Genomic DNA, 144,179 nt, shown 5'->3' with positions numbered 1-144,179 from the left:
CTGCAATCATCCTGTCTCAGGCTCCCAAGTACTGGGATTATAAGCGTGTACCACTGTACCTAGCCGGTAACTAACTCTTCTGATAAAGTTACTACTACCTTTCCATAAGTGCTATTTCTTTAGATGATTCTTCCTTTTGTATTTAAAGTTTTTCTTGTCAAATGTCATATTGTGATAAAAAAAAAAAAACATGGGATCAATCAATGGACTTTTCTATAAATGAAATTCTCAAGGTTTTTTTTTTTTTTTTTTTTCTTATCACAGAAGTGGTTGAGCAGACTGGCTTGTCCCAGGGTCTAGCTCCTAATGACCCTCATGGGCAGGCCGTACCACAGAACACACTTCAGATGCACCTGCAGGGGGCCTCCCACAGAACTGGGTCAAGACCAAAGGGATTCATTGGCATACACGGCCAGCTAGTTATCTCCAAGTATCTACCAGGCTGTGCCCTAAATACTAAATTCCAATTTCTTGCCCCCATTGGTACTCAGTCTTTAAGTAAATACTAATTTCTATGTAGGTAATACTATAAAAACCAAGCCTTTAATTTGATAAAACCATTTCAATAGTGATGACAGTATAATGTTCAAAACCTATAGTAAACATTTAAACTCATATGATTTATTTATTTATTTATGATAATGGAGATTAAACTGAGGGGCTCTGAACTGTATCCCCAGCCTGTTTTATTTTCTACTTTGAAACAGGGTCAAAGCCGGGCGTGGTGGCGCACGCTTGTAATCCCAGCGCTTGGGAGGCTGAGACAGGAGGATCACACAGGTTCAAGGCCAGCCTTAGCTACTGAGTGAGGCTCTCAGCAACTTAGACCCTGTTTCCAAATAAAGTATAAAATAGGTCTGGGAGTATAGCCCGGAGGTAGAAAAGCCCCTGGGTTCCACCCCCAGTACCACAGAAGAAAGGACGGAAGGAAGGAAAAGAGAAAGAAGAAACAGTGTCTTGTTAAGTTGCTGAGGACCTCACCAAGTTGTTGAGGCTGGCCTTGAACCTGCCATCCTCCTATCTTAGCCTCCATAGAACTAGGATTACATGCACCACCATGCCCAACCCAATTTTCAAAAACTTGGATTAGATCCCTTTTTTAAGGTACTGTATAGAATCATAACTCATTTGATTAGGAAAAATTTCACATGTTTAAAAATCTGGCTCAATGGGCGTGGTAGCGCGCGCTTATAATCCCTGCGCTTGGGAGGCTGAGACAGGAGGATCGCACAGGTTCAAAGCCAGCCTCAGCTACTTAGCGAGACTTTCAGCAACTTAGTGAGACCCTGTTTCCAAATAAAATATATATTTTAAAAAAAGGTCTGCGAGTATAGCCCGGAGGTAGAAAGCCTCTGGGTTCCACCCCCAGTACCACAAAAAAAAAAAAATCTGGCTCAAGCCAGGCATGGTGGTGCACACTTGTAATCCCAGCATTTTGGGAGGCTGAGACCAGAGGATCGCGGTTCGCAGACAGCCTCAGCTACTTAGTGAGGCCCTCCGCAACTCAGTGAGACCCTGTTTCAAAATAAAGAATTAAAAAAAAAAATGGACAGGGGGTGTAGCTCAGAGATCAGATGCCTCTGGGTTCCATCCCCAGACCTGAAAAAAAAAAAAAAAATTCTGGCTCAAACACATAACCAGGGCCATGAAAGAAATGCAGCCCCAAGGGAGATGAAGTCATCTATGCAGGTAGGTTTTTTTTTTTTTGTCTTGTTTTTTAATTAATTTTGGTTCTGGGGGCTGAATCAATAGGTGCTTTACCACTGAGCTACATCCCTAACCCTTTTTATTTTTATTTTTGAGACAGAGTCTAGTTAAGTTGCCCGGGCTGGCCGTGGCCCTGCAATCCTCCTGCCTCGGCCTCCCAGGTACTTGGATTACAGGCATCCGCCACTGTGCCCTGCGTCCCAGCTTTCATTTCTTATACTTCTCCTTGCTTGTCATGATGTGATCGGGACTTCTAGGCCAAAGGAAATGCCAGAAATTCAGCAAACTTATTGGGAAGAGATGTTATTAGAATTGGTTTTAATTATTAAATGGCTAGCTGAGCGCTTTATCATTACAAATATTCCACTCTCCACCACTCCTCCGTCTGCTGAAGAGCACCAGATCTTACGGTCGGTGAGGAGATGCCATCATTGTGGCTACCTGGAACTGGCTGCAGACACCAGGCTGCGGCCACGGTTTTGGTATTGGGATCTGCCTTCCACAGGTATTGTTCTCCTCTTCCTAGGCCACGGCTTGTGGAAGCTCCCCAGTGTAGCAGCAGGAGGATAATTAAGAATATAGAATTTCAGCCAGGTGTGGTGGCACACGCTTATAATCCAAGCATTTAGGAGGCTGAGACCGGAGGATCAAGGTTTGCGGACAGCCTCAGCTACTTAGTGAGGCCCTTTGCAACTCAGTGAGACCCTGTTTCAAAATAAAGAATAAAAAATAGGGCTGGAGGTGTAGCTCAGAGGTAGAGGTAGAATGTCCTGAGTTCAATCCCAAGTACCGCAAAAAAATATATAGAGAGAGAGAGAGAATTTTACATTCTTCATCAGTCTTAAGTATTCTGACCAAATGACCTAAAGATAAGGATGAGTCTATCCATGTTTGTAAAATAAAATACTACTGGGACTCACTATTTTTTATTGAGGTTTAATAAAAATTACTTCCAAAAAACAGGGATTCTGAAGTAGTGAGGTGATAAACCAGCTCTTCAATTATGGAATACTTTCAGTATGTTAGCCCTCCAACACCAAAATGATTTATCTTCCACCCCCCACACACATGACATTTGTTCTGCTATCTTCTTCCTTTAATGGATCATTTCTCAAGTTTTTTTTTTTTTTTTTTTTTTTGGTGGTACTGGGGTTCCTGGAAGCCCTTCTACCTCCGGGCTACACTCCCAGACCTATTTTATATTTTTATTTGGAAACAGGGTCTCTTACACCAGCGCGGCTGACTTCGAACCTGCGCGATCCTCCTGTCTCTGCCTCCCAAGCACGGGGATTACAAGCGTGCGCCACCACGCCCGGCTCATTTCTCAAGTTTATAATTAAAGCCATATTTGCCATCATAATCTACAATCACCCAAGATCCTTTTCCTCTGAAACCAGTGACACAAAACTTTATTTCTGAGCTGGGCGTGGTGGCGCAGGCTTGTAATCCCAGCGCTTGGGAGGCTGAGACAGGAGGATCAGCTGGCACAGGTTCAAAGCCAGCCTCAGCTCCTAAGTGAGGCTCTCAGCAACTTAGAACCTGTTTCCAAATAAAGTATAAAAATAGGTCTGGGAGTATAGCCTGGAGGTAGAAAGCCCCTGGGTTCTACCCTCAGTACCACAAAAAATAAAATAAACTTTATTTCTTGTGTGTGTGCCTGTGGTGCTGGGGATTGAACCCAAGGGTATGATTCTACCTCTGAGGTACACCCCAGCCCAATGTTTTATTCTTTATTCTTTATTTTGAAACAGGGTCTCATTAAGTTGCAGAAGGCCTCACTAAGTAGCTGAGACTGTCTGCGAACCTGTGATCCTCCTATCTCAGCCTCCCAAGTACTGGGATTACAAGCATGTACCACCATGCTCAGCTATAAAACTTTTTTTCTTTCTCGGTACTGGGGATGGAAACCAGGGGCATTCTATTATGAACTCCACCCCCAGCTCCTAATTGTTATTCTCTATTTTGAAGCAGGGTCTCAGCGAGTTGCAAAGGGCGTAAGTAGCTGAGGCTGTCTGTGAACCACAGTCCTCCTGTCTCAGCCTCCCAAATGCTGGGATTACAAGTGTGCACCAACATGCCTGGCTATAAAACTTTATTTCTAATGTGATCTCTAACTTAGTAAAAGCAGAAGCCAATGTGTTTAATATACAAGCATATCAAATCCCACATAAAACATTGAGTCCCAAACTTTTTAAAATACAAGTGTCAAGCCATGCAAGGTGGTGCACATTTGTAATCCCAGCATTTGGGAGGCTGAGACAGGAGGATCTTGGTTCGCAGACAGCCTCAGCTACTTAGGCCCTTTGCAACTCAGACTCTATTTCAAAGTAAATAAAAAGTAGGGCTGGAGGTGTAGCTCAGAGGTAGAATGCCTCTGGGTTCCATCCCCAGTACAGGAAAAAAAAAAAAAAAATACACGTGTCCTTTATACTAGCTACCCTAGAAGTAGCGATACTTTTTTTCTTATAATATTGTCATTGTGTTAAGCACTTTTTAATGGAATTTTCCCTTTGTAAACTGATTTAAGATGTACTTATGAACCACGCAAGAAATCAGACTTCTCGCCCTATAATCCTACCTAGGCTAGACATATAAAAACCGCATCGTCCACTGGACCTCTGTAAGCCAGGGTTGTCCCTGCTGGCTTTGGGCTCTTTAACATTACATCCCTTTTTAGTCAGTAGTGGCAGTTTTCACTGCTAGGTGAGAACATCGCTGGAAGGGCAGAGGCAGGGCAACTTTGTTAGGATGTCTAATCCCTCAAGATGACCACTGATAGGGACAATGCAAACACAGATTTTCTAGTAACCGCAGATTTTTAAATAGCCCTTAGAGTAGTTTGCCTTCTCTGATTTCCACTCCTTCTAATTCAAGTGCAAATTATAAATTTCCATTCTCAGGCTCCTTCCTGTTTTCCCTTTCCAGAAATGCAAGAGTAAAATCTAATGTCTTCCCTTTAAACTAGAAATACTGGTATACATTTTACTGGACCCTGATGTACAATAATTGATTCCTATTATAATTTTTCCCCTGTAGCTTTAGCTCCTTAAACTCAGTAGTAACTCCACATATCATTGGAAGCCTGATAGAACTTCACATTGGAACAGAAAACGCCGGCATAGAAAACCATGTGGGCCTGGGCAAGGCGGGGGAGTGAGATGCAGACCCCATCTGCATCTTTGGACCAGTGGCTCTTGAGAATGAACAGGGGACTGTGAGCGAGGGAGCTTGTCTTGTTTCCGCTGTGCCTGTCCCAACCCTCACCCTCAGTTTAGAAAAACGCTCTTGTTAAGGGTCCCTCTGCTGCCTCCATGTGAGACGTCTGCCTGAGTCGGGAGTGGGAACTCCTCCCCTCCAGAATGAGGTTCTTGATCCACAGTGAGCCGTTACCAAGGACAAGGCATAGACCCAGACCGTACTCACGGCACGGTTCTGGGCTGTTCTGCTCACTCCTGGATCGTGTTCATTTTTTCATCAATGTGAAGGAGGTAAGCGGCTCCTGGCATGGTCTTCTGGCCTCTGTCTGTTGTGAACTCGACAGACTCAGACAGATACAGGACAGGATATGACCCGATCTTCTAGCATCACACTGATGATCAGGAAGACAAAGTAAAGGAGAAACATCGTGAAGCCCAGGATCTTGTTCATTCTCCATTTGCACGATGCAATTGAAGAGATCACAAACAGGAGCATGAGGAAAAGCAAGACAATGGCGCAGAACAAGCCATTGCTGCTCACCGGCACGGGCTGCAGTCCATTGATGAGCGAGAAGAGCAGCCAGGGGACGGGCAGGCTGCAAGGTACAGAAGCCGTGTGAGTACGTTAATGTTCATCATCTCATACTTAGCATTTTGCACATCCACAAAAACAAAGCTACAAAGTAGAGCAGAAATTATTGGCCCCATTTCGCAGTGAGGAAAGTAAGGTTTGGGGAAATCAGATTACTTGCTCAAGCATTCACAGCTAATAATTGGGAATGCTCTGGGTCAGAACTTTTTTTTTTCTTTCCTGCTTTTGTTATGACTTCTGCGTGACTAACCAGATCAGTTAATGAGACTCTAATTTCATGTGACTACAGCCTACCTCAGGATAGAAACTCTTTGAATTCTTTAGTGGTCAGGGCTCTCCAGGGCCTTTTTACCACCCCCTACCTCCCCCCCAATATGCGCATGCACATTCTCTCTCCCTGCCCCACTGCCCAGGGCCTCGTGCATGCCAGGCAAGTGCTCCACAAATTCAGCCTAAAGACCAAATCCTGGACATAATTGGAGAAATGAAAATAATCAGTGCCTGCTCTGACCAGGAGGCAGCAGTTGCTTGTTGCTGTTAGAGCGTCTTAGCTGGCAGGAGCCCAAATGCAAAGGAGCCGGAGCATCAAGAAGTGCAGTGGCTGCCGAACTTGGTGGCGCACGCTTGTTATCCCCGCGCTTGGGAGGCTGAGACAGGAGGATCACACAGGCTCGAAGCCAGCCTCAGCTACTTAGGCTCTCGGCAACTTAGTGAGACCCTGTTTCCAAATAAAGTATAAAATAGGTCTGGGAGTGTAGCCGGAAGGTAGAAAGCCCTGGGTTCCACTTCCAGTACCACACACACACATAAAAGTGCATGGCTCCTTCAGCCCCTCCTCCACCTTGAATGGTTGTATTTGTAAACAGAACAGAAGGGACTTCACTTTTCAGTTAATCTGTAAAATAGTTACAGTTCAGATTTTAGTTTGTGTTCATCCATCTGGCTGTGACAAAGGGAGAATACTTAGTTGTCTTGTAGAAACTAATACATGTTTTTGTTTGTTTGTTTGCTTGTTTGTTTTTGCAGCACTAGCGGTTGAGCCCAGGGGCATTTTGCCACTGAGCTACACTCTGAGCCCAATTTTTTATTCTTTATTTTGAAACTGGGTCTCACTAAGTAGTTGAGGCTGGCTGCGAACCTTCCATCCTCCTGTCTCAGCCTCCCAAGTACTGGGATTATAAACATGTGCCACCACACTTGCTCACTTTTTTTTTTCGGGTCTGGGGATGGAACCCAGGGGCATTCGACCTCTGAGCTACACTCCCTGCCCTATTTATTATTCTTTATTTTGAAACCGGGTCTCACTGAGTTGCAGTCAGCCTCACTAAGTAGCTGAGGCTGTCCGCAAACCGTGATCCTCTGGTCTCAGCCTCCCAAATGCTGGGATTAAAAGCGTGCACCACCATGCCCGGCTCACTTGCTCACTTTTGTTTTTTACTGTTTTGCTTTTTGTTTTTAGTACAGAGGTATTCTACCTCTGAGCTACAGCTCTAGCACTATTTTATTTTTTATTTTGACACAGGGTATTACTAGGTTGCTGAGGGCCTCATTAAGTTGCTAAGGCTGGCCTTTAACTTGCAATCCTCCTGTCTCAGCCTCTCAAAGTACTGGGATTACAGGTGTGCGCTACCACACCTGGAATAAATGCACTTTTATTCTATGCAGAATGAACAAAGCAGAAAACCAGCAAACAGGGCCAGTGTGGTGTTTTCATCACACTTAATATGCCCTGGAAGATAACACTGCCACTCACCCGACAGTGATATCAAATATGTTGCTGCCCACTGAGCTTGATACAGCCATGTCTCCCAGGCCTTTCCGAGCAACGATCACACTGGTGATGAGGTCGGGAATTGATGTCCCTGCTGCCAGGATCGTCAACCCCATAATCTCTTCAGAAATCCCTATTGTCTCGCCAACCTGGTAAACACAATGGCAATGAGAAACCATAGCAACAGCAGATGAACAACCTGAGACCCTGCAGCACCAACACATGCTCCTCTGAGCCAGCAGGGCATCTTCAAGGAGCTCAGCACTTGCCCTCCACCTGGCGGAGGGACAGGGTGGCCAAGGGAAAGCTCAGCCCCTGCTCCCGGCTTCAGGGAATGCCTGATCCTCTGTCCTTCCAACACCTCTACTTTCCCCTAAGGACTCCTCTCCAAAGGATCTATGGGAGAAATGTGGCCCCTGCAGTGTGCCAACAGCCAAGTTAAAGGCTCCAGAAACAAGGATGAGCAATGCCACACAGCTCTACTCAGCCTACTGGGGGAGAGAAGCTTGCCAAAAAAAAAAAAAATTATAGCTCTATACTAAGTTCTATGCCAGGCAGAACAGAAAAGCCATGGATGTGCAGGTGCAGACTGGTGAAATGCCACGGAGAGCAGATGAAACAGCCGCTGTGCGTGTGGGCAGGCAGGGTGGGCACATGGCAGAGGGCAGGAAGTAACCCTGTGCCAGGAGCCTTCTGTGTCGGATGAATACACGTGAGGCAGAAAAGCCACCCTTGACAAGCACTGTGCTCGCCATAATAAAAAAATCTACTTTTATGCCTTTTTGAACAACATGGATACCGCACACATTTGCTGAACCTATGACATTCCTCGGGTACTAGGAAGTCATCTTGAAGGGGAAAGGTGTCCTCAGGATCTGCCGGCTCAGGAGGGTCCTGCTGTTCACTCACCTGGTGAGCCCACCACACCATGAGGTATGAGAACATGGCTATCCAAAGGATGGATCCCAGGAAGGTGATAACAAAAAACTTTCTAGACTCCTGTTTGAAAGTTTGAGAAGGAAGAGAAATAAGTTGAAGAGGCTAAAGGTTTTGACACTCCTGAGAGAGCCCCAGAATTGGTGTTGGGAGGGAGGATCAGAGATCGTGAACTGAGCTGTGGTCTCTCTCCAGATGGGTACGGATGGGGCGTGAGTCCCGCCGGGAGGGCAACCGCCGCCACTCAAGAGTGCTCCCTGCTTGCCAGAGCAGTGGGTGCGCACTTGGTTTGGCTTTTGCAGTCTCACTGCCCCACTCCTCTCTGGACCCAGAGACAGAATATGAACTCCCTTTGGGTAAAGAGTGGAAGACATTTCCCTTTGCACAGTACTGGTCCCACCCTGAGTTTTCAGAATATCCCTCATGAAACATAGAGGGTGTATAGTGGCGTCATTCCCAAGTTACATCAAGAAACTGCATTAGGAGCTGGGACTACTCAACACTGCTCCTAGGGACAGCCATCAGGCACACGTGGGGTCTCGGGCTTCCCGACCCAGGTGTGCCCATCAGCTCGCGGTCCCCTCCAGGTCGCGGCCCACCCCCTCCCTGCAGTCGCAGCCCTCCCAGTGCTTTCCCTGGCCTCTCCCTCCTCTTAAGCAGGAGCCTGGTGCCAGCCCCGCCTGGGGCAGGCGGCCTGAGCCACGGCTGGGCACTCACCTGCCTGCGGACGTCGGGCACCGTCAGCCACAGCGGGAACACGATGGGCAGGAGGAGGAGGTAGATGGCCTGCTTCTGCCTGGTCTCAGGCCAGTCCAGGGACAGAGGCTCCTCGCCTCCCTCCTCCTCGTCCTCGTCCTCGTCCTCATCCTCATCCTCCTCGTCCTCGTCATCCTCCTCTTCACTGTCATCTCCATCACTCCCCCCTTCACCAGCTGCGCCCTCCTCGTTTTCGGCTTCACCTTGATCTGCACTGGCTTCCGGGGCTTCAGCTCCACCCTCGTCGCCTTCCATTGCGCCTTCTGCTTGGATTTCGCCTTCACAGCCATCATCTTCTCCTCCTGCCTCAGGCCCGCCCTCCTGCTCCTCTCCTCCTGCCCCAAGTTCTTCCTCCTGCTCCTCCTCCTCCCCTTCTGCCTCAGCTGCATCTTTCTCTTCTGCTTTGCCTTCTGCACAAGGTTCTTCTTCCCGCTCTTCCTCCTCCTCTCCGGCCTCAGGCCCGCCCTTCTGTTCCTCTCCCCCTTCCACCTCAAGCTCCTCGTCCTGCTCATCTCCTCCTCCTCCTGCCTCAGGTCCACCTTCCTGTTCCACTTTTCCTTCTGTCTCAGGCTCGCGCTCCTGCTCATCTTCCTTTCCTTCTGTCTCAGGTTCCTCCTCCTGCTCATCTTCCTTTCCTTCTGTCTCAGGCTCGCTCTCCTGTTCATCTTCCTTTCCTTCTGTCTCAGGTTCCTCCTCCTGCTCATCATCTCCTCCTTCTGCCTCAGGTCCACCTTCCTGCTCTGCTTTTCCTTCTACACAAGGTTCTTCTTCCTGCTCATCTTCTCCTCCTTCGGCCTCAGGTTCGCCTTCCGCTTCGGGCTGGGTTTTGCACCCACTTTTCTCTTCAGTGTCACCGTCACCACGAGTTCCACCCTCTTCGCCTGCGCCCTCAGCTCCAGCCACGCCTTCCTGCAATCCAGAGCCAACAGTTTAATGGGTGGTAACTGCTCTGCACGGTTTCCTTCCCAGTGTCTCCCTATATTTTGTGATGGTCCTTCTCAGACTGTATCTGAATACTTAAGTGGGAGAGAACTAGTGTAGTTACTGAGCAAAATTCCCATCACAACATTCCTACCCAGAAGTTGTCCAGCTTTTGTTTGGTCACTGTCTAGTTTTTATTTGGTCATTTCCAGGGAGGGAGAACTCGCCACCTAATGTGGCTTCTGCCATGTCTGATGGTTCTCATTGGTTTGAAGTTCATATTTATATCCAACTTCTACACCACCCCCACCTCCACCACTTGTGTGTAGGTTCACTCTCCAGAGTCATACAGCTCAAGCCTGATTACCCTTCCACGGGGCGGCTTTCTTCTGTGGGGCAAAGATCCCAGGTACATCCCATCCTTCCCTGTGCTAGGACATCCACATCTCTTTTTTTTTTTTTTTTTTTTGTGGTACTGGGGTTCCTGGAAGATCTTCTACCTCCGGACTACACTCCCAGACAGACCTATTTTTATATTTTTATTTGGAAACAGGGTCTCCTAAGCCAGCGCGCACAGCTGGCTTCAAACCTGCGCGATCCTCCTGTCTCTGCCTCCCAAGCGTGGGGATTACAAGTGTGCGCCACCACGCCCGGCTAGGACATCTACATCTTGATGGACTCATTCTAATTAGCTATACCCATGAAGGGGGGCGTCCAAAACCGAACACACAGCAAACACTATGCGGAGCTCTTACCTCCCTCGTCTTAGGTACTAGGCTTCCACTAATGCTGCCTAGGATGTGGCATGATATCCTTTGGTGGTCACGACACAGTGCTGAGCCTACTAAAACTCCTAAATTATTATGTTACCTCTTCTATTCCACATTTTATGTGCCAGGCACTATAATAAATGATTATATAATAATAGCTAGCATTTACTGTTTCATGAGCAATTTATAACAGAATTATACCTATCTTACAGAAGGAGAAACTAGGGTGAAGAGAAACGAAATAACCTGCCCATGATCCACACAGTTTGTAAGTGGTAAAGATGGGAACTGAATATGTTTAGTCCAAGTCTCGACCTTGTAACCACCAAGCTACCCTACTTTACAAATGCCAGGGCTGAATGACACCACAGGCTCTCAGACCCGGTAGTCTGGGAGCTTATTAGAAATACAGACTACGTGAAGCCAGGCGTGGTGGTGCACGCTTGTAATCCCAGCATTCGGGAGGCTGAGACTGGAGGATCATGGTTCGCAGACAGCCTCAGCTACTTAGTGAGGCTCTCTGCAACTTAGTGAGACCCTGTTTCAAATAAAGAATTAAAAAAAAAAAAACAGGGCAGGGGGTGTAGCTCAGAGGTCAAATGCCTCTGGGTTCCATCCCCAGCCCTGAAAAAAAAAAAAAGAAAAAGAAAAAGAAAAAGAAATACAGACTACGTGGCTCTACATGTACCCACGCTTAGAATCTCTAAGATTGGACGCCAGTAATTTGTATTTAACATGCTCACAAATGCTCATAATACATTTATCTGAAGACCAGTGTTTGGGAATCAGTGACTGTCACTATATTAAAAGCTATCGATTCTGAGAGTCTGTAGATTAGGTTCCCAACTAACCCATCATATAGTCCAGTCCTTTGAGCAATGCCCTGGGCTGTGTGCTTATGGAGTAAAATGCCCTAGCAAATGTCATAATCCTGGCAACCCCCAAAGGATGTTCAATGATTCTCAACTGTGTCGTATATTAAAGTCAGCAGGAGGCTTTTATTTATTTTATTTTATTATTTATTTATTGGGGTGGTACTGGGGTTCCTGGAAGCCCTTCTACATCCGGGCTACACTCCCAGACCTATTTTATATTTTTATTTGGAAACAGGGTCTCTTGAGCCAGCAAGGCTGGCTCCGAACCAGTGCAATCCTCCTGCCTCCACCTCCCAAGCGCAGGGATTACAAGCGTGCGCCACTACACCCAGCCAGCAGAAGGCTTTTAAAATCACTAATGCCACTCCATATATTCTGACTTAATTAGTTGGGGTGGGGCCTGGGCAATTTTTTTAAGCTTCCCCAAATGAATATACAACCAATGTTGAGAACCTCTGATGAAGTCCAGGCTTGGAAATGAAGAGTGAGATTTTAGTCTGATATGATTTCTGTCCTTTCACCCAACCTCATCAGAGGGAGAAGGCTTTGTGAAGGAGAGAAGTCATTGAAATCACGAGGTATGGGGCTGTCGGAGCAGCGCGCACCCTATTCTCTGAGCACTAACGGCCCCAGATGAACAGGTAGCTCCCTTCCACAATGGAGCCAGGGCATCCCACCTCTCCCCGGCCATGGCTGATTGGATACAAGCTGCATCCCCAGCCTGTGACCTGGGTTGAACAGATTCTCTTATTAAGATTGGACCCCCGGGGCAGGGGATGTAGCTCAGCGGTAGAGTGCTTGCCTAGCATGTCCAAGTCCTGGGTTCATTATCAGCACCAAAAAAAAAGACAGAACCTGTCACTGCTTGGTCCTCCAGTGGTGGAGGACAGGGGTAGTGGTTAGGGTTGTGCTCATAAGGAAAACAAGGAAAGCTGGGCTGCCACGAGAGACCAGTGGTAGAGCCTGTGCACAGAGACGGACGTGAGGGAGGGCAGCCGCTGGGCGAGAAGCACTGGGGTGACAGGCGGCTTTTTTTTTTTTTTTTTTTTGGTGGTACTGGTGTTCCTGGAAGCCCTTCTACCTCTGGGCTACACTCCCAGACCTATTTTTATACTATTTTTATTTGGAAACAGAGTCTCTTAAGCCAGCTGAGGCTGGCTTCGAACCTGCACGATCCTCCAGTCTCCGCCTCCCAAGTGCGGGGATTACAAGCGTGCGCCACCACGCCTGACAGACAGGCGCCTTCTTGAGCCCAGCTCCTGCTCCTCGTGGGACCAGGCTTCTCCTCCTGCACCACGGCTCCAGAGGCGCTTCTGTGTCCTCTTAATCCTTTTCCTTGAGTTGGTCTACCCAGGACACTCATAATACTATGAAGATGCCATGGACACTGAGCCCTGACTCTCGGGGTCACAATTGAGTGCTGGGTGCCGAATAGGAAAGACAAACAGATGGAACTTGCACACTGCGTGTGGATTCACTGTCACACAACCTATCCCACGCACACCGTGGGCCAGGCATCGTCTCCCTCGGTGGTGGCGACTTGGATCCTGCCTTCAGGAGCCTCACACCTAGCAGGAGCTGAGAGGCTCAGAGCACAGGGAGCCGTGATCAGAACCCAAGGCAGGCAAAGCGCCAAGCGCATTCAGACTGGGGCCCCGGGAAGCTGCATGCGGAGGCAGCACTCACGCTGGGCCTGGAAGGGTAGGCAGGATGCAGCTGTCTAAAGATGGGGGGTAAAGATGCCACGTGAGCCTGGAGGGAAATAAGCTGGGAGACAAGAAACCCAGTTTGACCAGAGCGTGGTGGAGGAGAGGCTGTGGAGACAGCGCAGCGTGAAGACTCAACGCCCTGCAGCTGAGGCGGCTACCCTGGGGGTTCAGCTCAGGAGGCACCGAGGCCTGTACCCAGCAAGCTCCGGCCCGGCCGCCTGGTCTCGCTGCCCCTGTTGCCAACACACTCGCCAACAGATCTTTACGTTCTCAACAGTGTGGCACTTCACAGCACATTGTCCTATATCTTCTCTCACAGACATGTTAACAGTGAATTTACTGATTCCATCAGGTGTTTGTGGTTTTCAAGTGATTTCACAGAAAGGGGAATGTTTACCCCAGAGGAATGAAACCCAAATAGGATTCCACACCTTTGGGGAGGGAGTAATTGTGACCCGAAAGTCCTTCCTTGGGCCTCCGAGGTCCCTCCACCTGTGCAGAGGCTGGGGGCCTACCTGACCGCCAGGATCCTCCTCCTGATCTCCATTGGCGTCTGGAGCAGGGGCTGGTGTGACCGTGAGCGCAGGGAGCTCGGCTGGCTCCGCCTCTTTAAAGGATAAACAGGGGTTAGGTCAGGAGAGCGTTGGCTCTGGGGCGGCCCTGGGGGCATGAGACTACAGACCTCTGAACAGCAGGGTCTCAAAAAGTTTGGGAAGTTTCTTGTTGATAGGAAAAGTGAAATGACATGAATTGTTCTCACCCTGGGAATCCGGGAAGTAGCTATCCTTGTTCCACTATATTCGTAGAATTTTCCTGGCAACTATGGCCAAGGAGACTTGGGCAACCTGAGCAGAGAAAGGGCCAAGCCTCCCACACGCAGGCTCTGGCCCCTGGGAAAGAGGCTGCTGATCTCAAGGCAGCCGCTATGGAGCCATGGAACAGGGGAAGGGGGAGACCTGCAAAGGCCGGGGCTAAGTTCAGGGCCAGACGCTTTCCCTTCCTGGCTGTGTGCTTTAGGCAAGTCACTTGTGGTCTCTGAGCCTTTATATCCTTAGCCATGAAGGGGAACCATGCTGCTCTACCCGCCCCCCACCCGGGGTTGCCTAGCACACCAGGCAGGTCTGCTGCCAGAGCTTACTTGGCAGTTGCTATCCTACACCCCAGCCCTAGCTGCACACAAGTGCTGGACTTCGGGCTCCAGACCCCTGCCAGCCTTCCCTGGAGCAGAGCCTTCCCTCACTGGGGTTGCTGATTTCATACCAAGCACTAGCAACACTGTCCTTGTATAGAAGTGACAGGAAGAAGAAATAGATGAGATTTAGCCAAAAAGAAGTGGGGGTCCAGCTGCCTCTGGGCCTCCCTTGCCCACCCATCTACAGAGGATGGGGGACGCGTCCCAGGCAGCAGCCAGATCAGAAAGGGCATTTGGAAGGAGGAGGCTGGGCACTTCCGCCAGCACCCTGAGAGGCCCCCAGCGGCGCCTGGCCTCGCTGGCCTGCCTGGCTGCGCACAGGGAGTGGGGTGGGGGCAGGAGACCGCCAGGCTGCCACCCTCTCACCTTCGGGTTTGCTTTCTGCTTTGGCCTGGGGTTGGGCTCTGGCCTCCTGATTCAAGCTCTCCTCCTTGTCCTTATAGGGGCGGGCTGCAAATGAGAAAGGAGACACATCTCACCTGGACCACCGTGCCAGCCTGCCGGCCCTTCCAGTTAGGACGCCAGGGCGGCAGGCGACTGGGCGGGCGGGGCTGGCAGCCCCCACATCTGCATTCTGATCCTACGGGGCCTAGTCACATGACACCCAATCTGTGAACTTTTGTCTTAACTCCTGGCACTCTCACCCTGCCGTGACCCTGGGCAAGCTGCCCTCTCAAGGCCTGGGTCCTCTCTGCCCTTGACACAGTGGGCTCAGGGACACAATAAGATTGCCTTCCTTTATGGGCTCCATCTATGGGCTGCCTGAGTTGCTGAGTTGAGAAGGGTTCTGGTTCTGATCCAAAGTTGGGAAGAAAATGTCATGATAGGCAGGGAGAGGAGAAATACGGCAGGGCGATGTGCTGTTACCACCCCGCAAGGCCCTTCGCAACGTACTCTCCAAAAACCTACTGGACTCGGGCAGCTGATTCCATGTGTGCCCGCTGCTCCAGGGGCTGCCAGTGGTCATGGTCACGAGCCTCCCTGTCCAGCCAACCAGCAAGCTCGTGGTCATACCCTTTTTGACCCCAGGCACCTGGAGCCCCAGAAAGGCCTCCTTCCAAGTCCCCAGGCACATGCTTTGCTGGAAGCCACAGAGCGGCGTGCACAGAGCACCGTGGCCCTGATTTCAAGGCAAGGACAGTGGAGAGAGCAGCTCCCTTCTCATGTGACCTGCCGGGCAAGGTGAGAAGTGCTCCGTGCGTGTAAGCGCAAGGTGGCAGAGGAAGGAGGGACAGAGACTGCAGAGCAGGAGCTGGAGAGGGTCCTCCTCCCGGTGTAGCCTGGGGGCGGCATGGCAGGGTGGGCAAGGGCACAGATGGGAGATGAGAGGGGCCCTGGGATCTATCCTGGGCTCCACATTGGCTTTCCCCACAAGCACTGGGTGAGCTGGGAAACCTGTGCGTCTTCTCTAAGCCTCAGTATCCTCCCTCTAAAGAGACGACGCTGTAATACACTCAGAACACTGACGTGAAAGTCCCTGAGACAAAGTGTGAAGCTTTAATGGCCTCCGAGGGCTAGCTTCACCCTCGGATTCTGGGTCCTGAGAGCCTGGGTGTGAATCTAGTCCTGCCACCAGCACTCGGGCTGCGGACCTAGCCAGGCGATTTCTTAGCATCTCTGTACCTCTCTTCATCTGTAAGAAGTCTTCCAGAGTTGTCAATAGAGTAAATTAGATTATACGTGAATGCATTTAAAACAGTGCCTGGCACCTAAAAAATTTACTGTAAGTTCTGGCTATCACCACAATGGCAATAATGATGAGTGGGCGCCAGTAGGGAGCCGCCGTCCTACCCAGGAAACGACTCCGCGGTGACAAGCCAGCACTGCAGCGGGTTTGAGTTAGAGGGACCCTGGAGACCCCCAGCCCACAACGCAGACACAGTGCGGAAACTGGAGAGGTGTGTTCTGGGAAGCCGGGTGGATCAAAGCCTCGGCCAGTCCAGGATAAGCAAGGAAATGGAAAAATGAGTCAAATTTCCTCTCCTCCACCTGTCTCCTAAATTCGCAGAGGTGGTTCAGCTGCAGCTGCTTCTAGCAATAAGCTCCATCTGCAGAGATCCCACGATGGCACCTGTGGTTCTTCGAAGTGTCCTGGTGCCCAGCGGGCCCTCCTGGGAACTGGGATGTCCAGAGGCTGGCACGCTACCGCCTCCATCGTCCAGAAAACTCCAGAGCCCCCTCGCTATTAATCACACACTGCTGTCTTCTGTGAGCAGAGTGTAGCTGTTATCAAAAGAATCCCTCCCTGGGCTTCAGTCCAGGCACCAAGAACATTTGCTCACTGTTGGCGTTAAGGGCTGATGAAAAAAAAACACGCTTCCCTGCCTTGCGTCCCTCATCCCACGACCTCGCCTGGCATTTCCCACACCACTGAGGAAGGCAGGTCAGCTGCAGGGGCCGCGCGGCTCTCACACATTCCAATGAAAGTGCCCCGAGAGGCACGGACCCCCGAGAGGAAAAGCCCCTTCACAGGGCAGTGAGGGCTCAGACCACAGGAAACGCCTCTTCCGCTGATTGCTCTGTGGAGAGTTGGAACACCTGGAGAGGATGGAAACACCTGGCCGGCCTTTATCACAGCTGCACCCAGAGAGTCCTGGGAGCAAGGCCCTGGGGCATGGGTGGAATCCCGGTGGAGAGCCAGGCACTTGCGCAGCCAGCCACCTCAGGGCAAGGACCCCTCCCCTGCCCACCACACCCATCGATGCTGCGCCTGCGCCTGGTCCTCCTGGCGGGAGCCTGTCTGTGGGCCCCTAGCGCAGTCTCCTCACATGCCCTCCTCCCTTCACCGGACGGATCATCGCCTTAGCACCAATCTGCTCTGACCTCGGCCTGGCCTGAACACTGCGTAATCCCATTAGGACAAGCAGGCCAGCTGTCGGCCCAGGCGGGCCCTGCAGTCCCTTTAGGAGACCTTCAGGATGTGGCTGGAGCCGGTGCTTCCTCTGGAAGTGGCTGCGCACAACCCAGAGATGTGGCTTCCTTCGGTAGGCCAGCGGGTGACCCCCAGCTCGTCCCCCGGAGTCTCTGGTGCTGTGTGGCCGCCCCGAGGTGCTGTTTTCCTGGCACTGACACCGAGGTGGTGGCTCTCACGCTGTCAGCCGAGGCTCACTGCCGAGAATTTCTAAGGAAGGCTTCATCCATTTGTCTTTGATGCTGCTGTTCGCTGTACAATTTGCTGGTTTTAAACACTTACCACCCAGTATTGTGTTTGAAGGGGATACTTCGGGGCCTGATGAAAATTCTGAGACCCCAAAATATGTTCCTGAATCAGGTCATCCAGGGAGTTCCCTGCGGCTCAGCGGGTCATTCTTGCAGGTCCTCAGTCCTCCTGCCCAGCTGTTCTCGGAGACTCTGGCATTGCCCAGAGATCAGCCTTCCTCTGACAGCCTCCTGCTGGGCTGATCAGCTCCGCATCAGAACCCCAGAGCAGGAGACTTCCCAGGGTGCCCACTGGGCCTGAAGGCATGTGAAGGCATGTGGGGGCATGCTGGGAGTGTTACCTGCTGCCATCGTTTGCCAAATCAACATCAACCCACAGCTCCCTAGACCTGGTCTCCCGGGGCCACCTCAGCTGGGAGGTGGTGCTGGCACCTCAGGGGGTCGTCTGAGATTCCTAGCTGGCAGTGTGACTAGCAAGCTTCCCAGGACTCCAGAGCCAAATACAGAGTGCAGGAAAGAGCCGCTCACAGCTTCTGGTGTGGGGCCCTCCAGGAGGTGCCCCAGAAGCCTCTCTACCAGACATCCTGGCCAAGCAGCCTGGCTGGAGACCCTCTGCGGGACCCTGGGACTAGCCCCAGCACAGACTTAGGGCCTAACTGCAGGTGAACCCTTCATTTTACAGGAAGAGACACAGAGGCGGGAAACTTGTGGGATGTGGCTACCCTAGGACACGTTCCACATGGCCCTCTCTCGGTGAGTCCCCTGTCTTGTCTCTTCCCTGTCTGACTTTACCACCCACTCTGTGCTCTGCCAACTCCCCCCCCCCGCCAGCCCACTGCCTCTGAGGTTTATAGGTCCCAGTTTCTCTCTGCTGTGGGGCAGGGGGCAAGCGGGTAGGGCAGACAGGCAGGCCTGGGGGCCTTGCTTACCTTCCCCCAGGGGGTCCAGGCTGTGGAGCATGAGCTGGTAGATGGTGGTGCGGATGGTGCTGTTGTGCAGAGAGGCTGAGCTGCTCCCTCGGGTCAGCACGGACGGGAGCTGGGCAAGGGGAGAGCCGCACAGGCCTCAGTGGGCCCCTGCCCAGGCCAGGAAGGAGCCACGCGAGGTGTCGCTCCCCTGCCTCCTCCCCATGGAGACCAGGGAGAGGTCTCTCAGCCTATTCTAGTCCTGCGTGACTCCCCAAGGCCTGGACAAGGAGCCGACCACGCATATTCCAGATACCACCTTACCACGGGCCTGTGCCTCCCTGCAAGTATTCCCTCCTAGCAACACAGCCTAGCCCGCACAGCACAGAGGGAGCCACCACATGGGCATAGTCCTACAGTCCACAGCACGACTGTGTTCCGTTGTTGTCCCAACCCGGGATAAACAAGGCTACGCCCCATTCTACAGAGGAGGACTGAACACTGAAAGAAGCTAGGGGTGTATCCAAGGACCTGCAGGGAGTATGGGTCAGGCTCGCACCCGTCTTCAAGAGTCCCTGTCCAGTTTCATATTCTACCTGGCACACGCGCGTGCACACACACACACACACACATTGGTACTGTGTACAGAAGTGACATACACTCAAAGCAACACACATAGAAATATCTGATTTACGATATATCCAAAGACAACACAGCACTGGGTCTCAGGCCTCCTTCCTCTCCACCTGAGCTCTTCCGCCATCTAGTGGCTGTGATGCTCAGTGCTGCACAGCCGCCTGGAGGCTTTGGCCCGACCTCCCCTTTCCAAGTTCCCCGTAATTCTTTCCACATACCCACAGGCCAAAGACAGACAGTAAGACCTAACTTTTCAGAAACCTCAGGACACGCACACCACCAGTGTTCCTATTTTCTCTTAATTCTTGGGCATTCTAAAGTCACCAGTAATTCATCTTTTATATCAAACAATACAATGTTGGGGCTAGAAATTAGGACTTGGGTTTATCTAGCAATAAACCCGTGTGTGTGTGTGTGTGTGTGTGTGTGTGTGTGTGTGTGTGTGTGTGACTGAGGATTGAACCCAGGAACATTCCACTCCAAACTACGCCCCCAGCCATTTTTACTTTTTACTTTGAAACAAGATCTCACCAGGTTGCTGAGAGTTCTCTCTACATTGCTGAGGCTGGCCTTGAACCTGCCACCTCCTGCCTCAGCCTCCCAAGTACTGGGATTACAGCTATGCAACACCACACCTGGCCCAAACAGATGTAGAACCTGAGGCCCTAGCGCACATAGCAGGCCCGTGACAGAGCCAGCTGCCACATACAGGGCTTAGCTCCCAAATTAGCAGCTCTCAGAAGGCCACTAGGAGGCCCGAGGCCTGGCTCTCCCCCGGGGACTTCCAGGGCTTCCCAGGCCAGAGCTCATCCACAGTGCCCTGGCTCTGCGGCCTTCCACTGAGGCCCGCAACGTCCCCACAGGGCAGACCCCGCATGGCACTCACCTTCAGCCTCTTGTCGTCCTCTTGCTGGTCCACCACAGGGGTCCCATCGCCCGGCTGCAAGCAGAGACAGAAACCACAGAACACAGGAGTCAGGAGACGTCACAGACTCTCACCCCTCCTCCCTACTTCCCCCTCTCTCCAGAGGATTCTCAGATTGGAACACAGGAACCCCCGATCACCCAGCCTCAAGAAAAGCATTCTGACACAGCCACCGCCTCTCAGCCAGGGCGCCCTTTGGATTGTTTGCTCTGGTCCCTGCGACCTGGGAAGCACACGCTCCCACCCCTCACGCCTCAGATCTCCTTACATGTCGCCTTCCTCTGCAAAGCTACCCATGATGCTCTTGCATAAACACCTAATTTTTTTCCTCCACGGAACTCTCCAAAATATTTGTAATATAAAAACATAGCAACCGGGCGTGGTGGCGCACACTTGTAATCCCCGCGCTTGGGAGGCAGAGACAGGAGGATCGCACAGGTTCGAAGCCAGTCACGCTGGCTTAAGAGACCCTGTTTCCAAATAAAATATAAAATAGGTCTGGGAGCGTAGCCTGGAGGTAGAAGGGTTTCGTCCCCAGTACCACCAAAAAAAAAAAAAAAAAAAAAAAAAAAAAAAACCATAGCAGAGGTTCGAGAAACATTTATTTAATGAGCGAAGAAATGACCTGTCCTTGGAATATACTTCATCTATTCCAACTCCTCTGCACTCTCTCATGCCCTTTTTCTTGCCTAAAATGGCCTTCTTCATTGTTCTTGGCTTCCCAAACCCTATCAATTTTTCAGAAGTCTTTATAAAGACTTCCCAAATGGCTCCTTCACCCCACCCACCCTCTCTGCTGCTCATTAGAACACCTTTCTCCCCGGAAGCTATCCAGCAACAGCGCTCTGTGGTATTAAAATCTGACTGTGGGGTAAGAGTTAGCCTCCGGCGGAAGCTGAGAAGCAGCCCGCGAGGAAGTGCACAGCTCTCGACATCCAAGATGAAGAAGCACTGAGCCCACAGTATGGCTGTCGGTGCCGCTAGCCTGCCCCTCTGCATTCACAGCCTTGTAATACTATTTGAACCGTCACAAACCATTCGCTTAGCCAGGCGTGGTGGCACACGCCTGTGCTCCCAGCGCTTGGGAGACTGAGCTGGGAGGATCGCAGGTCAGCGCCAGCCTCAGCAAGTGTGAGACTCGTCAACTCAGCGAGACCGTTTCCAAACAAAACATAAAACAGGGCTGGGATGTAGCTGGGAGGTAGAAAGTCTCTGGGTTCTATCCCCAGTACCACACACACAAAAACAACAACAACAACAACAAAATCCCATTAACTTTCCACATACCTGGATTGTCTACCCAGATAGGCCCTGCCTTTTCTTTGCCATGCAAAGTTCTTAGGACTAGTTATCTCTGTTCACTGTGGCGTGGCAGCCTGCACACAAAGGGAGCCAAGTGTGCAGACAGGCCGGCCTCTGGTGCTGTCCTCAGGCAGTAGGAAACTGATGGCTACCTTCCCAGGGCTCCCCTCACCTCTCCAACCGCGGGCGCTGAGCCACAGGGGACCTGCTAGCCTCTCTTCAGCTCAGAAAACATGGGCCACCCCCATCCAATTCATCCATTTAGTTGTTTTTTTTATATAAACTCTGCTATTTATATAGTGCCATGTGGGTGGCTTTAGGGACAAAACATGTTTAGGCCATGGATCTACGTCCAGACAAATGTAACGCAGACGCCAGGCAAAGCCGACCGCGGCTGTGCGCGACCAAGGCGCTGCGCTGGGGCTGGGAAGGCTTCCTGCAGAGGGTAGAGCTGAGCAAGAGTTAGAGGACGGAACGGTCCAAAGGCTTGGAGACACTTGGGGACTGAATGAACGGGCATAGAAATGAAGACACAGAGCAGAAATAGCCAGTCCAAGTATGAAGGGGACACTGTGCATTTTAACAAATGCCCCTAACTCTTTGGTGACAGGCCTGTAAATTCACTGGGTACAGGAGGGGTCCAGAGCAGCCGGCCCGCTGTCCCAGCCACCTCACTGCCCTGTCCAGTGAGTTCTTTTCAGAGACAGAGAGATGTGAGGCCCAGGCTCTCCTCTGGGAGGGTTCTCTGTCCACAGAGGGGCCGGAGACTGATCTGGGCCCCATGGTGCACACCCCTATTATTTGAGCCAAAATACTTCTCAATGGGTACACTGTTCATGGCTAACTTCATTTCTTTCCTCCTCCTTCTCCTTCTCCTCCTTCTCCTCCCCCTTCCTTCCTTCCTTCCTTCCTTTTCTTCTTCTTCTTTTTCTTTTCTTTTCTTGCAGTACTGGGGATTAAACCCAGGGGCTTTCTACCTGTGAGCTACACCTCCAGCCCCATTTTACTTTTTATTTTGAAACAGGGTCTCACTAAGTTGCTGAGGGCCTCACTATCTTCCTGAGGCTGGTCTCCAATCTGTGATCTACCTGCCTCGGCCTCCCAAGTACTGAGATTATCGGTGTATGTGGGGAGCCATTAAGGCTTTCCCCTTTAAGAATACTTCTGACTGTCCTTTGCCCAGAGCCAATAAGGTTTGGGGTCATGGAAAGTTCAACGTCTGAGAGAAGCTCAGGTGGAATTGATTGGTTTGACCGTTATGCGCATAGGTGGTGACGTCATGAGGGTTGGCTGACCAGGAGTGGTATAAATAGGAGGAGAGCGATAAAACCAGGATTGGTCAGTAGAGATATAGACCCGGGAGTGTACTGCCGATCCTTCCATGAGAGAATGAAGTATTCTATGAATAAAATTCATTGAATAAAATTCTTTTCATCCTCACTCCTCTCTTCAGAACCCGTACTTTTGCCGGCTGGCTCCGGCAGGTGTACACCACCATGCCTGGCTCACATCCATTTTCTTATTCAGTAATACTCTGTGGAATAGACATTGCTAATAATAATATTATTATACTATTATTTTGATAGATAAGAAAACTGAGATGCAGAAAAAGTCTGGGACTCACAAAGATATCCACACAGATAGCAATAGAACCCTCCTATCTCCTAATCTCCATCTATGGAGGTCTTTCGAGTATGGCTTTTTTTTAACCCCATTTCTTTTTCCACATATAAACAGGAAAAGGAGGCAAAATCTATATTCCCTAGTGGCTCTGTTTCAAAGTGTTGACATTTAGTTGGGCGTGGTGGCGCATGCTTATAATCCCAGCATTCGGGAGGCTGAGATAGGAGGAACCTGGTTCGCAGACAACCTCAGCTACTTAGTGAGGCCCTCTGCAACTCAGTGAGACCCTGTTTCAAAATAAAGAATAAAAAAATAGGGCTAGGGGGTGTAGCTAGGAGGTAGAATGCCCTGGGTTCCATCCCCAGACCCGCAAAAAAAAAAAAAAAAGTGTTGACATTTCAGGTGAGCAGAGGGGAGTGACAGAGGGTCCCTTTGGCAGTTCAGGCAAATGGGTACTTTCTTTTTTTTTTTTTTTGTGGTACTGGGGTTCCTGGAAAGCCCTTCTACCTCGGGGCTACACTCCCAGACCTATTTTTACATTTTCATTTTGGAAACAGGGTCTCCTAAGCCAGCGCGCGCGGCTGGCTTCGAACCTGCGCGATCCTCCTGTCTCCGCCTCCCAAGCGCGGGGATTACAAGCGTGCGCCACCACGCCCGGCCAAATGGGTACTTTCTGAAGGTCCCTAATCATGGAGACATTCCCACTTTACCACAAACATCACACCATCCTCTTTCTTCTTTCTTCAGCCAAATCACCCTCGCCTTTTTTCTCACAGAAATTAGCAAAAGGGCTGAGGAAACCTAAGAGGCTGTCACATCAGCCAGACATCCCAGCACCCACGATGCCTCCTGCTGAGGATGAGCAACGGGCCCCCTGCAGCTGTTTCAGGAACCTGGGGTGGCAAACTGGGGCTCGTCCACTGACATCGTAATTCCTCTCCTAGAACATCCATAACATACTGCCTGGACCACACAGTCTGCGGCGTTTTCTTAAACATTCATTCAACAAAGATTTACTGAATCCCCAGGCTGGCCTGCCTTCACCCGGTCACATTCAGGACAAGCACTGTTCACTGTGGCCTTCACACAACAGTCTGTGCCCTCACCCACTTATTTTTCCTTTTCTTTTTCTTTCTTTCTTTCATTTATTTATTTACTTATGTACTTATTTATTTATTTTTGGTGGTACTGGGGATTGAACCCAGGGACATTCTACCTCCGAGCTACACCCCCAGCCCTATTTTTTAGTCTTTATTTTGAAACAGAGTCTCACTGAGTTGCAAAGGGCCTCACTAAGTAGCTGAGGTTGGCTGCAAACCCAGATCCTCCCGTCTCTGCTGGGATTACAAGCATGCATCATCACGCCCAGCTTTGATCCTTTATTTTGAAACAAGATCTCACTAAATTGTGGAGGGCCTCACTAAGTAGCTGAGGCTGGCTGAGAACCTGCGATCCTCCTGTCTCAGCCTCCCAAGTACTAGGATTACAAGCGTGTGCCACCATGCCCCACTCACCCACTCATTTTTCTGTGCTGGAGATACAAGAACTTCCCACTCCTGCCTACACACCTGCAGCAGCCGCCTGCCTCCTGGTCTGCTCCTCTTCCAGTTCATTCTCCACCCCAGGCCACTCCCCTGCCCTGTATTCTGGAAGCCTGCTGTGCTCAAGAAGGGGCCACACAGCCAGCTGGTGGCGCGTGCTTATAATCTTCACGCTTGGGAGGCGGAGACAGGAGGATGCGCAGGTTCGAAGCCAGCCTCTCTGGTTTAAGAGACCCTGTTTCCAAATAAAAATATAAAATAGGTCTGGGAGTGTAGCCCAGAGGTAGAAGGGTTTAAAGAAACCCCAGTACCACCAAAAAAAGAAGGGGCCACACTGCTGAACCCCACTCACCCCAGCCTCCTGCCCCACACTACACAACAGAAATACAGCATGAGACATATACACTTTTAATATTTTAGTGGCCACATTCTTTTGTGGTGCTGGGGTTTGAACCCAGGGGTGTTCTACTTCTTAACTATATCCTCAGCCCCCTTTTTAATTTTGAAACTGGGTCTCTCTAGGTTGCTAAGGCTGTTCTTGAACCTGCAATCCTTCTGTCTCAGCCTCCAAAGTACTGGGATTACAGGCATGTGCCACTGCACTTGGCTTTAGTAGCCACATTTTTTTTTTAAGTAAAGGGAACAGGCGAGCTAGGCACAATGGCACATACCTGTAAGTCTAGTACTTTGGAGGCTGAGACAGGAAGGTTTCAGGTTCATGGCCAGCCTCAGCAACTTAGCAAGGCTCACAGAAACTTTGGGGGACCCTATTTCAAAATTAAAAATAAAATAGGGCTAGGGGTGTATCTTAGAGGTAGAATGCTCCTGGGTTCAATCCCTAGTACCACAACAAAATAAAATAAAATAAAAAGGGCTGAAGGTGTAGATAAGAGGTAGAATGCCCTGGATTCAATTTCCAGTGTGCACACGCACATGCATAAACACACACACACACACACACACACACACACACACACACACGAAAGAAAGAAAGAAAGAAAGAAAGAAAGAAAGAAAGAAAGAAAGAAAGAAGCAGGCGAGATTTGTTTGACCAGCACGGTGCTGGGAATTGAACCCAGGGTCTTATGCATGCACTGAGCTACATCTCTACATCCCTAGACCTCCAAAAATATGATTTCAACATGCAATAAATATAAGAATTGAGGTATTTTACATCATTTCTTCCTCCACAATAAGCCTTTGAAACCTAGCATATATGGTATACTTATAGCAGATCTCAAATGGAACTAGCCACATTTCAAGTGCACGAGCTACATGCAGCCATCTGGCCAGCGCAGCGAGTCTCTCCCCGCTCCCTCAGTCCTCTGGCCTTTGCGCATGCCTACAACACCCCTACCCTTCTTCAGCCAGTGGACTCCCGCTTGCCCCTCCACACTCAGCTGGGCGCCGCCTCCTCTAGGAAGTCTTCGCTGACTGGTCTGTGGAAACGCCCACTCTGGGCAGCGCCGGATCCTACGACATTACACAGTGGCTGTAACTGTCGGATTTACTTCTTGTCCTCCCCACCGAGGAGGACTGACTGTGGGCTGGCGCAGCTTAAGCTTCAGGGCCTCTCTCCCTACACACGTCCCTTCCAAGTCTTGCCTGATTTTCTGGCAGCGGTTTTGTATTCTTTCTCTTAGCAGGCATCAGGTACCACAAGCCTGGATCAACACCAGCGTCTCCGTTGGGCTGAGCTCCTTGACAGCTGGGCTGTGCCTCATTTGTCACTGTCCCAGACTGACACAAGGGACTCAAAATGCATGGATATTGGGGTGTTCTTTAGGGCTTAGTTCCACACTATCTCTTTTTCTTTTTCAGAGAGGCATTATCAGGCTTGACGTCAGTTACCATACCTTTATTGGTGATTTCTTTAAGGTACTAGGGATTGAACTCAGGGGCCTTCTGCCTCCAAGCTACACTCCCAGCCCTTTTTAGTTTTATTTTGAAACAGTCTCACTCAGTGGCTAAGATTCTTGCTAAGTTGCTGGGGCTAGCCTCAAACCTGACATCCTCCTATCTCAGCCTCTAAAGTACTGGGATCATAGGTGTGTACCCCATGCCTGATTGATTCATGGATTTCCACTTCTGGTCCAGACCTTGCTCCCGAGCTTCAGGCAGTTGTGTATAACTGTCTCTTGGACATACCCACGTGCAGGTGAGCTCCAGGGGGGCTCTGTGTCTTCCTAACCCTGGTTTCCCTCAGTCTTCTGTTTCTCAACGGATGCCAACACCATCCACAGCTGCTCAAGCTGAGAAGCTCAGCATCGTTCCTGACTTCTCCCACTCCCTCAGATTCCTCGCTCACTTCCTCACCAAGTCCAGATGATTCTGTTTTCAAAACACCTCTCAAAGATCTGTGTGTGCCAGTGTTTGGGAGGCTCAGATAGGAGGATCGCAGGTTCGTGGCCAGCCTCTGCAATTTAGTGAGACCCTGTTTCAAAATAAGAAATAAGCTCAAAGGTTGAATGCCTCAGGGTTCAATCACCAGTACCACAATAGATAAATAAGTAAATAAATAGCAAATAAAACAGGGCTGGGCTGTAACTCAGATGTAGAACTCCCTGGCTTCAATCCGCAGTAGCGCCCCCTAAGGAGACATGCACGTGCATGTGTGTGCACACGAGCACAGCGGCCCTCTGTTAGGCAGTTTCACTTTGCTCAGTCTTAGTTATTGTATTCAACCGTGGTTTAAAGATGTTAAATGGAAATTTTCAGAAACAAACAATACTTAAGTTTTCAACTGCACGCTGTTCTGAAGAGTGCGATGAAATCTCATGCCAATCGTCTCCATCCTGCCTGGGACGCGAATCATCTTTGCCAGCGTATCCGTGCTGTATATGCTGCCTGCCCCTTAGTCACCTAGTAGGCCTGTTGCTTGCCAGATTGCTGTCTTGACATCAGTGCTTGTGTTCAGGTAACCCTCGTTTAATAATGAACCCAAAGTACAAGTGTATTCAAGCTGGAAATTTGCCAAAGAGAAGCTATAAAGTAAATGCTATACATATAATGTGGTATTATACAGTCTCAGGTATCTACTAGGAATCCTGGAATGTATTCCTTGAAAATAAGCAAGGACTACTCTATGTGTATGCATATAGATGTACATATTCAGTGTGTGTGTGTGTGTGTAATATGCAGGGGTGTATTATGTATGTATGTATTCAGTGTGTGTATATGTGTGTATACGTATTATGTGTGGCATATGTATGTATGTATATAGTATGTGTGTATTATGTGGATGTATGTATATATGTATATATTCAGTGTATGCGTGCATGTGTGTATTATGTGGGGGTATATGTATGTATATATTCAGTGTATGTATTATGCAGAGGGTATATTATATATGTATATGTTCAGTGTGTGTGTGTTATGTGGGGTGTATGTACATACGTATATATTTAGTTGGGGTGTGTGTGTGTGTGTGTGTGTGTGTAAATTCCTAACAGGCTTCTAACTGGACTCTTTGCTTCTACTCTTGCATACCTACAGTTCATTTTCTACCCAGTAATTAGGGAGTGACGTGTGTGTGTGTGTGTGTGTGTGTGTGTGTGTGTGATACCAGGGAGAACATGCTACCTCTGAGCTACACCTCCAGCCCTTTTTGTTTATTTTCTTGAAATGAGGTCTCACTGGGTTGTTGAGAGTCTCACTACATTTCTGAGGCTGTCCTTGAGCCTGAAATTCTCCTATCTCAGCCTCTCAAATATGGGATTACTCCTTTGTTGCACTTCAAATAAAATCCAAACTCTGTAGCCGGGCGTGGTGGCGCACACTTGTAATCCCTGCGCTTGGGAGGCTGAGACAGGAGGATCGCACAGGTTCGAAGCCAGCCTCAAATACTGAGTGAGGCTCTCAGCAACTTAGTGAGACCCTGTTTCCAAGTAAAATATAAAATAGGTCTGGGAATATAGCTCGGAGGTAGAAAGCCTCTGGGTTCCACCCCCAGTACCACCAAAAAAATAAAATAAAATAAAATCCAAACTCTGTATCTGATCCCTACTTCCCACCCTCCTCCCAAGCACTAATGTGTGCCTCTCTCCCCTACTCGATAACTGCATTTGGCTCCATTCTTACTAATAATGTACCAAGCTCCTTCCAGCTCTGAGCCTTTGGGAATGCTATTCCTTCTTCCAGGAATCGTGCCCAATTTTCTCCTCAGTGCAGATCTCTACATAGACCCCCCACCCCCAGCGGGTGGTGTGTGTGTGTGTGTTATGTGTGTGCCCGCTCCCTTGCTCGCTCTATCGGGCCACTGGCTGCCTCCTCCTGACCTCCCTGACTCTCTGGCAGGAGTGAGCTGTCCAGGCCGCTGGTAGGAGTCCTTGGGATAAATGTCAACCCTGACAAGAAACAGCCATGTTTCATCACATATACTGTTTCTCTCCCAGAACTTGCCACACTCTGAAATGATCTTCATTTTTTTTTTTTTTTTTTTTTTTTTTGGTGGTACTGGGGTTCCTGGAAGCCTTCTGCCTCCGGGCTACGCTCCCAGACCTATTTTATACTTTTTTTTATTTGGAAACAGGGTCTCTTAAGCTAACATGGCTGGCTTCAAACCTGCGCGATCCTCCTGTCTCCGCCTCCCAAACGCAGGGATTACAAGCGTGCGCCACCACGCTCGGTGACCTTCTTCATTTATTTTACTCATTTATCATCCATATGCCCACTCCCCGCACTAAGAAAAAGATGTTGGTTTTATGTGTTCAATTAATTCCGGTGGCAGAGCATCTAGAAATCATTCTGTTCTTTGTAGAACATCATGAATGTCTACTGTTAGAGTTGATCCCATCATATGCACCAGGAGGAAATGTGGCTGTGTTGTATGAATGCATATAACATCTCAAAGGAAGGGAAGAAAGACAAGAATTCCCCCTGCTGTTTCACTTTCTGAGGTATTCTTGGGGGAAGAATATAGATGTGGGATTCCAAAAGGGCCCAGACAAGGCCCCTTCCCCAGCTTGTATCCCTCTTTGCCACAGGCCTGCTCCCTGCAGACGGCTGGTCCTCTTTGGCTCATCTCCTGATTCCATATATAAAGAAGCGCCTGTCATCCTTCCTGAGGCCAGTCTAGAGCCTCACTTGGCCTTGCTGTGATGACTGTGTACACACATGGTCAAGGCAGGTCAGAGCTTTGTCATCTGGGGCCAGAATAAAAGCTTCATAACCAGTTATAAAGTTTCAAAGAGATAACTGTATGAACATTTATTATTTCCTCATCAGAGATATAAAAGTCAGCCTCAAGCCAATATCTGTCAGTTTGGCAATGTGGTCTGAAATATTTTTAGCTTTGAATTTTTTCCCACCAGTATCCAAAGAAAGACTCTAAGATACTATATATCTATGATCAATATTAAATCACTTTTTCTGGCAAGTCATTTCTGATTAGAATTCTTAAAAAAAAAAACAGCCTTCATTCTGATTCTAGATACTTAGGGTAGAATAAAAAATAAGGTGAAAAGTCCTCTAGCTCAGAAACTCGACAGATAACAACTGGGTAAAATTTCAGTAAGAAAACAAATCATTCTCTGTCGATTGTTCCCAGGTTATCCCAAGTGGGAGAATGCTGTGAGCATGTTACTCTTAGGAAAATACCCTGTGGCCATTCCCACTTGTTTATTTATGCATATTATGATAAAGACGGCATGGCCTGCAAAGCCTAAAATATTTACCGTCTGGCCCTTCACAGGAAAAGTCTGCCAGCTCCTGCACCACTTTGTAAGGCCTGTCTAGAAAGCAAAGCGACGTGTGGCTCTTTGCACGGGGGCCCCCTTCATCTCACTTACTTTCCTCTCTGCTTGTCCCTTCTATTCAGACAGACAATCTTATTTCTCACGCTGCTGTAGGCACTTTCATCTAGGTCCCTAACTACTCATGGTTTGTTGAGCTGCGCTGACTTGTCCAGGGTCTCAGGGATAGTTAGCAGTGGTGCCTAAAATCCACAATAATTCGTGATCAGTGACAACACCAACCAGCTGTGTAACTCTGGCTGAGTTAATTATACTCTCTGAGCCTCTGTTTGCTCATCTGCAAACGAGGGCTAACAATCTAATCTTGGAGAGTTGGAAGAGAAATGACTGAGACACTGAGTATAAGAAGTAGGTTCCCCATAAGCATGGATTCCCTTCCCAACTCCTCTCTCTCACTAAAGTGCATTCTCTGACCTGTTCGAGTTCCCGAGGAAATGAATCCAAATACGTCTGGAGTTTCAGTAGGAACAAGGTGCTAAGCTTCCCTTTGGAAGAGAGAAGACTGTCTCCCCATTTAGAAGCAATGATAAGCCTGGTGTGGTCAACCGGCTGGCAGCAGGGCCAGGGGGCTCAAGTATCTTTTCTTTCTTTTTTTCTTTTTCTTTTTTTTTTTTTTTTTTTTGCGGGTCTGGGGATGGAACCCAGGGGCGTTTAACCTCCGAGCTACACCCCCTGCCCTATTTTTTATTCTTTATTTTGAAACAGGGTCTCACTGAGTTGCAGAGGGCCTCACTAAGTAGCTGAGGCTGTCCGCGAACCGCGATCCTCTGGTCTCAGCCTCCTGAATGTTGGGATTACAAGCATGCGCCGTCACGCCTGGCTTCTTTATTATTATTTTTTTTAATTGAAGATTGAACCCAGGGACATTCTACCTCGAGCTACACTACCAGCCCTGTTTTATTTTTATTTATATTTTTTATTTTTTGTGGTACTGGGGGTGGAACCCAGGGGCTTTTTACCTCCAGGCTATACTCTCAGACCTATTTTTTTTAATATATATTTTATTTGGAAACAGGGTCTCACTAAGTTGCTGAGCCTCACTAAGTAGCTGAAGCTGTCTTCAAACCTGTGCGATCCTCCTGTCTCAGCCTCCCAAGCGCAGGGATTACAAGCCTGCGCCACCACTCCTGGCTTATTTTTATTTTTGAAACAGGGTCTTGCTAGATTGATGAGAGTCTCATTACTTGCTGAGGCTATCCTCACACCTGCGATCCTCCTGCCTTGGCCTCCCAAATTCTAGGATTACAGATGTGTGCTACCACGCCTGGTTCAGGTGTCTTCTATCTCTGTTTCTCTCCAGAAAGAGCTGGTCGTGTTTCCCTCCTCCCTTGTATCCCCTGCTTGGGCTTCCCAAGGACCTGGGGCTATGGCTTTGTCTCCCAGCTTTGCTCCTTGCCTCCCATCAGGCTCGCCTTGCCCACTTCTCTCTGACTTCCTCAACTTTGGAGCCCTGGCTGAATGAAGAGCCCAGCTGCCCTGGCCTCTGGCCTTCTCAGGTGATGCTTAAAGAAGGAACCCATTCATCAGGGAGAGATGTCAACCAATAAGCAAGTGTGTTTGAGTAAGGTGTGCTCATTTTCATAAGGTTTCATTTTTGAGTTACACCCCTATACCCCCATCCCTTTTTATTTTATTTATTTATTTTTTGTGGTACTAAGAATAAAACTCAGGGGCAGTCTACCTCTGAGCTATAACCCTAGCCCTATTTTAGTTTTATTTTTGAAACAAGGCCTTGCTAAGTTGCTGAGAGGTTTACTAAATTGCTGAAGCTATCCTCGAAACTGCAATTCTACTGTCTCAACTTCCTGAGTCCTGGGATTACAAGCATGCATCACCATGTCCCGCTAAATTTTAAATTTTAAATATACATGGATTTTCTTTCAAGCACAGCCAGTAATTCAACTGGCTTTTTAAAAAGTAATGCTGTCAGCGGGGCGTGGTAGTGCACATCTGTAATCCTAGTATTTGGGAAGCTGAGACAGGAGGATCGCAGGTTCAAGGCTAACCTCAATAATTTAGCGAGACTCGCTGGGCGCGGTGGCACACGCTTGTAATCCCCGCACTTGGGAGGCAGAGACAGGAGGATCACACAGGTTCAAAGCCAGCCGCGCGCTGGCTTAGGAGACCTTGTTTCCAAATAAAAATGTAAAAATAGGTCAGGGAGTGTAGCCCGGAGGTAGAAGGGCTTCCAGGAACCCCAGTACCACCCAAATAATAATAATAATAATAATAATAATAATAATAATAATAATAATAATAATGCCAATTAAAAATCATATTAAATCTGGTTCAACAAATCATGAACAGAATCAGACCCTGCTTACTGACTGGAAAAGAGCTGCAAGTAAAGCTCTCCAAGAGTCTCTTACGTATGTTACAAATTCTCTTTTGAAATCACAATCAGGCTTCATTTGCTGGGCAAGCTTTGCTTTGATAGTCTAGCTCTAGTGAAAGAGAAAATTCAGAATTTGTAGAGTTTAAATAAAAGCAGAACTACAAAGGCCCAGGAGGCAAATGAGAGGCATTTTAACCACTGCTGGCTTGATATACACAAAGGCTTTTCTGAGAGATGAAGGCTTTCCAGCCGGCCCTCAGCAAAACCTGCATGAGGAGGGAGGCTGCTGTTTCCTCATCTTACATTATGTAACACTCTGACACTCCCTTTTTTTTTTTTTTTTTTTTTTTTTTTTGGTGGTACTGGGGGTGGAACCCAGAGGCTTTCTACCTCTTGGCTATATTCCCAGACCTTTTTTATATTTTATTTGGAAATAAGGTCTCACTAAGTTACTGAGAGCCTCACTAAGTAGCTGAGGCTGGCTTCGAACCTGTGCGATCCTCCTGTCTCAGCCTCCCAAGCACGGGGATTACAAGCGTGTGCCACCATGCCCAGCTCCCTTTCTTTTTTTAAGCTGTAGCTTTCTATAGTATTAATCTGGTGGGAAATCATGCTGAATGGGGCGTTAGGAGGCTGGGTTCTGACTCAGTGCAGACACCAGCCGACTGTATGACCCTGGAAAGATTATTTCTCCTTTCTGGGCCTGCAAACAAGGCAAAAGGACCTTGGTTGATCCGATCAGACAACCATTGTTAATAGGAGGCAGGATCAGATTAAAACCCAGGTGTTCTGGCTGCCTGGACTGTTCTATCACCAGAAGCAGCCAGAACACGTTATTTAAAAAAAAAAATTCTAAACTGGGCAGGAGGATCACAAGTTCAAGGCCAACCTCAGCTACTTAGTGAGGCCCTCCACAATTTAGTGAGACTATGTTTCAAAGTAAGGAATAAAATAGGCTGGAGATGTACAGTGCCCCTGGGTTCCAACCCCAGTACCACAAAAATAAAATAATTCTAAAGGAAGCACGCTTAATCTCTCTTGCCTCATGTCTCTCCCAGACTTGCTGCTGAGTTCGGTCGCCATCCTGCCCACTCATCAAAACTCCTCTGGATTAAGTAGCTAAATCCATGCATTCTTTGCACGCAAGGAGTAGGACAGAAATGGGGTCTCTGTTCCCAAGGGTACCCTTGCTTTAGAATCCCAAAGAAGGAAATCATTCAGATAAACCTTCAGAGAGTACTTCCTCAATTTAATCTCATCTTCCAGGTTATTGAATCATCCAGTGAATTGAGCCGGAAAGCTCCTTGAGGGGGAAGAAAAATTCTTGGAAAGGAACTTCTGGGCCAGGAAGACCCAGGATTCATGTGCCTGGTGTCCAGTCTCCAATAGACAGGGAGAGGGCACTGCCCCCGGGCTGTGTTGTCAGCAGTTGAGTGGAGCTGCCATCTTCCCTGACATTGGAAAAGCCAAAACCAAAAAGCAAAAAATTCCTCCCTTTTCCTGGACCCCATTCAAGCCAAGTGGCACAAATCTGGAATGTTACTAATGGGGTTAAATAAAAGTGAGGATGCTGCACACACCCAAAGCACCAAGCACCTGGAAGATCATTCCTCCCTGCCTGTACCTCCCTGGACATTCTTCAAAGCCCAACTCAAATGTTATTTCCAAAGACCCAGTCAGATAGACGTGGGTTCAAATCCTAGTTCCACTGCCTACTTGCTGTGTGACCTTGAACAAATAACTTATTTAGGCCTCAGTTTCCCCTCCTGCAAGTGAGGACTGTCTTAACAACCATTTTATAAAAGGGTTAGGGACTGAGCTATGGTCACATTGGCAAAGGCCTCAGCATAGGCACTGTGTACACACCTGCATAAACAGCAAGGGAACCAAAGCCCCCTGTGGTGAGGTCTGACCCAGCTCCTTCCACTGTCCAGCCCGGCCTCCTCCTACCCTTTCACTCCAAAGTGGCTGGAGAAGCCAGAGCCAGCCCGCCCTTACCTTGCTGAGGTCCCCCAGGGCCATGATCTTGGCCACTGGCCTCCTGCTGAGCTGCTCTTTCACCCACACCTCAATCTGCTTGTTCCACTTCATGGTGAACACGTAGAGGGCGTAGGCTAGCAGTAGCAGCAGGCTCTCCCACCAGGTGATGAGGCTGTCCAGGAAGAAGAAGATGAGCATCGATAGGTCCAGGATGTAGAAGGATACATCACGGAACAGTGGCCACCAGGTGAGGTTGAGGATCTCCCGGGAGAAGAGGGCACAGGTGCCAATGACAAAGAGGATGTTGAACACAGCTGAGCCCACGATGGTACCAATGCCCACGTTGCTGTGGGAAATGAAGACGCCAATGAGGGAGGTGAAGAGCTCGGGGGCGGAGCCTCCGGCAGCCATGAATGTGGCACCTGCCACATCCTCCGAGATCTGCAGCTTGTCTGTGATGACACCCAGGGCTGGGACAAAGTACTCGTCACACACAATGGCCAAGGCCACAAACACGTACATCATGCCGAAGATATGCAGGACCACCCAGCCCTGCCGCCGCTCCTCCACACTGAACAGGTCGGGGGGGTACTCTGCCTTGGGGTGGAGGTCTGGCCAGCTGGGCAGGGGTGATGAGGGGCTGAGACTGGGCGCCCCAGGGAGCAGGGCCCTTGTTGGGCCCAGGGACGGGCTGGCGGGGACAGCTGGGGCTGGCTTCACAGCCACACAGCCATGGCCCTGGGTGGTCGGGTCAGCCCTGACTCTGGGGGTCACCGTTGTGCTGGGCGCTGTGGAAGGCCTCCTGGGGGGCTCCCAGATGGTGGGGGTGGCCGTTCTGAGGGCAGATGTGTGAGTTCTGGTAGAAGGATCCCTCACACTCCAGGTGGCAGTGGAGGCTTGGGGTCTTGCCGGGCTGCTGCTGCTCCCCACGGTACTTGCTGTCCCCTGCCCCTCGGCTTTGGCTGAGGGGTGCTCCAGGACAGCCCCCTGAGTGCTCAGCGGGCTGCCCCTCTCCACTGACCCCCGGAGATCAGATGGGCTGTTGTTTTCCGCCATCCTGGGGCTTGGCAGGGTCTTCTTTTCTCCCGTAGTCCTGGGAGAAGTCAAAATGCTTGCTCCTACCTCAGGCGTCAGGAGAGCTGGGGTGCTTGTGACTCTTCTCAGAGTAGCTGAGGTGGTTTCTTCCACTATCCTCTTGGGAGAGTTGGTCTTCAGTATTTTATAGGTTGCCACAGCTTCCCTGTCTTTCAGTGTTGTCCTCGGGGTGGTGGGCCGGCTTATTTCCATTGTCAGGAGTGGAGATGGCGCAGAAGTGTCGACTGCCCCGCCAGGCGGGGATGGGGTGTACTTCTTCACCTTTCTCCTGGCTCGGGTTTGGGTTTGGGTTTGGCTGTAGCTCGCCATCTCTGCCCCGAGGGTTGGGCTGTGGCTTTGAACTGTTTGCCTGCTTGGAGCTGGGGTGTGGCGACTACCTGGTGTGGCGGGGGTGTCTTCCTCCACTCTTTTTGTACCTGCTGCCGTCGGGCTGTAACTACTCTTTGGTGTTGGTGGAGTGGTCTCGGCTGTTCTCCCAGGCGTGTTGGGAGTATTCTCCAGCGTTGTGCGAGGGACTGTGACTTGGGCTGCCGGCGGCTCAGCCTCCCTTTCAGAGCTAGCTTTTGAAGGGTCACTGCTCACCGTCATCATCTCATCGTTGGCGAGGTCCCGGATAGCCAGTTTTATGGCCCGTTGGGAAGAGACTTCTTCCCACAAAGAGGTGAGGCCCCGAGGTCTCCTCAGGTGCTGATAGGTGGAACAGATGATCAACATCCCCAACAGGAAGAGGAACCGGCTCCACTGAAGCCGCTTTGGCCGGAGCAGCCGCCTCTCCTGCACCCCCATCCTGATCAACTTCCCCATGATGTCCAGCTATGTCTGGTCACTGGAGGCCTCTTGTTCTGTCCATGGAGAGACGGCGGCTGCTCTGGGATTCGGGCTGGTGATCAGGGAAGATTTCTCCATGAAGGCCAGCCAGGGGGTATCCACAAACCTGGGGTTGGGGAGAAAGAAGTTATTTGTTCCTAAGAGGGGATCCGGGATCCACGCTGCTCTCATCTGAGAAAGAGTGATGATGTAGTCCCCGACACAAAAGCATCATGCAGGGGGCTTTATATTTGCTGGAGCAAACTATGCCTGCCCCTCGCTCCAGGGAGCAGTGTCTGATCTTAGGGGAAAGAGCACTGGGAGCCTGTGGAGGCCTGCCAACTGCTGCGGTTCCCGGGCTGGGTCCCGCATGCTCTATGGATTCCCCCCAGGCCTCCTGGGATCCCTGCAAAGGCTCTGCAGCACTCCTCAGGTCTTCCACAGTAGGTCCTCAGGCCACAGATCACCTTACCAATGGGAAGACTTGGTTTAAAACTGTACACAGAAACAGGCAGCTCTGGAAGAAACTGCCAGGGATATTGAGGCACCATGTGTTTTGATTGGATTTGGGCTTTTTGACCCTCTTTTAGTGATTCCACTGTATCATCCAGAGTAGTGGACAAAGCTGATGTCGTGGAGTTCCCCAAGCAGCATGGTGTGGTGGGAGGATCATGGGACATGGAGCCAACCAGCTATGTATTCCTCAACAGTTGTAAGCTCAGCACCTCATCTGTGAAATGGGTATCGTAACATATATATTGGCTATGCAGAGATCCTCTCTGGAGGGACATCTAGGGAAGGGAAACTGAGGACCAGAGGTCAGTGGGATACTGACTTTCCACTGTACATCCTACTAGCTTGACTGTTTTATCAAGTACATGTTATCATATTTGACATTTAAATTTAATTTAATTGCAGTAAAAATGCCTAAATAAACAGGCATAATACTTATGTTGTAGGAATTCTGAAAGACTACGTGCATAAAAGTTCTGTGAAAAGCACTGGACATAAGCCAAGCATGGGAGGGAGGGATGGAGAGAGAATGGGGTGGGGATCGGGTGGGGGCTGACTGGGCGATGTGTGCATGTATGTCTACAAAAGTTTGTATCCCACTATGATGTATGAATACAGTGCACCAATAAAAAAAAAGAAAAGAAAAGAAAAGCACTGGACGGAATCAAGTGCTACATAGGGTTAGTTTTACACAAGTTTGCAGGAGGGAAGAATATGAAAGGCCCTCGAAGAAGCCTCATTTCAGAAAGGGCACTGAGGCCCAGCCCAAGGAAATACTTATGAAAGCTCTAGTTAATTTCTACAGATATTACAAAATAATAACTAGAGATGATTGGGTTTGCATATGATAATAATATATTAAAAATGAGCTGAGTCGCTCACAGGGTATGTTTTTTGCAACTCCCCACGTGGGGCGTGAAGACGCCGCAGTCCATAGAGGAGCTGTGACCTATTTAACGTCACACAGCTGTATGGTATGGGGTCCCATACACACACACTAACTAGAGATACAAATGCAATTTCTTTAAAAAAAAAATAGAGGGAAAAACAAAGAGAAGTAGGAACACATGAACGTTCTCCTTTGCCCTTGACTGCTATCATTTTGTTTCCTCTCGCTCCTGCCACCCTGCCCCTTGCCTTGAACTCAGCCCTTTGTAGCAACCCCTCTCCGGCCTCGTGCGACGCTGGAGGTTCTCCTTCCTTCCAGTGCGCCTGCGGAGGAGGCGAGCTGGTACCCCAGCTGATCCCTCCTACCTCAGCACAGCATTTACCTTCAAACCTCGACATCTGGGTGTCTTCTCGGTTCTGGAAATTTGTCAGGATCCAGGGCCTCAAAGAGGGGGTCTGAAGCTGGAAATCAGGGAACACCCCATTTTCCTGCCCCCAGCTCCCCTATGGAATCCTAATACAAGGCAGGGTCGAGTGTGAAGGGCATGTTGGGGGAGGAAGAGCCAATCCTGGCTAATACCGGCCTCCTCTAAGAGGCTTATCAGGGCATTTTACAAGTTCTGGGTCCCAGTGCCTCTGACCAAGCCTGAGGGGGTGCCCCTGCTGCAGGGACACAGTTGGGCTCTCTGTGGGATCCTGGAGTCAAAGGGGAACCTCTCGAACTTGTTCCTGAGCTCTGGGGATGAGAGGTCATCCAGGGTTTCCCTGCTTAGGCAGAGGAAAGGTCGGAAAGATTCCAAGGAGGCGCTCTGAGGAAACCCGGAGCAAGTGCACGAGGCTTAAGAGATCAGAAGGCCTGCCTTCTAAATGGAATCTAAATGTAAATGTGGGGATAGTAATACCTGTCCTGCCAATCTGCAGGGTGGATATGAGAATCGATTTAAATTGTGGGATTGTGAGGAAAAAACTTCGCAAACTTTAAAGCATTTCACACCTGAAATATTGTCTTTGGCCTGAAAGAAATCTTGGGAGAAGCAGGTTAGGTAGGACAGCCCAAGGTACCCAAGGAGGTGGCTCCCTGAGCCTCCTGCACCTCCAGCCCTTGACCTGGAGCTGCCTGAAGTGGGGGTGGGGTGAGGCAGAGGGGTCTCATGACCCTACAGCAAAGGTCAACTCTGCCAGACACCTACTGGAGGCTTCTTCATGCTGCTGTGGGTTACTTTGCCTCTCCACAGGTCAGTCACCTGGCGTGGACCCAGGCCCTCTGCTGAAGCCCACAGTGGGGCCACCTCTGGTGGAGGAGCTAGCGTCATCTGTGTGGTTGCTGAAGGCCGGGGAGGGAGGGATCTGAGCTCCACATCTGTGCCATTTGCCTTCCTGCTGCTGGGGGTAGGCCCAGATCCAGCTCTGGAACAGTCTCCATCTGCCCAGGAAGTTGGAGAAAGGAACATAATTCTTTTTTTGCAGTACTAGAGATGGAACCCAGAGGCATTCTACCTCCAAGCTACACTTCCAGCCCTATTTTCTTTCTTTCTTTTTTTCCTCTTTCTTTCCTTCTTTTTTGGTGGTACTGGGGTTCCTGGAAACCCTTCTACCTCCGGGCTACATTCCCAGACCTATTTTATACTTTTTTTTTTAATTTGGAAACAGGGTCTCTTAAGCCAGCATGGCTGGTTTCGAACCTGCACGATCCTCCTGTCTCCGCCTCCCAAGCGCGGGGATTACAAGCGTGCGCCACCACATCCAGCTGGAACATAATTCTTGAAGTAGAATTAAGAATTATTCTTTCTGGAAAAATTCCACTATTTGTACATAGAAATTTTAAGCCGGATTTGGTGGTTTGCACTTGTAATCCCAGTACTTGGAAAACTGAAACAGGTGGATTGCAGGTTCAAAGCCAGCCTTGGCAATTAGCGAGGCTGTCAACAACTTTGTGAGACCCTATTTCCAAATAAAAATAAAATAGGGTTAGGGGTTGTAGCCTAAAGGTAGGCCCTTCGGTTTTGTCTCCAGCACCACACACACACACACACACACACACACACGCGCACGCACACACACGCACACACGCACACACACACGCACACACGCCAAAGATTCAGAGGGGAAGAGTCTTTTCTTATGGTCATAAATGTTGCCAATAACTTCTTCCTGATTTCTTTTCTTTTTTCCTTTTTTTTTTTTTTGTGGGTCTGGGGATGGAACCCAGAGGTATTCGACCTCCAAGCTACACCCCCTGCCCTATTTCTTATTCTTTATTTTGAAACAGGGTCTCACTGAGTTGCGAAGGGCCTAAGTAGCTGAGGCTGTCCACGAACCGCGATCCTCCGGTCTCAGCCTCCCAAATGCTGGGATTACAAGCGTGCGCCACCACGCCCGGCTTTCTTCCTGATTTACCTTGCTGGAGGTAAACACAGTTCCACCTGTCTTATTCTCAAGGGATTGTCACATATTTTGAAATTCAACAGGTCACAGAAAAATTTGCTGCTCAAGCAAAAGTGAAGCACCATGAACCCGGCGTGGTGGCGCACGCTTGTCATCCCAGCATTCGGGAGGCTGAGACAGGAGGATCACGATTCAAGGACAGCCTCAACTACTACTTAGTGAGGCCCTTTGCAACTCAGTGAGACCCTATTTCAAAATAAAGAATAAAAAATAGGGCTGGGGGTGTAGCTTGGAGGTAGAATGCCCCTGGGTTCCATCCCCAGTACCAAAAAAAAAAAAAAAAAAAGAGTGAAGCGCCATCCACACCAAGTGTGGGAGTCTGGGCAAGTTTCTTAACTTCTCAGGGTTGTCAGTGGACCACTCAGGTTGCCTGATAGGGTTCTTGTGAGGATTAAGTAAATTGGTATGTAAAACATTAACCAGCCCAGAGGTGGTGCATGCCTATAATCTATAATCCCTGTGCTTGGGAAGCTGAGATGGGAGGATCACAGGTTCAAGGATAGCCTCAGCAATTTTAGGAGGCCCTTACCAACTTTGTAAGACCCTGTTTCTAAATAAAAGATAAAAAGGGATGGGGGTGTAGCTTGGGAGGTAAAGTATCCCTGGTTTAATCTCCAGCACCACATACATAAAATAAAAATAAAACATATTCACTATGCCTGGCGCTGTTGTTGTTATTCTACTTTTGGAGGCCACAGACTCCATGTGTTCCTAAGGACTGCAGAGGGGTGTAGGGACAGCAGTTCCCCATGCATTCCATTGTTAGAACACTCTACCATGTATTTATTAGCATGATGGCCTGATTAATGTGTGCATTCTTCGAGCAGGTAAGCTCCAAGAAGACAGAACCTTGCCTGTCTTATTTACTGCTGAATCCCCAGAGCCCAGAACAATACCTAAGACTTCATAAATAAATTCAATAAATAAATGAGTATATTTGTTGCCAGGCTAAAAAAGCATATTGTAGTAAAGCAAATGCTGAGATGGGGCAGCTGGACTATACACAAGTGGAATGGGGAATGCTTATGCAGAAGGCTCATGGCCTCCCAGAGCAAATAGCTGGGGAAAGGCCTGCTTTGGGGAAGCTGATCTGCTTGTTCTAACAAGTAGCCTCCTTTAAAACTCTCCCCTGGAACAAGGTAGGTAGGGCAGACCAGCTCTGACCCTCACAACAGTGTCAGGGGCTGAGAAAGGCAGGGCTTCAAAAGGCTGGGCAGGACAGCAAGGAGGCTTCCCTTGAAATCAAAAGCTGAAGACCTTTCTCCCAGTTATTAGGAAAGAGGAAGAGGAAATGAGACTTTTCTTTTGATGTGGACTTTTGATGTGGAGACTTTTCTTTTGTTTGTGGGCCAGGCTGGCTTATTTCTAGGCCTACATCAGGAGTTGATACCAATGCTACAGCTGCACAGTGGAAAGTGGACGAGATTCAGCTGGGGATGCAAATGAAAATGCCTTCAGTGTATGGTGGATAAAAACCAGCTCTGTTCAGAGCTGGTGAGAAGCACTAGTTGTGCCTTCATATGAAATGAATGACCCATCAATAAGCATTCCAATATTAACACACTTAAAAAATACTAAGGAGCAGCTGGCAAGACGGCGTGCACCTATCATCCCAGCCTCCGCTACTTAGTGAGACCTTTGCAACTTAGTGAGACCCTGTTTCAAAATAAAGAATAAAAAATAGGGCTGGAGGTATGTGTAGCTTGGAGGTAGAATACCCCTGGGTTCCATCCCCAGTATTGCTAAATAAATAAATAAATAAATAGGGCTGGGGGTGCTAGCATGGTGGTACAAACCTGTAATCTAGTACTTGAGAGGCTGAGACAGGTTGATCACTGGTTCAAAGCCAACCTCAGCAATTTAGCAAGACCCTCAGCAATTTTCAAAATAAAAAAAACAAAGCCAGAAAAAAAAAAGCCAGGCCAACATAGTGACATATGCCTATAATCCTAGTTACTTGGAAAGTTAAAACAGGAGTATCACAGGTTCAAGACCAATCTCAGAAATTTAGCGGGACTCTCAGCAACCTAAAATGATCCTGTTTCAAAATAAAAAACAAGCCAGGTGTAGTGGCTTAAGTAAATTAATATGTAAAACATTAACAAGCTGGGTATGGTGGTATACACCTGTAATCCCAGTACTTGGGAGGCTGAGACAAGAGGATCGCAGGTTTGTAGTCAGCCTCAGCAATTTAGGCCCTCTACAATTTAGTGAGACCGTTTTAAAATAAAAAATAAAATAGGACTGGGAGTGTAGCTCAGTAGTAGAATGCCCTTGAGTTCAATCCTTGGTAAAATAAATAAATAAATAAATAAATAAATAAATGGCCTGGGGGTATAATTCTGAGGTACAATATCTCTGGGCTCAATCGAGAAATACCAAACCAAAAATAATAAAATAACACAGTCAGGCATGGTGGTGCATGCTTGTAATCCCAGTACTTGGGAGGCTGATACAGAAGGATCACAGATTAGAGGATAGCCTCAGAAAGTAATGAGACTGTCATCAACCTAGAGAGACCCTGTTTCTTCAAAAATAAAAACTAAAATAGACCCTGTTTCAAAATAAAAAATAAAATAGGGTTGGGGTTGTAGCTTGGAGGTAGAATGCCCTTGGGTTCAATCCCAATACCACAAAAATACATACATACATACATACATACCTGGCTGTGGTGGTGTACACTTGTAATCCCAGTACCTGGGAGGCTGAGACAGGAGGATCGCAGGTTCATGAGCAGCCTCAGCTACTTTGTGAGGCCCTTCCCAACTTAGTGAGACCCTGTTTCAAAATAAAGAATAAAAAGTAGGGCTGGAGATGCAGCTTGGATATAGAATGTCCCTGGGTTCAATTCTTGATACCATAAAAATAAGTAAATAAATAAATAAATAAAATAAAAATAGGGCTGGGGGTATAGGTTATAGGTAGAATGCCCCTGGGTTCAATTCCCAGTACCACAAAAAATAAAATAAATAAATAAAAAGGGCTAGGTAGACCAGAGGCATTCAGAATGCCCCTGGTTTCAATTCCTGGTACCAAAAATAAATTAAAAATTAAAATTAAAGCCGGGCGTGGTGGCGCACGCTTGTAATTCCAGCGCTTGGGAGGCTGAGACAGGAGGATCGCGCAGGTTCGAAGCCAGCCGCGCGCGCTGGCTTAGGAGACCCTGTTTCCAAATAAAAATGTAAAAATAGGTCTGGGAGTGGGCTTTTCTACCTCCGGGCTATACTCCCAGACCTATTTTATATTTTATTTGGAAACAGGGTCTCACTAAGTTGCTGAGAGCCTCACTAAGTAGCTGAGGCTGGCTTCGAACCTGCGCCATCCTCCTGTCTCAGCTTCCCAACCACGCCCGGCCTGTCTACCTTCTTTCTACAAAAACACACCCAGCATCACATGCTAGACCCTGGAACCACTAGTGGATACAGCTTACTGGTGTTTACAGTGCAGAGGGGAAGTTAATTGCGATTGGAAATGTATAAAAGCTTTTCCTTGTTCAGTACAACTTTCCATTATTTCAGAATAGAGAGAAGCTTTGTTGATCTCTCAAATTCTCTGGGAAAGACTGAAGGAGGAGTGAGAGAAACCGAAAGAAAGGGACCACAGTGTCTTCAGTGAATGCACTGCAAAGGAAGGAGGCATGAGGGAGAAACCTAGAGAATCAAAGAGACTTTGGGAGCGTGGGCATGGTGGCACGTGTCTGCAATCCCAGTACTGGGGAGGCTGAGCCTGCAATTTAGTGAGACCCCATTTCAAAGTAAAAAAATAAATACATAAAAATAGAGCTGAGGTATGGCTCAGAGGTAGAATGTCTCTAGGTTCCATTACCAGTACCATAAACAAGCAAACAAACAAATAAGAAACTGGAGATACGGCAACAGATTTCAATGCATGGGTCCTGATTCAAATAACCAAAGTGTAAAATAGTAAAAATAATGTTTATGAGACAACTAGATATTTGAAAGCTGACTAGATACTTGATAGTAGGGATTTATTATTAATAATTTTAAATTTTATAATGGTGTTATAATTATGCTGAAGCTATCCTTGAACCTGCAATCCTCCTGTCTCAGCTTCCCAACTCCTGGAATTACAGGCATGTGCCACCATGCGCACCTAATTTTCTTTTTCTTTCTTTCTTTCTTTCTTTCCTTCTTTCTTTCTATTTTCCTTTCTTCCTTTTTTTTTTTTTTTTTTGGTACTGGGGTACTGGGGATATGGAACCCAGAGGCATTCTACTTCTGAGTTACACTCTCGGCCCTATTTAATTTTTATTTTCAAACAGGGTCTTACTATTTTACGGAGGGCCTCACTAAGTTGCTTTCTTAGTGACTTGCTCACTAATTTCAAACCTGCAATCAATCTTCCTGTCTCCATTTCCCAAGTCTTGGCATTACAAGTGTGCACCACCACTCCAGTTCATAATTATGCTTTTTGAACGTTCTTTTTAGAGATACATACTGAAATATTTATGGACATGATGTTATGATATTTGGAATTTGCATCAAAATAATAATGTTGGGGAGAAGTGTCTACTAGAAGCAAAATTGAAGACTGAGTGGACAGTAGGGGCTGGATCACGAAGGGTCATGTGGATGTATTATGCTTTTCCCCATCTTTGTATATATTTGAAAGAATGGTCATATTTATGATTCCTTCAGACTTCTACTTTAGTGAAAATAGTGAAAAGGAAAGGAGGGAATAGTATGGGAAAGGGGCTATTAGCCTGGAGCCTGGACATTTGATCTGGGAGTGGGACAGGGTCCAGGCTACAGGGGGCAGGAGGGCAGATGCTGGGCGAAAGACAGCACGGGAGTGTGAGAGGGGAGAGGAGACCGAAGAGGGAAGTAGGCCCACTGTGCTTCCTCTTCTTCCATCTTTTTTTTTTTCCCTCCTACTTACTACTTACTCAACATCTCTGTAGATGAAAAATCATCTTGGGAAATTAGCAGCAAAGATTCTCAGGCGCGAAGCCGTGGTGTTCTAATTCAGGCGGCAGGGCCTTGGGATCAGCCTTCTCAGCACCCCCTGTGCTTGGAGAACTGGCTCCTTGTGAGCCCCAGAACCTGGCCCCTGCAAGTGGCTTGGCATTTATGTCACTAACCTTTACTTTGCCAGACTATGACCAAACCACCTGCCTTCCAAAACCTCTGTGACAGCGGTCGACTGCTTCAAGACTGGAAAAGAAATCAAAGAGATGAAAGATTATGCGAAGGAACTATTTATTGATTTCCTTTAATGTGTCTATGGAAAATATGCAAATGCTGAGGGTCTCTTGAGTAGGGAAAAGAAATTCATTAGCCAGCTACGGCTTGAAAGGCGTATCCTTTAAGACCTTCTAACCCTCTGTGCCGATGTTCTCTGATTTTATATTCACTGAACAACCTTCTGATTTTTAATGGAGCTCCACTACAGAGGGGAAAAATCAAAACACTTAATGGTTGCTATGAGTAACACGGTTCTCTTGATAGTTCTAGCTTTTATCGTCAATTTTAGTAAATTGATCTTTTGCCTTCCAAGTTTCCAGAAAGCCTCTTGTTCAAAAGAACTAGGCCACCAAGATCTTAACGCACATCAGCAAACTAACACACTTAGGCTTTAGAACTGGATAAGGTAGCCAGGTGTGGCACATGCTTGGAATCCCAGTCCTTGGGAGGCTGAGACAGGAGAATCGTAGGTCAGAGGACAGCCTCAGCAGACTCTTATCGATGTAGTGAGACTCTGTTTCAAAATAAAAATAAGACAGGTGTGGTGGCGCACGCTTGTAATCCCAGCATTTGGGAGGCTGAGACAGGAGAATTTCGGTTCGCGGCCAGCCTCAGTTACTTAGTGAGGCCCTCCACAACTCAGTGAGACCCTGTTTCAAAATAAAATATAAAAAATAGGGCTGGGTTTGTAGCTCAGAGGCAGAATGCTTCTGGGTTCCATCCCCAGAACTGCAATAATAATAATAATAATAATAATAATAATAATAATAATAATAATATAGGGCTGGGGGGTGTAGCTTAGAGGTAGAATGCCCCTGGGCTCAATCCCCAGTATCAAAAAAATTTTTAAATAAAAAATAGAACTGGATAAGGTAATAAATCAGACCCTGGATATGAGCTGGAACTACCAGAGCAGTAATCCCATGGCTGAGCCATCAGTGCATTAAGGGGAACAAGCTACTCCTTTGCCTACACATTCTTGACTGCATCCTTCCCCATATGGGGCAATCAGAAGTTATGACTACTAAGCAGGCTGCAGCCTTATTTAACTAGAACCCAGTTCTGCTCAAGCATAAAAAAGTCTCCAGAGTCTGAGATCAGCCAGGTTGAGGAAAGAATTGTTGTTTTTGTTTGTTTGTTTGTTTTGTTTTGTTGCAGGTCTGGGGATGTAACCCAGGGGCATTCTACCTCTGAGCTAATCCCCAGCCCTATTTTTTATTCTTTATTTTGAGACAGGGTCTCACTAAGTTGGGAGGGCCTCACTAAGTAGCTGAGGCTGCTCATAAACCGTGATCCTCCAGTCTCAGCCTCCCGAATGCTGGGATTACAAGTGTGTGTCACAACGTCTGGCTGAAGAAAGAGGTTTTGAAGCAAATAGGGCAATGGGAAGGTGCCAGAGCTTTGATGCTGGTCAAGATATTCTCAGAGACTGATGTGTCTTTCTCTGCTACCTCTGATATAAAGACTCTCCCACAGAACAAGCTGCAGTCAGCTAGACTCAGTTCAGTTCAAAGGATTTTTCTTCCTTGTGCCACCCCCTATTTCACCCACTCCAAGCTAAAAGAAAAGGAGGCAAATGCCTAAGGCCTTCCAGGGGGCTTTCTGTTCTCTCTTGTAACCTGTGGGATATAATATTGTGCTTGAATCACACCAACCCCGAGGGACCTGCTGGCATCCCTTCAAGCCTGCCTCTAGCTGGCGCCTCCTGGCTCTCTACTGGCTAGGGTTAGAGTTATGAAGTCACCTCTTGCCCCTCAAGGACTCCATGAGGCACAGGTTACAGGGGCAGCAAGTGGTCAGGAGGCAGGCAGGGCCAGAGCTACTTTACAGGAAAGCCTGAGTGCAAACCCCTCAACACTGAACCTTGGCCAGGTAGGGGGAACTGACCAAACCTTTGCTCTGATTGGGACAGGAGACAGTGTGAGTGTTGAAGTTAGCCTGGTTTGTGTGTGTGTGTTGGGGAGGGGCGCACGTCTGTAATCCCAGTACTTGAGAGACTGAGACAGCCTCCGCAAGTAGTGAGACTCTCATCAACCTAATGAGACCCTGTTTCAAAATAAAAATAAGGGCCGGGCGTGGTGGCGCGCGCTTGTAATCCCAGCATTTGAGAGGCTGAGACAGGAGGATGGCACTGGTTCGGAGCCAGCCGCGCTGGCTGACCCTGTTTCCACATAAAAAGGTTAAAAAATAGGTTTGGGAGTGTAGCCCGTGGGAGTGTATCCCGGAGGTAGAAGGGCTTCCAGGGACCCCAGTACCACCACACACACAAAAAAAAAGAATAAAAAAAATAGGGCTAGGAGGTAAAATGCCCTTGGGTTCCATTCCGAGTACCGCAATAAAAACAAAATAGGGCTGGGGGGTGTAGATTGGAGATAGAACCCCCCTGGGTTCAATCTCCAGTATCAGGGGAAAAGGGAGCGTCTGGTCAGCTAAACACACACACACTACCAAGAAGTAATGCTCCTCAGTCACAATTTCTAGTTTAAAAAGCGGGAAGAGGATTCTGTCAAGTGTTTCAGAGGATTTGCTGGAGCAGTCTAGCTGGGCAGAAGTGTCAGGTGAGCGAGGCCCAGGGGTCAGGGCCAGGCGGGAGGTGAGCGGTGAGGACCCGGCGCGGAGGGGCGGGGCGGGAAGGGCCGACCCGGCGGCGGCCAGGGCCGGAAGCGCGCCCCCTGGCGTCGGGCCGGCCGCAGCGCCGCGCGCAGCTCCCCGAGGCCCCGCCCAGCGCGCGTGCGCGGCGCGGCTCCGGGCGCTCTTCAGAAGCGCGGCTCTAGAGTTCCGGCCGGAAAGCTTAAGCGGAAGGACGGCGGCCGGCGATGGCTGGGGCTGAGCCGGGCGGCCGGGGCTCGCGCTGCCTTCCGGTGCTGCGGGGCCTGCGGTGCAGCGGTTGAGGGGACGAGCCCGCAGGGCCGCCCGGGGGTTCGGGCCCGCTCCCGGCCTCCTTCCTCGGCGGCCCGGCGCCTCGGCCCGCGCCCCGCGAGGGACTCCAGCTCAGGCGAGTTTGACTCGTTTGAAGGTAAAAGTCCACCCTCCAGTTGAGGTCCAGTGGAGGCCTTCTGTGGTGTGTCCAGCACGGTTAGGGGGGAGCTGTACCAGACCCCGAGGACTCCAGGGCAGTGGGCGCGTGGAACCGCGCGGAGAGCCAGACTCCTGACCATCAGAGACTCCTGGGAATCAGGGTTTGGGGTTTGTTTGTTTCTTTGGGGGTACTGGGGATGGAGCCCAGGGGCATTCTACCTCCGAGCCACACCCCTAGCCCTACTTTTTATTCTTTATATTGAAAAAAACAGGGTCTCGCTAAGTAGCTGAGGCTGCCCGCGAACCGCGATCCTCCTTTCTCAGCCTCCCAAATGCTGGGATTACAAGCGTGCAGCGCCACGCCTGGCTTTATTTATTTTGAAACTGGATTTCACTAAAACTTTAGAGGGCCTTACTAAATTGCTGCGGCTGATGTAATTTTTTCTATCAAAATGTTAAACATATGCTTGGCTCGGTAATACATGCCTGTAATCCCAGTACTTTGGAGGCAGAGACAGGAGGATCGCAGGTTCAAAGTCAGCCTCAGCAACTTAGCAAGGTTCTCAACAACTTAGTGAGACCCTGATTCCAGAGTTTTTAAAAAGCTAAAACATTAGGCTTCTAAGGACTCTGAAAAAGTAATTCTTATCTCTGGTTTCACTTTATCAGTGTTGGGTACATGAGACATTACTGTATTTGAAATGTATCTATGGCCATAATATGGTAAAAAGGCTTTCTTTATTTGACTTCAGTCCCTAATCCCTATTTATAACATTTTTTATAAGAATCAGTAGTCTCTGAGTTCTCAGCAGCCCAATTACAAAAGGAATTTTAGAATATCACACACTTTATTAGTACAGTGTACTAATAAACAGCCTGGCTGTTGTTAAATGTTTTGAAGTGAATTCCAAAAGATAAATTAGTGAATATTAAATATCTAACCTGCTTATATCTTGAATCTTTCTTTTTTTTTTTGCGGTACTGAGGATGGAACTCAGGGGCATTTTACCTCCAAGCTACACCCCCAGTCCTTTTTTTTTTTTTTTAATTCCTTATTTGGAAACGGTCTCACTGAGTTGCAAAGGGCCTAAGTAGTAGCTGAGGCAGTCATCGAACTGCAATCTTTCTGTCTCAGCCTCCCAGATGCTGGTATTAGAAGCACCCACCACCACACCCAGCTTGCATCTTTCCTAATTATGTACAGTATGTGTAATGTGATTTTTTGGGGGGGAGGCTACCAGAAATTGAACCCAGGGGCATTCTACTCCCCAACCTATTTATTTTTAATTTTTAACAGGGTCTCAATAAGCTGCTGAGGATGGTGTCAAACCTGTGATCTTCCTGCTTCAGCCTCCCACGCAATGAGATTACAAGTGTGTACCACCTCGCCCAGCTTGCAATGTGATTTTTATGAAGCTATAAGCAGTGTATACATATAATCCTGTGACATGGTTTTCTTAGTTATTAATACTTTATATAAACATTTCTTATATCTCTGACACTTATTTATAGCTATATGATATTTAATTGTGTCAATAGACCATAGTTGGTTTAGTGCTTAAAGTAGCAGCCTAAGAACAAGTCTATGTAGCTGTGCCTTTTTTTTTCCAGCACAGAAATGTTTTATTCATGCTGATTTTTGCCAATAAATTTTTTGGGGTGTGATATTAGGGATTGAACCCAGGGGTGTTCTATCTCTGAGCTACACCCTCAGCCCTTTTTATTTTTTATCTTAATTAATTTATTCATTTTTATTTATTTATTTTTTAACTTTTTGTGTGTGTGCATGTGTGCTCCTGGGCATGGAACCCAGGGGCTTTTCCACCTCCGGGCTATACTCCCAGACCTGTTTTCTATTTTATTTGGAAACAGGGTCTCACTAAGTTGCTGAGAGCCCCACTAAGTAGCTGAGGCTGGCTTCGAACCTGTGCGATCCTCTTGTCTCAGCCTCCCAAGTGCTGGGATTACAAGCATGCACCACCATGCCTGGCATTATTTTTTGTTTTGAAACAGGGTCTTGCTAGGTTGTTGACAGTCTCTTTAAATTGCTGAGGCTGGCCATGAATCTGTGGTCCTCCTGTCTCACCCTCCCAAGTACTGGGATTACAGCATTTCTCACCACACCCAGGTAGTCCACAATTTAAAAGAACTCATTAATTTGGGAGGCTGAGACTGGATGATCACAGTTCGGTTCGGTTCACAGACAGCCTCAGATACTTAGTGAGGCCCTGTTTCAAAACAAAGAATAAAAAATAGGGCAGGGGATGTATTTTGGGGGACGAATACCCCTGGGTTTCATCTCCAGACCTGAAAAAAAAACTCATTCCTAGCCAGGTGGGAGTGGTGGCACATGCTTGTATCACAGTATTTGATAAGCTGAGACAGAAGGATTGTAGGTTTGCAGCCAGCCACAGTAGCATCCAATTTAGTGAGACTGTTTCAAAATAAACAATAAAATAGGACCACGGCTGTAGCTCAACAACAACAACAAAAAAGGCCTGGCGTGGTAGTGCACACTTGTAAGTAACCCCTAAAAAAATAAGTTAAATAAATAAATTAAAAATTTCAAAAACTAAAAATAGGACTTGGGGTTAGCTCGGAGGTGCAGTGCCCCTGGGTTCCATCCCCAGTATAGCAAAAAAAAAAAAAAAGAAAGGAAGGAAGGAAGGAAGAACTCTTTCCACATGTCTACATTTCTTTTTTCTTTCATTTTCTTTTTTTTCTTTCTTTTTTTTTTTTTTTTTTTTTTGTGTGTGTGGTACTGGGGGTGGAATTCAGGGGCATTCTACCTCTGGGTGATATCTTCAGCCCTGTATTTTATTCTTTATTTGGAAATAGTCTCACTGAGTTGCAAAGGGCCTCACTAAGTAGCTGAGGCTGGCTTCGAACCTGTGTGATCCTCCTGTCTCAGCTTCCCAAATGCTGGGATTGTAAGTGTGCGCCACCACGCCTGGCTTTTTTTCTTTATTTTGAAAAAGGTCTCACTGAGTTGCAAAGGACCTCACTCACTAAGTACTTGAAGCTGTCTGAAAATCTGTCTCAGCCTCCAGAATACTGGGATTACTAGCATGCGCCACCACGCCCAGCTTTCATTCTTCCACTTCTCCATTTTGACTTTTCTACGTAATTGTATGAGATCATTCAAATTTTCGTACATTTTTTTCCCCCAGGTCTGGGGTTTGAACCCAGGGGCATTCTACTTCCGAGCTACACCCCCTGCCCTTTTTTGTATTCTTTATTTTGAAACCAAGTCTTACTGAGTTTCAGAGGGCCTCACTAAGTAGCTGAGGCTGTCTGCAAACTGTGATCCTCCACCGCAATCCTCCGGTCTCAGCCTCCCGAAGGCTGGGATTACAAGCGTGCACCACCACGCCCGGCTGTACATATTCTTTAATTTTCTTTTCCTTCGCAGTCAAAGCACCACTGATACTGAGACTGTTGATTTGTTGTTTTTACCATGCTTAATAGTTTCTAGCATTGTCTGTTGAGATTATGACTTCACCAGCCCTTCCAGTTTTATATTTTGCATACATTTTAATAAAACAAGGGCTAGGCCACACAGTACTTAAACATTTGTGCAAGTACTGATGTATTGATTAAGATACTGATAATGGCAAAAAAAATAGGTCAAGCTGGGTGTGGTGGTACATGCTATAATCACAGTACTGGGGAGGTGGAGACAGGATCTCAGGTTCAGGGTGAGGCTCTGTTTATATACATATATATAAATTTTTATTTTTTTTATTTTTGCAGTACTGGGGGTGGAACCCAGGGGCATTTTACCTTTGAGCTACACCCCCCCAGCACTATTTTTTATTCTTTATTTTGAAACAGGGTCTCACTGGGTTTCAAAGGGCCTCACTAAGTAGCTGAGGCTGTCCATGAACCAGGATCCTCCTGTCTCAGCCCCCTGAATGCTGGGATTACAACTGTGTGCCACCATGCCCAGCTCAATATTGTGTGTGTGTGTGTGGGGGGTACTGGGGATAGAGGTACACCCTCAGCCATATTTTGTTATTTTATTTTGAAACAAAAGTCTCACTAAGTTGCAAAGGACCTCACTAATTTTAGGGGGCTGGCCATTCTCAGCCTCCCAAGAATCACAAGTGTGTATCACCATGCCTGGCTAAAATAAATTTTTAAAAAGGGTTGGGGTGTAGCTTGGAGGTAAAATGCTCCTGGGTTCAATCCTTAATACCAAAAAAGAATGGTAAGTTCCCAAATAGTACTACCATAAGACAAATAGAAATGTTCTTCCATAAGTTGTTACCAGGTGATATACAAAGTGTTTATTGTATGAAGTTGTATAAAAATTGAAAGTATGGAAGTCAAGGGCTACCTGAACTTACTGCTTTTTATTATGCATTGGAAATACAGAAAGTGGGCCTTGATTTATGACCATTTAGGAGTGGTCCACATAGTGAATTAAGCTGCTTCCTTCTTCCCAAATTCTGTTTATTGCCCTCACCTCTCTTTCCATAGGCTTACCTCCACTTATTTCTGATAAGTTATGGTGATTTTTTTTATCTTTTTATGACATGTAAACCCTTTTTATTTTCCGCAGCGTTTTTCTATTTGTAGCCGTCTGTTTGCATTCTGGCTGGGAACACTGGGATCATTTTCATCATGCCTACAGTAGTGGTAATGGACGTATCCCTTTCCATGACCCGACCTGTGTCTGTTGAAGGGTCTGAGGAATATCAACGTAAGCACCTAGCAGCCCACGGTTTGACGATGCTATTTGAACACATGGCCACAAATTACAAGCTTGAATTTACAGCCTTGGTGGTTTTTTCATCACTTTGGGAACTGATGGTCCCCTTCACAAGAGATTATAACACCCTACAGGTATTGAAAAGAAATAAGTTATTAAGATAATTTTAATAATTTTAATTATTATTAGAATATGGACAAAGCCTAAAATTATTGGGAGGAAAACGGTATTGTAATATTTCACTATATTTTTAGAATTTGAAATTATTTAATATTAAGAGTATGGGTACATAATTTGTGTAGCTATAAAACAGGATTCACGACCAGTAGATCTTATACCTTTCTTTGGTGGCGCTATGAGAGGGGGGTGAGAGTTGTTTCTTCTCTTGGAGTCTAGAATTCTCTGAAAGGTGAGCATCTTAGGATACGATGCTCTGTTCCCTAAAATTCAGCTTCAGTAGTGTTCATCCCTTTGTCCCTCCATCCTCTCTCCTTCCCTTCCTTCATGTGTGATACTCAGGATTGAACACATGGGCATTCTACCTGTGAGTTATAGCCCCAACCCCCCACACACACTTTGTGGTACTGGGGATGGAACCCAGGGGCATTCTACCTCCAAGCTACACTCCCAGCTCCATTTTGTATTTTTACTTTGAAACAGGGTCTCACTGAGTTGCAAAGGGTCTCACAAGTAGCTAAAGCTGTCCTCGAACCGCGATCCTCCTGTCTCAGTCTACCAAATGCTGGGATTGCAAGCGTGCCCCACCACACCCGGCTTATTCTTTATTTTGAAACAGGGTCTCACTGAGTTGCAAAGGGCCTCACTAAGTGTCTGAGGCTGGTCACGAACCTGGATCCTCCTGTCTCAGCCTCCCAAATGCTGGGATTAGAAGCCTGTGCTACCACACCTGTCGCTCAAGCCCTTTTTACTTATTTTGAAACAAGATTTCACAAAGTTGCCAAGGCTTGGACTTGTGATCTTCCTGTGTCAATCTCCCAAGTTCTAGGATCATAGGTGTGCACCACTCAGCTAATGCTACTTTTTTTTCTAACTTCCTACAGAATTTGAAATGAAAAATTAATCCGTATAAGAACAGCCCTTATTATAGAGTAATTTCAAATGATATTTACTCTCCACAAACTATCTTTGGTTTTGGTTTTTCTTGTTGTTGGTAGTGGTGTGGTGGTGGTATTGGGGATTGAACCTAGAGACATTCTATCTCCAAGCTCTACCTTCAATCCTTACTATTTTTTATTTTTGAAACAGGGTCTCACTAAATTGCTGAGGCTGGTCTCAAACTTGGAATCCTCCTGTCTTAGTCTCCCAAGTTCTTGGATTACAGGAGCATGCCACTGTACCCATTCTAACTTTCATTTATAGATTCAAGAAATTAGAATTTTTAAACCTTGAACAATAGATACTGTCTTCCAAATGTGTTTTCTGAAGTATGCCAGAGAATTTACTTTCTGACATGTCTCAGTCATTAATATTTCCAACAGTGCTCAGCATAGTGCCTTCCCCAGAGTGAACAGTCAATGCTTGTGGAATTAAACTGAACAGTTTAACAATTGTTAGACAATATAGAAATCCAGGATCAACATAGTTTGGATATTTAAATTATTTATTTATTTTTTGTGGTACTGGGGGTGGAAACCCAGGGCTTTTCTACCTCCGGGCTATACTCCAGATCTTTTTTTTTTTTTTTTTTTTTTTTTTTTTTTGTAATACTGGGGTTTCTGGAAACCCTTCTGCCTCCGGGCTAGACTTCCAGACCTATTTTATACTTTTTTTTATTTGGAAACAGGGTCTCCTAAGCCAGCATGGCTGGCTTCGAACCTGTGCTATCCTCCTGTCTCCACCTCCCAGCTCAGGGATTACAAGCGTGCGCCACCACATCCAGCCATCCCAGATCTATTTTATACCTTATTTGGAAAGAGGGTCTCACCCAGTTGCTGAGAGCCTCACTAAGTAGCTGAGGCTGGCTTCGAACCTGTGTGATCCTCCTGTCTCAGCCTCCCAAGTGCTGGGATTAGAAGAGTGCGCCACCACGCCAGGCTCCATAGTTTGGATTTTTTTTAATATAAATAATAAATTTTCATTAAGGCATTTATTATTTCACTTTTTTGTGTGTGTGTATGTGGTACGGGAAATTGAATATAGGGGCATTTGTACAACTTCGAGCTACGCCCCCATTCCTATTTTATTTTTATTTTGAAACAAGATCTCACTAGGTTAATTAGAGTTTCACTACTTGCTGAGGCTGTTCTTGACCATGCAGTCCTCCTTTTTCAGCTGGTGGTAGTGGGGATTAAAGCCACAGGCATTCTACCTCTGAGCTACACCCCTAGCCCTATTTTATTTTTTATTCTGAAACAGGGTCTTACTAAGTTGCAGGCCTTACTTAGTTGAGGGCCTCCCTAAGTTATTGAGGCTGGCTCAAACTTATCCTTCAGTCTCTAAGGTACTAGGACTACCTACTACTACTACTACTGTGCCTGGCTTATCACACTTTTTTTTTTTCTGATATAACCAAAACTTTATTTTTTTATTTTTATTGGTGCATTATACTCTCACATCATTCGCACTTTTGTTTAATGTGTGTGCCACTGGGAATTGAACTCGGGCATTTAACCTCCAAGCTACATCTCCAGCTCTATTTTATTTTTATTGTGAAACAGGGTCTTGCTAGGTTTATGAAAGTCTATTTACTGAGGCTGTCCTCAAACCTGCAATTCTCCTGTTTCAGCCTCCCAAGTACTAGAATTACAAGCATACACCACCATGCCCATGCCCAACTCACACATATTTATTTATTTATTTATTTATTTATTTATTTATTTATTTATTGCGGTACTAGAACCCAGGAGCATTGTACCTCCAAGCTACACCCCCAGCCCTATTTTTCAGTTTTTTTTTTTTTTTTTTGAAACAGTCTCACTGAGTTGCGAAAGGGCCTCGCTGAGTAGCTGAGGCCATCTGTGAACAGTGATCCTCTGCTCTCCACCCCCCTAATCCTAGTATTACAAGCATACACCACCACACCCGGCTTCCAACTCACACATTTTGTAAGAGATTCAAAAAAACCTTTTTTTAAAAAATAACTGCACTGCTTTCTTTTCTCCCTTTGTCCCTCCCTCCCTCTCTTTCTTTCATCAGACTATGTTGTGCAGCCTGGTATTGAACTCATGATTTTCCTGCCTCAGTATCCTGAGTAGCTGGGATTTCAGGTGTGTGCCATGGCATCCCGCATGTACTGGCTTTCTTATAAAGGAGTAAGTTAAGGATTTCCAATATTCAGCAGTTAGGAAATTTCGAGACTTGCTATATAAGGAATGTGGAGTAATGGCTAAGCAGAACCCTGCAGTGAGATGCTTGAGTTCACATCTAGGTTCTTTCACCTCTAGTCAAGAAACCTGGCAATGCTACTTAATCTTTCCATGCCCTAGATTACTCCTTTAAAAGTCACATTAAGCTGGATGTGGTAGTACATGCCTGTAATTCCAGGTACTCAGGAGGCTGAGGCAGGAGGACTGAAAGTTTGAGGCTAGCCTGGGCAACTTAGTGAGCTCCTATCTCAAAAAAAAGGATGGGGATATAACTCGGTGGTAGAGCATTTGCCTAGCATGTGTGAGACCTTGCGTTCAATTCCCAATAGCACACAAATACACTCACAAAAAAAATATAGGATTAATAATGTTGTGATAATTAAGTACCTGTAAAATGCCTAGAATGGTGTTTAGGATGTAGTTTATATTCGGTCAGTTTTATTCTTTCCGTGATGTGTTTGTCATTTCTTTATTTTTGTGGAGTTGGGGATTGAACTTGGGGCTTTCCACCTCCAAGCTGTACCTCCAGACCTTTTTATTTCTTGTTTTGAAACAGTCTGTATATAGGTTGCTGAGACTCACTAAATTACTGAGACTGTCCTCGAACCTGCAGTCCTTCGGTCTCAGCCTCTCAAGTACTGGAATTACAGGCATGGGCTACCATGTCTTTCTCATTTTAATATATTTCTTCAAGGTCCACTTATAAAAGTCTAAACTTGGGGGACTGTCTACTGTCAGCTATAACAAGAGGATGGAATAAAAGCTTATTATTTATTTTTGCGGTACTGGGGATGGAATCCAGGAGCATTCTACCTCTGAGCTATACATCCAGCCTTACTTTTTATTCTTTATTTTGAAACAGGGTCTCACTGAGTTGCAAAGGGCCTCACTAAGTATCTGAGGCTGGCCATGAACCGGGATCCTCCTGTCTAAGCCTCCCAAATGCTGAGATTACAAGTGTGTGCCACCATGCCGAGCAATTATCTGCCGCAGACTGCTCAATCGAAATTGCCGTGAGTCCACTCACGATCAAATAATCTCAGAAAAGATGGGCGAAGGATTAGGGTGCCGTTCTGCAGCCGCTTGTCTGCAGCAATTCTTTCCCCTCTAGGAAATAAATTTCTTTAAGTTCCTATTTATGGCGCTTCTGGAAAGAATCTGACATGGACAAAAGCTTCTTGAGCTATTGACATTTTATTACAAGAACCCAGAAAATTTATATCCTTCAGTGGGATTAATAGTAAAAAAAAGAAAGGAGAGTAATCACCATAAATCAATAATCAAGGTAAAAAAAAGTTAGTCCGGCATTCAAGAGATTAGTTCAGAATCTTCTTCGGATCCCGCAGCAGATCCAGCTGCCCTTGCGAAGGGCAAATTCCAGAAGAAACGGCACGCCCAGGGTTTGGAGGCCTCTCATGGAATCTTCTTTAACTTTTTTGGAACTTTCCATCTTTAGGGCTTAGTCCATATGGCAGGCATGGGGAGATGTGGCGATCCAGGTGGATGTGATAGAATTCTCCCAGGTGTCATCCTGCCTTGTCTTCTAAATTCTGAAAGCTTAAGCAAACTCACAACACAGTTTGGCTGATAAACACCAAAAAAATACCATGAAGTTTTTAGATTTAGTTGTCAGATGTATTTCCTTAGCTGCTGAACACTTTTCCTCAAACGATAGGCTTATTAGGAACCTATTCCTCTTTTAACAATCCATTTCCACACCACAATCCTTCTGCAACCTGCTTTTAATCTTTCTAATTCCTTTCTTTCCCATTTGGGACAATCTTATAAGCTCTTCTTCATACAAGAATCCTTTCTTATTCTCGCCATATTTCCTTTCTTTTACACATACACATTTATTATATCTGTCCTTTGTTCTGACATATTCATTTCTTGGCCACGTGGTGCCTCCCTGTCTCGGGCAGCGCTCATACTGGGTGTAAAGGTTAAGAATCTTCCTAGCCTTCAGCTCTATTGTATTGGGCAGTATTAGCTGCTCATAAAGTTTATCTTCTCTGTATCTAGGCAGGATCGCAAGGATAAACAGTTATTGGTTGCCTCTCCTTTAGGGCTAATGGTTTCAGTTAACTTAATGCTTTTACTGTGTGTTAATGAAAGTCAGAGATAGAGGGGAAATCCGCGTTTTGTAATTGCTGTAACGGGAATGCTGCCACTGCATCTGAATTCTAACTAGATTTTATTACTATATGAACAAAGCCGAGGACGTTTAGAGGCTTAGACAAATTACCAGAAAGTTTATTTTCCACTGACTCAGTTTCTCTCACAGTCCTGATCTTACACCACCGGAGCAATTCGTGTGGAGAGTTAAAATGAATCATTACCAAAAGAATAATAGTTATGAAAGAATATCTAAAAGTGGGGGGAGTACTTTGGCCAGAGACGACACCCTCTCTTGGGGCTTTTTTTTTTTGCCAATTAGCTACGTGGGAGGTCATCGCTCAATGCAGATGCCGAGAGGAAGCAGGTGGTCTCGGCAATTATCCTTTATTTAAATTGAGAAATTTATTTAAGTTGAGAAAGTCTGTTTTTCTTTAAGAGCCTCATTGCCAGGTGCACATGGTTGTAATCCCAGCATTTGGAAGGCTGAGACAGGAGGGTGGCGGTTTAAGGACATCCTCAGCTACTTAGTGAGGCCCTTTGTTCTCAGTGAGACCCTGTTTCAAAATAAAGAATAAAAAATAGGGCTGGGGATATAGCTCACTGGTAGAATGCCCCTGGGTTCCATCCTCAGTACCGCAAAACAAAACAACCTTGAAACTCAAAAGTCCCCCACATAACATTCACACATTAAATGGTTTATTAAAAATTAACAACAAATTAGCTGGGCATGGTGGTGCAAGCTTGTAATCCCAGCATTCGGAAGGCTGAGACTGGAGGATCGCAGTTTGCAGATAGACTCAGCTACTTGGTGAGGCCCTGTTTCAAAAAAATAAAGAACAGACCGGTGTGGTGGTGCACTCTTGTAATCCCAGCACTGGGAGGCTGAGACAGGAGGATCACACAGGTTCGAAGCCAGCCTCAGCTACTTAGTGAGGCTCTCAGCAACTTAGACTCTGTTTCCAAATAAAGTATAAAATAGGTCTGGGAGTATAGCCTAGAGGAAGGAAAGCCCCTGGCTTTCACCCCCAATACCACACATACACACACACACACACACACACACACACACACACACAAAACTGAAGAATAATGACCAATTTTGTTTTTTATTCAATAAGGAAGCGTTAAGTAATATGGACGACTATGACAAAACCTGCTTGGAGTCTGCATTAGTTGGTGTTTGCAATATCGTTCAGCAAGAGTGGGGTGGTGCAATTCCTTGCCAGGTAATGATCAATTTTTCTCATATTCCTACTAAGTTCAAAGCTTTAACCACCTTGGTACTTTAATCTTTGGGCTGTAACGCAGCATGCATTGTGATTTGTACACACTACATTTTATACTGTTGATGTCTTTCTTAAGGAAGGTATTAAATCACTCTAATCACATCACACTAATCTAAATCACAGCTGTGCTCAAAAAACAGCAAAACTTTGCCTTAAGGAAAGCATCCTCCTAGTAAATTGACTTACTGCAAACTAATACTGTTTGTATAAAAGACAAAGAGCTCCCAGTGGAATTTTAGAACTACGCTCCCTGGAAGGGGTGATTATAATTTTGAGTGATAGGATTATAAACATTAGTACAGTATAGTCTATCTTCATTATCTCATGTAGCATTTATTTTAGCAAACATTTAACCATCTCAATTCTCTGAGTTATCCAGAAAGTTAGGAATATAAATGTCATCGAATCTGTTGCTCTTTACATAGAGTCCACAATAGGTCCCTTCAATTAGAGCAGAATAGCAGCAGGAAAAGAGAATTGGAAGTTTGCTACAAGCAGGTATTTTGAGAAGTAGTAGCATAGTTAGAAGGAGAAAGCAAATACTACTAAAAGGAAAATTGTAACAGTCTGCAACAGGAATGGACAAACTTCTTTTTTATGCTGTTAAAATTATTCAACTGTGCTGTTATGGCATGAAAGTCAGAGATAACCGGTGTTTTGCTGTGTTCAAATAAAACTTGCCTCAGTGCCAGCCAGTGGACTAGACTTCATTTATGGGGCATAGTTTGCTGGTCTCTGGTATACGACTGTTTATTATAGGCTCAAAAACAGGATTCCTCAGTATCAGTGGTGCCACTGATGTTTATTTTTTAATTAAAAATAAGATTGTGATTACTTGGGAGAGATAAAAAGGATTGTTTCAAAGAAATAGGAGAGAAAGCCAGATATGGTGTGGCACACCTATAGTTCCAGTACTTGAGAGGCTGACAGGACAATTGCAGGTTCAAGGCCAGCCTCAGCAACTTAGGCCCTCCGTAACTTAGTGTGACCCTGTTTCAAAATAAAAATAAAATAGAGTTGGGGATGTGGCCCTGGTAGAATGCCCCTGGGTTCAATCCCCTGTAACACACACACACACACACACACACACACACACACACACACACACAGTAGGAGGGACTATAGGAAGTCTTGGAGCTACTCTTTATGTAGATTGTGGAGATGGTTGCATAACAATGCAGTTGTTGAAACTGTATTCTAAAAAGGATCAGTTTTACTACATGTAATTTTAAAAATTTTTCTTTTTTTGTGCTGGGTGTTGAACCCAATGGCATTCTACCTCTGAGCTACACCCCATACATCCCCAGCCTTATTTTATTATTATTATTTTATTTTATTATTTGTGATACTAGGGATGGAACACAGGGGCATTCTAACTCCAAGCAACGCCCCCAGCCCTATTGTATATTCTTTATTTTGAAACAGGATATCACTGAGTTGCAAAGGGCCTCACTAAATAGCTGAGGCTGTCCTTGAACCATGGTCCTCCTGTCTCAGCCTCCCAAATGCTGGGATTGCAAGTATGTGCCACTCCAGCTTGACCCTGAGCTATTACTAAAAGGTTAAATTGAATCACTTTAGTGGATACTTGATAAAGAAGCCAGTAAATACTTTTTTCTTTCTTTTCTTTTCCCTTCCTCCCTCCCTCTCTCATTTCCCTTCCCCTTTCCTTTACCCCTCCTTCCCTCCCTTGCTTCTTTCTTTTTTTTCTTTTTTTTCTTGTCCTGAGAATTGAACCAAGGGGTATTCTACTTCTAAGCTACACTCCCAGCCCTATTTTTTATTTATTTTGAAACAAGGTCTCACTGAGTTGCAAAGGGCCTCACTAAATAGCGGAGGCTGTCTGTGAACCTATGATCCTCCTTGTCTCAGCCTCCCAAATACTGGGATTACAAGTAAACACCACTGTACCCACCTCAACAAATGCCTTTTGATCAGTTCCTTTCAGAATTAGTTTTAAAAGCTTGGCACTATACTTTATAGGCATTATTTATTTTGGTAAATCCATACAAGTGTAATATCTAATTTCTAACAGTATACCGAATAAATGAAATCTTGTCATTATCTTCTGAATTGGTAGCCAGCAGGTAGCTCACTTTCATTTGTTAGGTGGTCTTAGAAAAAAAATTTAAAAATCAGACCTTGTGCACCATCCAGACTTCTGCCTTTTGATGTCTTTATTTGAAAGAAAAAAAATCTCTAAAGCCAAACATGCTAGTGCACGCTTGTGATAGTGCAGTGCCTGGGAGGCTGAGACAGGTGGATCTCAGGTTCACAGCCAGCCTTAGCAACTTAGGCCCTCTGCAACTTAGTGAGACCCTATTTCAAAATAAAGAATCAAATAGGGCTGGAGGTGTAGCTCAGGGGTAAAATATCCCTGGGTTCGATCTACAGTACTACTAAAAGAAAAGAAGAACAAAAGAAAGAATGAAAGAATCTGACTTTGAGAGTCACCTTACCCCAAAGGCAAGGGACTGGACCTAAATCTACTAAGACTTGCTAAATGATCAGATCTAAAACACTGTACTAGAGGTGGTGGTCAATAACCATATATTAGCAAGTTTGTTTATATGTAGAATTTTTCAAGATTTTAGACAACTGGACTGTATCTTCATTAGCTGAGTAAATCACAGCACATGACATATTGAAATATTTCATTGTCATACAGTATCAGAAAAAGCAAGTGACAGAAGTAAATCTTTGTAGCGATTTTGGGTACCTAGAAAAAGAATTGCCTTGTAGTCTATTGATGCCTTCCCCAAAGATGAGATCCCTCCAGGGGACCTCCATTAAGCATTCTCGGGCTCTAGAAGGAAAGGCCAATCTTGTTATTTCACGTGATACCAGCTACACTGCCTTAATGGCTTATTATTACCAAGTTACTAGACTGGGCTAAGGAGGACAAAAGTGATCCCCATTGGGATGCCTGAGAAGTCCACCCTGCTCACAGGGTTGCCCTGAAGCACTAGGAAAATGAAAATGGTTTGGGCAGCTACCATCTATGGTTGGTATACTTTATTTGGTTTTTCAAATTACAGGTTCATTAAGTATATATTATTAATGGTCTTATACCCTTCTGGTTAAATATCCTGTATAATGTCACGGACTAAGCTCAGTCGGGTCGTTACTGTCCGCTCCCGGTCAAATCCTCAGAAAGATGGGGCAAAAGGCAGGTGAGGTTCTGCAGAATCTTATATGCAGCGGTTCTTTCCCCTCTATGAATTCCTTAAGTTTTTAGGTACGACGCTTTAGAAAGAACCTGAGATGGACAAAGGCTTCTTGAGCCAATGACACTTTATTACAAAAACCCCAAGAAATTTATACCCTTTACCAGTAAAGTTAAGAAAAAGGGGGGGTGGGTGTCTTTCAGCTGGCTGTTGGCCCTCGAAGAATTAACTCCTGTTCCTCTCCAAGGTCTTGCAGATAAGCAGTTCCAGGTGGCAGCCTCCCAGAATAGTCAAGGCTTGGGAGCTTCTCGGGGAATCTTCTTTAACTTTTCCTGGAACTTTTTCATCTTTTTGGGCTCAGTTCATATAGCAAGTGTGGGGAAATGTGGTGATTCAGGTGGATGTGATGGAGTTTCTTCAGGTGTTGGTACCTTATCTTCTAAGTCTGAAAGCTTAAGCATACTCACAACACAGTTTGGCAGACAAAATACCACAAACAACACCACAAGGTTCTTAGTTCTAATTGTCAGATGTATTTCCTTAACTGCTGAGCACTCTTCTTTAGACAACAAGCCTATTAAAAGCCTACTCATCTTTAATAATCCACTTCCCTGTCACAAACTCTCTGCAGCCTGCTTCTAACTTTCTAATTCCTTCCTTTCCCAGTTGGGACTTTCTTATGATAAGCTCTTCTTCATGCAAAAATGCTTTTCTTACTCTTACGGTATTTCCTTTCCTTCATACATATATATTTAGAACGTCTGTCCTTTATTTTGTCATATTCATTTCTAACTATGCGGTCAGTCAACAGTCTTTTTCTTTGGGTCTATTGTATTTGGGCAGCTAAGTTGTTTATCAACTAAATTGCTTTAAGGTCACACACAAGGTTTTTCTCTGTCTCTAGGCAGGATTTCAAGGGTAAACAGTTACTTTGAACTGAGCTACTTTGTCGGAGTTAATGGATAGGGATGAGGGTCGGAGGCCATTTGTGATTGCTGCAGCTGGGGTGCTTATCACAGTACCTGAATTCTGGCCAGTTTCTCATTATTATTGAGCAGAGCCAAGGACGTTTAGACAAATTATTAGAGAGTTTATTTTCACGGACTCAATTTCATAGTCCTGATCTCACATCACTGGAGCAATTCGTGTAGAAAGTTAAAAGGAATAAAAGTCATGAAGGGTATCTAAAAGTGGGGGGTACTTTGGCCAGAGACGACACCTCCTTCTCGGGGCTTGTTGCCGATTAACTATGTGGAGTGGGGTCTCAACACATAGATGCCGAGGCAGCAGGATATCTTGGCAGTATAAATATGTTATTTATGTATTTTAACTGTCCAGAGATAGAATTGTCATCTTTAAAAATAAAGTGGCAGCCGGGTGTGGGGGCACACGCTTGTAATCCCCGCACTTGGGAAGCTGAGACAGGGTGATTACGCAGGTTCGAAGCCAGCCTCAGCTGGCTTAAGAGACCCTGTTTCCAAATAAAATATAAAATAGGTCTGGGAGTGTAGCCCAGAGGTAGAAGGCCCCTGGTCCCATCCCCAGTGCCACCAAAAAATAAATAAATAAAAATAAAGTGGCAGCTGGGCATGGTGGCACATGCTTGTAATCCCCGCACTCGGGAGGCTGAGACAGGAGGATCACACAGGTTCGGAGCCAGCCTCAGCTACTTAGTGAGGCTCTCAGCAACCTAGTGAAACCCTGTTTCCAAATAAAATATAAAAAATAGATCTGGGAGTATAGCCCAGAAGTAGAAAGTCCCTGGGTTCCACCCCCAGTACCACTAAATAAATAAATAAATAATAAAGTGGCAGCTGGGCATGGTGGCGCACACTTGTAATCCCAGCATTTGGGAGGCTGAGATGGGAGGGTCACAGTTTACGGATAGCCTCAGCTACTTAGTGAGGCCCTTTGCAACTAAATGAGACCTAAGAGTTGGAGTTCTGGTTTTGATACAATTAAATGAAGTTGAGCATTTTTTCTTTAAGTTTTCAGAGTTAAGCTTTTAAAAAAATTAATCAAGGCTGGGCGTGGTGGTGTACACTTGTAATCCCCATGCTTGGGAGGCGGAGACAGGAGGATCGCGCAGGTTCAAAGCCAGCCTCACTGGCTTAAGAGACCCTGTTTCCAAATAAAAATAATATAAAAAATAGGTCTCGAAGTGTAGCCCAGAGGTAGAATGGTTTCCAGGAACCCCAGTACCACCAAATAAATAAATAAATAATTGAATAATTGAATAAAATGGAGTAAAATGCATACATTTTAAATACAGTTTACTGAATTTTATCAGATGTGTATGCCTATGTGACCACTACTATATTTAATACATAGAACATTTCTATCACCCCACAAACTTTCTCCGTGTCCCTTTTGAGAAATGAAAAAGTTGCTAAATGAAATTACTTTTGTTGTTTTGTTTGTTTTAATGGAATTACTACTTAAATATGCAATTTAATGTACAAACTCTGTCTCTATTTGCACCCAGGTTGTTCTGGTGACTGATGGCTGTCTTGGCATTGGTAGAGGGTCGCTGCGACATTCCTTAGCTACTCACAACCAGAGAAGTGAGAGCAACAGGTTCCCACTACCTTTTCCTTTCCCATCGAAGTTATATATCATGTGCATGGCAAATTTGGAGGAGGTAATACCTTTTATTAAGTTCTTTTCAGCTTGATTAGGTAAATTTTAGGGCTCTTAATATTTTAATACATTACTTATTCTTTATATTAGTATATTTAATATATTCTTTATTGTATATGCTCTAACTTTGTACTGCAAGAATCTTGCCCTTAAGCTGGGCGTGGTGGTGCACGCTTGTAATCCCAGCATTTGGGAGGCTGAGACCGGAGGATCGCAATTCATGGACAGCCTCAGCTACTTAGTGAGGCCCTCTGCAACTCAGTGAGACCCGGTTTCAAAATAAAGAATAAAATATAGGGCTGGGGGTGTAGCTCGGAGGTAGAATGCCCCTGGGTTCCATCCCTAGTACCAAAACAAAAAAAACCTTGCCCTTAACTTGCTTGTCTACAACAACGCCAGCAGCATGCTGGGAACACGGTAGATCCCTCTGTGGTACCGTTTGGGAAGCATTCCTTTTTGAGCAGCACCATTTCCCACCCTTCTTGTAGATGTGCATATACATGGCCAAAGGAACAACCCCATGTTTCTAAGAGGAAATGTGTATCAGTGCCTCCCTCTCCTCTCTCCCCTTTGTGTTTGTCATTTTGGTCTATTACTAGAAGCTGGTCAAAAGGGAGATTATTTTATTTTATTTTATTTTATTTTATTTTATTTATTTTTTTTTTTTAGGTACTGGGAATTGAACTCTTTTACCCCGGCTCTAAGATTTTTTTTTTTTATGTTAGTTATTTCCCCTACTAAGGAATTCTTATATTTATCCTACCAAAAATGCTGACAGAGATGTAATTTTGATTTTTTGGTAAGGTAACATTACTGTGATGGTATGTTTTATTAAACATTACTTCTTGGATTTCCCATTTATATGAGGAAGTTACCTCTTTTTATTCTCTCTGTAAAATATAAATGATTGCTCTTGCCAAAAGACGTTAGAAATATTTTGGAGGAAAGATGCAGTATAAATGCTAACTGTGGCCCGGCATGGTGGCACATGCCTGTAATCTTAGTACTTGGGAAGCGGAGAAAGAAGGATCACAGGCTCAAAGCCAGCCGTAGCAACTTAGCAAGGCTCTGTCTCAAAATAAAGAATAAAATAGGAGTAGGGGTGTAGATCAGAGGCAGAATGCCCCGGGTTCAATGTCTAGTCACACACACACCTCACACTCTCCAAGTTACTACTTCAGCCCTATTTGGTGTTTGGTTTTTGGGTTTTTTTTGGGGGGGGCGGACAGGGTCTTGCTAGGTTGATGACAGTCTCACTACTTGCTGAGGCTGTCCTCGAACCTATGATCCTCCTGTCTCAGCCTCCCAAATACTGAGATTACAGGCTTGCACCACCGTGCCCAGCTTCCTCTGAGAATCTTGCAAAATTAGTTATGAGTGAAATAGCTCTATTGGTGTCAGTTTATATAGCATTTCTCTTAGATGACCTGAATCAAATTGTCATCATTATTTTCTCAGATAGGCTGTTAAAATCATTTCATTTACTTAATGCCATGTTATAATAATGGCTGTGACCTTAGTGTGCTAAGAGTAATCTGGTGATACATGCCACTTTAACGGGGGTTGTCTCTTCTGCTGTGTAGCTTCAGAGCACCGATTCTTTGGAATGCCTTGAACGTCTCATAGACTTAAACAACGGCGAAGGGCAAATTTTTACTATTGATGGACCCCTGTGTTTGAAAAATGTACAGTCTATGTTTGGGTGAGTATATGCTTAAAGTTGTTTTTAAAAATACCTTTTTTGCCGGGTGTGGTGGCGCACACTTGTAATCCCTGTGCTTGGGAGGCAGAGGCAGGAGGATCGAGGCCAGCCGCGCTGGCTTAAGAGACCCTGTTTCAAAAATACAGAAAATAGGTCTGGGAGTGTAGCCCAGAGGTAGAAGGGCTTCCAGGAACCCCAGTACGACAAAAAAAAAAAAAAAAAAAAAAACCTTTTTTGCATTCCATATCCAGGAAGAACATCCCTTTTACTATTTTTAATTGTATGATTTTATTTTCTCCATTTCTCAGATAAAATGATTTTAAGTAGTAATTTTTTTAAAGTTTACTCCCTTTTCTTCTTTTAGTCCTAGGAATTGAACCCAGGAGCATTCTTCCTCTGAGCTATACCCCCCAGTTAATTTTATCTTTTTTTTAATTTTGAGACAGAATCTCACTAGGTTTATGAGAGTCTCACTACTTGCTGAGGCTGTTCTCAAACCTGCAATTTTCCTGTCTCATCCTCCCAAGTACTGGGATTACAGGTATGCGCCCCAAGCCTGTCTAAATTTACTTCCTTTTAACTTAACATAATGAAGCTGGGCATGGTAATAACTCCTGTAATTCCAGTACTTGAGAGGCTGATACAGGAGGATTGCAGGTTTAAGGCCAGCCTCTGTAGTTTAGCTAGACCTTTAGCAACTTAGGAGATCCTGTTTCAAAATGAAAATGCAAATGGCTGATATTGTAGTTCAGAGGTACGATGCCACTGGACTTAATCTCTAGTACAAAAAATAAAAAATAAGATTTATTAAGCATGATAAAATCTGTAATGGCTATAGGTATTGACTTTCTTACAATGATTCAGCAATTCCAAATGCCAGATTCCAAAGATTAATTTGCCTTTTGAGCTTTTTAAAAATATTAGCTCATGAGCCAGGCATGGTAGTGCACACCTGTAATCCTAGTACGTGGAAGGCTGAGACAGGAGGATCGCAGGTTTGAGGACAGCCTCAGCAAGTAGTGAGACTCTCATCAACCTAGTGAGACCGTGTTTCAAAATTAAAAAATAAAATAGGAGCCGGATGTGGTGGTGCACGCTTGTAATCCCCGCACTTGGGAAGCTGAGACAGGAGGATCGCACAGGTTCGAAGCCAACCTCTTGGCTTAAGAGACCCTGTTTGCAAATAAAAAATATAAAATAAGTCTGGGAGTGTAGCCCGGAGGTAAAAGGCCCCTGGGTTTCATCCCTAGTATCAGACCACACACTAAAAATCAGCTCATCAGAAATATCAGTTTGATGCTGGGCATGGTGGTGCACATTTGTAATCCTAGTACTTGGGAGGATGAGACAGGAGGATCATGATTTGCAGCAGCCCCAGCTACTTAGCGAGGCCCTCCACAATTTAGTGAACCCTGTTTCAAAATAAACATTAAGCTGAGCGTGGTGGCGCACACTTGTAATCCCCGCGCTTAGGAGACAGACAGGAGGATCGCACAGGTTCGAAGCCAGCCTCAGCTACTTAGGGAGGCTCTCAACAACTTGGTGAGACTTTGTTTCTAAATAAAGTATAAAATAGGTCTGGGCGTATAGCCTGGAGGTAGAAAGCCCCTGGGTTCCACCCCCAGTACCACAAAAAAAAAAAAGATTAAAAAATAGGGCTAAGGGTATAACTCAGAGGTAAAATGCCTCTGGGTTCCATCCCCAGTGACACACACACACACACACACACACACACACACACACACACACACACACACACACAAAAAACAAAACCAGTTTGAAATCTGTGTATAATGTTGCATGTTTGTAATTCTAGTACTTAGAAGGCTAAGATAGGAGGATCAAAGGTTTTAGGTCAGCCTCAGCAATTTAGTGAGACTCTGTTAAAAATAAAAAGCCAGGCATGGTGGCACACATATGCATGCTTGTAATCCCAGTACTTGGGAAACTGAGACCAGAGGATCGCAGGTTCGTGGCCAGCCTCAGCTACTTAGTGAGGCCCTCCAGAACTTAGTGAGACCCTGTTTCAAAATAAAAGAAAAATGATGTGAGACTGTAATGCACCAATAAAAAGCATATAAAAAATAATAAGCTGGGTGTGGTGGCATGCTGTAATCCCAGCATTTGGGAGGCTGAGACAAGAGGGTCACGTTTCATGGACAGCCTCAGCGACTTAGTGAGGCAGGCCCTCTGCAACTCAGTGAGACCCTGTTTCAAAATAAAGAATAGAAAATAGGGCTGGGGATTCAGCTCAGAGGTAGAATGCCCCTGGGTTCCATCCCCAGTACCACACACACACACACACACACAGAGAAAGAATAAAATAGGGGTGGGGGTATACCTCAGAGGTAGAATGCTCCAGGATTAAATCCCCACTACCCTCACACACACTATGTAGATTTAGATAGATATGTAGGGCTGGAGAGTAGTGCAGGGGCGCGCTTCTATAATCCCAGTTCTTGAAAGGCTGAGATAGGAGAATTACATGTTCAAAGCAAGCCTTAGCAACTTAGCAAGACCCTGTTTCAAAAATAAAAAGGTTTGAGGGGGGATATAGCTTGGAGGTGGAATGCCCCTGGCTTCAATCCCCAGTACTACACATATAGAAAATCCAGTTTGTAGCTGGGCATGGTGGCACACACCTACAATCAGGAGGCTGAGATAGAAGGATCTTAAGATCAAGGCCAGCCTCAAAAACTAAGCAAGACCTTGTCTCAAAAAATTAAGCCGGGCATGGTGGTACACGCTTGTAATCCCAGCAGCATTTGGGAGGCTGAGACAGGAGGATAGTGATTCACAGATAGCCTCAGGTGCTTAGTTAGTGAGGCCCTTTGCAACCCAGTGAGATCCTATTTCAAAATAAAGAATTAAAAAGTAGGGCTCAGAAGTAAAATTCCCTCAGCCGGGCGTGGTGGTGCATGCTTGTAATCCTAGCATTTGGGAGGCTGAGACGGGAGGATTGTGGTTCACAGACAGCCTCAGCTACTTAGTGAGGGAGGCCCTTTGTAACTCAGTGAGACCTTGTTTCCAAATAAAGAATAAAAAGTAGGGCTGGGGGTATAGCTCAAAGGTAGAATGCCCCTGGGTTCCATCCCCAGTACCACAAAAATATTAAATAAAGAGAGAGGGAGGGAAGGGGGGAGAAAGAGAAAGAAGAAGAATGCCCTGGGTTCCATCCCAAGTACCGCAATAAAAATAAAACAGGCCTGGAGGTGTACATCAAAGAGTTCAGTCGCCAGTGTTAGAGAAAAAGGGGTGAAGGGCTCTGGTCAGCTAAACATGTGCGTGCGCACACACACACGCCTCTCCACCCAACCCCCTGGTTTTATTCCCAGTACCACAAAAAAAAAAAAAAAAGGTCTGGGAATGCAGCTCAGTGGTACAGTGCTCCTGTATTCAACCCCCAGCACCCCTCACACAACATAATATTTACATAAATACATATGTACCTATGTATTTATGTAGCTGTAGATGGATCACTATCAGATCGTATTGTTTCTCAGATGGTAGATTTAATTTTAATTTGGAGTGCATGCAAAGAGAAAACAAACTTTCAATCTTGAAAAATCACTTTTTGTGTATTGTATTACTCTTCCTAAAATAATTACTCATCATATTCTAGAAAACTGATAGATGTGGCATATACGCCTTTCCATGCCATGCTCAAGTGCGGCCACCTCGCTGCTGACGTGCAAGTCTTCCCCAGGCCAGAACCTTTTGTTGTAGATGAAGAACTTGATCCTCTCCCTAAAGTCATTAACACAGGTAACCTTTTTATAAAACTTTCTTCTTACTTTTCCTCTTATCCTTACTTTCTTCTAATTTGTGACTTTTACTTTCTTCTCCGTCTAGGAGGGTTGAAAAGAATTGTTATTCTGATTCTACAATTCCTTTGTCATCAGCACTTTGGATTGGAGAATGTGTGGTAGATCATTGGTCTTCTATGGTGAAGTCATGAGTTATCTCCTACTCTGTATCATTGCAACCACAAATTACTGGAGTTGGAAATCATGGCCAGATTCACCATTAAAATCCTTAAGATGGCTGGGCGTGGTGACACATGCCTGTAATCTTAGCATTTGGGAGGCTGAGACAGGAGGATCACGGTTTGCAGACAGCCTCAGCTACTTAGTGAGCAGACAGCCTCAGCTACTTAGTGAGGCCCTTTGCAACTCAGTGAGACCCTGTTTCCAAATAACAAATAAAAAATAGGCCTGGGGGTGTAACTCGGAGGTAGGATGCCCCTGGGGGTTCCATCCCCAGTAACACACACAAAAATAATCCTTAAGATAGCCCGGTATGGTGGCTCGTGCCTATAATCCCAGTACTTGGGAGGCTTAGACAGGAGAATCACAGGTTCAAGGCCATCCTCAGCAAATTAGCGAGGCTCACAGCAACCTAGTGAGACCCTGTTTCAAAACCAAAAATAAAAAAAAAGGTTGGGGGTATAACTCAGAGGTAGAATACCCATGGGTGCAATTACCAGTACCTCCACAAAAAATCCTGAGGTACTTCCTAATAGTGATACCAAGATTGATTAGCATCATTACTAAGATCATATGAAGGACTGTCTCTAGACTTAGCTTGATGCCTCTTACTCTGTGACTCTGGAGTTGTATTGATGGAGACAACTTGAGTAGTGAGTTAATCCTCTTAGGAATGGCTGTCGTCACTTTTAGTCACTGTTGCAGACTCAATGCCTAGTATAATGTCTGACAGTAAATTCTTGGTAGGTAATTGTCTAGTCAAGAAATGATTAAACTTAAATATGCAGTACTTACTCATCTTAGGGGGTATAGAAATTTTAGAATGAAGGGCTGTGAGCAGCCTTTTTGCTTTTTTTTTTTTTGGCGGGGGGTACTGGGGGTTAAACCCAAGGGCATTCTACCACTGAGCTATACCTCTAGACCTCTTTATTAATTGTGGTACTGGGGATGGAACTCAGGGGCATTCTGCCTCCAAATTATACCCCCATCCCTATTTTATTACTTTTTTTTTTTCTTTTTTTTTTTTTTTTTGGTGGTACTGGGGGTAGAACCCAGAGGCTTTCTACCTCCGGGCTATACTCTCAGACCTATTTTATATTTTATTTGGAAACAGGGCCTCACTAAGTTGCTGAGAGCCTCACTAAGCAGCTGAGGTTGGCTTCGAACTTGCACAATCCTCCTGTCTAGCCTCCCAAGTGCCGGGATTACAAGAGTGCACCACCATACCTGGCCCTATTTTATTACTTTATTTGGAAACAAGGTCTTATAAGTTGTAGGGGGACTCATTTATTTGCTGAGGCTGGTCACGAATCTGTAGTCCCTCTGTCCCAGCCTCCCAAGTACTGGGATTATATGTGTGTGCCACCATGCCTGACTATTTTTAAATTTTGAAACAGGGCCTCACTAAGATAGAGAGCCTTTATAAGTTACCGCAGCTGACCATGTGATCCTCCTCTCTCAGCCTTTCAAATACCTGGCCAGAGCAATGTTTTTTTTTTTTTTTTTTTTTTTTTTGGTGGTACTGGGGTTCCTGGAAGCCCTTCTACCTCCGGGCTACACTCCCAGACCTATTTTTTACATTTTTATTTGGAAACAGGGTCTCCTAACCCAGCGCACACGGCTGGCTTCGAACCTGCGCGATCCTCCTGTCTGCCTCCCAAGCGCGGGGATTACAAGCGTGCGCCACCACGCCCGGCATCAGAGCAATGTTTTTAATGAAGTATCTTTACTCTCCAAAGAAGGCTGAACCAAAGTATTATGATTATGATTATTATTATTATTTTTATTTTTATTTATTTTTTTTTTGTGTGGTACTGGGGTTCCTGGAAGCCCTTCTACCTCCGGGCTACACTTCCAGACCAATTTTTTTATTTTTGGAAACAGGGTCTCCTAAGCCAGCGCGCACGGCTGGCTTCGAACCTGCGCGATCCTCCTGTCTCCGCCTCCCAAGCGCGGGGTTTACAAGCGTGTGCCACCACGCCCGGCGATTATTATTATTTTAACTCCTCTTCTCCCCATAACCAGAATATCCCTGACTACAGAGGGATTCAGCATAGCCTCATAAAAATAAGATTTACCTGATTTGTCATATTACTTAAGTTTATTAAATGAAATATTATTATTTCCTGAGCTACTTAAAATACAAACTGGGTCATGCATAGAAAAATCTGATAATTTTTTCAGTCATTGTATTTTAAATTTCCACCTAAACGTTGTTTGTAAAAATAAAATATGTAAAAAATAATATACTTCACCCTATTATGAATTAATTCTATGCTGATTTCTTTCAGATTTGGAAATAGTGGGATTTATTGATATAGCTGATATTTCAAGTCCCCCAGTTCTCTCCAGACATCTGGTCTTACCTATAGCACTTAACAAAGGTGAGTTCTCTTTCTATACCATTGATAGATCTGAAGCATCATTACTGTTATGTGTTAGATAACAGGTTAGCCCATTTTGCTGACTCTAAAGGAAAGGAATAGTTAGCCAAAATGGATTTTAGAAAATGGAATTTTAGCTGGGCATGGTGGCACACGCTTGTAATCCCCTCGCTTGGGAGGCTGAGACAGGAGGATGATGCAGGTTCAAAGCCAGCCTCAGCTGGCTTAAGAGACCCTGTCTCCAAACAAAATATAAAAATAGGTCTGGGAGTGTAGCCCAGAGGTAGAGGGCCCCTGGGTTCCATCCCCAGTACCACCAAAAAAAAAAAAAAGGAATTTTAGAAAAGAAATTGTGCTGCTTTACACTGTGGGAAACCTTTTGACATATTTTCTATGTAGTAATTTGTGATTAGTCCTCATTAGAGATTAGAGTGTTTAATTTCTCAACCAGGGCTCTGCCTTTCCTAATAGGAGCATGCTGAGAAAACCAAAGTTGTTACCAGAAAGAAGATTGCTTGATGCTGGATGTAGTGACACATGCCTGTGGGCTCAAGACAGCCTCAGCAATTTAGTGAGACTCTCAGCAACCTAGCGAGACCTCCTTTCTAAACAAAAAATAAAAAGGGCTGGAGGTAGAATGCTCCTGTGTTTAATCTCCAGTAACACACACACACACACACACACACACACACACACACACACACACACACACACGGTTGCTCTATAAGCTGGGCATAGTGGTGCATGCCTGTGATTCCAGTACTTGAAAGACTGAGATGGTAGGATCACAGGTTTGAGCTAGCATGTACAAACTGACTCAAAAATAAATAAAAGGGCTGGGGCATAGCTCTGTGGTAGAATTTCCCTGGGTTCAATCCCCATTACCACACACAGAAAAAAGGTTGCTTGATAAATGTAGAAGTCAAATATTGTATCAAGGAAGAACACATCTGTGTTTTGTTCTGCTAGTGGCAAGCACATAGTATATATTCATTAAATACTATTGAATGAATGGATAAACCTCTTGTGAGGCCTCATTACTGCAAAGTGTACCTTTTTAGGAACTGAGTCATGTCCCCAAACTCAGCACCTCTCTGGAGTGTGCTAGCTTCTACCTGATTAAATTCTCCTTTTCTCTGTTCTAAACTGTCTACCTTATATTTATTAGCTCTCTCCAAGAAATGTATATAGTTAGGTTTCTACCTACAGAGTTAACAGTCACATTCTGATAATGTCCAGATCATCTCAGTTGAAAAGCCTTGTCTTCATTCACAGACAGCCTCGATGTGCTCCTGTGTTCTCAGACACACAAAGACATGCCTTACTTCCAAGGTCCTAGAGGCAGTGCTACATAACTATAATTTCCACAAAAGAAAGTGAGCAAAATGAAGTTGTTCATGTAGGGGAAGAACAGAAAGAAAAAATTCCCTTCTCTGTGGACCAGAGCCATGGTGTAAGGGCTGTGGAATAGCAGGCTAACAGGGCAAGTTCTTCCTAATTAAAATAAAAAGTCAGCCGGGCGTGGTGGCGCACACTTGTAATCCCTGCGCTTGGGAGGCAGAGACAGGAGGATCGTGCAGGTTCGAAGCCAGCTGCACGCGCTGGCTTAGGAGACTCTGTTTCCAAATAAAAATGTAAAAATAGGTCTGGGAGTGTAGCCCGGAGGTAGAAGGGCTTCCAGGAACCCCAGTACCACCAAAAAAAATAAAATAAAATAAAAAGTCAGCCAGGCGTGGTGGTGCACACTTGTAATTCCAGTACTGAGAGGCTGAGACAGGAGAATCGCAGGTTCAAGGACAGCCTCAACAACTTAGTGAGGCCCTGTTTCAAAATTTTAAAAAATAATAAAATAGGGCTGGGGGTGTGGCTCAGGCAGAACACCCCTGGGTTCAATTCCCAGCACAAAAATAAATAATAAAAAGATAAAATAGAAAGTCAAGCAAGGTGTAGTGGTGTATACCTGTAATCTCAGTACTTAGGAAACTGAAACAGGAGGATTGTGGGTTTGAAGTCAACCCCAGCAAGTTAGCCTAAACCTCAGCAATTTAGCCAGATCCTGTTTTAAAATAAAAAATGAAGCCAGGCATGGGAGTACTTGCCTGTAATTCCAGTACTTGTAAGGTTAAGACAATTGCAGGTTCAAGGCCAGCCTCAGCAACATAGTAAGACCCTATTTCAAAATAAAAAAAATAAAAAGGGTTGGGTATATAACCTGAAGGCAGACCATCCCTATGTTCAGTTCCTAGTACCAAAATAAAAAGGCAGGGAATGTAGCCCCTAGGTTCAATCCCCAGTAGCCCCCACCCAAAGTAAAGTCATTAAACAAAAATGAGCGGACAGATACTCCTGTGGGGAAGTTAATTGTAGCAAAAATTCATCTGTCAGCAGAGAACCTGGAGTTAGAGAGTCTAGTCAAGAAGTTTATGGAAGCCAGGTATGGTGGCACATACCTGTAATCCCAGTACTTGGGAGGCTGAGACAGAAGGATCATAGGTTCACAGCCAGCCTCAGCAACTTGGTGAGGCCCTCTGCGACTTCGTGAGACCCTATTTCAAAATAAAAAATAAAACAGGGCTGGGGTTATAGCTCAGAGGTAGAATGCTCCTGGGTTCAATCTCTAGTGCTATATGCACACACATGAAAAAGAAGCTGGGTGTGGTGGTCCACACCTGTAATCCCAGGACTTGGGAGGCTGAGGTAGGAGGGCCACAGGTTTAATGACAGCTTCAGCAACTTAGGCCCTGTTTCAAAAATATATACCTGGGCATGGTGGTGCACACTTGTAATCCCAGCACTTGGGAGGCTGAGACAGGAGGATTGTACAGGTTCGAAGCCAGCCTCAGCTACTTAGTGAGGCTCTCAGCAACTTAGTGAGACCCTGTTTCCAAATAAAGTATAAAATAGTTTTGGGAGTGTAGCCTGGAGGTAGAAAAGCCCCTGGGTTCTACCCCCAGTACCACCCCCCCAAAAAAAATTTATATATAGGATTGGGGTATAGCTCAGAGGTAGAATACCTCTGTGTTCAATCGCCAGTAACTCCCCCACACACATACACACAAATAAGTTTATAGAGTAATCATTGTGTACCTTTGGGAATTATATCTATATGTTTTGTGAAAGCTGTCAGTGTGGAACACATCTGAGATTGCTATATCTGGTTTTGGTTAGATAGGTGCCTGAAACTTCCAAATAGCATCTAACTGAGCTTCCTACTGGAACTGTGGAAACACTTTTTTTTTTGTGTGTGTAGTATCTTTATAGAGATAAATTCATAAGCCATATGGTTCCTCAATTTAAAGTGTGTAACTAAGTGATTCTTAGTTTATTTACAGAGTTGTGGAACCATCATCACACTCATTTTTAATAACTTTCACCATCCCCAAAAATGGAGTCCTGCTCCCTTTTCCCTCAGCCCCACCACAGTAGCCACTAACAAACGTCCTCTCTGTCTCTTGATTTGCTGTCCTGGATATTTCACACTAATGAGAATCATTTCACACTTGAAAAGCAACGTTTATATGGACGTTGGAAAATTGGGGTGAATTTTGTGACTTGTTAAGTATTCGTTTACAACTGTGTGCGTGTTCTCTTTGGGGCTAGAAAATATCTAAGCATGTACTTGGTGTTTGGGATTTTTGTAGCTAATCTCAGTCCAGCCTGTTTTCTTTTTACAGAAGGTGATGAGGTGGGCACTGGCATCACTGATGACACTGAAGATGAGAATTCAGCCAATCAGATTGCAGGCAAGATCCCCAACTTCTGTGTCCTGCTCCATGGCAGCCTGAAAGTGGAAGGAATGGTGGCGATTGTTCAATTAGGGTAGGAGACTTTGTTTACATTTACATTGGGCTGAGTAAAAGGAAAAATCGGCTCATTAAATGAAGTGTTTTTGTAGACATTTCTGAAAAAAAATAGATCCTTGTCACCTTTTTACTCTCCCGCCACACCCTTCCTACCTTCCATCTCCTGAACTACTCTTAGCTGGGCATCATGGCGCATGCCTATAATCCCAGAACCTGAGACTGAGACAAGAGCATTGCAGGTTCATGGCCAGCCTCAGCAACAGATTTTGTTTCAAAATAAAAAAGGGTGGTGTAGCTCAAGAGTTAGAATGCAGCCAGGCATGGTGGTGCACACTTGTAATCCCAGCATTTGGGAGGCTGAGACTGGAGGATCGCAGTTCGTGGACAGCCTCAGCTACCTAGTGAGGCCCTCTGCAACTCAGTGAGACACGGTTTCAAAATAAAGAATAAAAAATAGGGAACCAGGTGTAGCTAGGAGGTCGAATGCCCCTGGGTTCCACCCCCAGACCCACCAAAAAAAAAGCGGAGCCAAGATTCTCACTCATAAGTTCTTGTTCCAGAGCCCATACTACTGGCAACCACTTTGCCCTATTTCTTTCCTTGGAAGGGGTCGGGGGAGGCCCTTCTAGGTTTATATTACAATTCATCACAGGAAGTATGGCTCCATTTCTGCTTAAGTGAGAATTAGCTGGTCCAAAAGAAGAATGCAGTTCTTCCTAATAGGAATTAATCTACATTACTTCCTGACATCCAAGCTTCCTGTACTGACTCTGAAAATGAGAATCCCCTGGCTCTTTGAGAGGAGTATTTGAGTAACAGGACAGTGGCCTGTGCCTGCCAGAAGGGCTTCCCTGTGTTGGTGCTGCTGTGCCTCTAGGAAGCAACTGAAGAGACCTCCTCATCACTCCTGCTGCCCTTTGTGATATTTTCTTCTCTTAAGCTGTTTTTTGTTTTGTTTTGTTTTTGCGGCTCGGGGGATGGAACCCAGGGGCATTCGACCTCCGAGCTACACCCCCAGCCCTATTTTTTATTCTTTATTTTGAAACAGGGTCTCACTGAGTTGCAAAGGCCCTCGCTAAGTAGCTGAGGCTGTTCGCAAACCCGGATCCTCCTTTCTCAGCATCCTGAATGCTGGGATTACAAGCGTGCGCCAACGCACCCGGCTTCTTAAAACTGATTTTGATTTCCATATATACATAATTTTTTTATGTGTATGTGGTACTGTTAATTGAACCCAGGGCATTTGGAGCACTTTTTACTTTTAATTTTGAAATAGAGTCTACTAAGTTGCTGAGGCTGGCCTCAAAACTGTGATATTCCTGCCTCAGCCTCCCAAATACTTGAATTACAGGTGTGGGCTGCCATGCTCAGCAGCATGTATACATAATTTTGCCTGAGTAATAATACATGTCCCAGCAGATATACTAGGATAGCAGTGTGCATTTTCAGGTTTAGGATTTACTTCGGTAAGAGCCATGTGCCAGCTAGGCATGGTGGCTCATGCCTGTAATCCCAGTACTTGGGAAGGCTGAGGCAAGAGGAACACAGGTTCATAGCCAGCCTTAGCATCTTAGCATGGCCCACAGCAACTTAGTGAGACCTGTTTCAAAATAAAAAATAAAATAGGATTGAGGGTGTAGCTAAGAGGTAGAATGCTCCTGGGTTCAATCCCCAGTGCCACAAATTTCTAGTACCCACAAAACAAAAAGGTAGTGTGCCTGATTTGAAAGTTGAAGGCAGCCGGGCGTGGTGGTGCACCCTTGTAATCCCAGTACTTGGGCTGAGACAGGAGGATCGCAAGTTCAAGATCAGCCCCAGCTACTTAGTGAGGCTCTCTACAACTCAGCGATACCCTGTTTCAAAAAAGAATTAAAAATAGGGCTGGAGGTTGAGCCTGGAAATAGAATGCCTTTGAGTTTTTTAAAAAAAAAAAAAAAAAAAAAAAAAAAGCTGAGACCTGTTCCTTAAGAGAAAAATATAAGCACTGCCACTTCCTCCTTGAGCCTGCTTCCTCACCTGGGAGCACACCACCACCTGCCTCACAGGTGCTCAGGAGGGTGAGATGCCGGGTGCTTTGCATAGTGCCCGGCACTTGTTCTGAATGAACAAGCCACTGATCATCCAGCCACTCTTTAGAATTACACTTGAACCTTGAGTCCCAGGGGCACAGCCGCAGCCCAGACAGAACTGTCCTAGCTTGGCTAGTCCAGTAGGAGGGGTCTCGGCGAAGGTGTGGACATGGCAGGGAGCGTTAGGATTGTCTGTGTAGCTTATCTGTGTCTACCAGGTACTGGCCTCTCATTAGCATCATGCCACTGTGTGCAGGAATCGATGATAGCAAGTGGCACCAGTTCAGGGAGGGGACTACCGAAACCACACTGCCCCGGCTGAGGCTCCCGTCTTGTAATCCCTGTGCTTGGGAGGCAGAGACAGGAGGATCGTGCAGGTTCGAAGCCAGCCCCATTAGCTTAAGAGACCCTGTTTCCAAATAAAAATATAAAAAAATAGGTCTGGGAGTGTAGCCCGGAGGTAGAAGGGTTTCTAAGAACCCCAGTACCAACAAAACAAAAAATCTGTTGCTGAGCCAGGTGTGGTGGCACACGCTTGTAATCTCCATACTTGGGAGGCTGAGACAGGAGAATTGCAGTTTGCAGAGAGCCTCAGCTACTAGTGAGGCCCTTCTCAACTTAGACCTTGTTTCAAAATAAAGAATAAAAAATAGGCCAGGCATGATGGCGCACACTTGTAATCCCGGTACTTGGGAGGCTGAGACAGAAGGATCACAGGTTTGTAGCCAGCCTCAGCTACTTAGTGCGGCCTTCTGCAATTTAGTGAGACCTTGTTTCAAAATGAACAAAATATAGGACTGAGAATGTAGCTATGTAGCTTGGAGATAGAATGCCCCTGGGTTCTTCCATCCCCAGTACTGCAAAAAAAAAAAATCTGTTGCTGAAGCCAGGCATGGTAGTGTACTCCTGTAATCTGAGTATTTCGAAATAATGCTACACTCAAATGTGAAAAAAGAAAAAGAAAATGGAGAAACACAGACTGGACTTACTTGGCAAGCCCAGGCTTTATATTTTTCTGATCTTCCATCTTTTCTCCATCTAGGCCTGAATGGCATGGAATGCTCTACTCCCAAGCTGACAGCAAGAAGAAATCAAACCTCATGATGTCCCTCTTTGAGCCTGGACCCGAACCTCTCCCATGGCTAGGGAAAATGGCCCAGCTGGGTCCTATTTCAGGTATCGTCCGGATCAGATTTTACTTATCTCAGCTTCGTTTTTTCTCTTCTGTTCTGAATGTCTCTGACCATAGGTGGTAGATTGTCTGAACCCTCACTGGTGTACTGTGATCTCTGATGCTGAGTGTGTACATGAAGAAACCGCGAAGAGCCTGATGTTTGGACTTTTAACTTTCCCTGTTCAGGGAAAACCAGCATTTAAATTGCTTTATGTAGCTGGGGGTGGTGGTGCACGCTTGTAATCCCAGTACTTGGGAGGCTGAGACAGGAGGATCGCAGGTTCGAGGCCAGCTTCTGCTACCTAGTGAGACCCTCTGCAACTTAGTGAGACCCTGCTTCAAAATAAGAAATTAAAAAAAAAAATCGGGCTGAGGGTGTTGCTCGGAGGTAGAATGCCCCTGGGTTCCATCCCCAGTACAAGATAAATAATAAATAAATAGCTTTTAAGTACATATAAACTCTGAGACTGCTTAGAGTGAAAAGCCATTCCATTTTCCCCTCGGTCATTCTCAGAACATTTCATTCTCCTTCCTTCTTGCAACTTTTGTCCCCTCAACTTTTATGACATTACTCCTGGTACGTGCCGGGCTTTTCTTCGGCAACTTTTTTCTTGTCTTCTTTTCTACTTCTTGCCTTGCAGTTTCCAAGACGTTTTTCTTTGCCTTCTTTTAGGTTTTTAGTCTCTCTTGAGTGTTTCCTTAGTAATAATAGTTTCAGCACACCTGTGATCCTAGTACTTGGGAGGCTGAGATAGGAGGATCACATATTCTAGGTCAGCCTCAGCAATTTAATGAGACTTACAACAACTTAGTGAAACCCTGTTTTATTGTAAAAAAAAAAAAAATAAAAAGGGCTGGGGGGAGTATAGCCCAGAGGTAGGTCCCCTGAGTTCAGTCCCAGTAACACACACACACACACACACACACAGTTTCAGACTCCCCAAATTTGCAACTCTAGTCCCATCTAATTTCTTCCTGAAATTTTCATTTTTCCAGTTTTGGGTTAAACTTCTCCACCCTACTTATTCTACCAGTCTCAAGCTTAGTGTTTGTTTTTTCTTTTTTACAGGATAGGTATTGAACCTAGGGACACTCTACCACTGAGCTAACACCCCCAGACCTGTGGCGGGGGGGGTACTGGGGATCAAACTGTGGGGCATTCTACCTCTGAACTACACCCCCAGCCCTATTTATTTATTTATTTATTTATTTATTTATTTATTTATTTTAATTGTGGTACTGGGGATGGAACCCAGAGGCTTTGTATCTCCAAGGTACAACCCAGCCCTATTTTTTTAATCTTTTCATTTTCATTTTATTTTTTATTTATTTTTGCAGTACTGAGGATGGAACCCACAGGCATTCTACCTCTGATTGACTAAGTTGCAGAGGCCTCACCGGCTCTGTTCTTTTTTTTTTTTTTTTTTTTTTTTGGTGGTACTGGGGTTCCTGGAAGCCCTTCTACCTCCGGGCTACACTCCCAGACCTTTATATTTTTATTTGGAAACAGGGTCTCTTAAGCCCGTAAGGCTGGCTTCGGATCCTCCTGTCTCCACCTTCCAAGCCTGGGGATTACAAGCCTGCGCCACCACGCCCGGCTTTTTCTTTTTTAATGGAAGCCATTGTCTTTTACACCTTTCTCCTTAATCACTTCTGATTTTGCTATTCCTTTTGATTGAGGGCTTTGTGCTACTAGGTCCTCAGGCACCAACTGTAGGATTATCCTTGGCTCACTTGGGCTCACTTCAGTTTCAAGGACGTCTACTATCGTGCCAGGCCTAGAGGTGAGAGGAGTAGGCTAGAGTTGCTAAGAGTGTGATGGGAACTGAACTGGTGCAGAGGCTAAAGGTCAGGGTTAGCCTGGAGGAGGGAAAGATCAGTCAGCTCTGCTTAGAGGACTCAGGGAAGTCTTAACATGGAGAGACACCTTAGGAGTTTTGAAGAAAAGGAGGATGTGCAGAACTGGTGGAGGAGGAAAGGACCTCCAGGGCAAATTGAACACCTTTGGGGGAAAGAGTTCTGGAGCACAAAATGTGAGTGTGGGCTCAGAGTGGGGCTGGGGGCAGGTGAGAGGCTGGCATGGCTGGAGCAGAGCAGGCCTCGCCTGAGTGTGAGGAGCCAAGCCTGTTGTGCAGATTCTAGAGAGAAGTAACCTGCTCAGATCTGACTACCGTGAGAAGAATGAGGATACTGACCAGGAGACTTGCTATTCAGATGCTAGTGCTCCTGGATTGTGCAATATGGCCATGATCCAAGAGACAGGTAAGTAATTTGCACTTGGAGGTGTGTGCAGTGGCACACCTGTAATCTCATCTACTCAGAAGGCTGAGGCAAGAGGAATACAAGTTGAGGCAAGCCTGGGCAATTTAGTGAGATACCATCTCTAACTATAAAGGGCAGGGCATGGAGCTCAGTGGCAGCATAGTTGCCTAGCTTGTGTCAGGACCTGGTTTCAATCCCCAATACTGCAAAAAAAATTAAAGAAAATTTTGCATTTAGATTTATTATATGGCACTGAGTATAGATGTGTGTGTGTGCGCGCATGCGTGTTTGAGGGGGGGGTTGATTTGAAAAAGAAGGGACGTCCTACAATTAGAAGTTACTATAGAGCTGAGTGTGGTGGAGCACACTTGTAATCCCAGTACTTAGGAGGCTGAGACAGGAGTATCACAGGTTCAAGGACAGCCTCAGCAAGTAGTAAGATTCACCTACCTAGCAAGACCCTGTTTTAAAAAATAAAATAGGGCTGGGGCTGTAGCTCAGAGGTAGAATTCCCCTGGGTTCAATCCCCAGTACCACACACAAAAAAAGAAGTTACTTTAAGCTGGGGGTGGTGGCACATGCATGTGATGCCAAGTCTTGGGAGGCTAAGACAGGAGGATTGTAGGTTAGAGACCAGTTTCAGCAACTTAGTGAGACACTATTTCAGAATTTAAAAGGGCTGGGGGTGCAGCTCAGAGGTAAAAGGCCCCTGTGTTCAATCCCCAGTGCCAAAAAGATATTACTAGTGTAGCCCTGGAGATGTGAAAATGAGAACCTGAACTGGACAGTGGGGGGGGTAAAAGACACTTGTTGGGTAGCATCAAAGTTTGGATAGGAGAATGGTCCTAGGTTTCCAGCTTGGGCCCAGGTGAAAGGAGTGTATTTATTAAAGTAAAAACCAGAGAGTAGATTTGGAAGAACCTGTGTTTTGCGAGTTTAGTTTGTGCTGAGATGTAGGTGGAGGTGCCCAGAGACAGTTCTAAGGCCGTCTGCGCTCATCACATTGAGCTGCCCTGTGTTTGTGTTGCTTCTCCTCTCTCTGAGTCTTGTGCTCAGTGAGGACGGTAACACCTAATGTTCTGTTGAACTTAACTCATGCAAGCACTGTGCTGGACACAGTGCAATGTGCCATCCCATTGAATTCTCATAACAGTCTCATGAGGCTGAAGTTACATTAGCATGACAAATAATAACTGATAAAACTACCTTACAGGGCTATTGAGAGAATTTATCTAGGGAGTATTGATAAAGCTCCTGATATGCAGTAGACACATAATGGTGGATATTGCTGCTGTTTTTAAAGCAGAACATACAAAATAGCACTACAATTGTTTAGATCAGTCCCATCTACTCCGAATTCTATTCCTAGAGACAACTTTACATATACTTGTTTCTTTTGGTATTTATATTCTAAGTAATATAAGTGTATACTAGTTCTTGATATATTTTCATTTTATTTATTATTTTGGGTGTGTGTGTGTGTGTGTGTGGTACTGGGGATGGAACCCAGGGGCATTCTACCTCCAAGCTACACCACCAGCCTGATTTCTTATTCTTTATTTTGAAACAGGGTCTCACTAAGTTGTGGAGGGCTTCACTAAGTAGCTGAGGCCAAGAACTGCAATCCTCCTGAATCAACCTTCCAAGTACTGGGATTACCAGCGAGCACCACCATGCCTGGCTTTTGTTCCATTTTTAGATATCATTTTTTTACCTTTTTTTCGGTGCTGGGGACATTTGCTGGCTTCTGAAGGGTGACTGTTGAGCTGGCCTCTTGCCAACCCGTCATTCTGAGTCTTTGTATCTCTCCTATTTAGAGACTCCTACTAAGAAAAGGGTGTGTGGGGAGTAAATGTTTTGCAATCTTGTGCATTTGGAAACAGCTTCTTTATGCCATCCTGTACACTTGATCAGTAGTTTGGTCGGATGGTTCTGGGATGGAAAACATTTTCCCTCAGTTTTGAAGCATCACTGCTGTCTCCTCTCTGGCCTCCAGTGTTACAGCTGAGTCTCGTGCCATGCTGACCCCAGGCCTTGGGCCTTGAGCCTTGAGCTGTATTTTCTCTGTGCTCCTTGAGGATCCTCTTTGTGTCTCTGGTGCTCTGGATTTTCAGAATGATACACACAGCTGTTGGTCTCTGCATTCACTGTGCTGAGTAAGCACAGTTGGCCTTTCCTATCTGGCAGTTCATGTTCTCTGACTTTTTATTCTCTGTTCTGTGTGTGTGTGTGTGTGTGTGTGTGTGTGTGTGTGTGTGTCTTTTCCTACCCAATTTCTGTCTTTTTTTGTTCTGCCTTCTCTGAAGTATCATCAACTTTATTATACAGAACTGGAAATATTTCTAGTTGTACCATCTTTGTGTGTGTTGGAAGGTACTGGGGAATGAATCCAGGGTCATTCTACTTCTGAGCTCTACCTCTAGCCTTTAAAAGTCTCTTGTTCATTTTTCAAAAATGCAATATTTTCTGTCTTCTAATGCATTTACCTTATATAGGCTCCAAAGTTCAGTTCAGGAGATGCTGGAATGTTTGGTACTGATTCTGAATGCTATAGGCTAATAAGGATCTAAAGAAACCACTGTTTGCCAGAAAAACTGGGGACATCTTTATGGAAGGGTAGTCTAATAGAGTTGGACCTGGGATATAGATAGGGAAGTTTGGTCAGGTAAGGAATAGCAGTGTTGAATGGTGGAGAACGTGTTGCTTTTGGAACTAAAAGGGCTAGCTGAGTCACTGAAACCTTATGTAAGTCCAGCCTTTTTAAAGTTCAATTTCCTTATCTTTATGTGTGTGTGTGATACTTGGGATGAAGCCAGGGACATTCCACCTCCAAGCTTTGAAGGTAGAAATAAAGTAACTTTTATTTTGAAACAGGGTTTAACCAGGTTGCTGAGAGTCTTGCGACATTGCTGATGCTGGTCTCAAACTTGCCACCCTCTCGTCTCAGCCTCCCAAGCACTGGGATTCCAGATGTGCACCACCATGCCCAGCTACTTTCTTCATCTTTAATAGTACTGATAGATAATTCTACCTTCTCGGGTTGTTTTATGCACAGAGGTTGTATGTATAAAGTGTCTGACACATAATTGAGATTGATAAGTATTCGTTACTCTCTGGGTATAATTACTAATTAGTGCTTGCTGTATACATGGTTCTAACGGTAATGAATGAGTGAGTGACTACTAAATGAATGAATGGATGAGGATGGGAGAACATTCCAGGCAAGGGGAGTAGCAGAAATAATGACAGGGAAGTTAGAAATGAGTATATAGTGTACAACAGTACCCGTAGATCTCAGCCTGATTAAAAAGAGCTTATATATTGACAAGTATTTAAGGAAATATGTTTGTAGAATTGGGGTGTTTTTTTGTTTTTGGCTATACCCTCAGACCTATTTTTTTTATACATTTTGGAAACAGGGTCTCACTAAGTTGCCAAGAGCCTCACTAAGTAGCTGAGGTTGGCTTCGAACCTGTGCAGTCCTCCTGTCTCAGCCTCCCAAGTGCTGGGATTACAAGCCTGCACCACCATGCCCAGCTCTGGGGTAATAGTTTTTGAAGGGGAGTAGAAAGAGTTAAGAGAGGGTGTTTGGGGCCAGCAGTAAGGTGTTTTGATTAATGACCAAATCGGGTAGAGAACATCTAGTTCATGTAGAAAAGTTGGCCTAACTCCAGTTTTCAGCACGAATTACTTGGGCAAGACACTTAAGCTTCCTCATAGATAGAAATAATTCCTGCTCTGTTCTAGACTGAAGTAATAATGAGGGGGAAAAAAAGAGGTAAGTGTGCTTTGTAGATTTGTGCCAGGGTTTTTTTGACTCAGGAGGCAGATACACAGGCAGACCCTGGTTTACCCATGTAGCTGTAAAGTCATGTGGCTTTAAATCTTTGGAAGCAATTAACTAATAAGCCATAGGGCTGAGTGTTCTTCACTAGTAAAAGCATTTCTTCCCTTGCTCTCTTCCTTCATTTAGCTCTATATACTTTTCCTCTAATTTTTTTAATGCCTAGACCTATGCTGTCTAACCCAGTATCCACTAGCCACATGACATTTAACTAAATAAAGCTGGCGTGGTGGTGCACACTTATAATCCCAGTACTTGGAAGGCTGAGACAGGAAGATCACAGGCTCACACCCAGCCTCAGCTACTCAGTGAGGCCCTCTGCAACTTAGACCCTGTTTCAAAACAAAGAATAAAAAATAGGTTTGGGCATGTACCTCAGAGTTAGAATTCCTCTGGGTTCGTTCCCCAGTACCACACACACACAAAAAAAAAAATTTAGTTCCACATGTCAAGAGTTCAGTCTGCTAGCCCAGATATAGAACATTTCTAACATCAAAAAGAGTTCAATTGGAGCTGGACATGGTGCCACACGATTGTAATCCCAGCATTTGGGAGGCTGAGACAGGAGGATCGTGGTTCGAGAACAGCCTCCTCTACTTAGACCCTTTGCAACTCAGTGAGACCCTGTTTTTTGTTTGTTTGTTTGTTTGTTTGTTTGTTTGTTTGTTTGTTTTTTGTGGTACTGGGGTTCCTGGAAGCCCTTCTACCTCTGGGCTACACTCCCAGACCTATTTTTACATCTTTATTTGGAAACAGGGTCTCCTAAGCCAGCACCCGCGGCTGCCTTCGAACTTGCGCGATCCTCCTGTCTCTGCCTCCCAAGTGCGGGGATTACAAGTGTGTGCCACCACACCCGGCAACCCTGTTTCAAATATAAAAGAATAAAATATAGGGCTGGGGGTGTAGCTCGGAGGTAGAATGCCCCTGGGTTCTATCCCCAGTACCTCACACACACACAAAAAGGGTTCAGTTGGAGAGTACTGGACTGGAATATATAGAACTACAACATGTGTGTGTGTGTGTGTGTGTGTGTGTATTTTAATATTATAAGTGTACTTTTATCCTCTGTGACTTCAATTTATAAAATAGATAAATGAAGCATATTTCTTTGAACATGCTGTTTGATCTTTACAGTGGCTTTCTATTGAGAACAGGTTCTCCAACCTGATTGAAGTTAATGGATTTTCTTAAGGAAGTAATGGGACATAGAAAATTTGAGTGATTCAAAGAGCTGCTTGCTTAATTGGAAATGCAATTGATTGTGTTTTGCCAGATGTCATTTTAAGAATGTGTTCTCTTTAAGATGCTAAGGAAAACCCCTATGGTGAGGACGACAATAAGAGCCCATTCCCCTTGCAACCGAAAAACAAACGCAGTTATGCCCAGAATGTGACTGTGTGGATCAAACCCAGCGGCCTGCAGGTACTATGACCATTTACAGTGCTTTCTGCTGTGGGCAGGAGGCGGCGGGCGGGCGGGATTTGATTTGATTTTCCTTGATATTTTGTAATTCATTTATTTCTCATGTTTGGCATTATTTCCAAAAGAGATTTGAGATGGCCTGCAGTAAAGCACTTATATAGCAAAATTATTTCTTGCAAAATTTGGAGCAATAAGAAACTTAAGAGGAAGAATGAAAACAATTTTGCCTAGAACCCAAGGCAAAATGGTAATTGTATTTGTGCAGTTTGACTCAGAGCTTCCTGCTGCCAGGGTCAGAAGAGAAACTTGTGGGTTATTAAGTTTTCTCTTCTGATGAAAGGAAGCAGAGCAGTTCTCCTAGAAAGGCTTATTTCCTGGCACTGGTGAGGCACTGGCTATTAGAACCAGTGTTGTCTTTAACAAGTTTTGAAAAATGATGTAATGTATTTGATTACTTATTTGTACAGTAGAATCCAAGCTGTAGCATTACATAGCTTCCACAAAAACCCTTTCATATCATGCAGAGATAACCTTTCTCTCCTTTGAGCACTTCTTTTTAGGCTTCTTCCTCTAGTGAGTCTAACCTAAGCCAAATGGGAAAGGGCAGTCAGGCTGTGTGACACCAAAGGGTTCTCACTCGACTGCACAGCCCCCTTTTATTTTATTTATTTATTTATTTATTTATTTATTTATTTATTTATTTATTTTAGTACTGGGGTTGGGACCCAGGGGTATTCTTCTCCAAGCTACACCCTCACCCTCAGCCCTACTTTTTATTCTTTATTTTGAAACAGAGTCTCACTGAGTTGCAAAGGGCCTCACTAAGTAGCTGAGGCTATAGGCCAACTGCAATCCTCCTGTCTCAGCCTCTCAAATGCTGGGATTACAAGCGTGTGCCACCACGCCTGGCTGACTGCACAGCCTCTTTCAGCCTTTTCCATGGAGGCTGAGTCACATTCTGCCTTGGCTATAGGGTCACGGGGCCACTTCTCTTTGTTGGAAAATCAGGGTCTCCCTTCTTTCTCCATGCTTGACCCCAATACTTCCTTGTAAGAATAATAATTAGAAGGATTTCCACCACATTATAGATGAATTTATTTTAATTTCATTTTGAGCCAGGCGTGGTGGTGCATGCTTGTAATCCCTGCACTTAGGAGGCTGAGACAGAGGGTCGCACAGATTTGAAGCCAGCCTCAGCTACTTGGTGAGGCTCTCAGCAACTTAGTGAGACCCTGTTTCCAAATAAAGTATAAAATAGGTCTGGGAGTGTAGCTGGAGATAGAAAAGCCCCTGGGTTCCATCCCTAGTACCACAAAAAAAATTTTTTTTTCTTTTTTTTCTTTTTTTTTTTTTTTTTTTTTCATTTTGAAGCCAGGCATGGTGGTGAACACCTGTAAATCCAGTACTTGGGAGCTGAGACAGGAGGACTGCAAGTTCCAGGGGCCACACTCAGCAACTTAGCAAGACCCTGTTTCAGAATAAAAAATAAAAAGAGCCAGGGGTGCATGTTGAAGGTAGAATGCTCCTGGGTTCAATCCCCTGTGCAAAACAAAATTTTTGTTTGTTTTGGTATTGGGTGTATTTTTTATTGTGGTACACATAAGATATACCACTTCCAACTATTTTAAAGTGTACACTCGCTGACAGTTTAGTGCATTCACAGTGTCAGGCAATCCTCAATCCTGTCTAGTTCCAAAACTTTTTTTTTTTTTTGGTGATACTGGGGTTCCTGGAAGCCCTTCTACCTCTGGGCTATACTCCCAGACCTATTTTATTTTTGGAAATAGCGTCTCTTAAGCCAGCTTGGCTGGCTTCGAACCTGCCCGATCCTCCTGTCTCTGCCTCCCAAGCGCAGAGATTACAAGAGTGCACCACCATGCCCAGCCCAAAACATTTTTTTTTATCACTCCAGAAGAGAATCCTATAGCTATTACTAATCAAGTCACCACATTCCTTCTTTCTCCTTGGCCCTGGCAACTACTAATCCAGGTTTTGTTTTTTGTTTTTTTTTGGTGGTGGTACTGGGGTTCCTGGAAGCCCTTCTACCTTCGGGCTACACTCCCAGACCTATTTTTGGAAACAGGGTCTCCTAAGCCAGCGTGCACGGCTGGCTTCGGCTTCGAACCTGCGCGATCCTCCTGTCTCTGCCTCCCAAGCGCGGGGATTACAAGCGTGCGCCACCATGTCCGGCTAATCCAGTTTTTGTCTCTATGGATTTGCCCATTCTAGATATTTCATAGAAATTGAATAATACAGCTGGAGGTGTAGCTTAGTAGTAGAGCGCTTGCCTAGCATGTGTGAGGCCCTGGGTTTGATCCCCAGCACTGTGAAGAAGAAAAAAAGTAGAATAATATAATCTGTGGTGTGTGTGTGTGTGTGTTCATGTACGTGTGTGTTCGTTCGTTCGTTCCTGGGGATTGAACCCAGAAGCATCCTACCTCTGAGCTATAACCCAGCCCTATATTTATTATTTTTTCAAACAAAGTCTCACTTAGTTGCAAAGGACCTAAGATCCTCCTGTTTCAGCCTCCCAAGTACTGGGATTACAAGTGACAAGCGTGTGTGCCACCACGCCTGGCTGCTCTCTCACTTTTTTTGTTGTTGTTGTTGTGACACTAGGGATAGAATCCAGGGGTATTTTACCCCTGAGCTACATACTCTAGCCTTATTTTATTCTTTTATTTTGAAACAGGGTCTCACCAAGTTATTGAAGCTGGCTGCTAACCTGTGATCCTTCTGTCTCACCCTCCCAAATCCTGGGATTACAGTGTGTGCTACCATGTCTGGCTTTTTTTTGTCCATTTTTTAATTGGGTTGTTCATCATTTTTTTGAGTTCTTTATTCTGGATAATAGACTGTTAGTATGATTTGCAAATATTTTCCCCCATTCTCTAGATTATCTTTTTCAGGGGCCTTCTACCTCCGAGCTACACTCCCAGATCTTTTTTTTTTTTTTTTTTTTTTTTTTTTTTTGGTGGTACTGGGGTTTCTGGGAGCCCTTCTACCTCCGGGCTACATTCCCAGACCTATTTTGTACTTTTTTATTTGGAAACAGGGTCTCTTAAGCCAGTGCGGCTGGCTTCGAACCAGCGCGATCCTCCAGTCTCTGCCTCCCAAGCGTGGGGATTACAAGCGTGCGCCACCACGCCCGGCTCCAGATCTATTTTATATTTTTATTTGGATACAGGGTCTCATAAGCTGCTGAGAGTCTCAGTAAATAGCTGAGGCTGGCTTTGAACCTGCGTGATCCTTCTGTCTCAGCCTCCCAAGAACTGGGATTATAAGCATCCACCACTACGTCTGGCTTTTTTTACATTCTTTATAATGTCTTTTGATGCACAAAATATTTTTAGTTTTGGTGAAGTTGAATTTATAAATTTTTTGCTTTTGTTGCTTTTGTCATTTGATACTATAACTGAGAGCTCATTGCCAAATCCAAGGTCGGAAGGATTTATCCTTGTTTCCTTACAGGAATTTTCTAGTGTTAGCTCTTCTATTTAGGTCTCTGATCTACTCTGAGTTAATTTTTTTCACATGTGGCCTAAGAGTCCAACTTCATTCTTTTCATGTGAATATCCAGTTGTTAAAGATTCTCTCCCCCTTGGATCGTCTTGGCATCCTTTAAAAAAAAAAGTAGCTAGTTGTGGATGTATTGGCTTGCTAGGTATACTTTTATGGGACAGACTGATTTATTTTATCATAAAGAGTTCTGAAGGGAGGGTGCCTTACTAATGCTGAAGAGAAGGCTGACCTGAACTCAGAAGAGATCTGCAACTTGACACTGCTAGCTCTGGTCTCGTTTTCTTCAAACATTTAGAGCCATCTTTTTGCATACATCCCCTGCTTTTGCCACAGAATTCTAATATTGAGTTTATTTTTCCTTTTTAAAAGACAGATGTACAGAAGATTTTAAGAAATGCAAGGAAACTACCTGAAAAAACACAGACATTCTATAAGGTGAGATGGCCAGAATTACAGTGGAATAGGGTGTGCCCAGGGAAGCACCCAGAGAGCGTCAGCAGAGCGCGCTGGAGGTGTGGCTTGGTAGGAGAGCGCCTGCCTTGGCCTGGCGCGGCCCTGGGTGTCCACCAAAGGAGTGTGCGGGGTAGCAGCAGGAACATGGACAAGGACTGGAAACGTATGACTCAGGCCTCCGTTTTTCATCAGGAAAGTCAGTAGAAGCGATAGGCCTATTCCTGCCTTCCAGGAATTGGAAGTGTTTGCGGGGCCTAGTTCTGTACATTAAGGCTTCTTTAGGTTGGAGCTGCTGTGAGTGGCTGGGGGGAGCAGTTGGAAGGCCTGGGGGCCATAGCCCTGAACCTGGACCCTCCTCACCAACCAGGGCAGGACTTCCTGTAATGGGGACTGCCCAGAACACTTAATGCACCAGTGAAGCGCTTTTCAAGAACGACTTTTAAAGGTACTCATTCGGGAACTGTGGAGTAGATGTTTCTCCATCATCTTGCTAGCTAGTCCAGAATCACTGGTGGAGAGAATAAAGTTACAAGGGATGGAGCGGAGTTGGCGGCGTTTCGGCTCACTTTCTCCCACCCTTTTGGTGTTCGGCTGAGCTGAGACTGAAGTGCAGCGTGCGGTCTAGTTTACTAATCTTAAAGTATGGCACACACAGCCAGCCTCAGGCAGTCTCTCTTCTGGAGAACACACAGTGCTGCTTTGCTGGGTGTAATACCATTGCCTTTATTCACTTTTGTCTTCAAACCTAATTATGTAGCAAGCTAGTGAAATCAAGGAAGATTTGTAGCCTTAATTCGAATTCAATGGGAGCCTCTTAGCCAGCCAGGCCCTCCCCTACCGAAGGTAACCCGCTCGCTTCGATGAGCACGTCTCAACTGCCTGTCGTTCTCTGACAATTGTCAGCTTTATGTTGCAGACGGCACACTTGTACTGGAGCCTTCTGAGCTCTTCGCCTTCTAACAGATGCTAGTAGAGGTGGTCACAGGGCCTGCTTCTTTTGTTTCCTATAACCTTATGTTAGAGAGCTGGATAGCCCCTAGCCACTGACTGCCTCTGCACCCTCAGTGGACAAGGACAGAGATCCCTCACTTTCTAAACAGGCCTCGTAGCTCACCCACATCACAACAGTGGCCAGCGGGGCGCTTCATGTTCCTGGGCTTTGTTCTACTGCCCAGCCTTTCCTGCCGTGGCAGCCTTTCTGGTCCCGACTCCTCAGAACTCCACGAGTCCACAGCAGAGGTGCCAGGTCGAGAGCCTTCTGCGGTTAGTAGCAAGCCCTTTCCACGCCTGAGTAACAGCAAAAGCAACCCACCATAGAGTTATGAGTAGGACACGTGTGCAGAGTGGTCGCCACGTTTGACACGACTGCTCATTCATGATGGCGACAGCCTGTTTGAGTCAGCTCATGCTCTTCCCTATTTACCTGTCACCTATAGAACCTCTTGCCAGCTACATGATCACACTCTTTATTACTGGCTTTTCAATATAAAAACCTATCCTTATATAAAAGTTCCCTAAGCCCGATGTGGTGGTACATGCCAATAATCCCAGAGGCTCTGGGGGATCGCAAGTTTGAGGCCAGCCCAGGCAACTTAACAAGACCCTGCCTAAAAATAAAAAAGGCTAGGGGTATAGCTCAGTGGTGGAGCAACCCTGGGTTTGACCCCCAGGACTGCAAAAAAAAACAAAACAAAAACAAAACAAAAAAAAACTCCCTAAAAGTTGAGAGTCAAAGAGAAATTATCCTATGGTGAGCACTGAGGAAGAAAACGCATTGTGGGAGCACTGGCATTCATTCTCGTTTCAGGAGCTGAACCGTTTACGGAAAGCTGCCCTGGCCTTTGGTTTCCTGGAGCTGCTCAAAGGGGTAGCTGATATGTTGGAGAGGGAGTGCACGCTGCTGCCTGACACGGCCCACCCCGACGCTGCATTCCAGCTGACCCACGCTGCCCAGCAGCTCAAGCTGGCCAGCACCGAGTATGCTGCTTACGACCACAACATCACACCTCTGCACACGGACTTCTCTGGGAGTAGTACAGAAAGAATGTGAAAATGGCCTTGGAGCCTTCTTTTTCAGTCCACTGAATATTTAGAGCAAAAACATTACAGTGTGTTCATCACCCAGGACCTTCCTGAAGCTGACTGCCACAGTCTGAAAAGGGTGTGAGGGTGGCTGGCTGGTGCTTCCTGGGCTTTCATTAAGCCCAGAAGACAGTTGCTACTCCCTGGGCACGTTTCCTGGGATTTTTTTTTTTTTTTGGTGGTACTGGGGTTCCTGGAAGCCCTTCTACCTCGGGGCTACACTCCCAGACCTATTTTTACATTTTTTATTTGGAAACAGGGTCTCCTAAGCCAGCACGCGTGGCTGGCTTCGAACCTGCGCGATCCTCCTGTCTCTGCCTCCCAAGCGCGGGGATTACAAGCGTGCGCCACCACGCCCGGCCTGTTTCCTGGGATCTTGAAGGGCTGATGAATGCAGACCTGCCCTACCTTCCTCAGGAAACCTGGCCAGCAAGGGTTCTCTGGCTTCCTGAAAGCATCTGCTCTTCAGCTTGTCTCAACTTTAAGGATATTTTAAAACTTCTGTCCTTGGGATGAGCAGCCTAGACTGAGACTTGCTAAGTACAAACCCAACACCAGTAAGTGTCAGAACTTCCCCTAGGATTTGGCAAAACATAGCCAGGCATGGTCGTACATGCCTGTCATTCAAGTACTTGGGATGCCAAGACAGGAGGATCATGGCCAGCATCAGCATCTTACTGAGACCCTCTGTGAGACCCTGTTTCCAAAAATAAAAGAATAAAATAGGGCTGAGGGTTGTAGCTTGGAGGTAGAATGCCCCCGAGTTCAATCCCCAGAACTACAAAAAAAGAAAAAAGAATTTAGCAAAATATGGTGGTAAACCTTAAGTGCTTTTAGTGTATTTGAGATACTTAAGCAATATGTGAAAATTATTCCCGTTTGTTGAAGCATTTTTTTAAAAAAATGAAAAAAATATTTGGTTTTCTATAAAATAGTTTCACTGGAAAACTAATGGTCCTTTGGTTTTTGGTGTAGCTTTTCACTTGGATTTAATTCGGCTTCGTAAGGGGCACAGATTCATAAATCATGATGTTTCCTTTGGCTCCATATCGACTTACTTGTGTCTGACCCTGCTCAGACTTGGCTGCCTTTTCCGTGGGGCTCCAGTCATCAGCCAGCTGCACCGCCTTAAGCAAGTTGCACTTGTGGGGCCTTTATTTACATATCAGTGCTTTTCCAGCTGCTCTGAGGCCTCCTTCAGAAAGCCCTGAGATTGCAAACACAGCAACTATTTCTGGTTTAGCATGCTGTGCTACTAGATATTTTCCCTGAACGAAGGACTTTTTTCACTAACAGTCTGAAAAACATTAGACTAAATTATTTTTAAGCAAGAGCTATTTGTATTTCAGTTATAAATCTTTTAATAGAAATACACAATGTTTCACTCTCTCAGACAGCAATAAGGAGGTTCCTCACAATAAGAATACAGAATTTTGCCATGAAAATGCAGCAAAACCTACTGCAAAGCTGATCTGCCCAGTTACACAGCTGAAGGAACATCAGAAGTCAACACAAGTTTTGAAAGAAGTTACAGACATGCAAAATACCCTCGGTGCAGTTTTAAAAATCAGCCAGGTTATGGTAATCAGATGCTTTAGGTCAAATCTCCATCTTGGCTTCAGTGAAACAGCATTAACTTATCAAATCTCCTTCCCCCAGAAACAATGGCAGTGACAAAACAGCTACCATACCTTAACTTCTTTTATACAAGTGTTACTTCTAACGCTTAATTTATTTGGTTTATGTGGAATGTGTTAGCGAAAACTGATGTTTTTTACAATGGCCAACCATAAGGTCTAGACTTTTTTCAGTTGCCCTTTTGGTGCGTTTCCTGCCAGAAATCCTTGCTAAAGGATCAGCTGGTTGTTCCCTAGTGAAAGATCCGATTTTCAGTGTCCTATTGCAGACAGGTGAAGAGGCCAATCTAATCTAACAGCAGCAGAGAAAAGCAGGTACTTTTGAGATTCAGAAATGTGCAGCCTTACCACTTACTCAGAGAAGTACACACGCAAATGGACCCTGCCAGTACAAAGAATCGGTCTGGCTTTAATGTTTGTGCACAGCTTGAAACAGTTTGCAGGCATGTTGGCCTCCTCTGTCTGGCCCACTTTAATGTTTCAGTCTGCCACAGACCACAACATGTTTGGAAGCCTTATATTCTCATTGCTTTCTAAACAATGTTTCCTCTTGGTTAGTCTTGAAGACAGTTGCCATTTAGTTAGGAATGAAGTGACTGTGGTGTCCCAAGGTTCTGATTGTTTCTCTCAAGTCACTCTGCCGCTTCGATGTCCACTGCGGTAAGCATATAACAACAGATGTTGTTAGGCCAGAAGATGTCAGATGTGTAACAAATGCCCCAGCCCCACTGACCCAGAAATGTTTTATCAATAGCCAAGTTCACTTGATTTTCAAAAAGTCAGTGCTACCCATGACACAACCCCTTTGGTACAGAAAGTATTAGGTCCTGCCTGAGTCCCTTTTAATAGACCTAGAACAATACAGTCTTGCTTTTTTTTTTTTTCAGAAACAACAGCTGAAAAGAACAAATTCCAACTGTAAGAATGGTCACTACCTTGGGATACAGCACTGAAACTATCTCAGGCACTAAGGACCTGAGGACATGAAGTGGGGTGGGGCTGAGCCTTTGCTGTCAATACACAAGAAGGAACCTGTGGTCAAATATCAGGAGTCCATGTCATGCAGGTACTACACTAAGATAATACAGTAATTCAGGAATATTACTGGGAAAAGGAAGATAGCCTCACTGACAATTTAATTGTTTAACTTAAAAAAAAAAACACTTTTACATCAATACAAGGTAAAACTGTAAGAATCATTGATTAGGCTCAAACTGGAAAGAAGCCATCTAAAGCTCTCTTTTTAGTGGACCTTTTTCTTTCTTTGTCCATAACGCCGCCTGCGTTGTTTATAAAGGTGACGAAAATTTATATATAATCCTGAAAAAGAAAAAAGGCTTGATTAGAAATGAAAGTCTTTCTCTCTTGTAACCAGAAGCTTCTGGAGTAGGGACACTCTCTAGAGAGTCTGCTTTTCATATCCCATAGCATTAAGTTTATTGCAGCTACTCAGGATGTACAAGCCAGAACAAATCAGTAACTGCGCTACAAACAACCCAGTTCTTCCCAGGGGGTTACAGCTTATTATTTTCCTATATTATGAAAATTTCAAGCAAAAAAGATAAAATCTTTATATAGTAAACATTTGCACTTAAACTTTTTGCGATATTTTCCTTGCCACATACATACCCACTCATCTGTTCATCTGCCCAGCTCATTTTGAGGCATTTCAGTGTCAGATGTAAACATCAATACGCTTCACCCCTAAACACTTCATTAAGTATAGTTCAGCATTTCTTTTTTTCCCCTTGTGGATGCAATAAAATGCACAAATTGGAAGTATAGAAACCTAGGCCTGGTAGTGCACACCCATAATCCCAGTACTTGGGAGGCTGGGACGAAGGATCACAGGTTCAAGACTCGCCTCGGCAACCTAGCAAGACTCTGTTCCAAAACGGGAGCCGGGCATGGTGGCGCATGCTTTGTAATCCCAGCATGTGGGAGGCTTAGACAGGAGGATCGTGGTTCGTGGACAGCCTCAGCTTCTTAAGCCTTTTGCAACTCTTAGTGAGACCCTGTTTCAATATAAAGAATCAAAATTAAGGCTGGGGGTGTCACTTGGAGGTAGAATGCCCCTGGGTTCCATCCTCAGTACCGCGAAGAAAAAAGGTGAGAAGCCAAGGGTGGTGGATCACACTTGTAATCCCAATACCAATACTTGGGAGGCCAAGACAGGAGGATCGCAGTTTGCAGCCAGCCTCAGCTACTTAGTGAGGACGTTCTGCAACTTAACAAGACCCTGTTTCAAAATAAAGAATAAAAAAACAGGACTAGGGGTATAGCTTGGAGGTAGAATGCTGCTGGGTTCCATCCCTAGTACCACAAAAAAAAAAAAGGCACTGTGTGTGTAGCTCAGAGGTAGAATCCCCTGGGTTCAGTCCCTAGTACTGAAGGGGGAAAAAAAGAAGGAAGGAAGGAACCATACAAAAATATTACTGTTTTGCCGGGCTTGGTGGCACACGCTTGTAATCCCTGCGCTTGGGAGGCTGAGAGAGGAGGATCGCACAGGTTTGAAGCCAGCCTCAGCTACTGAGTGAGGCTCTCGGCAACTTAGTGAGACCCTGTTTCCAAATAAAATATAAAATAGGTCTGGGAGTATAGCCCGGAGGTAGGAAGCCTCTGGGTTCCACCCCCAGTACCACCAAAAAAAAAAAAAAAATACTACTGTTTTTTTGTTTGTTTTTTATTGATTTGTTTTTTGGTGGTACCGGGGTTCCTGGAAACCCTTCTACCTCTGGGCTACACTCCCAGACCTATTTTATATATATTTTTGGAAACAGGGTCTCCTAAGCCAGCATGGCTGGCTTCAAACCAGCGCGATCCTCCTGTCTCCGCCTCCCAAGCGTGCGCCACCACACCCGGCCAAAATTACTACTGTTTTAAGCAGTAGTCTAAAAAGTATGAGATAAGTGGGGCATGGTGGCACATGCTGAAGTGGGAAAATCACTTGAGTCCATGAGTTTGAGACCAGCCTGAGCAACATAATAAGACTCCATTTCAAAAACCAAGAATACAATACAACATATTGCAACTCCAGGAAACACAATTCAGTGAATTAGCAAACAGGATTTGAGGGTCAGATCCAATTTTAATCCTAGTTGACCACTGATTAGGTTCTATAGCTTAGCCTCATCTTAGTTTCTTCATTTGTACAATAGGTTATTTTAGTTGGGCGTGGTGGCGCACACCTGCAATCCCAGCACCTGGGAGGCTGAGATGGGAGGATTGTGCAAGTTCAAAGCCAGCCTCAGCTACTTAGTGAGGCTCTCAGCACCTTATTAAGACTCTGTTTCTAAATAAAAAAATATAAAATAGGTCTGGGAGTATAGCCCGGAGGTAGAAAGCCCTTGAGTTCCATCCCCTGTACCACACACACACAAAGTGCTTTGACTCATATACAAATGTTAGCTGGTTATTGTACTAAATGAAGTACTAAATGTGAATTTAGGATTTACATCATCTTGAAGAATAAGAGCAATTATATATTCATTATAGGCAAACTAAATATACATATAAAATCTTGCAAATTAGAGTACACAATAATATTAACAATAAGATATCTGTGTTAATGTACATTAGAATATTAAAATATTAAAACATTTCTATCCCTCTAGTTCTTTTGTGTGTAGGTGTGATACTAGGGATTGAACCCAGAGGCATTCTAGTTCTGAGGAACACCCCCAGCCCTATCTTATTTTTATTTTAAAATTCTGAAACAGCCTCATTAAGTTGCTGGAGCTGGCCTCAAACCTGCAATTGTCCCGTCTCAGCCTCCCAAGTTCTGTGCCAGCAAGCCCAACTCCCCTCTAACATTTCTGTGAACTATTTTAGGTGGCTTTCCAATACTTTCTCACTATTCTCATTTTGTGGAACCTAGCTATAGGCTGGACTTATACAGAAACAGGAATGAAGAGCTCTTAATGTTACTTGCTTCAAGGCCAAAACATTTTAACATTTTTGGCTAGAAATCTTGCTGAAATTTTTTGAATACAAAAAAACAGCCATTTGCAAATGACCTAGATCCTTAACGTATAGTATTTACATCTGCCATGTGCTGATACTCTGAGGAGTTCATTCCTAAAGTTAGGTGTAGGTCTCTTCTCCCCAGTATGAAATGACCACAACCAGGGCTTCCGAGCTACTCTGTGGTCTTCCTTTCACCGTCTGGGGAGGCCAGCCTCTAAAATGACCCCCACCCTGTTGGCATTTCACACGCTTGTGCAGTCCCCGCCTGCGCTGTACTGGGCTTGTCTGTGTGATGCATGCCTTCTGAGGCTAAGTTGCAGAAGGCAGTGTGGCTTCTGCTTCTCTCTCTGATCACTTGTAGGGAGCCATGTCTGAGCAGTCACACAGAGATGAACGACAGCGAGAAACGAAGGCCTGCTGACAGCAGCTGCAAGAGTGCTCAGAACAGACTCTCCAGCTCCAAGTCTACAGGACCAAGGCCCCTCAAGTCCCATGAGGTGCTGAGCCAGAGCTCCCCAGCCAGGCTGCCTCCTACCTTCCGAAACTGAGGCAAGAAGTTCTTGTTTTTGGCTGCTAAGTTTTGTGACAATTTACTACTCCAAGATGACTAACATACATGTGTGCTATTGCATCCTTTCGGCTGCAGGCAGCCTAGGTACCCATACTTATTTAGAGCCACCTCAAGCCTTTTGTCAAATAAGGCAGAAGTACATAAATTAAAACCTATTGGAACTTTATCTAAATCCCTAGTTATAATAAGGTTTTGTTTGGTTTTTTTTTTTTGGTGGTACTGGAGATGGAACCCAGAGGCCTTCAACCACCAGGCTACACTCCCAGACCTATTTTATATTTTTATTTGGAAACAGGATCTCTTAAGCTAGCTGAGGCTGGCTTCGAACCTGCGCGATCCTCCTGTCTCAGCCTCCCAAGTGCAGAGATTACAAGTGTGCACCACCACGCCCAGCTTATAGTAAGGTTTTAAAGTTTCTCATATTTGTAGTAATTTAGGTTTCCTTTTTCCCTTTACTTCTGTTTTATATGCAGGTAGGTTATTTAGTAAGCAAGCCGGCTGTATGTGGTCAGCAGAGGGCTTTCCCACTGAGAGGCAGAGGCTGTATGACAACGTTTGGCTCAGAAGCCTCTGCTGCCTTCTTCCTCCCTTGCTGCCATCTGCATTATCACTTTTCAGAAGTCTGGATTAGGCCGGGCGTGGTGGCGCATGCTTGTAATCCCCGCGCTTGGGAGGCAGAGACAGGAGGATTGCGCAGGTTCGAAGCCAGCCGCGAGTGCTGGATTAGGAGACCCTGTTTCCAAATAAAAATGTAAAAATAGGTCTGGGAGTGTAGCCCGGAGGTAGAAGGGCTTCCAGGAGCGCCAGTACCACCAAAAAAAAGTCTGGATTAGTCAGAATAAGATGAGCTTCCTAATGTGTTTTATTTATTTGCTACTTTTTCTATTTCTGTCTATAATTTTTTTCTATTATGTCTTCTTGCTACAATGCCCAGGCTGGCCTCAAACCAGAGTTAACATGACCTTCTACCTCAGCCGTGCAACTAGCTGGAACTACAGGCCGGCACCACACACCTGCTCCTACTGTTTGTTTTTTATTTTAATTTTTTAGTGGTATTAGGAGTTGAACTCAGGGGCATTTGTCCTCTGAGCTAGACTTCAGCCCTATATTTGTTGTTTTGTTTTGAAACAGGTCTCACTAGGCTGCTAAGAGTCTTACTACTTGGTGAGGCTGTTCTCAAACCTGTGATCCCCGCCTCAGCTTCCCAATTACAGGCATGCACCACCACACCTGCTTTTTGTCACCATGCCCATCTGTTCCCACTCGTGTGTGTGTGTGTGTGTGTGTGCGCGCGCGCGCGCACGTGGTGCTGAGAATTAAACCCGTGGGCATTCTACCCCGACTTTTTTTTTTTTTTTTTTTTTTTTTTTTGGCAGTACTTGGGCTGGAAACCAGGGGCATTCTACCTCTGAGCTACACCCCCAGCCCTATTTTTTATTCTTTATTTTGAAACAGGATCTCATTGAGTTGCAAAGGACCTCACTAAGTAGCTGAGGCTATACACAAACCATGATCCTCCTGTCTCAACCTCCCAAATGCTCGGATTACGCCTGATTCTTATTCTTTATTTTGAAACAGAGTCTCACCAATTTGCAGAGGGCCTAAGTAGCTGAGGCTGGCTACAAACCTGAGGCTCTCAGCTTCCCAAGTACTGGGATTACAAGTGTGCGCCACACACACTGGCTCTCTCCCACTCTTTTTTTTTTTTTTTGGTGGTACTGGGGTGGAACCCAGGGGCTTTCTACCTCCGGGCTACACTCCCAGACCTATTTTATATTTTATTTGGAAACAGGGTCTCACTAAGTTGCCGAGAGCCTCACTCAGTAGCTGAGGCTGGCTTCAAACCTGTGCGATCCTCCTGTCTCAGCCTCCCAAGTGCGGGGATTACAAGCGTGCGCCACCACGCCCAGCACTCTCTCACTGTATTTTTTTTTTTTTTTTTTTTTTTTTTGCGGGTCTGGGGATGGATCCCAGGGGCATTCTACCTCTGAGCTACACCCCCTGCCCTATTTTTATTCTTTATTTTGAAACCAGGTCTCACTGAGTTGCAGAGGGCCTCACTAAGTAGCTGAGGCTGTCCGCGAACCGCGATCCTCCTGTCTCAGCCTCCCGAATGCTGGGATTACAAGCGTGCGCCACCACGCCCGGCTTCTCTCACTGTATTTTAAAAGAGTTCTTTATATTGTTTTCAAAAAGAATTCTATATTCCCAATGACCAAGAGCAGTTCAAGAACATAATTCAACCACTGGAGACTTGGGAAGAAATATTTCTGTACCACTGCATATTCTCCTAGTGCATCTGTTTTTGGTTTTGTTTGTTTTTTGTGTGGCGCTGGGGATCAAAGCTAGAACCTTACACAAGGTGCTCTACCACCAAGCTACACCCTGTCTCCTAGTGGGGCTGTTTTTGCAAAACAAATCTTCTCTAACACTATGCTATTCTTTCATAAATAGAATCCTAATAAGGACATTTAAATTTTTGAATCACTTAACTCTCCCAAGGAGGGACAAGAGAAAAAGTCTGTATTATAGAGCCAATACTTACCTAAAAATAACATTATAAGATAAATCTGAAGAAAAAAGGAAAACCGAACTTTGACTTTCACAGGATATGGCAATGTAAAACTGAATCTTCCTGTTTCATTGAATATTGGGATGGACTGGATCACTGAGACAGCTAAAAACAAACAAGCACTTGTTAGAAGCAGAAGAGCCAGGGAGCAGGGACACCCTGTGACTGCCTTCCCCGTGCCACCCTCCCTTCAGTCTGAGTCTGCTGGGAGTGCTTCCTCCCCGTACAGGAAGCTCCTCTGCGGCTTTCTCCCACCTTTGCCTAAGAGAAGCCATAAGCCATCAACAGGGAGGTGAGCGGAGGCAGTCATGGCACTCAGCTTCTGTGTCTCAGCCTATAAAATGGCGGAAAATCCCTACTGACTCACTCAGTAGGTGTTTGCCAGAATAAAATGAAATCATTAATAAGAACCTGCTTTGGAAAATTAAAAATACATAAATGTAGAGCATGTAGTACATGACCACACAGCTCCCAAACCAAACCTTACAAAATGAGCTACATCTGTAATAGTCTGGATACCAGGAGTGTGATGGAAGGAGATTACAAGAAAAAAATCCCTGAAAAGTCCAACAGCCCAATTATCAGAATGCGACTGGCAGAGGCAGAAGAATGCACTGACCTCCTAGCCACTGGGCACCCCCTGAAGCTGAGCTATGAAGCCTTAGTTTCTGAAATTACCTTCTGCCAAACATCCCAGAGGATATATGGGGATCCATACAGTGTAACGAAGCCACGTGAGCACCTTCCAATCCATGTCAATACAGGAAAGCATGTAGAAGGGATACCTGTTGAAAATAAGGAATGCCAGTGTTAAGAGCCACTCGAGGTTCTGAACGCAAGACTAGAATATCATTCAAGAACACAGACGAATCGGTTCTCAATTAGCCACCCATGGCTTCTTCTGAATAGAATTAGAATCCTTTGTGGGGTATCTACCCACAAACTTCCATCAGGCTACTCTCTAAATCTTCAAAGAATGTGAACTCTCTTTACTAGCTGACTTAATTTTAGGTCTTAACCCTCTTTGTTCAATATATATGTACTGGTTGTGTAGAAACTTTTGGCTTTATTCCTGGTTCTGATCTATGTTCTAGTGGGTAAAGATGTCAGGCTCTTTGTCTCTGGAAAGAAGAGTTACTATCAAAATTAACATATAGAAGCCGGGCATGGTGGCACATACTTGTAATCCCAGTATTTGGGAGGCAAAGACAGGAGGATTGCGGTTCACAGCCAGCCTCAGCTACTTAGTGAGACCCTTTGCAACTCAGTGAGACCCTGTTTCAAAATAAGGAATAAAAAATAGGGCAGGGGCTATAGCTCAAAGGTCAAATGCCCCTGGGTTCCATCCCCACACACACCAAAAAAAAAAAAAAGAGAGAGAGCTGGGTATGTAGCTCAGAGGCAGACTGACCCTGGTTTTAATCCCTAGTACCCCCACACACACATTCTCTTAATGAAAACTGAAAATGAAAAAACCAGAAAAGAGGCCAATTCAAAACTTCAGTAATCTTGTAGTAAAAAATTCCTATCTAGCCGGGCGTGGTGGCGCACGCTTGTAATCCCCGCGCTTGGGAGGCAGAGACAGGAGGATCGCGCAGGATCGAAGCCAGCCGCGTGCGCTGGCTTAGGAGACCCTGTTTCCAAAAAAAAAAATTTAAAAATAGGTCTGGGAGTGTAGCCCAGAGGTAGAAAGGCTTCCAGGAACCCCAGTACCACCAAAAAAAAAAAAAAAAAAAAAAAATTCCTATCTAGCCAGGCGTGGTGGTACATGCTTATAATCCCAGCATTCAGAAGGCTGAGATGGGAGGATCTTAAGTTCAAGGACAGCCTCAGCAAGTAGTGAAATGCTCTCATATACCTAGCAAGTCTCTTTCAAAATAAAAATAAAATAGGGCTGGAGGTATAGCTCAACAGTAGAATGCCCCTGAGTTCAATCATCAGTACCATAAAAAATAAAATCAAATTAAACCATCATAATGGATATGTCTTCAGGTCTTCCCAACATGACAGCAAGATCCTGAACCATTAAGACAGGTCTTTCATTTCTCTGGTTCTCTCCTGCTCCACAGTGTCCAGGCTGCTATTATGATTCAAAAAAATATGTCTCCACTTGCTTTAAAAAAAAATGTCTCCACTTGTAGAGTACATCAATGAAGGTGGAGTTTTCCATATGTATAACCATAGTCCCAAATCCAGTGTGGCCCTGCCTAAGATGGCAACTGTCTCAAAGAAGAGAGGTGCTCTAGAGAGAGAAGCCTTCAAACATCCTGGCATTTCTACCCACCTGAAAATTTCAATTGCACTCCATGTATAAAACACAAAGAAAACCACAGCTTTGTTTTGCATTTCTTCAACGGTGCCAAAGATGATAAACAAAATGAAATTTCTTCCAAGGAGCTATTAAAATGACCCCAAAGAGAGAAAAAGTTAGATACATACACTCACTTACATCTATAAAAGTGTTACCTGAAACCTAACCCCATTAAATGTGAAATAAATGAAAAGACTGAGCTCAACTAGTAAAATTCTGCTTCAGTTTTAGAGTAAGTTTAAGTACCCAAAACAATCTTTCCAGATAGGTACTTTTGTATACATGTGAATATATCATAAATTTTATGTTAAAACACACACATACAGAGCTGGGTGTGGTGGCGCACGCTTGTAATCCTAGTATTCGAGAGGTTGAGATGAGAGGATAGTGGTTCGTAGACAGCCTCATCTACTTAGTGAGGCCCTTTGCAACTCAGTGAGACCCTGTTTCAAAATAAAGAATAAAAAAATAGGGCTGGGAGTGTGCCTCAGAGGTAGAATGACCCTGGGTTTCATCCCCAGTACTGCCAAAAAAAAAAAAAAATTTAAGTCATGCTGTATGTGTTGTCTATAACTTGCTTTTTAGTGTTCTTTTTACGGTCCAGTGATGCACCTCTGTTGATGCATGTGGCTGCAGTCCACTCATTTTCACTGATGTATGGCACACCACATGTACCATATCACATGGTATCAACTACTAAGTCTCCATAATATCTCGATTTCTTCTATAGTAAGTTCCCAACTTGAATTCTTTACAAGATACTCCTGGCACAGAACTGTAATACAGCTAGTGGGGAGGCTGAGGCAGGAAGATCGAAAGTTTGAGGCCAGCCTGGGCAACTTAGTGAAACCCTGTCTTAAAATAAACTTAAGAAGGGCTGAGTGTGTGGCTCAGTTGTAGAGCAAATGAAAAGGCCTGTGTTCAACCTGCGATACAGGAAAAAAAAAGAAAGGAGGGAGAATATCCCTATCCCTCTACTTTGCCCCCCCCCCTTTTTGTTTGGTGATACTGGGGTTCCTGGAAACCCTTCTACCTCTGGGCTATACTCCCAGACCTATTTTATAGGTTTATTTGGAAACAGGGTCTCTTAAACCAGCAAGGCTGGCTTTGAACCTGTGAGTCCTCCTGTCTCTGCCTCTCAAGCACAGGGATTACAAGGGTGCGCAACCACGCCTGGCCCATAGTTACCATTCTTTTTTTTTTTTTTTTTTTTGGTGGTACTGGGATTCTTGGAAACCCTTCTACCTCCAGGCTACACTCCCAGACCTATTTTATACTTTTTATTTAGAAACAGGGTCTCTAAAACCAGCGCGGCTGGCTTCGAACCTGCGCAATCCTCCTGTCTCCGCCTCCCAAGTGCGAGTATTACAAGCATGCGCCACCTCGCCTGACTACCAGTCTTAAATGTACAAATGAGGGTATCAAATACATTCACAATGCCGTACAACCATCACTGCCATCCATTTCAGTAACTTTTTTCATCTTGTAAAACTGAAACTGACCCATTAAACAGTAACTCTCTATTCCTCCATTCTACTTTCTGTCTCTATGATTTTGACTGTTCTAAATACCTCATATAAATTGAATCATACAAGCCAGGCATGGTGGCACACAATTATAATCCCAGTATTTATAATCCCAGGAGGATTGCAGGTTCTCGGTGGGTCTCAGCTACTTAGTGAGGCCCTCTGCAACTTAGTGAAACCTGTTTCAAAATAAAGAATAAAAAAATAGAGCGGGCATGGTGGCGCACTCTTATAATCCTAGTACTTAGGAGGCTGAGACAGGAAGATCCAGACTTGCGGCCAGCCTCAGCTACTTAGTGAGGCCCTTTGCAACTCAGTGAGACCCTGTTTCAAAATAAAGAATAAAAAATCGGGCTGGCAGGTGTAGCTTAGAGATCAAATGCCCCTGGGTTCCATCCCCAGTACCACCAAAACTAAAAAGTAAAAAGGAAAATAATAATAATAAATAGAATCATACAGTACTGCTTGTCTTTCTGTGACTGGCTTATTTCATTTAACATAATATTCTCAGGGTTCATCCATATTATAGCACATTGTCAACATTTCCCTCATTTTTAAGGCTGTATAATATAGTGCTCTTTATTTTAAATCTGTAAACAGACATTTGGGTTGCTTCCACTTTTTTTTTTTTTTTTTTGGTGGTACTGGGGTTCCTGGAAGCCCTTCTACCTCCAGACTACACTTCCAGACCTATTTTATATTTTTGAAACAGGGTCTCTTTCGCCAGCACGGCTGGCTTCGAACCTGCGCAATCCTCCTGTCTCCGCCTCCCAAGCGCAGGGATTACAAGCGTGCGCCACCACGCCCAGCTTGCTTCCACTTTTAACTATTGTGAGTAATGCTACTATCCTGGCCTTTTGTTTTTTCATAAAACCTTAGAATTTTCTTATCACATTCCAAAACATTTTATATTGTGATTTGAATTGCATTTAATCTATAGGTAAATGTGAGAACTAATACCACTATAATATTGACTCTTACAATCCCAAAACATATAAATTTTGTACTCTCTATTCCTTCCTATATCTCAAATAGTTTACTTATTTTCCCAACTGTGTCTAATATATTACAAAAACTATATGCTAAATTTACTTGATTACTGTACTTCTCATTAATATGTTCTATTTGCCTTTCAAATCTGCATATATATGTATGTATGTATTTTTTTGGCGGGGTGGGACTGGTTATGGAACTCAGGGGCTTTCTACCTACAAGCTACACCCCATGCCCTATTTTTTTTTTTAGTACTGGGTATGGAACCTAGGGGCATTGTACCTCTGAACTACACCCTCAGCCCTATTTTTCAGTCTTTTTATTGTTGAAACAGTGTCTCACCGAGTTGCGAATGGCCTCGCTAAGTAGCTGACGCTGTCTGCAAACCACGATCCTTGGTTCTCAGCCTTCTGAATGCTGAGATTATAAGCATGCGCCACGGTGCCCAGCTTGCTTATGTTCTTTTGTTCCTTGTTTTCTATTCAAATAGTCAAGTTCTGTGATCTTCCTGTCTCCATCTCCCAAGTATTAGGATTATAGCTTTGTGTCACCACACCCAACTTAAATATGATTATTTTCTCTTCTGTAGCAGATATTCTATATTAATAGATTTATCCCTACAGTTGTTGTTTCTGCTGGTTCTTGCTTACATGCCTCATTTCTTTGCTTTTATGATCTTTAATTGGAAGCCTTGTCTTTTTTTTTTTTTTTTTTTTTGGCGGGTCTAAGGATGGAACCCAGGGGCATTCTACCTCTGAGCTATACCCCCAGCCCTCTTTTTTATTCTTTATTTTGAAACAGGGTCTCACTGGGTTGCAAAGAGCCTCACTAAGTAGCTGAGGCTGGCTGCAAACCGCAGTCCTCCGGTCTCAGCCTCCTGAATGCTGGGATTAAAAGCATGCACCAGCCGGGCGTGGTGGCGCACGCTTGTAATCCCTGTGCTTGGGAGGCGGAGACAGGAGGATCACGCAGGCAGGTTCAAAGCCAGCCATGCTGGCTTAAGAGACCCTGTTTCAAAAAATATATATAGGTCTGGGAGTGTAGCCCGGAGATAGAAGGCCCTCCAGGAACCCCAGTCCCACCAAAAAAAAAAAAAAAAAGCATGCACCATCACACCCAGCTGTCTTGTCTTTTTTTGGAAACAAATCTGTGGAAATTCTTTGAAGCCTGGGGTAAGGTTAATTTCCTACAGAAAAAAAAAAAAAATCCTTGTGCACTAGCAGTTGAGGACCACTTTAAATAAGATATGTAAACTGGTTATGGTGGCACATGCTTGTAATACCAGCAGGAGGCTGAGATAAGAGGATCATGGTCCGCGGTTCACATATAGCCTCAGCTACTTAGTGAGGTAAAGAATAAAAAATTAGGGTTGGGGTATATTTCGGGGGTAGAATGCCCAGTACCAGACATCCTCAGTACCGCAAAAAAAAAAAAAAAAAGATTTGTAGCTTGAGTTTTTGAAACACCAAGGAAGTATAAATTTTTATCACAAATTCATTTGGAGGATTATGAATTCACAAAGAGAGCATTTCCCCCACCTCTAGCAGAACCAAACAGCTAAAACATAGTTGTTTTTTCTTACAGACTGTAATTCTATACCTGGATGAGAGAAGGCACCACCGGTGAGCTAGTAACTCCAATGACTGCATTGATGGTTTCCACAAGTGCCAGCATCTGGCAGAAATACATCATGTCAGCCACTGAGTGGAATGTGTCATAAAAAGAATCTGTGGACACAAATACACAGTAGGAGTAAATCAACTGGCCAATCCCAACAGCATTACTTCTCAAACTAGGTAACTTTACATGAAAGGAACTTTGGAAAAGATAACAAACATGCAGTTATATTCAAGCTTCTAACCTGACTAAGCTGGAAGGGAAGGGAACAGGCATTAGGGGATATGAAGAGCTGACTCCACTGGGTTACCAGAAGTTCACACTCTGTATGCCTTTCTCATTTTTAAAATGCAAGAATAAAAAGCACACCTAGACTTCAATTAGTTACTATTGTATCTTGAATAATCCATTTACCAAAGTGATCATTTTTTTCAGATGATCTCATTTAATTGAAAATTAAACCCATATCATATATACTAAATGCAATCTAAGCCTTTTTTATTGTGGTACTGGGGATGGAACCCAGGGGCAATGTACCTCTGAGCTGCACCCTCAGCCCTATTTTTTAGTCTTTGTTATTTCTGAAACAGAGTTGTGAAGGGCCTGGCTAAGTAGCTCAGGCTGTCTGCAAAGAGCCATCCTCTGGCCTCCACCTCCCAAATGCTGGGTGGGAGTACAAGTGTGCGCCACCATGCCCGGCAGCAATCTAAGCCTTTTTTTTTTTTTTTTTTTTTTTTTGGTACTGGGGGTGGAACCCAGAGGCTTTCTACCTCCAGGATATACTCCCAGACCTATTTTTATATTTCATTTGGAAACAGGGTCTAAGTTGCTGAGAGCCTCACTAAGTAGCTGAGGCTGTCTTTGAACCTGTGTGATCCTCCTGTCTCTGCCTCCCAAACACTGGGATTGCAAGCGTGTGCCACCACGCCCAGCCAATCTAAGCCTTTTAATATCTTGAAAACTGCTCAATCATGAATAAATGCAAAGGGGTAAAAGTATTGGATAAAATAAAATTGTAAAAATTTTATTGTGAGCCAGGCATGGGTGGCTCATGTTTGTAATCCCAGTACTTGGAGGCTGAGACAGGAGAATCACAGGTTCATGGCCAGCTTCAGCAATTCAGCAAGATCCTCTGTAATTTAGTGAGACCCTGTTTCAAAGTTAAAAAGGGCTGGTGTACAGCTCGGAGGTATAATACCCCTGAATTCAATCTCCAGTACAAAAAAAAAGCTATGAAAAGCACAATGAAAGCCAGGACGTGCTATACAAATGGGAGGTTACTATTAATTTCAAAAAAAGGCAGAGACTTCTACCTTTGCTGAGTGATAGGCCAAACTAATGAGAAAAGGAAAGATAGCCCTGAAATTTTATACTTGCCTTTTCCCAAGATAAAGAACCGCACTGTCAAGTTGACAAAGACCCAGGAGAATCCCAAGAACTGCACAAGATTATACATGAATAGGTATCCTTTCTTCAAGCTTGTAAGAGCTGAAAAGCAGAGCAAAGCAGTAAGCTGTTAAACAGTGCTGGCAGGAGAGGAGTGTATGTGGTGTATCTGGACAACTTCAGCATTTTTTCCTACCTCTTACCCCTAAGCTCCCACACAAACATCTGGTTCAGGTCTTTCTAACCTGAGCTTCTACTCCCATAAAGAAACACATGAGGAAAAACTAGCACTGCATTCTAAGGTCTATGTTTTCAGCAATCTTCCTTTCATAGCCTTAAGGGTAAGGATACAGATTCAACAAACCCAAGAAACGTGACCCCAACAAAGAATGACTAACCACCTTAGGTGGCATTAGAGACGAGAAATAAAATTCTCAGCTCCCACTCTAGTTATCTGAATAACATCTACAGTTCCTTCTTTTCTGAATTTTTTTTTTTGAAACAAGGCCTCACTTAATTGCTGAGTCTGGCCATGAACCTAAGATCCTCCTGTCTCAGCCTTCCAAGTACTGGGATTACAAGCATGTAGTACTACACCCGGCTTGCTCTACTTTCCTTGGTACAGTCAGATGATGTCAGACCCCAGGAAACACTAAAGGTAAGGCATTTAATGTGAAAGTGCACAGTAAGCATTGGACAAAAGAATTTTGAGCTGGGCGTGGTGGCGCATGCTTGTAATCCCAGTATTTGAGAAGCTGAGACAGGAGGATCACAGGTTCATGGCCACCCTCAGCTACTTAGGCCCTCCAGAACTTAGTGAGACCCTGTTTCAAAAAGAATAAAAAAGCCGGGCATGGTAGCACAAAAAAAACAAAAAGACTTTTTCCCACATGGTTCACTAGGGTAAAATGACTCACTCCTGCAACATCTGACATCCCCTTCATCTGTATCTCACCTCTATCATGAGTTAACTGGTAACTCTTAGCATCAGAGGCAACTTACTTTCAGGAGAGCCTTCACTCTCTAGCCTGAGTTTATTTAGGCGTTCTTCTTCCTACAATTTAGACAGAAATTTTTGGAACACAAATTAGAAATCCCAGATGCTTACAAAAACACATATGCTAGATAAGTGCTCGTAATCCCTCAGTGCTAATTCAGTACTCCACGGAGAAACTGTCCCAGCGCACGGTTCTAGACAGGCTGACTCCTCGATGGGCAGCAATAGCATCACAGAATCCCTTCCCAGATCCACAGAATTAAACCAATCGACTGCCTTCAAACTGCCAAGTGAGTAATACTGTAATCTTAACACTGGAAAAAACAGCCAGAAGATCTGTCATAGCCACAGAAGCAAAAGTTTAAGACAGAAAGTAGATTGCTGTTTTATTTTTAAGGCTTCTAGTTTTGTTTTTTGTCTTTTTTTTTTTTAGTGGAACCTCATGAAGATTGAACCCGGAGGATTCTACCTCTGAGCTAAACCCCCAGGCCTATTTTATTTTTTATTTGGTAACTGGGTGTTGCTAAGTTGCAGAAGGCCTCACTAAGTAGATCAGGCTGGCTGTGAACCTGTGATCCTCTTGTCCCAAGAACTGAGATTACAAGCATGCGCCACCAGGCCCGGCTGGATTCTAGATTTTTAATGTAATTTTTCCAAAAGCTAAGATGTGTCCAATATTAGTATGTAATATTTATCTTAATAGATATGCAGGTGCTGGGTGTGGTGACACACGCTTGTAATCCCAGCACTTGGGAGGCGGAAACAGGAGGATCACACAGGCTTGAAGGCAGCCTCACTGGTTTAAGACACCCTGTTTCCAAATTAAAATATAAAAAAATAGGCCTGGGAGTGTAGCCCAGAGATAGGAGGGTTTCCAGGAACCCCAGTACCACACACACACACACACACACACACACACACACACACACACACACAATGCAGGTGGATATCTATATAAATATTTAAATCTTTACAACATGGGTCAGCATGCACTCATATATTTCCTTGCTCTGTCAGCTGAGACAACCTAAAAGCAATGACATCACTTTCGCCACAAGATATCTAGTGCTCAGATTTTGACCCCCCCCACCCCCCCGTGGTACTGAGAATTGAACCCAGGGGCATTTTACCACTGAGCTACATCCCAGCCCCATTTTTTTTTTTAATCCTTTATTTTGAAACAGGGTCTCACTAAGTTGTAGAGGGCCTCACTAAGTAGCTGAGGCTAGCAGAGAACCTGCAATCCTCTTATCTCAGCTTTTCAACTACTGGGTTACAAGCATGCACCACCATGCCTGGCCAGATTGTGATTTCTAATAAAAAGGACAGAGCTCCTTAGAGAAATGGCTGATTGGAGGCTGGGACAAGGAATATATAAGATATACCTGGGCCAGCTTATATAGTGTTGGAAAGTAAGAGCTTAAAAAAGTAGTTCTGTACCCGGGCATAATGGCACATGCTTATAATCCCAGCATTTGGGAAGATGATACAGGAAAATCACAGGTTTGCAGCCAGCCTCAGCTACTTAGTGAGGCCTTCCGCAATTTAGTGAGACCCTGTTTCAAAATAAAGAAGAAAAAATAGGCCTGGGGTGTAGCTCAGAGGCAGAATGCCCTGGGTTCCATCCCCAGTACCGCAAAAAAAAAAAAAAAAAAAAAAGTTCTGTAATAATGGAGCCTTTTAAAAATGGCACAAGAACCCAGTGAAAGAGTTCCCAAAGGCCAAAGCTGAAATAATGTGAGCAAGAAAATAACAAGGCATAAAAGAGATATCCAGGAGTTCACACTGATATAAATAAAAGATTGAATAAGTAAATAAATGGGTCAGGCGTGGTGGAGCATGCTTGTAATCCCAGTATTTGAGAGGCTGAGACAGGATTGCAGGTTCAAGGTCAGCCTCAGTAAATAGTGGGACTCTCATCAACCTAGGGAGACCCTGTTTTAAAATAAAAATAGCCGGGCGTGGTGGCTCATGCTTGTAATCCCAGCATTCGGGAGGCTGAGACCTGGAGGATCGCAGTTCATGGATAGCCTCAGCTAGTGAGGTCCTCTGCAACTCAGTGAGACCCAGTTTCAAAATCAAGTGCCAAGACATCCTGCTGCCTCGGCATCTATGTGTTGAAGACGCCACTCCACATAGTTATCGGCAGAAAGCCCCGAGAAAGAGGTATCGTCTCTGGCAAAAAATATCCCCCACTTTAGATATCCTTCATAACTATTATTCTCTTGGTATTCTTTTAACTCTCTACACGAATTGCTCTGATGATGTGAGATCAGAAATTGAGTCCGTGGAAATAAACGTCCTTGGCTCTGCTCAATAATAATAAAAACTGGCCAGAACTCAGATGCTGTGATAAGCATTCCAGCTGCAGCAATTACAAAGGGTCTCTGACCCTCACTATCACTAACTTAGGTTAAGCTATTAACTCAGGTAAGGTAGTTCAGTTTAAGGAAACTTTGTTTACCCTTGAGATCCTGCCTAGAGACAGAGAAGATAAAAATTTTGTGTGTGACTTCGAAGCAATTTAGTTGATAAACAACTTAGTTGCCCAAATACAATAGACTCAAGGAGAAAGATTGGTGACTTTTACGCCCAGTGTAAATATTCCTGAAGACAGAGAGGCTGACCGCATGGTTAATGAATATGACAAAATAAAGGACAGACGTTCTAAATATATATGTATGAAGGAAAGGAAATACCGTGTAAGAGTAAGAAAAGCATTTTTGCATGAAGAAGAGCTTATCATAAGAAAGTCCCAACTGGGAAAGGAAGGAATTAGAAAGTTAGAAGCAGGTTGCAGAGGGTTTGTGACAGAGAAATGGATTATTAAAGATGGTTAGACTTTTAATAGGCTTATTGTCTAAAGAAGAGTGTTCAGCAGTTAAGGACAATTAAAACCAAGAACTTTGTGGTGTTGTTTGTGGTATTTTGTCTGCAAAACTGTGTTGTGAGTATGCTTAAGCTTTCAGATTAAGAAGATAAGATGCCAACACCTGGAAAAACTCTATCACATCCACCTGAATCACCACATCTCCCCACACTTGCTATATGAACTGAGCCCAAAAGATGGAAAGTTCCAGGAAAGTTAAAGAAGATTCCCCGAAAAACGAAAAACCGCCAAGCCTTGGCCATGCTTGTTTATTTTGGGAAGTGGCCCCCTGGGACTGCTTATCTGCAAAGACCTTGGAAAAGAATCAGGAGTCAAAAGTCAATCTCTCTCGAAGATCAACAGCCAGCTGAAGGACTAGTTTTATTACCTTTGTTTACATGTCATTCATTATTACTTCACAATGATTACACCCACCTCCCTCTCCTCTTACGATTAACTTTACTGGTGAAAGGTATAAATTTCTTGGAGTTTTTGTAATAAAGTGTCATTGGTTCAAGAAGCCTTTGTCCACCTCAAATTCCTTCCCAAACGTCGTACCCAAAAACTTAGGGAATTCATAGAGGGGAAGGAATTGCTGCAGAGAGGTTTCTGCAGGACATCACCTGCCTTTTGCCCCATCTTTCTGAGGATTTGACCGGGAGCTGACAATAAGGACCCAACTGAGATTAGTCGGCAACAATCAAGAATAAAAAAAAAAAAAAAAATAGGGCAGGGGGTGTAACTCAGAGGTAGAATGCCCCTGGGTTCCATCCCCCATACTGCAAAAAATAAGTAAAAATAAAAATAAAATAGGGCTAGGGATGCAGCTCAGAAGTAGATGCCCTGGTTCAATCTCCAGTACCACAGTAAGTAAGTAAGTAGACAAATCTTCTAAGCACTCCACTCTAAAAGACAGAAGTCTAATTCTCTAAGCCTTCAGTGTGACTATGCAGAGTGACTTCCTTCCAAGGAGTACAGTGAGGAAAGGGGAGAGGAATGGGGGAACCTGACAAACATTACCTCATGGCTGGCTCGTCCATGATTAACAGCAACCATGACACATGTGCCCTTGATATGGCATGATAATGACATTTTACCTCTGTGGTCTTCCTCCCCACAAACCCATCACCTTAGTCTAGTCTCAAGAAAAATATCAGATCAATCCCAAATATATGACTAGTACGTCTCTAAAATCATGTTATTAGACCACAATGTACCAATAAAAGTATACGTAAAAATAAAGAGTTTTAAAAATCATGTTATCAGGACTTTAAATGAATGTATAACTTTGTCCCTCTTCTTTCAGACTCAGGGAGTACTAAGGGGCCCAAATAACTTGGTGCCTCTGATTTCTGCCTTCCGTGCCTAGACCAAGGGTCCATACTAACCTTGGCTCTGAGCTCCATTTCTGCATCAGATTCATCCAGCCAACGATCGAAGTCAGGAGCCAAAAACAGCGGGCGCTTCTCCTGCTTGGTGAGTCTCTCCCACCATTGACTCACCTTCTTCTGTACTGTAATATTTACCTGCCTTTGAGTCAGTTTGTAAACCGGCTAGAAGAAAAGGGGAGAAGGGGAGAATGAGCGGGGCATGGGGGCACAAGCTTGTAATCCCAGTGCTTGGGAGGCTGAGACAGGAGGATAGCAGGTTCAAGGCCAGCCTCACCTACTTAGGAGGTACTCTGCAACTTAGTGAGACCCTGTTTCAAAATAAAGAATAAAAAATCAGGCTGGGGATATAGCTCAGAGGTAGAATGCCCCTGGGGTTCCATCCCCAGGACTGAAAAAAAAAAAAAAAAAAAAAAAGGTGAGAACGCATCCTCTGTCCCCTGAAACGGCACCATGCCAGTGTGTCTCCACAGAGAAATAGCACTGTGACTCATTCCTCTGAGAGAACACCCAGACCAAGGAATGCCACAGAGAAGAGCTGTAAGAACAGCAGGGTCAGCTGTCCCCTACATGGAAGGCTGATGCAGGAGGACTGCAGGTTCACGGACAGCCTCAGCAAGTAGTGAGACTCTCATTAACCTAGTGAGACCTGTTTCAACATAAAATAGGGCTAGAGATGCAGCTTGGCGGTAGAATGTCCTTGGGTTCAATGCCTGGTAACCACACAAACACACACAAATAAAAGAATGGCAGGCTCTTTTTGGCTCTCAAGAAGGAAACAGGAGGAAAGCTGCTAAGAGGCAGGTGGCTCTGACTGAAGGACACTAGCAGAATCTCTGGCCAGAGCCACATCACAGAGGCTATATGTCCAGCTGCCCTCAAGAACACTCTCAGCTTCCAACTTTTCCTCTGGGCAAATGACTGTCCCGGCTTAGCAAACCCTTGTTACAACTTGTCCACAGTATCAGTCTAGAGTTTTCTCAACTAAACCCAGTTCTTAGGGTTCTAGCTCAGTGTGTCTACCTGGCCTCCTCTGCCCTTCCACCAGCACTACTCAGGCTACCTCAACAAGGAGCCCTGCACAGAGATCAATGCGCCAAGGCCCCAGAGCTACGAGCGTAAGTGCAGGAAGCGAAATACACCCTTGGTTGGATTCTCTCCTTTCACGTTAGAGCAGCTTCCTCAGGCTCTAAGGAAAGCTTTTTTTTTCCCCCTCTAAATAACAGTTCCCTTAGCCCTTTCTGATTTCAATTCTTCTCATTACCCCTGTGGCAAAGTCACAAGAAAGCAACTTCCTGGTGTGGGGTTCCAAATCCCGACGCAAACCTGTTCTCATTACCACACTCCTCTGCCATCACCTATTAGAGAATACCAAGGCTGGAAGGACACTTAGAGACCACTAAATCCAGTACTCCACTTACACATGGAAAAATGAAACAAATACGTTTACATCAGTAATAAATGGCAAAGCCAGATTTAACTCAGGTTCTCTAGCATGTATGTGCACGTGTATGTACATGTGTATGTTTACTAGGGATTGAACCCACAAGAGCTCTACCTCCAAGCTCCATCCCCAGCCCTTTTTATTTTTTATTTTGAAACAGGGTCTTACTAGGTTCCTAAGAGTCTCATTAAGCTGCTGAGGCTGGCCTCAAACCTGTGATCCTCCTGTCTCAACCTCCCAAGTACTTAGATTACAGGCATACATTACTATGCCTGGCTACGTTCTCAAACTTTCCCTCTCCTCTGCAGCTAAAATAGGGACTCTGCTCCAAATAAAAGAACTATATAATTATTTTTTATTTGTTTTTTTTTTCTTCTCTCCTCAAAGCCATATTCCTTATTTCACTAAACTACTAGTATTTTTTTTTTCCCTTTAAAAGGGAAAAGGAGGTGAGAATCGAAAGAACATACCTCTGGCTTCACAAGGTCTAAGAACTCCAAGTGAAATTCATAGACATTGTCTCCTTTGGCACCATGTCCCTGAGCTATAAAGAGAGAAATAGTGGTTACTTTGAACTTGAGCAGAGCAGGGCCACCCAAAAGTCAGGCTGGTACAGTTCCCTCCCATAAGTATGTAAATGTGAATGGGTCTTGTCTAAAGGCGTGGGAGCTTGTGAGGAGCTTGGGTACTTGACAGCTAGGAAGACCAAATGTTAGACAAAATGTCCTCTAATGGTCAGTTTTAACCCATTTACTTAATCTTTCAGTCTTCTAATGCAGTTTGGATGACATCCAGCACAAATAATGGGCAAGAAAAAGAATATAAAAACCACTAGCCAGCTTTGTGTACAGGGCTGGGAGCATCTACCAGGATACCAACCTTTGAAGTGCAGTACATTCTCAGTGATGCTGATGGCAGGGTTCTGTGAAAAGGGACCGAGAAGGCATCTTATTATTTATTTAGTTAGTTAGTTATTTTTGCAGTACTGGAGATGGAACCCAGGGGCATTCTACCTCTGAGCTACACCTCCAGCCTGATTTTTTATTCTTTACTTTGAAATAGGGTCTCACTGAGTTGTAAATGGCCTCACTAAGTAGCTGAGGCTGGCTGCAAACCGTGATCCTCCTGTCTCAGCCTCCCAAATGCTGGGATTACAAGCGTGCGCCACCACACCCAGCTCTTGAGAAGGCATTTTAATGAGGAGAGAAATGAAATTAAATCAAGAGTTCCTTCACCCCCTCCTTCTCTTTGGGTACTTGGCCTGCCACCCTATGCCTTCCCCACAGAATGTATTTAGTGGTTTATTCACATCTCCATGTAAGGTTTTCCTCTATCCATCTATACATATCTGTGATTATAGGTACCTCCAAGGACTCTAAGCTTCTCAGACTGTACAGAACCACAGAGTGAATGAGTCCATTATGATAATGGCAAAATCACGCAAGGTGCTGTGTGAGGCACAGGAGAATATGCTCATCTCTAAGACTCAGGCCTGAGCTGTACAACAGAGAATCCAATGGAACAGATGAGTCATTTCCTGTGAGAAGACAGCAAACAATTATCATAGAACGTGTGCTCAAGACGAAAAGAGTGGGGAAAGGCAGTCAGTGTTATCGGAGTTAAAGAGACCAGGCACAAGCCCGGTATGGTGGCGCGCACTTGTAATCCCAGTACTTGGGAGGCTGAGATAGGAGGATCAGATTCAAGACCAGTTCAGTAAGTAGTGAGATTGTCATCAACCTAATAAGAACTTACCTCAAAAAATAAAAATAAAATAGGGCTGGGGGTGTAGCTCAGAGATAGAATGTCTCTGGGTTCAATCCCCAATACCCCCCCCACACACACACAAACAGACCGAGCACAGTGGAAATAAGAGGGCTGGGCAAAGCATCGCCAGGGTGAGACCTGTACTGCAACATGAAGAATAAATTAATTCAAGCTGGACATGATGATGCACATATGTAATCCCAATACTTGAGAGGCTGAGAAAAGAGGATTACAGGTTTAAAAAGACACCCTCCGCGACATAGCAAGGCCCTCAATAACTCAGTGAGACTATAGTTTCAAAACAAAAAACTACAAAAGGACTAGAGATATATCTCAGAGGTTAAATCTCCAATACCACACACACAAAAAAATAATAATAATTAATTTGAACTGGTAAAGGGAAGGGCTAAGGACTACAGTGATTCAGTGGACATGAAGCATGCTATGCCTATGGTTTTAACACCCTTAGGCTCCAGACTTTGCTAACCCCCAAACACACTAGACTAAGTGAGTTAAAAAATCTCCAGATTGCTCATTTATCCCTAGAAACAGCTTTATACTTTTAGCAGCATAGTTTAAAATGTTAACTACTTGAAGAGCTGGGCATAGTGGCACACACTTATAATCCCAGCATTTAGGAAGCTGAGACAGGAGGGTCACAGCTTGTGGCCAACCTCAGCTACTTAGTGGCCAACCTCAGCTACTTAGTGAAGCCCCTTGCAGTTAAATGAGACCTTGTTTCAAAATAAAGAATAAAGCTGGGCATGGTGGTGCATTCTTGTAATCCCAGCATTTGGGAGGCTGAGACTGGAGGGTCGGGGTTCACAGACAGCCTCAGCTACTTAGTGAGGCCCTCCACACTTAATGAGACCCTGTTTCAAAATAAAGAAGAAAAAAAAAAAAAGGCAGGGGGTGTAGCTTGGAGGTCAAATGCCCCTAGATTCCATCCCCAGACCCGCAAAAATAAATAAATAAATAAATAAATAAATAAATAAATAAATAAATAATAGGGCTGGGGTATAGTTTGGAGGTAGAATGCCCCTAGTAAATAAAATATATACATAGTGCCAGGCGTGGTGGCGCACGCTTATAATCCCCACGCTTGGGAGGCAGAGACAGGAGGATCGCGCAGGTTCGAAGCCAGCTGTGCGTGCTGGCTTAGGAGACCCTGTTTCCAAATAAAAATGTAAAAATAGGTCTGGGAGTGTAGCCTGGAGGTAGAAGGGCTTCCAGGAACCCCAGTACCACCAAAATAAATAAATAAATAAAATAAAAAATATATATTTTATATATATTCATATATAGATATATCTATATATACTTTTACTACTTTTTTCAGTGGATGAGGAACAACCCACCTCCTCATAACTATTTCATTTGTTTTTCTCCTGTAGGGTCAGCTGTGCTGCACTGCCCATCAAAGGAAACCACCAAGGTAAAAAGAAACCTAGACAAGGGTTACACCAATGGGCAGTGGGAGGCTACATGCTCTATGCATACCCGTGTCTGGAAGAGCAGAGTATGAAGGCTCACTGGGGAGCACTTGAGCCAGCTTTAGTGAAGAACCTCCTGAGCAGGAGTATAAACTTCAGCCTAAAAAGTTCACACTAACCAGTGGTCCAGAATCTAGATGACCTCTGAGTCAGAAGGAAGCTAGGGAGCCTCATCAAAAAGGGCTCTTCCACGTGGACAGTTTCTCAGTATGAAAAAGAGGGTTTTGTTTTGTTTTTTTGTTTTGTGGTGCTAGGGATTGAACCTAAGGGCAGTCTACCTCCAAGCTATATACCCAGCCCCCAACACTTTTTTGTGTGTGGTACTAGGGGTGGAACCCAGGGGCTTTTCTACCTCCGGGCTATACTCCCAGACCTATTTCCTATTTTATTTGGAAACAGGGTCTCACTAAGTTGCTGAGAGCCTCACTAAGGAGCTGAAGCTGGCTTTGAACCTGTGCGATCCTCCTGTCTCAGCCTCCCAAGCGCAGGGATTATAAGCGCACGCCACTACGCCCGGCTATACCCAGCCCTTTTTATTTTTTATTTGGAAACAGGTTCTCACTAAGTTGTAGAGAGCCTAAGTTGCTGAGGCTGGCGTTGAACCTGCCATCCTCCTGTCTCAGCCTTCCCAGTACTAGGATTACAGGTATGCAACACCATGCCTAGCAGAAGCAAGGTTTTGACATAAATATAATGGAGGCTAGAGTTCTGTGATGTTTTAAAGGTAAATTTTCTACCTGGATAAGTTTTGTGTTTTTCTTACTCTAATTTACTTGAAATAAAAGCAATAGGTTTCCCAGGTATGGTGCAACACACTGTAATCCCAGTACTTGGGAGGCTAAAACGGGAGGATTGCAGATTAGAGGACAGCCTCAGCAACACAGTGAGATCTTCAGCAACCTAGCAAGACTATTTCAAAAACAAGAAATAAAATAGAGATGGAGTTGTAGCTCAGAGGTAGAATGCCCCTGGATGTTCGCGTACGTGTGTGTGTACACGCACACACACACACACACACACACACACACAAAACAAGAGGCTTGGGTGGCCTGTTTCTTCTCCTCAGGTAGACAGATATGTTCAGATAAGACTGACGTGCCTAGTCATAGCACAATCCCAGGTGTATAGTAAGCTTTTCTATGAGCCAAAGATTTCAGGTGCGAACCCAGCAATAATGGGATAGCTCCTGACCAGTAGCTTTTCCAATGGTGGTGGGATATCTTTCAGTAGAAAAATCTTGTGCCCGAAACAAGTTCAAAACTGTGAAGAAAGAAATTAGACAATTTTCTTAAATAAATGTTTAAGTAACTGTATTTATGAGTGAGGCCTACAATTTTCCTTCCTTTTATTTGCCTTCTAAAATTAATTAGAAAGTGTTCCCTCTCCATCTTCTCTGGAAATGTAACTTTAATGTGGTAGCCAGCCTTCACGATGGTCCTCCATGATCCTCTCTACCAGTGTTCACACTTCATGCAGTCCCCTTCCACAGTGACGTCACGGCTCATCTCTATAAGTGACAGAATACTACAGAAGTGCTAGAGTTTGGATCTTGTCCTCCTAAAGGTGGTCCCAGCCCTCAGCGCTACTGGAGGTGGCAGAACTTTAAGAAGTGGGGGTCTAGCCAGCGGTGGGAGGCTAAGGTTCACAGCTAGCTTCTGAAACTTAGTGAAGCTCTCAGCTTGTTAATTATTTTTTCACACCATCTATATTCTTACTGAATTTTGTCTTTATTCTGTTACTGAGAAATCATACTATTTGTACATTTGTCTATTTCTCCTTGTACTTTTGTTAAGTTATATATTATCAAGGCAGTTTACTAGAGGCATACGTTAGTAATAGTATATCTTCCTGGTGTATTAAAGCTTTTATTGCGGGGAGTGGTGCCACACTCTTGTAATCCCCATGCTTGGGAGGCTGAGACAGGAGGATCACACAGGTTCGAAGCCAGCCTCAGCTACTTAGGTCTGGGAGTATAGCTTAGAGGTAGAAAGCCTCTGGGTTCCACCCTCAGTACCACCAAAAAAAAAAAAAACACCTTTTATTATAAATTAGCCTTTTATCTCTAAAAATTCATTTTACCAAAGATGTGTGCTGAGAAGATCACAGCTAGCTAGCCTTGGCTACTTAGTGAGGTTCTCCACAACTTAGTGAGGCCTTGTTTCAAAATAAAAGATAAGTCTGGGGGTGTAGCTAAAAGGAAGAATGCCCTCAGGTTCAATAGTTCAAAATCACTTAGTTGAACAAATAATCTCAATGTAAATAAAATTGGCTGCAATGTTCAGCTTATCTTTGTGAATTCTCAATTTCATTTCTACCTTGTTGACTTTTCAATGTTTTAATCCAACAGTTTTAGTTGTTTTTAAGAGAAAGGATAATTTGTACAACCCAGTGCATCTTTTACTAGGAAAGGAATTTATACCTTTGCTTATTAAAAAAAAAAAAAGCACATAGGGAAAAGGGTAAAAGATGGCTTTGAAGTTAGCAAAACCTGAATTCATATCAGTGATAATTTTTTATTTAGTTTTATCATTCAATTTCAAATCCATAACCACTATTTTTTTTTTTTGCAGTACTAGGATTTAACCTAATTTATGCATGCTAGGTAGGTAATCTACCACTGAGCCAAATCCTCAGCCTTTTTTATTTTATTTCTAAGACAGGACCTGGCTGAATTACCCAATATGATCTCAAACTTGTGACATCCCCCACACATAACTGGCACTACACACTTGTGCCAGTAGGCCCAGCAATTATCACCATTTTATTTTTTTCTTGTGGTACTAGAGATTGAACCCAGGGGCATTCTGCCTCTAAGCTATATACCTCCAGCCTTATTTTATTCTTTTTCTTTTCAAACAAAAAAAAATAAAAATAGTTGCTGAGGCTGGCCATGAACCTGCAATCCTCCTGTCTCAACTCCTAAATACTGAGATTAGAGGATGCACTACAACACCCAACTATCTTTTTTTTTTTTTTTTTTTTTTTTTAGTACCCAGGATGGAACCCAGGGGCATTCTACCTCTAAGCTACACCCCCATCCCTATTTTTTGGTTATTTTGAAACAGGGTCTCACTGAGTTGCAAAGGGCAGCTTTTGCAAGGTTTTTTGTAGCTGAGGCTTTCTGTGAACCGCAATCCTCCTGTCTCAGCCTCCCAAATGCTGAGATTACAAGTGTGCACTACCACACCCAGCTAACTATCTTTATTTTTAAAATAACAATAAAATTACTTATTTTACCAGACTGTCATGAAAATTCAATTATTATAATATACAAAGTGTGGAAAATAGTAAGTATTCATATTCCTGTTGCTTTTCTACCTCTCAGTAGGGGATCCTTCTAAGCTTCTGTGTTTATTGGACATTATCTTTCAAAGTCCAATTCAAATGTTAATTCCCCTTCCCTCCTCCTCCCTTCTAACATCAAAAATAATAGTTTCCAGCTAGGCATGGTAGCACATGCCTGTAATCTCAGTACCTGGGAAGCTGAGATGGGAGGATCACAGCTTTGAGGCTAGCCTCAGCTAATTTAGCAATGCCCTCAGAAACTTAGTGAGACCCTGTTTCCAGATAAAAATGAAATAGGGCTGATAGTATGACTCAGGTAGAATGCCCGGGGTTCAATCCCCAGTACCACACACACACACATACACAAAATAATAACTTCCTTACTACTTAGTGCTTATACTATTCTGTAATTATTGTTTATTGGTTTATCTACTCCTGCAGACTTGAATTCCTTAATGGCCAGGACTGTCTTACTCATTTCTACATCCCTGGTGCCTCAATAACTGTTTAGGGAATGGAAATTAGATCATTTCACCCATTTTCATACTCTGACATAAACACAACATTCAGTGAACTGTCTACTACTTAACACTTTAGACTGAAGATTTCATTTTTCATTCCAATCTTTAGCAGTCATGTTTGCCTGTGTGATTGGACTGTGAGCAGAAGAATTACTACAGCAGGCCTGAAGCTGCCATCTTTAAAAGGGCCTGCTCCACAACCATCCCTTGGCTGATGTCTGGAAACATGGTTTTCCTCCATTCCCTAATAATAAGTAGTTTACAGTTTCCAGATTTTGCCTGGGCAAAATCAATGTGATATATGGTAAAAATCAACTTTTTTTCTAGGAGCCTGGAATTTTGGTACATGCCAGGCAGAAGTTACCTAAGTAACCAGCTCTCTATACAGCCACGGGTACTCAGTCTCTACTATGCTTTCTTGGGCAGAAACATTACACATAAATTACTATATTTTTCATTGCTGGAGAAAAGGCATGGATTCTTTTCTAATCCACTCTGTTAAAACACATTATCATTCTTACTCTTTTTGATGTTCTAAGTGTCACAGATTTGCCTCGTGTTGTTCTGACATGACCTTGTAGCATCTCAGAGTGTTGTACTTTCTCTGGCACAGAGAAATTACATTTTCTACAAAGAAATTGGAACAATTCAGCCATTTCTTCAAGGAGCCCGAGTTTCTTTAGTAGAGAATGATAATTTAGGAGCCACTGTCTAGACATATTGAGGTATACGCAATGTTCATCTTTTAGTGGTCTAGCCAGGAATTTTTTAAATCATTATGTCATATTGAGAAAAAAAATTTTTTTTTAGCCGGGCGTGGTGGCGCACGCTTGTAATCCCTGCACTTGGGAGGCAGAGACAGGAGGATCGCGCAGGTTCGAAGCCAGCCACGCGCGCTGGCTTAGAAGACCCTATTTCCAAATAAAAATGTAAAAACAGGTCTGAGAGTGTAGCCCGGAGGTAGAAGGGCTTCCAGGAACCCCAGTACCACAAAAAAAAAAAAAAAAAAAAATGCTGTACTGGGTGTAAAACCCAGGAGCATTCTATACCTCCGAGCTACACCCCCAGCCCAATTTTTTTTTTTTTTGAAACAGGTCTCACTGAATTCCAAAGGGCCTCACTAAGTTACTGAGGCTGGCTGCAAATCGCGATGCTCCTGTCTCAGCCTCTTGGGATTACAAGCATGTACCACCATGCCCGGCTTATTATTAATTTTTAATTTGAATTTACCAACAAGTACTTCCCACCTAAGAATTTTGCAGTAGCTCTTCTCTCTCCCTCTAATCTTCAGTCCCCAGGATTTTGCACAGCTTCTTAACATTTAGGTTTCTGCTCAAATATCACCTCTTTAGAGGCTCTCTCTGACTGCCCAATCTTAAGTAGTTCCCATGATTTCCCCACTAGTTTACCCTTTTCTATCACTCCCACCAAAGTCCAAACCCCATTCAATTCTAGCAACCTCTTTACTGAAATATCACATTTCCCCTGCCGGTCTAATTCTCCTTCAATTAAATATACAATAAACCAAACTTGTTTAACTATGAGATATGGTTCTGGTGGTCTTTGGCTAGATACTACTGACAGTTTGAAAAAGACTAAAAGAACTCATTCAGCAAATGTTTAAAAACTCAAGTAATAAGCCAGGTGTGGTGGTGCAGGCTTGTAATCCCAACATTTGGGAAGCTGAGACAGGAGGATTGCACAGGTTCAAAGCCAGCCTCAGTTACTTAGTGAGGCTCTCAGCAACTTAGTGAGACTGTTTCTAAATAAAATATAAAAGAGGTCTGGGAGTGTACCCCAGAGGTAGAAGGCCCCTAGGTTCCAGACTCAGCACCAAAAAAAAAAAAAAAAAAAAAAAAAAAAGTTGAAGTAATAAGAGCATTTAAACAGCAGCATTTCCTCCCTTATGGTACATTTTAAAAATGTTCATTTGCAGTCAATTAAGTCTAAGATCATACAGTTCTATTTTAAGCTCAGACTACTTGCCCTGAACTCTGTATTTACAGAGTTACTTGACTAGCTAACATTTCTATCTGGAAACTGTTTAAAACAAGAGTCTTAAACCAATCTGTCCAAAAGGGAACTCTTGATTTGGGACCCTAAATCTATTCTCCAGTCTTAACCATTTCAGTAAACTACAATCATCTACTCTGCACTTAGGCCCAAAATGTTTTGTTTTGTTTTTTGGTGGTACTGGGGGTGGAACCCAGGGGCTTTTCTACCTCTGGGCTATACTCCCAGACCTATTATAAACTTTATTTGAAAAGAGGGTCTCACTAAATTGCTTAGAGCCTCAACTAAATGAGGCTGGCTTCGAACCTGTGCAGTCCTCCTGTCTCAGCCTCCCAAGCACTGGATTACAAGTGTACGCCACCACACCCGGCTCCAAAATGTATTTTTTATCTTTTGATTGGGGTACTGTCTGTTTAAAACCTTTAGTAGTTTCCCATTGCTCTTACAATGAAATCCAAGCTCCTTACCATGGTAACAAGACTCTACATGACCTACATCTTGCAAATCCCTCCAGCCTCTCCTCTTATTCCACTCTTACTACACTCCAAACATACTAATATGCTTTCTGTTCCTGGAACCCACCCAGCCCTTGACTGCTTTTAAGTCAGTGTACTTGTTTGAATGTTCTACTCCCAACTTGCTTTATTTTTTTCTTTCTTTTCTTTTCTTTTCTTTTTCTTTTTTTTTTTTTGTAATGCAAGAGATCGAATCTAGGGCCTTGTGCATGCTAAGCACGTCCTCTCCCACTGAACTTCACCATGAGCCCCTACGCCCCAGCTCTCTGAATAACTCACTCAAGTTCAATTAGCTCAAATATCACCTCCTCAATGAAGCCTTACCTGATAGCTCTATTTAAAACAGCCTCCACGCTTACTCCCTGTTTTATCACCCTCTTTATTTTCCAGGTAATTTTTTTTATTAATTTATCTATTTTCCATCTCCCTCAACCTAAAGGTAGCTTGTTGGGGGGCTAAGGATTAAACCCAGGGGCATTCTACCTCCAAGCTATATCCCCAGCCCTTTTTATTTTTTTATTTTGAGACAGTTTCTCACTAATTGATGAAACTAGCCTTGAATCCTCCAGTCTCAGCCTTTCAAATACTGGATTACAGGTGTGTGCCACCACACCCAGCCAGTAGCATCTTCATATACATTGCTCATCACCGAGTATCTAGCCCAGTGCCTAAACCATTTTGAGTACTCGGTTGTTACCAAATTATTTAGTTTACTGCTTTAGGAGTGTTTTGTCTGTTATAAACAATTTGCTAGCCGGGTGTTGTGGTACACACTTGTAATCCCAGCAATTGGGAGGCTGAGACAGGAGGATCACAGTTCTCAGACAGCCTCAGCTATTTAGTGAGGCCCTTTGCAGCTCAGTGAGACCCTGTTTCAAAATAAAGAATAAAAAATAGGGCTGGGGGTGTAGCTCAGAGATAGAATGCCCCTGGGTTCAATCCCGAGTACCACAAAAAAAAAAAAAAAACCACAAAATGTGTGTGGTGTGTGTGTGTGTGTGTTGCAAAGGGCCTCACTAAGTAGCCGAGGCTGTTTGTGAACTGTGATCCTCCTGTCTCAGCCTCCCAAATGCTGGGATTACAAGCATGTGCCACCACGCCCAGCTTAATGTATTGATTTTATCTTTTTTTTTTTTTTTTTTTTTTGGTGGTACTGGGGATGGAACCCTTCCACCTCCAGTCTACACTCCCAGACCTAGTTTATATTTTTATTTGGAAACAGGGTCTCTTAAGCCAGCGAGGCTGGCTTAGAACTTGAGCTATTCTCCTGTCTCTCCCCACCCAAGCACAGGGATTACAAGCATGCGCCACCACTCCTGGCGTAATTTATTGAATCTTTAACATGAAATATTTTATGCAATCAGCCAAACACTGAAAAGTGAACACTGCCACACTTATTATCCATTAGCATTATGCTCATCTGCCTGTTTTTGAAAGAATGAGTTATAAATGCAGTTACACAATTACTCGATCCCATTGCCCTCTTTCCCTCTAATATACCCCGTCCTTAGAGGGTATGCTCTAGAATTGGAGTGTGGCATTCTCTATTCATTTACAGTATGCTGGGTATTCATAACAAAATCCAACATTAAGCCGGGCGTGGTGGCACACGGTTGTAATCCCAGCATTCGGGAGGCTGAGACCAGAGGATCCCGGTTCGCGGACAGCCTCAGCTACTTAGTGATGCCCTCTGCAACCCAGTGAAACCTAGTTTCAAAATAAAGAATAAAAAATGGGGCAGGGGTGTAGCTCAGAGGTCAAATGCCCCTGGATTCCATTCCCAGACCTGCAAAAAATTAAAAAAAAAAATTCCAACATTATTTTGCATGGCACATAAATAGCTTCATACTACTTATATCATTCTTCAACTTGCTTTTTGAGATAAACTTTAACTCTACACAGAGGTAGTTCTGTTTCATTCATCTCAGATGTTGTATAGTATACCATTCTGTAAATCTACCACAATTTTCCACTCTCCTGTTTAAAAACAAAAACTAGCTGGGCATGGTGGCACTCTTGTATGTAAGCCCAGAATTTGGGAGGCTGAGACAGGAAGATTGCAGGTTCAAGATCACCCCCCAGCTACTTAGCAAGGTCCTCTACAACTTTGTAAGACCTTATTTTATAATTTAAAAAAAATAAAGCTGGGAATGTACACACTCCTGAAATACTAGTACCTGGGAGGCTGAGACAGAAGGATCACAGGTTCAAAGCCAGCCTCAACAACATAGCGAAATCCTGTTTCCAAATAACATAAAAACAAGGCTGGGGGTGTAGGCTCCTAGGTTCCATCGCCAGTATCACAAAATATAAAGAAAGAAAAGAAAATGGGGATGAGAGTGTAGCTAAGAGGTAGAATATCCCTGAGTTCAATCCCCAGGTCCAATAAATAAATAAATAAATAAATAAATAAATAAATAAATAAATAAATATATATTTTAAAAGTTAAACAGACTATTTTCAGTTGTGAGTTGCAATGAGCATTCTATCTCCTTGTGCACATGTGTAAAAACTTCTCTAAGGAGTAATACTTCAATGTCTTCTTCATCTATATAATGCCACACTGTTATCCAAATCATGTTCATCTTCATCTTCTATATAATGCCAAACTGTTATCCAAATCATTTGTTCCAATTGGGCATGATGGTGCACGCTTGTAATCCCAGCATTTGGGAGGCTGAGACAGGAGGATCACAGGTTCTCGGCCAGCCTCAGCTACTTAGTGAGGCCCTTTGCAACTCAGTAAGATGTTTCAAAATAAAGAATAAAAAATAGAGCTAAGGGTGTAGCTCGAAGGTAAAATGCCGTTGGGTTCCATCCCCAGACCCGCAAAAAAAAAAAAAAGTCTCATCAAATATCCTTAACCAGCAATTGGTAATGTCAGACTTCTTTTTCCCCAGTTTAATGTAAGAAATAGTATCCTATCATTTTAGTTTACATGTCCCTAATTATAATTCTGGTTAACCCAGTACTTGGGAGGCTGGGACCACAAAGAAAAATTTGTTAAATATCTTTTTCAGGTTTATTGACCATTCTTATTTCCCTTTTGTGTGTATATGTTTGGGTGAGTAATGGGGATTGAACCTCCAAGGAACACCCCCATCCCTTTTTCATTTTGAAACACAATCTTGCTAGGTTGTGGAGGCCTTGCCAAGTTGCTGAGACTGTCCTGAAACCTGTGATTCTCCTGTGTAAGCCTCCCAAATCCTGGAATTATAGGCATGTACCACCATGCCCAGCACCTGTTTCCTTTTACTCTGATCTGTTTATATAATCTGCCCCTTTCTCTCCTGAGTAATACATTACTAGTCCAGAATCTAGTCATTTTGTCAGTGTTACAGTACTATATGCTACAATCTCTTCAAGTTTGTCTTGTCAGTCTTTTTCTTTTTTCTTTCTTTCTTTCATTTATTATTTATTTATTTATTTATTTTTGGCACTGGGGATGGAAACCAGGGGCATTCTACCTCCGAGATATACTCCCAGCCTTATTTTTTAAAGTGTGTGTGTGTGTGTTACTAAGGGTGGAACCCGGGAGCTTTTCTACCTCCAGGCTATACTCCCAGGCCTTTTTTTTTGTATATAATTTATTTGGAAACAGGGTCTAAGTTGCTGAGAGCCTCACTAACTTGTGCGATCCTCCTGTCTCAGCCTTCCAAGAACTGGGATTACAAGCATGCACCACCACACCCGGCTTTTATTCTTTATTTTGAAACAGGGTCTCACTGAGTTGCAAAGGGCTCACTAAATAGCTGAAGCTGTCCGCAAACCGTGATCCTCCTGTCTCAGACTCTCAAATGCTGGGATTACAAACATGTGCCACCATGCCCGGCTTGTTTTGTCAGTCTTTAGTGTGTGTTTGGTATCTTAAAACATTCCTCCTTGACCAATCATAAAAAGAGTCTTCTATATTTTCCTTTAGTAGTTTTGCTTTATTTATACCTTAGGTCACTAAAGCACCTAAAACTGATTCTTGTAAATAGCTCACATTTTTGTCATTTATATTATCAATTACCTCAATTTGGCTAGGCATGGTGGTACATGCTTGTAATCCCAGCATTTGGGAGGCTGAGACAGGAGGATCACAGTTCGTGAACAGCTTTAGCTACTTAGTGAGGTCCTTTGCAACTCAGTGAGACCCTGTTTCAAAATAAAGAATAAAAAATAGGGCTGGGGGTATAGCTGGAAGGTAGAATGCCCCTGGGTTCCATAAAAAAAATTACCTCAATTCAATTTCTGAAATGGTTCATCCTTTTTCTGTTAATTTAAAAGGATATCTTGGTCATACAATAAATTTTCATATGGATAGATCTACTTGTTTCACGGGTTTTTTGGTGTGTCTGCCCCTCTCATCTAAGGCTTAGTATCAATCATAATAATCCCTCATACTTGAATATCTTGCTAAAACTTGCAAATCATTTTCAAATCTATCATCCAATTCAAACTTCAAAACAGTCCTGTGAATTCGATGCTTGGGGGCAGGGGTTTCCTGAGGAACCCAGGAACATTCTACCTCTGAGGTACATCCCAGCCCTATTTTATTATTTTATTTTTAAAATAGGGTTTCACTAAGTTGCTGAGGCTGGCCATGAACCTATGATCCTTCTTTCTCAGCTTTCCAACGACGGACATTACAAGTGTGCACCATCACACCCGACTTGAATTAGGTGTTAATATTCATATTTATTTGAATGAAAAGACTGAGAATCATAAAGGTTAATTAAATTACCCATGGTCACCAGACAGTGAGAGCAAAGACCTCTAGCTCAGAGGCAGAATGCCCTGGGTTCAATCCCCAGTACCACAAAATATAAAAATAAGAAAAGAGAGACTGAGCCCGAGCATAGTGGCGCACACTTGTAATCCCCACACTTAGAAAGCTGAGACTGGAGAATCGTACAGGTTCGAAGCCAGCCTCAGCTACTTACTGAGGCTCTCAGCAACTTAGTGAGACCCTGTTTCCAAATAAAATATAAAATAGGGCTGGGAGTATAGCATGGAGGTAGAAAAGCTCCTGGGTTCCACCCCTAGTACCACCAAAAAAAAAAAAGAAGAGACTGAATGTATTTGTTAATTAATTTGGTCTACGTACTTCTTAATGAATACTTACAGAGACTTATCATAATATAGTTTCTGCACTTTTTTGTGTGATTATTGGAAGAACCCTCTCAATTTTTTGGTCCTCATTTACAAAATATTTTTTCTATGGGCTTTTTTTTTTTTTTTTTTTCATGCTACTAGGGATTGAATCCCAGGGCATTCTGCCTCTGAGCTAGATCCCAACCCTATTCCATTTTTTATATTGAAACAAGGTCTCACTAAATTGCAGAGAATCTACCTCACTAAATTGCTGAGGCTGCCCTTGCACCTGGGATCCTCCTGCTCAGCCTCCCGAGTTCTGGGATTACAGGAGTGTGCCACAAGCCCAACTTGTTTTTTCTACTTTTGTAAAGCACTCTGGAGCAGAGTAAAGGGAGACAGCATATTTTATTCATCCTCTCAGAGAAAAGTATAATTCAGATTGCACAATAAATAGCACACCATGCATTCTGGCCAGTATTATCTTCATCTTACAAGAGGAATATGGGTCTTTATTCCAGAAGCAAAGATTACATTCAACAAATTCAACACTCAGAAAGAAACCACCTCCATTTCGCAAGACAATATGCCAGGCAAACTGAAAGAACCAAATAATGTCAGATGCAGAGGAAGATAATTCAATGGAGTGCAGTAGATAACAAAGTAAGACCGATTTTCAGGAGACTTAGGAATAAGGATGACTGTAGAAAGAACATTCCAGACCTAAAACTACTGCTTCTCAAAAAACGGGAATTCTGGATGGTTGGATAGACACAGAGATTCACAGGGCACAGAGTCTTCACTTTGGCTTGCTCACATTAAAGTGCCACTGAGATCAAACGTAAATGCTTACTGTAACTTAGAATAATCTTTAGATTCTCCCTGCAAAGCCACAAACCTGAGCTCACAGATTCAAAGCAGGAATGGAGCAGGGCTTGATGACCTCCCCTGTAATCCTAGAACTTGGAAGGCTGAGACAAGAGGATAGCAGGTTCAAGGCCGGCCTCAGCAACTTAAGAGAAACCCTGTTTCAAAACAAAACATAGAGGGGGGAAGTAGCTCAGAGGTGGAATGCCCCTGAGTGCAATCCCAGTACAAAAAGAAAGAAAGAAAGAAAAGAAAACCAAGGAAAAAGTAAGGATGAGGGTGGAAATTGCTTCACTTCCTCGGTGTCTTGTCAATTTTAAAATTGAAAATCTTAAGAATGAGAGAGACTAAGACAGTAGATCACATGCTGGAACCCAGTCCGCAGTAACTTAGCGAGACCCTACTTCAAAATAAATAATGTAGGGCTGGGGTTATCTCTGAAGTAGAACGCCAACGGATTCAAGCCCCATACCACGCGCACACGCGCTTTTATTCTTGCACGTAGTAAGAATGACTTCCATCACTGGATGGCCGGGAGGCATGAGTGCCCCTCCCCCGCCCCAGGAGGCGGGGCCCTCGGGAACGTCCCAGGGGCCTGGTGGACCTCCAGGCCAACGCTGGACATCCAGCCTCGGCCCATCGGGCCGCTGTCACACGGCACCTCGAACCCGACGAGCTCGTCCCGCGTCTGGAAGGGCCTCAGCCAAGCTCGAACCCCGACGGCCGGGCCCTCAGGACGGAGGCTGCGCTCCACCAGGCCGCTCACTGCGAACAAAGAGGAGGCCGGGGCAGCCTCCGAGGCCCGCGCCGGACTCACGCACGCAGCACCCGAAGGCACCTGCAGCCCGGGGCCGTCGCCGGCGGGTCTGCGCGGGCCGCCCGCCCCGCAGGACCCGAGCCCGCCGGCGCACTGCGGCCCCGGCGCACGCCCTCGGCAGCCACGGGCCCCGCGGGCCGGAGCGCGACCGCGACCCGCGACGCCGGCCTTTACCTGCACGTCACTCAGCTCCACGCGCAGATACAGCTCGCGATGCCGCTGAGCCCAGTAGACGTGAGGCGTCAGCACCTGGTTCTCCATGGCCACACCGCGCGGGTAGCGGGTCGGCTCGGCTCGCTGCGCCTCGCTGCCTCGGGTAGTGCGTGGCCGGAGCTGGCCGCACGCAGGCCGCAGCACCCCGCGCTCCGAGCGCCCGCCCGCAGCCCCGCAGCCTCCGACGCCAGAGGCTCGCGGCCGCGCCTGCGCAGTGGCCGGCGGGGCGGGCGGGGCGGGCGGGGCGGGGCCGGCCGGGGCTGTCGGTGGGCGGGGCCCGCCGGGGCAGTGACGTCGTCGCTGGCTGCCGCCGCAGCTCCTTTGCTGTTCCCGCGCGTCCTCCCGCTGACCAAGTCCGAAAAGCAGCTTATAAATGAAAAGGCTCACGGACCTCTCCAGGACCATCAGAATGGCGAAAGGGATCGACACCGATGTTTCTGGAAGGTCTCTCCCATTCTGTCACACATTAATTCAACATTTACCGAGAGCCTCCTAGGAGCCTGAGCTTCAAGGCCAAATGCTGCAACAACGGCTGTTAGAGGGTCTCTGACGTCTAGACATCTTCATTCTGGTAAAAGACGCACGAAAGGCGAGCGTGGTGGCGCACGCTTGTAATCCCAGTACTTGAAAGGCTGAGACAGGAAGATCGCAGGTTCAAAGCCAGCCTCAGCTATTTAGTGAGGCCCTCCGCAATTTTAGTGAGACCTTGATTCAAAATAAAAGGAATTAAAAAAAAAAAAAATAGGGCTGAGCCGGGCGTGGTGGCGCACACTTGTAATCCCCGCGCTTGGGAGGCGGAGACAGGAAGATCGCGCAGGTTCGAAGCCAGGCGCGCTGGTTTAGGAGACCCTGTTTCCAAAAATAAAAAAATATAAAATAGGTCTGGGAGTGTAGCCCGGAGGTAGAAGGGCTTGCAGGTAGAATGACCCTTGGTTTAATCCTCAGTTCAAAAAAGAAAAGAAAAGACGCAAGTAACTAACTGCCTGGTGGTGCATTCCTGTAAATCCCAGTACTTGGGAGGCTGAGACCAGAGGATCACACTTTGCAGACAGCCTCAGCTACTTAGCGAGGCCCTTTGCAGCTCAATAAGACCTTGTTTCAGAAACAAAAAGGACTAAAATATAGGGCTTGAGGTACAATGTCCCTGTGTTCCATCCCCAGTACCGAAAAAAAAAGAGAAAAAAAAAAAAAAAAGAAGTAGCCTGTCGTGGTGGTGCACACTTTTTTTTTTTTTTTTTTGCGGGTCTGGGGATGGAACCCAGGGCATTTGTCCTCCAAGCTACACTATCTGCCCTATTTTTTTTTTTTTTAGTCTATTTTGAAACAGGGTCTCACTGAATTGCAAAGAGCCACACTAAGTAGCTAAGGCTGTCTGCGAACCGTGATCAGCTCCTGTTTCAGCCTCCCAAAGGCTGGGATTACAAGCGTGTGCCACCACGCCCGGCTGGTGCACACTTTTAATCCCAGCATTCAGGAGGCTGAGACAGGAGGATTATGGTTAGCAGACAGACTCAGCTACTTAGGCCCTGTTTCAAAATAAAGAATAAAAAATAGGGGAGGGGTGGAGCTTGGAGGTCAATGCCCCTGGGTTCCATCCTCAGACAAGCAAAACAGAAGTAAAGACCAGAGAGTAACTGTGTGTTAACTGACTGGAAGCAGCTCAGGTGAGGCAGTGGGAGCACAAGGCACGGAGTCCAAAGGTGAGGAGGTGTGGAAGGTTCTATGAACCAGGGGCTGATAGTATGGAGGGGAGAGGTTGCCCTGGAGAGTGGATTAGGAAAGTCGGCTTTTGCTTCAAGATTTGTTTGTATTGTACACCTCCCTCTCCTTCCCGACACATGGGAACCAGGAAGTTTGCTAAACTGGAGGTTTGCAAAATCAAAAAGTTGATTAGCAAGAGGGCCTGCCGGTGCCAAGGCACTGGCAAACCAGGTGGAAGCTGATGCAATCTGCCAGGTATCAGATAAGGCAAGGAGTAATCCTGATAGTCTTGAATTTAAAAAATGTTATCAGAAACTGAGCATGCTAGCGCATGCTTCTAATCCCAATACTTGGGAGGCTGAGAACTGAGGGTTCACAGCGAGCCTCAGCAATTTAGCAGGGCATTCTGCAATTTAGTGAAACCCAGTTTTGGTTTTTGTTTTTTTATGGCACTGGGGATGGAACTCAGGAGCATTCTACCTCCAAACTACACCACCGGCCAAATTTTTTATTCTTTATTTTGAAACAGGGTCTCGCTGAGTTGCAAAGGACCTCACTAATTGGTGAGGCTGTCCACAAACTGTGATCCTCTTGTCTCAGCTTCCTGAATGCTGGGATTACAAGTGTGCGCCACCACGCCTGGCTAAAATGCAGTTTTAAAAGTATAAGCCCCACCGGGCGTGGTGGCGCACGCTTGTAATCCCTGCGCTTGGGAGGCAGAGACAGGAGGATCGCGCAGGTTCAAAGCCAGTCTTGCGCGCTGGTTTAGGAGACCCTGTTTCCAAATAAAAATGTAAAAATAGGTCTGGGAGTGTAGCCCGGATGTAGAAGGGCTTCCAGAAACCCCAGTACCACCAAAAAAAAAAAAAAAAAAAAAAAGAATAAGCCCTGAGTTTAACCCTCAGCACCACAAAATAAATACATAAATAAATAAATTTCATCTTAGGCTAAGCATTTAAGATTTGCCCATCTGTAAGTTATACTTCAATTGTGTGTGTGTGTGTGTGTGTGTGTGTGTGTGTGTGTGTGTTACTAGGAGTGGAACCCAGGGGCTTTTCTACCTCCAGGCTATACTCCCAGACCTATTTTATACTTTATTTGGAAACAGGGTCTCACTAAGTTGCTGAGAGCCTCACTTAGTAGCTGAGGCTGGCTTCGAACGTGTGCGATCCTCCTGTCTCAGCCTCCCAAGCGCTGGGATTATACTTAATTTTTAAAAAGTGCTCTGGCCAGGTGTGGTGACACATGCTTGTGATCCCCGTTCCTGGGAGGCAGAGACAGGAGGATCATGCAGGTTCAAAGCCAGCTGCGCTGCCTTAAGAGATCCTGTTCCCAAATAAAAATATAAAAAATAGCCGGGCTTTGTGGTGCACGCTTGTAATCCCCGCGCTTGGGAGGCAGAGACAGGAGGATCACGCAGGTTCGAAGCCAGCGGCGCACGCTGGCTTAGGAGACCCTGTTTCCAAATAAAAATGTAAAAATAGGTCTGGGAGTGTAGCCCGGAGGTAGAAGGGCTTCCAGGAACCCCAGTACCATAAAAAAAAAGTGCTCTGTAATGTATCTGCTTTGTAGCAAAGGTAGTACAGTGATGATGTTCTCATTATTTCAATGAAATGACTTATTTTGTGTGTGGTACCGTAGATTGAACCAGGCTTATATTTTATTTTTATCTTGAAACAGGGTCTCACTAGAGAGTCTCATTACTTGCTGAAGTTGTCCTCAAACCTGACGTCCTCCTGTCTCAACCTCCCAAGTATTGGGATTACAGTATGTGCCACCACCACACCTGGCTCTATTTTTTATTTAGGAACAGAATCTCATGAGCCGGAGGTTCAAAGACAGCCTCAACAAATATTGAGATCTCATCAACCTAGTAAGACCCTGTTTCAAAATAAAAACAAAATAGGATGGGGCATAGCTCAGAGGTAGAATGCCATTGAGTTCAATCTCCAGTAAAACAGACACACACACACACAAAAAAAAAAAAAATAGAAAAGAGAGCTGGGCTCAGTGGTGCACACTTGTAATCCCAGCATTTGGAAGGCTAAGACAGGAGGATTGCAGTTCAAGGACAGCCTCAGCTATCACTTAGTGAAGCCCTCTTAATGAAGACCCTGTTTCAAAATAAAGAAAATAAAAAATAGGGCTGAGGGTATAACTCAGAGGTAGAATGCTCCTGGGTTCTATCCCCAGTACCGCAAAAAAAGAAGGAGAAGGAGAAGAAGGAGAAGGAGAGGGAGATGGAGGAGGAGGCGGGGGAAGAGGAGGAAAGAAGAAAAGAAAAAGAAATTGGGTCACACTAAGTTACAGAAGGTTCACTAAATTGCTGAGGCTGGCCACTAATCTGCAATCCTCCTGTCTCAGCTTCCCAAGTACTGGGATTGTAGGTGTGTACGACCATGCCTCGCCCTTAAAATGAATTTTTACGTATGTTTACAGCTCTAATTATCACCCAAATGGAGATCTTGCACATTTCCAGGATTCGAGAGATTACCTCATGTTAGCATATATTTGTTTCACATCATCCATCCAAATATTGCTATCCTGATGTAGATCACTGTAGAGTAGTTTTTTTGTCTGTAAGTAGTTTTTCTTAAATTTCATTTAAACCAGGCATGATGGCCCACGCTTATAATCCCAGTACTTGGAAGATGAGACAGGAGAATCCCAAGTTCTTGGCTCCAGCCTTAGCTACTTTGTAAGGCACTCTATAACTTAATGAGATTCTGTTTAAGAATAAAAGAATAAGCTGGGTGTGGGGGTGTAACTTGCAATCCCAGCATTCAGGAGGCTGAGACCAGAGGATCGAGGTTCACAGATAGCCTCAGCTCCAGTCTCACCCTCCCGAATTCTGGGATTACAAGCAAGAGCCACCACACCCGGCTTATTTTTTATTCTTTATTTTAAAACAGGGTCTCACTGAGTTGCAAAGGGCCTCACTAAGTAGCTGAAGCTGTCCTTGAACCATGATCCTCCTGTCTCAGCCTCCCAAATGCTTGGATGGATTACAAGCATGCACCACCATGCCTGGTTTGAGTTTTATTTTAAAACAGGGTTTCACTAAGTTGCAGAGGGCCTCACTAAGTAGTTGAGACTGGCTGCAAACCTGGATCCTCCTGTCTCAGCCTCTAAATGCTGGGGTTACAAGCATGGGCCATCATGCCCAGCTAGGGGATTCTACTTCTGTGCTAGATCTCCAGTCTTTTTTTTATATTTTTCTTTTTTTTTTCCTCCCCCCCACACCCCGGTACTGGGGATGAAACCCAAGGGCATTATACCTCTGAGTTACACCCCTAGCCCTATTTTTTATTCTTTATTTTGAAACAGGGTCTCACTGAGTTGCAAAGGGCCTCACTAAGTAGCTGTTGCTGTCCACGAACCGTGATCCTCCTGTCTCAGCCTCCCAAATGCTGGGATTACAAACGTGCACCACCACAACCAGCCAGTTTAAGATTTTAAAAATACAAAATGCTAGCTGGGCGTGGTGGCACATGCTTGTAATCCCAGAGTTTGAGAGGCTGAGACAGAAGGATCTCACAGGTTTGAAGCCAGCCCCAACTACTGAGTAAGGCTCTTTGCAACTTAGACTCTGTTTTCATATAAAGTATAAAAATAGGTCTGGGAGTATAGCCCAGAGGTAGAAAAGCCTCTGGGTTTCAAGCTCAGTACCGCAAAAAAAAAAAAAAAAAAAAAAAAAAAAAAAAAAACTAGCCAGGCATGGTGGCACATGCCTATAATTCCAGTACTTGGGAGGCTAGGACAGGAGGATTACAGGTTTCCAGCCAGCCTCAACAACTTAGTAAGGTTTCCCCAACTTAGTGAGACTTTTTAAGTAAAAAAAAATAGGGCTGGTGGGGGGTAGTTCAGAGAAGTCTCTGTGTTCAATCCCTAGTACCACAAAGGAAAAAAATATATAATGCTCACACAGCATTGTGTAGTGTAAGATACTGCGAAGTGCCTTGTGTTTGGTTTTCTTTTCTTTCTTGACCCTACAGAGCTGCTGGGAGACAGCCATTGCTTTCAGGAAGTTGTAATGGTGCGACCAGAGAACTGAGACATCCAATTCTTCTTTTTAAAGCCCAGCTGCATGCATAAAACAGAAAAAAAATTGGGGATAATATACAGACTAAATACACATTTTCAAAGCACAGAAGGGAGACCAAAGCTAAACAATAAAGTTTTCCTGCAAAGGAATCTGATCTTATCTCTTCCTCACCTTAAGGATTTCTCAGAAGAGGGAGAAATAATAAAACTTCCTTGCCCCCAAGTTTAGGGCTCTAGGGAACTGAAGGACCTGTGCTCATACCCAGGTGTTATGCAGCGCCCTGGGAAGACTTGCCTTCGTGTAACAGCAGTGAATGGAGAGGAGTGTTGGAGGAGGAACCCAGGTTGTATGGGCATAGGTGCAGGTGCAGGAGAGCATCTGAAAAGGCCCAGGAGTTGAGACAGAGATGAATAGTCAGTGCAGTCTGATGACTGGAGACAACTGGGTGACAGGGATCTCCCTGGATTCCCACTGAGGGGTAAAGGTCACACCTGAGAACTATCCGGTGTATTAGTCTCCTAGGGCATCCAAGAGAAGGGTCACAAACTTAGTGGCTTAAAGAAAAAGAGTTGGCCCTGGCTTCAACCTTCAGCACCATAAAAAAGAAAAAAGAAAAAACAAGCCAGCGTGGTGCACACTTGTAATCCCAGTACTTGGGAGGCTGAAACAGAAGAAGTATTGCCGGTTTGCAGCCAGCCTCAACTGCTTAGACCTTCGGCAATTTAGTGAGCCCCTGTTTCAAAATAAAGATAAAAAATAGGGCTAGCGGTCCAAATTGAAGTGTACTTCTCCCGTTTAAAGCTTGAGGGAAGACCCTTCCTTGCCTCTTCCTAAATTCTGATGATTTCTGGTTCTCTTTGGTGTCCCTTGGCTTATAGAAACATCACTCCAATCTCTGCCACCACTGTCGTATGGTCTTCTTCCCTGCATCTGTGTCCTCTGTCTTCCATGGTAGTCATTTAGTCTTTATCTCCTCCTCCTCCTCCTTATTCATCTTCTTTTGGTGGTACTAGGGAGCTCTTCCTTCAAGCTATACTCCAGCCTCCTCCCCCAGCCCTATTTCTTATTCTTTATTTTGAAACAGGGTCTCACTGAGTTGCAAAGGCCTCACTGAATAGCTGAGGATGTCGGTGAACCTGGATCGTCCTAGCTCAGCCTCTCAAATGCTGGAATTACAAGCATGCGCCACCACGCCCGGCTCCCCCACTACCCTTTTTTGTGTGTGTGTGTGGGGGGGGGGTCTGGGGATGGAGCCCAGGGGCATTTGACTTCCAAGCTATACCCCCTGCCCTGTTTTTTATTCTTTATTTTGAGACAGGGTCTCACTAAGTTGCAGAGGGCCTCACTAAGTAGCTGAGGCTATCTGCGAACAGTGATCCTCTGGTCTCAGCCTCCCGAGTGCTGGGATTACAAGCGTGCGCCACCACGCCGGGCTCCCCACCACCCTTTTAAAAAAGGGTCTCACCAAATTTCCAAGGCAAGCCTCAAATTTATAATCCTCCTGTCTCAGCTTCCCAAGTACTGGGATTATAGGTGAGCACCACCATACCAGGCCTTCCAGGGTCTTCTTATAAGAATATAATTCATACAGGGTGTGATGGTACATGCTTGTAATCCCAGTACTTGTGAGGCTGAGACAGGAGGATGATGGGTTTGAGGCCAGCCTCAGCAATTTAGCAAGACCCTGTTTCAAGAAAAATAAGCCGGGTGTGGTGGCACACACTTGAAATCCCAGCATTCGGGAAGCTGAGACAAGAGGATTGCAGTTCAAGTGAGGCTCTTTGCAACTCAGTGAGACCTTGTTTCAAGATAAAGAATAAAAAATAGAGCTTGGGGTATAGCTCAGAGGTCAAATGTCCTTGGGTTCCATCCCCAGTACTGCAAAAAATAAATACATAAAAAAGGGCTGGCATGTAGCTCAGGTTGAACCCCCTGACTTAATTTAATCCCCAGTTGTTTTTTTTAAAGCCAGCTCACTCTGTCAAGAAAAGGAGGCCACCTCTATCTGACTCCAGAAACCAGTGGCCTCTCTCTCTCTCTCTCTCTCTCTCTCTCTCTCTCTCTCTCTCTCTCTCTCTCTGTCTTTGGTACTGGGGATGGAACCCAAGGGCTTTCTACCTCCGGGCTACACTCCCAGACCTAATTTTTTTTTTTTTTTTTTGCAGGTTTGGGGATGGAACCCAGGGGCATTTGACCTCCAAGCTACACCCTCTGTCCTATTTTTTTATTCTTTATTTTGAAACAGGGTCTCACTAAGTAGCTGAGACTGTCCCCGAACCGCGATCCTCTGGTCTCAGCCTCCCGAATGCTGGGATTACAAGCGTGTGCCACCACGCCCGGCTCCTTTTTTATATTTTATTTAGAAACTGGTTATCACTAAGTTGCTGAGGCTGGCTTCAAACCTTCGTTGATCCTCCTATCACAAGTTAGTCTCTGACTGAGGTGCAAAGTGAGAAGCTGTCATATTCTCTAAGATTAGACCCAAACTGGACAGTAGATAACCTGGCTACCCCCAATAAGCCCTGGCTCCAGGAAGCAGCCGGCTTCCCCCGGAGGGGTTCTTGCTTCGCCGGGCCACCCCGGTTTCACTCACACTTACCTCCCTGCTACCCTTTATGCCAGAATGTGACTGTGTTCCTGTTCGTTGTGATTTGGTTCAGTCTACAGCAGAGCTGGATCTGGATCTGCTCTGCTACACCACCTATTCACACCTCGTATGCCAGATAACTTGCCTTTTCCTGCTGGGTACGGTGAGAGCAGGCAGCATAAAGTGAGCTAGGCTTTGTCACCCACACACCAAAGATTTGGCAAGGCCAAGCCCTGACTGCTCCCGCTGGTAAGGATATAGGATACTTTTAGATTCAGACACTTTATCACTTACATATTCAGCAAAAGGAAAAAATGCACAAAGGTGCCAGCTGCCCGTGGTCCCACCTGCCCAAACAAAACAAAAACCAAATACCCAGAAACAACTGCTGAAACAAAAGGGGCCGCCCGGCTGCAGCAGGAATTGTGGGCCATCCATTGCTGAATGATTCTAGATCGCAGCTAATTTTGTATCACTGTCTTGGAAAGGACAGAAAGCCACAGCCTTCATCAGGAGCTGTCAGGAGAGAGGACGTGTGTTGTGCCAGTCTTCCCGGGGAGACTGCCTTGAGGTCTTCAGAAGCCTTCTAGCCTCTCCTGGGAGGATCACCAGCATTCTGCTAAAACCCAAGCTTTGGTTCAAGCTTTGCCTACATGGCTGTATGGATATATGAAGCTTGCCGGGGTGCAAGGGTAGAGATGGTGTCCTACAGCTTCCTCAGAATTTGAGAGTTTTGTCTTGTTTATTTGTTTACTTTGGTGCTGAGGTTTGAACTCAGAGCCTCACACATGCTGAACGCTACCACTGAACTACACCTCCCAGCTCAGTTTTTCTTTTTCTTTTTTCTTTATTTCTTCTTTTTTTTTGGGGGGGGGAACTACTGGGGATAAAACCCAGTGGCATTCTACCTCTGAGCCACACCCCCAGCCCTATTTTTTAGTCTTTTTATTTATTTATTTATTTTGTGTGTGTGTGTGTGTGTGAGTCTGGGGATGGAACCCAGGGGCATTCGACCTCTGAGCGACACCCCCTGCCCTATTTTTTATTCTTTATTTTGAAACTGGGTCTCACTGAGTTGCACAGGGCCTCACTAAGTAGCTGAGGCTGTCTGCGAACAGCGATCCTCTAGTCTCAGCCTCCCAAATGCTGGGATTACAAGCATGCGCCACCATGTCCGGCTCTTCTCCTCCTCCTCCTCCTTCTTCCTCCTCCTCCTCCTCCTCTTCCTCTTCCTCCTCTTCCTCCTCTACTTCTCCTTCTCCTTCTTCCTCCTTTTCAGTAGTGGGGATGGAACCCAGGGGTATTCTACCCATCAGCTATACCCCAGCCCTATTTGATTTTTTTTCAAAACAAGATCTCACTAAGTTGCTGAGGCTGGCTACAAACCTATAATCCTCCTGTTTCAGGCTCCCAAGAACTGGAATTACAAGTGTGTGCTGCCATGCCTGGCACTTTTTTTTTTTAAGTTTTCCATAGAGGAAGCATATAAG

At 45.0% G+C, this 144,179-nt stretch overlaps 3 protein-coding genes across 6 annotated transcripts; 1 reads left to right on the top strand and 2 right to left on the bottom strand.

Moving 5' to 3' along the window:
- Positions 1 to 5,250: 5,250 nt before the first annotated feature.
- On the bottom strand, positions 5,251 to 36,484 carry SLC24A1 (solute carrier family 24 member 1; the record flags this gene model as incomplete). The annotated part of the gene is made up of 10 exons (XM_080691641.1): positions 5,251 to 5,500; positions 7,250 to 7,416; positions 8,177 to 8,266; positions 8,921 to 9,258; positions 9,691 to 9,868; positions 13,750 to 13,841; positions 14,793 to 14,876; positions 18,515 to 18,623; positions 20,013 to 20,066; positions 34,604 to 36,484. 10 exons carry the CDS (start codon positions 36,482 to 36,484, stop codon positions 5,251 to 5,253), a joined length of 3,243 nt encoding a protein of 1,080 aa, XP_080547767.1.
- Positions 36,485 to 53,181: 16,697 nt separating this feature from the next.
- Positions 53,182 to 94,477, top strand: INTS14 (integrator complex subunit 14; the record flags this gene model as incomplete). Of its 4 annotated transcripts, XM_080692311.1 has the most annotated exons (11): positions 53,182 to 53,403; positions 59,832 to 59,939; positions 65,652 to 65,807; positions 67,390 to 67,508; positions 71,131 to 71,273; positions 73,786 to 73,878; positions 77,553 to 77,697; positions 80,793 to 80,926; positions 88,334 to 88,452; positions 92,344 to 92,409; positions 94,235 to 94,477. In XM_080692311.1, the coding sequence occupies 11 exons, from the start codon at positions 53,182 to 53,184 to the stop codon at positions 94,475 to 94,477; spliced, it is 1,548 nt and encodes a 515-aa protein (XP_080548437.1). The 4 variants fall into 4 exon arrangements, with proteins under 4 accessions (XP_080548437.1, XP_080548439.1, XP_080548440.1 ...); XM_080692313.1 differs by lacking the exon at positions 59,832 to 59,939; XM_080692314.1 differs by lacking the exon at positions 65,652 to 65,807.
- A 2,912-nt stretch (positions 94,478 to 97,389) lies between these two features.
- Positions 97,390 to 134,404, bottom strand: HACD3 (3-hydroxyacyl-CoA dehydratase 3; the record flags this gene model as incomplete). The annotated part of the gene is made up of 11 exons (XM_080692819.1): positions 97,390 to 97,466; positions 103,229 to 103,360; positions 103,934 to 104,040; positions 105,540 to 105,652; positions 109,685 to 109,812; positions 111,080 to 111,190; positions 112,091 to 112,142; positions 116,343 to 116,507; positions 118,257 to 118,330; positions 118,666 to 118,708; positions 134,318 to 134,404. The coding sequence occupies 11 exons, from the start codon at positions 134,402 to 134,404 to the stop codon at positions 97,390 to 97,392; spliced, it is 1,089 nt and encodes a 362-aa protein (XP_080548945.1).
- Between the last annotated feature and the right edge of the window lie 9,775 nt (positions 134,405 to 144,179).

The sequence above is a fragment of the Muscardinus avellanarius genome (genome assembly GCF_963383645.1).
Source record: "Muscardinus avellanarius genome assembly, chromosome: 3".
Classification (NCBI taxonomy): Eukaryota; Metazoa; Chordata; class Mammalia; order Rodentia; family Gliridae; genus Muscardinus; species Muscardinus avellanarius.
This window is presented reverse-complemented; position numbering and strand designations above follow the sequence as displayed.